The sequence below is a fragment of the Saccopteryx leptura genome, chromosome 4, assembly GCF_036850995.1.
Source record: "Saccopteryx leptura isolate mSacLep1 chromosome 4, mSacLep1_pri_phased_curated, whole genome shotgun sequence".
Taxonomy (NCBI): domain Eukaryota; kingdom Metazoa; phylum Chordata; class Mammalia; order Chiroptera; family Emballonuridae; genus Saccopteryx; species Saccopteryx leptura.
Window position 1 is genome coordinate 119134980 of NC_089506.1, and position 116703 is coordinate 119251682.

General features: G+C 46.6%; 2 protein-coding genes, 1 non-coding gene and 2 pseudogenes across 13 annotated transcripts; 2 read left to right on the forward strand and 3 right to left on the reverse strand.

The window, feature by feature from the left end:
- Positions 1–1853: 1853 nt before the first annotated feature.
- Positions 1854–50304, forward strand: BCL2L13 (BCL2 like 13). Of its 6 annotated transcripts, none has more exons than XM_066381133.1 (8): positions 1854–2035; positions 3150–3440; positions 4961–5129; positions 14767–14874; positions 19652–19808; positions 25480–25549; positions 36988–37131; positions 47850–50304. In XM_066381133.1, the coding sequence occupies exons 3-8, from the start codon at positions 5012–5014 to the stop codon at positions 48603–48605; spliced, it is 1353 nt and encodes a 450-aa protein (XP_066237230.1). In that variant the 5' UTR covers positions 1854–2035; positions 3150–3440; positions 4961–5011; the 3' UTR covers positions 48606–50304. The 6 variants fall into 6 exon arrangements, with proteins under 6 accessions (XP_066237230.1, XP_066237232.1, XP_066237233.1 ...); XM_066381136.1 differs by lacking the exon at positions 3150–3440 and having other exon boundaries at positions 1855–2035; positions 47850–47954; positions 48067–48416; XM_066381132.1 differs by lacking the exon at positions 3150–3440 and having other exon boundaries at positions 1855–2035.
- Positions 26474–26569, reverse strand: LOC136404540 (U2 spliceosomal RNA; annotated as a pseudogene).
- TRNAA-UGC (transfer RNA alanine (anticodon UGC)) lies at positions 32678–32753 on the forward strand. The gene has a single exon. It is a non-coding gene; the product is annotated as a tRNA-Ala (tRNA).
- Positions 37043–99120, reverse strand: BID (BH3 interacting domain death agonist). Of its 6 annotated transcripts, none has more exons than XM_066381146.1 (8): positions 99018–99105; positions 90850–90994; positions 72525–72594; positions 68185–68401; positions 64797–64936; positions 63047–63259; positions 58692–58727; positions 37043–37154 (listed from the first exon to the last, which is right to left on the reverse strand). In XM_066381146.1, exons 2-7 carry the CDS (start codon positions 90939–90941, stop codon positions 58716–58718), a joined length of 744 nt encoding a protein of 247 aa, XP_066237243.1. In that variant the 5' UTR covers positions 90942–90994; positions 99018–99105; the 3' UTR covers positions 37043–37154; positions 58692–58715. The 6 variants fall into 6 exon arrangements, with proteins under 6 accessions (XP_066237243.1, XP_066237242.1, XP_066237245.1 ...); XM_066381145.1 differs by lacking the exon at positions 37043–37154 and adding an exon at positions 48464–48590; XM_066381148.1 differs by lacking the exon at positions 37043–37154 and adding an exon at positions 53877–55764.
- LOC136403302 (small integral membrane protein 19 pseudogene) lies at positions 38187–47482 on the reverse strand (annotated as a pseudogene).
- Positions 99121–116703: the final 17583 nt, after the last annotated feature.

Sequence of the window (116703 nt, forward strand, 5' to 3'; positions counted from 1 at the left end):
TGGGCTTTGGCCAGATAGCTCAGTTGGTTGGAACTCATCCCAACATAGCAAGGTTGGGTTCAATCCCTGGTCAGGGCACATGTAAGAATCAACAAATGAATGTATATATAAGTAGAACAACGAATCAGTGTTTCTCTCTTCCTGTCTCTCCCTCCAAATCAATCAGCCTGACCAGGCGGTAGCGCAGTGGATAGAGCGTTGGACTGGAATGCAGAGGACCCAGGTTCGAGACCCCAAGATCGTCAGCTTGAGCACGGGCTCATCAGGTTTGAGCAAGGCTCACCAGCTTGAGCCCAAGGTCACTGGCTCAAACAAGGGGTAACTCAGTCTGCTGTAGCCCCCTGGTCAAGGCACATATGAGAAAGCAATCAATGAACAATTAAGAAACCGCAAAGAAGAATTGATGTTTCTCATCTCTCTCCCTTCCTGTCTGTCCCTATCTGTCCCTCTCTCTAAATCTCTCTGCCACAAAATAAATAAATAAAACTTTTTAAAATAAATAAACCATTAAACCCATTACTTGGACAATTGTGAAAATTTAAATATGGACTGGTTATTAGGTACTGTTAGGAAATTTTTATATTTTTCTTTCTTTTTTACAGAGACAGAGAGTCAGACAAGGACAGACAGACAGAAACGGAGAGGTGAGAAGCATCAATTATTAGTTTTTCATTGTGCATTGTGACATCTTAGTTGTTCACTGATTGCTTTCTCATATGTGCCTTGACCGCGGGCCTTCAGCAGACCGAGTAACCTTTTGCTCAAGCCAGCGACCTTGGGTCCAAGCTGGTGAGCTTTTGCTCAAACCAGATGAGCCTGCACTCAAGCTGGTGACCTTGGGGTCTCGAACCCAGTCCGAGGCTCTATCCACTGCTCCACCACCTGGTCAGGCTTTCATAGTTTTCTTAGCCTACTAAACCTTTTCTTGGCAAATCTCTGTCCAGTTTCTCTGTTAATGACACCACTGTTTTCTTGGTCACTCAGGCTCAAAGCCTCTTAAGATGCCAGCTTCAGTCTTCTTTTTGATTCCCATGCAATCTCGTGATGTCAATAGGAAATGTGAAGTTAGACCTCGGTCCTTGAGTTCAGCTAAGAAAGAATTCAGAGCCAAAAACTCTAACTCAAGAAGTTTGTTTAGAAAGTGACAGAGTAGAAGGAATGAACCAGCTGGGCTCTGTGGACTCAGGAAACATGTTACAGAGGCAAAAATGAGGGCCTTTGGAGCTTAGGTAAAAGTAAAAGATACATGCCTAAAGAAAGAACAGGGAGTAGGTTGGGGTGAGTGCTCTGAAGAGATTATACACTTGGTCCTTTGTCTTAAGGTTTTTTATCTGTTCTCTAAAGGCAGGGATTTTAAGGGCGGACTTAGCGGAGCATCTCAATAGAATATTCATTAGCTGTCCAGCTGTGTTCATTCAATTCAATAGCATGGTCTCTAGTGATTGATGGGTGCTGGAGGTAGGGGAGATCATTTGTCAGTGCATCTGGTCCTGAAGTTGGTCATGGAGTTGCTTCATCTGGTTTTGTTGCTTTTCTGGAACTAGAGCTGAAACACAATTGTCACTTCTCTAACGCTTGCACACACTTAAAGCTCATGTGGATACAGCACATGTTCTGTAGATGCAGCAACGCTCCTCGCTCCTCGCAGTAGCAATATGTCCGGCCCCAGTCCGGGTACAACCATGCCCCTTTATCCAGCCACCAATGACCTCCACCAACGCAGGAACCATAGAGTTCAGCGACTCCTAGGAAGAACGGGCTAGAAGAGGTCGGCTTCTCTGGGTCACGTCTGCGCGAAGAGACCTCCGGGCTTCTATGGCTTGTACTTCCGCTCAGGCAAACAGAGTCGCTTCTTCCGGTAATTTTCGGTGCGCTTGGCCCGCTGCGACGCTGCCGGTGTCGTCAGGGGTGACCTAATCCTCCAACATGGCGGCGGCGGTAGATTAGGGTTGATGGTCGACGCAGCCAGAGCTGGAGGACCCTGTGGGAAACAGCGCCGCCTCTGTCATCACCTTTGGGGCAGGGCCAGGGCCAGGTGAGGGGAGCGGCGCCCCGGGCCGGCGGCTCGCCCGCTCTCAGGCGGCTTTACCTGGGTAGGAAGGTGTCGGTTCCGCGTGAGTGTCACTGCGTGCGCGAGCGGACCTGCGCGCCCGCCCGGGCGGTCTCGCAGCCCAAGGACCCTTGTGCTGGGGTGGACCAGCCCACACGTCCCGCCGCGGACGCTAGCGAGCCAGGCTGCTCGGGGGCACGGCGGGCAGCGGCAGAGGACCTCGCCCAGGAACCGGCCGCGGGTTCTGAACTGGGCTAGGGAATGGGGACTTCCCGCGGGTTTCATGGGGTTCCTTTGGAGCGATTGATTATAGATCAGCTCTGCTAGCCTTCGTCATTTTTTCTCACAGCGTTAGGAATCGTTAGCCTTTCTCCACTGACGCTCCTACACCCGGAATTGTTACTGTTTTCAGGAAATTATAATATATGCAAAACAACACTGCCTCCTCACCCTTGGAGGCAGTACAGCGCATACTGTGTGGTTGCTGCCTTTTGTTTTTATCCTCTCTCCATTCCAAGGAGACCCCGTGTTTCTTCCCTGCGTAACCGAGCGCGGAGGAAAACGACCTCCGAGTGGACGCGCTGACCTGGGTGCAGCTGGTTCTCTTTCGCCCTTAACGGTGCCCGTGCAAGTTAGTGTGTCCAGAATAGACATCTTACTGTCTCCATTGTGAACTTTTAAACCAAACCGATGACTCCTCCCCTCCTTGTATAGGATAGAAAGCAAAAACAAAGTGTTTTTGCCAAACTGTCAGTAAGAGTTTCCCTGGAGGTTTGTTGCAAACCGGAATGTTTATCTCTGCCCTGACTTGTGTGACCTTGGGTGAGTTGCCACACCCTGTTAGTGCCGCGCTCTCTCTCTCTCTTTTTTTAATCTCCCAGAAAATTAAGCAAATGTTTGCGTAGGTAGTGAGCTGTTTATACTTCATATGCTCAGTTAGACGAATATACACTACACATTTACATCTGTATACTGGAAATATTCAAACCATTATGAAATATTCTTCATTGGATGATAAAACATTAAGGAGTTTGAAAAATCTTTTACTCTGATTGGTCAGGTACTGTTATGCCTCTTTTTTTTTTTTTTTTTTTTTTAGAGTTGGGGAGATAGACTCCCACATGCCCCCACTGGGGTCCACCCGGCAACCCACACCTGGAGCTGATGCTCATGCTGGACTCAACCAAGCTATGCTCAGTGCCAGAAGCCAACTCGCAACCAATTGAGCCACTGACTGCCAGAGGAGAAGAGGGAGAGGAGGGGGAGTGGGAGGGAAAGAGCAGCATATGGTTGCTTCTCCTGTGCGCCCTGACCCAGGATCTGACCTGGGATCCAACCCAGGACATCTGCATGCCAGTTGATGCTCTGTCCTCTGAACCATCTGGCCAGGGTCAGTGTTTTTTAAAAATTTTTTTATTTTTAATGGCTCCTTTCCTTAAAATTTTAAAATTGATTTAGAGAGAGAGGAAGGGAAAGAGATCAATTTGTTGTTCCACTTATTTATGTATCAGTTGGTTAATTCTTGTATGTGTCCTAACCGGGATTATACATCCCTGGACGCTCTAATCAACTGAGCTAACCAGCCAGGACCTCAAATGAATTTTTCTTTTGGAGCCTGGTACCCCAATAGTTGAGTTCAGTGGAAGGATATGTAAGGTTGAGTACAACCAGTTGAGGAAAGAAAAAATGTGCTCACTAGCACATCAGTTAATCAGTATTTACTAAATGTTGTATATACTGAGCTTTTACAACAAGTGATTTACAACAATAATAATTTAAAAATATATTTTTTACCAATACAAAACAAGTTTAACCAATTACTAAGTACTACCATCCTGCTTTTTATCAGTTTTTCAAACATGACTGATATTCCAAATAAATGGTCACCAAGAGTTCTTAATTAATATATATTGCAGAGTTGAAGGGAAGGTACTATTTTTTAACATCTTTATTGAGATATAATTAACATGTCCAATTCACCAGTTGCACAATTTAATGGTTTTTATTTATTTTTATTTTTTTTAGTGAAGGAGAGAGAGAAAGACAGAGGAAGGGAGAGATGAGAAGTATCAAGTTGTAGTTCCATCACCTTAGTTGTTCATTTGATTACTTTCTCATATGTGCCTTGACCGAGGGCTTCAACTGAGCGATTGACTCCTTGCTCAAGCCAGCAACTTTGGGTTCAAGCCAGCGACTGTGGGCTTCAAGCCAGCAACCTTTGGTTCAAGCCAGCAACCATGGTCATGTCTATGATCTCGCGCTCAAGCTGGTTGACCCTGTGCTCAAGCTGGTGAGCCCACACTCAAGCCAGTGACCTTGGGGTTTTGAACCTGGGTCCTCAGCGTCCCAGGCCTGGTCAGGCTAATGGTTTTTATTTTTATAATTTAAAGCAAATTCTTTTTTTTTTTTAATTTAAGTGAGAGGAGGGGAGATAGACAGACTCCCACATACACCCCAACTGAAATCCACTTGGTGACTCCCATCTGAGGCTGATGCTTTGCCCATCTGGGGCCATGCTTACAACCCAGCTATTTTTAGCTTCTGAGGCAAAGGCTCTACAGAGCCATTCTCAGCGCCTGGGGCCAACAGGTTCAAATTAATCGAATCAAGCCATGGCTGTAGGAGAGGAAGAGAAAGAGAGAAGGGAGAGGAGAGGAGAAGCAGATGGTTGCTTCTCCTGTGTGCTCTGACTGGGAATTGAACCTGGGACTTCCACATGCCGGGTTGCCACTCTACCACTGAGCCAACTGACCAGGGCCAGCAAATACATTTTTAAAACATTATTAAAAAGAAAAGCCTAAAAAATACTTATTTTGGTCTTTAGCTTACTATTACAATTTCAGTCAATGAAAAAGTGTACTGTCATGTAAAAAACTTTAAACTGAAAAAAATACTTTTTATGTTTTTTAGGTTTTGTACATCTGTTCGTAGACATTTTTTGGAGCTCTGCCACCCAACTCAATGGCGTCTTCTACTGTGCCTCTGGGATTTCACTATGAAACAAAGTATGTTGTTCTCAGCTACTTGGGGCTTCTCCCTCAGCAGAAGCTGCAGGAGCAACATCTTTCCTCTGCCCAAGGTATTATCTTTGGCTTGTGGTAGTTATATTAATTAGTAATAATTACTTTATATATAGAAGTATATGCATTTAAATAAGTTATATGTATGGTTTATGTGACCAAATAATAATAAGCTGTTAAGGAATAATCTCTCTTCCCATCCCCTGATCCTTTCCCAGAAGGAACTGCTTTGAATTCTATTTTAAAAGCTTGATGTTTTATTTATTTATTTATTTATTTACTTTTATAGCAAGTGAAAGACAGACAGGAACAGATGGACAGGAAGAGAGAGACATGAGAAGCATCAACTCATATTTGTGGCACTTTAGTTGTTCATTGATTGATTTCTCATATATGCCTTGACTTGGGGGCTCCAGCCAAGCCAGCAACCTTCGGCTTCAAGCTAGTGACCTTTTGGCTCAAGCCAGTGACGGGTAATGTCTGTGACCCCACGCTCAAGCCAGTGACCTTGGGGTTTTGAGCCTGGGTCGTCAGCATCCCAGGCTAATGCTTTACCACCACCTGGTCGGGTCCATGGTTGATTTTCTTTGCATTTTTTTTCTTTAAGTCTCCCTTCCTTAAAGTTGTCTGGGGGTTGTAGTAACACTGGAACCTGAAAACCATCATCATGATTGGTAACTTTGGAATTTGGTTGGTTTTTATTTTTTAATATTTATTTTTGCTTTGATTGTTTTTCAAAAATCTGGTTTTTTACTTACTAGTCTAGTATGGTGGTGTTTGTGGGGTGTTTGTTTTTGCTATTGAATGAATCATTGAACAATGTTAGCTATATGTTCAGTAGATGTTTTAAATTTGATTATAATTATTTGGGTTGTCTAGAGCAGTATTTGTTAACACTAATTGCCTGAGTACTTTTTTTTTTCTTTCTGACAGAGACAGAGAGAGACAGATAGTGACAGACAGACAGGAAGGGAGAGAGATGAGAAGCATCAATTCTTTGTTGTGGCTCCTTAGTCTCCTTAGTTGTTCATTGATTGATTTCTCATATGTGCCTTGACTGGGTGCTACAGCAGAGTGAGTGACCCGTTGCTCAAGCCAGCAACCTCATGCTCAAGCCAGTGAGCCCACACTCAAGCTGGCAACCTCGGGGTTTTGAACCTGGGTCCTCCGTGTCCCAGTCCAATGCTCTATCCACCACACCACCCCCTGGTCAGGCCTGAGTACTTACTAAAACAAAAATTATGGAGCCCTTTAATGTGCCCCCATTTGGGGAAACATAGATTTAGGAAGAATTTGCTCTGGAAGTTCTAGTCCGTACAACTGAACTAAATCTGTTCGTCTAATACTCATATTGAGAGCACGGGGTATATTTCAGGGCAGGCATATGTTGAGTTTTGACTCACCTGACTTTTCATTTGACACTGAAGTGGCTGGGATTTAGTGTGCTCTGGTATTTTATCTTTTTTTTTTTTGACAAAAAGAGAGAGAGAGGGACAGATAAGGACAGATATGCAGCAAGGGAGAGAGATGAGAAGCATTAAGTCTTCGTTTTGGCACCTTAGTTGTTCATTGATTGCTTTCTCATATGTGCCTTGACCTGGGGGGCTACAGCAAAGCAAATGGCCCCTTGTTCAAGTTAGTGACCTTTGGGCTCAAGCCAGTGACCATGAAGTCATGTCTATGATCCCATGCTTAAGCCAGTGACCCCACGCTTAAGCTGGTGAGCGCATGCTCAAGCTCGATGAGCCTGCGCTTAAGCCTGAGACCTCGGGGTTTCGAACCTGGGTCCTCTGAGTCCCAGTCCAGTGCTCTGTCCACTGCACTACCCCTTGGTCAGGCGGGTCTTTTATCTTTTGAAATATTCTTCTCTGTGTTTATAGTGCAGGGTTTGTGCTGCATTGGTGCTACTACATAGTTCTCTATGCTTTTGAAAGTCTGGGAGGGAGGTTGATTAAATGAAAATCACAGAATTCATCTGTCATTGGTTAACTAAATAAATAGTCTTTGTGCCCTGATAGCAGTGGACTTTTTCCGGTTTAGGTTTTCCACATGGGTTATGATTGACTATGACAACTTGTCATGTGCCATCAGCATCACAGTCTCATGAAAATAGGCTTTCCTGTGATCAGCTGCTCTTTAATCTGGTGGGGTGAGGCCTGTGGGGCCCAGATGGGACACTGTTGACTGTTTTTAACATTTTTAAATTTATTTTTGTGAGAAGAGAGCGGGGGGGGGGGGGGGAGAAGAGAGAGAGAAAGAGAGCAAGAAGGAAGATGGGAGGAGGAGCAAGAAACATCAACTCCCATATGTGCCTTGACTGGGCAAGCCCAAGGTTTTGAACTGGTGACCTCAGCATTCCGGGTCTACGTTTTATCCATGGCACCACCATCAGTCAGGTGCTGTTTGCTTTTGTTACTTACTTTGTGGCATGGTTGTGGTTGGGTGTGTGGGTGTGGAGGTGATTTAGGTATATAGACTCCAAAAAGAGGCAGATGACAGGTAAACATTGATATCTTCCTTATTTTTGACCATGCATCAGCAATTATAATTATACATTTTAGAATTTAGTAATTTTTACTACCAGATGACGTACTTTCTTTTTTTTTTTTTTGACAGAGACAGAGAGAGAGTCAGAGAGAGGGATAGACAGACAGGAACAGGAACGGAGAGAGATGAGAAGCATCAATCATTAGTTTTTTGTTGCGACACCTTAGTTGTTCATTGATTGCTTTCTCATATGTGCCTTGACTGTCGGGCTACAGAAGACCGAGTAACCTCTTGCTCGAGCCAGTGACCTTGGGTCCAAGCTGGTGAGCTTTTTGCTCGGGCCAGATGAGCCCGCGCTCAAGCTGGTGACCTCGGGGTCTCTAACCTGTGTCCTCCGCATCCCAGTCCGACGCTCTATCTACTACGCCACCGCCTGGTCAGGCCAGATGACCTACTTTCTAGTTTTGTTTCTGTGTGATTTATTTGAATCTAGGCAAGTCATTTAAATTTTCCAAATCCCATATTTTTCATGTGATGAGGAGGATGAGCTACACAGGTTTTACTTGACAGACCTTTCCAAATCTAAAAATCTGTGATTTAGACATTGATTAAAACTGTCATAAGCACGGAGATCTTTTGTGTGTGTGTGTGTGTGTGTGTGTGTGTGTGTGTGGCAGAGACAGAGTCAGTGAGAGGGACAGATAGGGACAGACAGGAAGGGAGAGAGGTGAGAATCATCAATTCTTCGTTGTGGGCCTGACCTGTGGTGGCGCAGTGGATAAAGCGTCGACCTGGAACGCTGAGGTCGCCGGTTCGAAACCCTGTACTTGCCTGGTCAAGGCACATATGGGAGTTGATGCTTCCTGCTCCTCCCCCCCTTCTCTCTCTCTCTCTCTCTCTCTCTCTCTCTTCTCTAAAATGAATAAATAAAAAGAAAAAAAAATTTAAATGCCTAAAAAAAAAAAAAAAATTCTTTGTTGTGGTTCCTTAGTTGTTCATTGATTGATTTCTCATATGTGCCTTGACCAGGGGGCTACAGCAGACCGAGTGACCCCTTGCTTGAGCCAGCGACCTTGGGCTCAAGCTGGTGAGCCTTGCTCAAACCCGATGAGCCCGTGCTCAAGCTGGTGACCTCGGGGTCTTGATCCTGGGTCTTCCACTCCCAGTCCGATGCTTTATCCACTGCGCCACCACCTGGTCAGGCTCGGAGATCTATTTGAGGTCTTTTTCTTTTTGTTTCTCATTCTCAGTATTACAATTTCATCACTATAAATAATGCTCTACTTACTGTCTGTCCTATGTATGTGGTTGGTCTGTATTATTATTCTCTTACATAAAGTGATTTTTCTTTTTTTTTTTTTTAATCCTTTTAACTTTTGTCATATGAGCTAGCTTCAAAATATACTGATATCTTTGGTTTTTTTTTTCTTTTAATTTTTTTTTTTTTTTTTACATAGAGAGAGAGTCAGAGAGAGGGATAGACAGGGACAGACAGACAGGAACAGAGAGATGAGAAGCATCAATTATTAGTTTTTCGTTGCGCATTGTGACATCTTAGTTGTTCATTGATTGCTTTCTCATATGTGCCTTGACCGCGGGCCTTCAGCAGACCAAGTAACACCTTGCTCGAGCCAGCGACCTTGGGTCCAAGTTGGTGAGCTTTGCTCAAATCAGATGAGTCCGCGCTCAAGCTGGTGACCTCGGGGTCTTGAACTTGGATCCTTCTGCATCCCAGTCTTATTTATCCACTGTGCCACTGCCTGGTCAGGCTATCTTTGTTTTTTTGTTTGTTTGTTTGTTTGTTTTAAGAGACAGAGAGAGTCAGAGAGAGGGATAGACAGGGACAGACAGACAGGAACGGAGAGATGAGAAGCATCAATCATTAGTTTTTCGTTGCACATTGCGACACCTTAGTTGTTCATTGATTGCTTTCTCATATGTGCCTTGACCGTGGGCCTTCAGCAGACCGAGTAACCCTTGCTCGAGCCAGCAACCTTGGGTCCTAGTTGGTGAGCTTTTGGTCAAACCAGATGAGTTTCAACCATGTTCAAGCTGGTGACCTCGGGGTCTCGAACCTGGGTCTTTGGCATCCCAGTCCGACGCTCTATTCACTGCACCTCCGCCTGGTCAGGCTGTCTTTGTTTTTTTTTTTTTTTTTTAAATATTTTATTTATTGATTTTTTTTTTTAGAGAGAGGGAGGGGGGAGAGAGAGAGAGAGAGAGAAAGGGAAGGAGCAGGAAGCATCAACTCCCATATGTGCCTTTGACCAGGCAAGCCCAGGGTTTTGAACCGGCAACCTTAGTGTTCCAGGTTGACGCTTTATCCCACTGCGCCACCACAGGTCAGGCTGGTTTTTAATTGGGCTGAATTTATATATAACTTTCACTTTATTGTCTTTTTAATTTTATTTTTATGATAATACAAGAGCTCACAGATATTTATTATTAATATTTATTTATTTTTTTGTATTTTTCTGAAGTGAGAAGCAGGGAGTCAGAGACAGACTCTCACATGCGCCCAACCAGGATCCATGTGGCATGCCCACTAGGGCGTGACGCTGTGCCCATCTGGGGTGTTGCTCCATTACAACTGGAGCTATTCTAGTGCCTGAGGCAGAGGCTATGGAGCCATCCTCAGCTCCTGGGCCAACTCTGCTCCAGTGGAGCCTTGGCTGCAGGAGGGTAAGAGAGAGACAGAGAGAAAGGAGAGAGGGAAGGGTGGAGAAGCAGATGGTGCTTCTCCTGTGTGCCCTGGCCAGGAATCGAACCTGGGACATCCACATGCTGTGCTGACACTCTACCACTGAGCCAACCAGCCAGGGCCATATTGTCTTTTTTTTAGATTTCCTCTTTTCCCAGAAAGGTTGTCATCTATACATGTATATCTTTTTTTTAAATGTTAATACTATTTTATTCATTAAATGCAATTTTAAAAAAAAGATTTTATTTATTCATTTTAGAGAGGGAAGAGAAAGAGAGAGAGAAACAGAAGGGGAAAGGAATAGGAAGCATCAACTCCCATATGTGCCTTGACCAGGCAGGCCCAGGGTTTTGAACCGGCAACCTCAGGGTTCCAGGTCGATGCTTTGTCTACTGTGCCACCACAGGTCAGGCCTACATATGTATATCTATACATTGTAATCCTTGAATTATCATCACAATGACAGTGATAGCTGTCACTATCAAGTATTTGAGTACGTTTTTTATTTATTTTTATTTTTTTATTTTATTTTTTTGGTATTTTTCTGAAGCTGGAAACGGGGAGAGACAGTCAGACAGACTCCCGCATGCGCCCGACCAGGATTCACCCGGCACGCCCACCAGGGGCGATGCTCTGCCCACCAGGGGGCGATGCTCTGCCCCTCCGGGGCGTCGCTCTGCTACGACCAGAGCCACTCTAGCGCCTGGGGCAGCGGCCAAGGAGCCATCCCCAGGGCCCGGGCCATCTTTGCTCCAATGGAGCCTTGGCTGCGGGAGGGGAAGAGAGAGACAGAGAGGAAGGAGGGGGGGTGGAGAAGCAAATGGGCGCTTCTCCTATGTGCCCTGGCCAGGAATCGAACCCGGGTCCCCCGCACGCCAGGACGACACTGTACCGCTGAGCCAACCGGCCAGGGCCTTGAGTATGTTTTTTAGTGAAGAGAGAGAAGGGAGAGAGAGAAAGACAGGAACATCAGTCTGTTCCTGTATGTGCCCTGACCGGGAATGGAACCGGCAACCTCTGTGCTATATGTTGACGTTTTAAATCAGCTGAGCTAGCTGGCCAGGGCTACCCTTCACTTTTAAAATGAGCAGAATGCTTGACTCCAAAGCTTATTTTCCATTGTACTGAGTTGTGTTCCAGCAAATCAGAGGGAGAAAGACAATTTCATTGAAAGAAATAAGGATGATTTAAATTAATTTACCAGTCTGTGTTGCCTTGTTTTACTTATGTTACAATGTATTCTGAGGATCACTTTACCTAGTGTATGGTATTAATCACTGCTGTTGCAGATCGATCTAAAGCAGGGGTCTCAAACTCGCGGCCCGCCGAACAATTTTGTGCGGCCCGCAGACTAATCCACGAAGTTCAAAACATTTTGGATAAAATTAAGTAAGCCTAGGGGCCTACTTGTATTTTTCATTTCTCTAGCATCCTAGCTAGATATTAGCTTAGTTAACAGCAGTTGTGATGTGAACTACAGTTTCTGGTCGTTTTGTGATACTGAGTAAACTGCATGTACGATTGTGCTTGTTGTACTGATTTTTTTTTTGTTTTCAACTACAGTGAGAAAAGTGTTGCGTAACAGTTGCCTTTTGTAGACCTAGTGCGGCCCGCGGAAGGGCTGTGATCTTGCTCTGCGGCCCACATGCTGAGTTGAGTTTGAGACCCCTGATCTAAAGCTACAAACTACTTTGAAAATCAAAAAAACCACAAAAAAACCCCCACAACCCACTATAATTATAAACAATACTTGAGACTTATTAAAGGCCTATCCATAAGGGAAATAAGCAAGTCTCTTTAAGACAAATATTGTATGCTTCTACTTATATAAAATAGTGCAAATCATAGAGACAGAAAGTAGAGTAGTAGTAGGTGTCAGGGGTTGGGTGGGGGGAGGAGGGAATGAAGGGTGAGTATTTAATGGATATAAAGTTTGAGTTTTATAAGATTCTTAGAGCGATCTGGAGATTGGGTAGTGGTGCGGGGAGCATTACATCATGACTATATTTAATATTACTGAACTAAACACTTAAAATGGTGAAGATGATAAATTCTACGTCATGTGTATTTTACCACAATAAAAAAAATTGGAGGAAAAGAAGCCTATCTATAAAGATTTATAAAAATTTATACACGTGCGGAGGACCCGGGTTCGATTCCCGGCCAGGGCACACAGGAGAAGCGCCCATTTGCTTCTCCACCCCTCCGCCGCGCCTTCCTCTCTGTCTCTCTCTTCCCCTCCCGCAGCCAAGGCTCCATTGGAGCAAAGATGTCCTGGGCGCTGGGGATGGCTCTGTGGCCTCTGCCTCAGGCGCTAGAGTGGCTCTGGTCGCAACATGGCGACTCCCAGGATGGGCAGAGCATCGCCCCCTGGTGGGCAGAGCATCGCCCCTGGTGGGCGTGCCGGGTGGATCCCGGTCGGGCGCATGTGGGAGTCTGTCTGACTGTCTCTCCCCGTTTCCGGCTTCAGAAAAATGCAAAAAAAAAAAAAAAAAAATTATACAGATTACCTTCTATCTGGGATAAATTGTCTCCAGATTTTGCATAATGAATTATATCTTTTTTGTGGGGAGTAATGTTTTATTTATTTTTCTTTTGAAGGAGAATTTTTATTACTTTTATGTACAGAAGACTCACCAGTATGTACTTAGCCGAGCTTGGTGGCCAGTTCCTTAGCCTTGGCTTTTTCCAGCTTGGCAACCTGTGTGAGGGCGACAGTGGTGCAGGTCTCCCTATGGACTCACCTCCCCAGCGTCCTTCTTGTTAGTGCCGTAGGGAGCCCCCCTGCCCTCCATCCATGTCCCTGCACAGGCAGGGAAACTACCAGGTCCATGGGATCCATGTCCTGTGCAGTCACTGCCGCTGGACTTTCTTGTTCTCCACCAGGGTAGTAACAGTGTTAGCCCCTGCTTGAAGGACAGGTGGCCTCTTGGTGAGGACATGTCCTTTGCTGGCAGCTTTTTCACAGCCTGGCCTCTGCTTCTGGCCTTGCTTTGTCTCTGGTCTGTGCTGTGGGCCAGCGTGAGCTGTTTGAGTAGCTGTTTGGTGGTCCAGGCCTGGGTGATCTGGTTAACGTTTGGAGGCACTTTCAGATGCTTGTAGAGAACAGCCTTTGTCACTGCAGCCTAATGTAGTGAGTGGGGCCACTGTACAAAGTGGGAAGGGTCCCTTTGGGCTGGCTGTCCTGTCCAGTGCCAGAATTCTTGGGCCTTTCTCTAATGGAATTTACCACCTTATTGGTCTCTTGCTTCTTCACAACAGCAGAGCCAGTGCCGCCTAGTCCCTTTCAACTTCTTTCCTTCGGCATCTTGGGTGGCGGGAGGAAAGCTTGTGCAATGTGTTAAAGTCTTTATGTATGTAGTTTCATCTAGTGTATTTTTTTAATTGATTTCAGAGAGAGAGGAAGGGAAAGAGAAAGAGAGACATACACAGAGTCAGGAAGGGAGGGATGAGAAGCATCAACTCGTAGTTGCTGCACTTTAGTTGTTCATTGATTGCTTTCTCATATGTGCCTTGACTGGGGGGTGGGGACTTCAGCCAAACCAGTGACCCCTTGCTTAAGCCAGCAACCATTGGGCTCAAGCCATCAACTGTGGGATCATGTTGATCCCACTCTCAAGCCAGTGACCCTGTGCTTGAGCTGGTGAGCATGCGCTCAAGCTGGCAGCTTCAGGGTTTCAAACCTGGGACCTCAGCATCCCAGGTCGATGCTCTATCCACTGCACCACCACCATAAAGCATAAACTTATCTTTGAATACAGAATTTTTTGCATGCAAAAATGAAAACATAAAGGGCTAATCCCTCTCTTTATAAACTGTCCGTAGTAAAAAACAATGGTATGAGCAACTGGAAAAGTACTGAAAATGCATTGTTAAATATAGTATTCTGAACAGGAGGGGTAGGGAGTGTTGTATTTGAATTTAGTGTTTTAGAAGAAATGAAGCTCTCCATATATCTGAGGCAGGAGAAATTAGTCAAATATCTGGTCTAATTTTTTCCTTCAGACTCTTCCCCTTTGTCCTCTCTTCTGTGCTAGAAACCAAGACCTTCCTTTTCTTTTTACTACATGAAAATATTCATAGTTTTCTTAAATTGGAGGATGTAAATTTTTTGATGGCAATAGGTTTCCTCTTGTGTTGCAGTTTGCATGAAGATAAGGTTCATGAAGGGTCAGTATCAAAAGATACTATCACTGGTCTAGACAACCTCTAAGGTTTCCTTTCCTAAATGTCAGAATGTTTGAGATACTTCCTTCCGAACCCAACCAGAGATGCAGGCACAGCCTGCACGAACGTTTTGTGTTCAGATTGTCCTAAGTCCCAGTCACAGCTTCTCCATGGCAGTGGTGTAGCCCAAGCCTCACCTCCCTCATCTTGTAAGTATCTCCCAGCCCTACCCTTGAGAATAAGTTTTAATATTATAGTTTTGACTTAATAGTTAAAATACTACCCATATTCTAATCGCTTCTCTCTCCTTCTGTCAATAGTAACGTTTTTGTTGGTTTCAGGAGTTCTGCGACCTGTAGCTTCACAATCTCTGGATCCAGAAGTTCTATTAAAAGTTAAAACTGAAATTGAAGAAGAGCTAAAGTCCCTGGACAAAGAAATTTCTGAAGGTCTCTTTATTCTTATTTTTCTGGTTAATTTGAAGATTCTGTTTGGTGTGGTTTACTGTTGGTTTAATTTGATTTTTTTACAGTAGAGTGCTCTCAACATTATACCACTTCATCGGTATAGGATTATAAGGGTGAAACGAGTGTCCTCTCATTTTTCTTTCTTGGGGGATATGCTTCTAAATGTTTTCTAACTGTACCTAACAGTTTAATTTTTTTTTTTTTTTTGTATTTTTCTGAAGCTGGAAATGGGGAGAGACAGTCAGACAGACTCCTGCACACGCCCGACTGGGAACCACCCGGCACGCCCACCGGGGCGAAGCTCTGCCCACCAGGGGGTGATGCTCTGCCCCTCCGGGGCGTCGCTCTGCCGAGACCAGAGCCACTCTAGCGCCTGGGGCAGAGGCCAAGGAGCCATCCCCAGCGCCCGGGCCATCTTTGCTCCAATGGAGCCTTGGCTGCGGGAGGGGAAGAGAGAGACAGAGAGGAAGGAGGGGGGGGTGGAGAAGCAAATGAGCGCTTCTCCTATGTGCCCTGGCCGGGAATTGAACCCGGGTCCCCCGCACGCCAGGCCGACGCTCTACCGCTGAGCCAACTGGCCAGGGCTGTACCTAACAGTTTAGATGCAACCTTTTCTGGTGGTAAGTGACCAGCTAAACAGTCGTCACTTCAGTGTTGTTCAATAGCAACATTAAAGGGAAACGTGTAAGTAACAGCTTTCAGCTTTGTGTGTATATATGCTATAGACAGCTGTAATAGTAATGTAGATGCAATGTTATAGCCCTATATTTTGCATTTAACTTTACATTATAAATCTTTTTTTTGTTTATTTTTTATTTTTATTTTTTGTGGCAGAGACAGAGAGAGGGACAGATAGGGACAGACAGGAAGGGAGAGAGATGAGAAACATCAATTCTTTGTTGCAGTTTCTTAGTTGTTCATTGATTGATTTCTCATATGTGCCTTGACCGGGAGGCTACAGCAGACCGAGTGACCCCTTGATCGAGCCAGCGATCCTGGGCTCAAGCTGATGAGCCTTGCTCAAACTCGATGAGCCCGCGCTCAAGCTGCCACCCCGGGGTCTCGAACCTGGGTCCTCCGCATTTCAGTCTGACGTTCCATCCACTGCACCACTGCCTGGTCAAGCTACATTATAAACCTTTAAAATAGTTATTCTTATTCGTAGTTACATGAAATTCTGTGTATTGAATGACTATTTATTCAGTCATTCCCTTATTATTGAGGGGATCATTTGGGTTATCTCTTGTTTTGCCTTCTGTAAATCAAGATACATGAACATCTTGTCCACTGATTTCTTTTATAGCTTTATTTAGATATATTTTACATACCATAAAATCTGTCCATTCAGTTGTACAAAGTGTACACCCATCACCATTGCCTAAATTTAGAAAATTTTTAACATTCTAAAAAGAAACACTATACACATTAGCATATGCCTACCAGCCCCCCATCCCCACCCCACCCCCACACCATCTCTATCTGATTTGCCTTCTATCTCTGGGCATTTCCCTATTGTGGATATACACATAAATGGAATTATATACAGTGTGTCCATAGTCATGGTGCACTTTTGACTAGTCACAGGAAAGCAACAAAAGACAATAGAAATGTGAAATCTGCACCAAATGAAAGGAAAACCCTCCCAGTTTCTGTAGGATGATGGGGCAGCATGTGCGCATGCGTAGATGATAACGTAACACCGTGTATACAGTGGAGCAGCCCACGGCCATGCCAGTCGAGATGTGGACGGTACAGAGGAAAGTTCGGTGTGTTCTGTGGCTCCCTAAATTCGAATCTGTGACCAAAGTGTAACGTGAATATCGGCACGTTTATAACGAAGCGCCACCACATAGGAATAACATTACTCGGTGGGATAAGCAGTTGAAGGAAACTGGCAGTTTGGTGGAGAAACCCCGTTCTGGTAGGCCATCAGTCAGTGACGAGTCTGTAGAGGCTATACGGGATAGCTACCTAAGGAGCCCTAAGAAATCTGTGCGTGAGCCTACATCGAACTAGACTGAATAGGTATGAAACTGGGAGAGTTTTCCTTTTATTTGGTGCAGATTTCACATTTCTATCATCTTTTGTTGCTTTCCTGTGACCGCTCAAAAGTGCACCAGGACTTTACGGACACACTGTATTATGTGGTCTTTTGCAACTGCTTTTTATTTAGCATAGTTTTTTCAAGGATCATTCATGTGGTAGCATGATAATATTTCATTATGTGGATATATACCACCATTTGTTTTTCCATTTATTAGGTGGTGGACATTTAGGTGGGTTTTTTTGTTTGTTTCTTTTTTTGTGTGTGTGACAGCCAGAGAGGGACAGATAGGGACAGACAGAGAGGGAGAGAGATGAGAGGCATCAATTCTTTGTTGCGGCACCTTAATTATTCATTGATTGCTTTCTCATAAGTGCCTTGACGGGCTACAGCAGAGTGAGTGACCCCTTGCTCAAGCCAGCAATCATGGGGTCATGTCTATGATTCCATGCTCAAGCCAGTGACCCCACACTCAAGCTGGCAACTTTGGGGTTTCGAACCTGGGTCCTAGGTTGACCCTCTATCCACTGTGCCATACCTGGACAGTCTCCTTTATCAACATTATTAATTGATTAAAGTTCCAATTCTATTTTAAGCCTTTGCCCACTTCTGATAGTGATACTTATACATAGTAAAATGGGGAAAAAGCCAAAAGAAGAAAAAAAGCAACAAAGGCTGAATTACACTCACCTCGTTGAACCCCCCCATATTAACCAAGACTGATCATTATAATGGATGTCCTTAAACTTGCTCAGACAGCAATATATTTGTGAACTTGGCAGCCATTTGCATCTTTCTTGGAGGCAAGCACATTATAAAAAAATAATGTACTTCAGCCTGACCTGTGGTGGTGCAGTGGATAAAGTGTTGACCTGGGCCTGACCAGGTGGTGGTGCAGTAGATAGAGCGTCGGACTGTGATGCAGAGGACTTAGGTTCGAGGCCCCGAGGTCACCAGCTTGAGCACGGGCTCATCTGGTTTGAGCAAAAGCTCACCAGCTTGGACTCAAGGTCACTGGCTTGAGCAAGGGGTTACTCGGTCTGCTGAAGGCCCAGGGTCAAGGCACATATGAGACAGCAATCAATGAACAACTAAAGTGCCACAATGAAAAACTGATGATTGATGCTTCTCATCTCTCTCCGTTCCTGTCTGTCCCTATCTATCCCTCTCTCTGAATCTCTCTCTGTCACTGTAAAAAAAGACAAAAAGTGTCGACCTGGAATGCTAAGGTCGCCAGTTCCAAACCCTGGGCTTGCCTGGTCAAGGCACATATGGGAGTTGATGTTTCCTGCTTCTCCCCCACTTCTCTTTCTCTCTCCCCTTCCCTCTATAAAATGAATAAATAAAATCTTAAAGAACAAAAAGAAGAACTAGTATATTTCACAGTAAAATTTACCGCCTTCTAGGAGCAAGTCATAGATTAATGTAGTAAATACTTTATGGAGATTATTGGTAATTCTTGGGAGTGAATGTAATCTGCTTGCTTCACTGGGATTCTGTGCCCTGAATCCTGTTTGTACCTGGAACAACAATGATTCTGCTTGTTTTCCTGCAGTTAGGGAGTGGCTACATCAGAATAATATGGAGTAAAGAACCAGATAAGGGGCTGGTAGTTTGAGCTCAGGGGAACAGGCTGTGTGACACTTCTTCTGAGTGCAATTTGTGTATTTGTTAACTTTTGTTGTTTTAACATTTATCCACGTGCAGGACTAAGGAATTAGAAAATTCATTTAGGCCTGACCTGTGGTGGCGCAGTGGATGGAGCGTCGGCCTGGAGACGCTGGGGTCGCTGGTTCGAGACCCTGGGCTTGCCTGGTCGGGGCACATGTGGGGGTTGGTGCTTCCTGCTCCTCCCCCCTTCTCTCTCTCTCTCTCTCTCTCTCTCTCTCTCTCTCCCCTCTCTATAATGAATAAATAAAATCTTAAAAAAAAAAAAAAAAAAATTCATTTAAAAAAAGGTAATGAGCCTGACCTGTGGTGGCACAGTGGATCAAGCATCAACCTGGAACCATGAGGTCTCGCCAGTTCAAAACACCTGGGCTTGCCCGGTCAAGGCACATATGGGAGTTGATGCTTCCTGCTCTTCCGCCCTTCTCTCTATATCTTTCTCTCTCTCTAAAATGAATAAATAAAAATAATTTTTAAAAAAAGGTAATGAAGTCTTGACTTCATAGCTCGGTTGGTAGAGCATCATTCCAGAGCGCAAAGGTTACTGACTGGTTCAATACTCGGTAAGGGCACATATGGGAACAGATCGATGTTCCTGTTTCTTTCCCCCCTTCCTTGTTCTCTAAAATCAATAAAATAAACATTAAAATTAAATTTTTAAAAAGGAATTAAAGTAATGGACTTATTCTCTAAGGTACCTTAAAAACAAATGTTAAGAGAGGAATGATGGATCTAGGAGTTGCCTCTTATCATTCTTATACTACTTTGTTCTGTAGTAATACACTAAATTGGCTTGTGTATTTTAACATTCAATTTAGTCTTTTCCTTCTCTTAAAACTAAGATTTCCTATAAAAATCTTTCCTTTAAATTTTTTTTCTAAATTTAGGACCTATCCAGTTATGTGTTCCAGATAGGGTTAATATTCCCTAGTGATTATCTGTCCTTTGTAAGTGGCTTACAGTTTAGCTCATTCTCAGTGGCAGGTGTCTTATAGCACAACTTCCGATATTATTTACTGACCTAGGTTTTCTTCTTCCTTTCTTCAGCCTTCACCAGCACAGGCTTTGACCGGCACACTTCCCCAGTGTTCAGCCCTGCTCACCCAGAAAGCTCAGTAGAAGACTGCTTGGCTCATCTTGGAGAAAAGGTGTCCCAGGAGCTGAAAGAGCCTCTCCATAAGGCATTGCAGATGCTGCTCAGCCAGTGAGTTACCTTGCTGAGCGGGACCTGCTGCTCTGAGCAATCTCTGTGTTGCTCATGCAGCACGGGGTTGGTTAAGTGTTACATGAACGATGTCCCTTCACTTAGCACTACTTCACTTCTTTTGCTTTCCCAAAGCAGCTCTGTTGTGTTTTGAGTGACAGTGCTTGCATCAAAGAAGTGATTTAACTGTTGCAATGTGGATGTGATCGTTGGTACTTTCTTGTTGAGCTGTTGGGTTTCAGCAGGTGCTTCCACTGAACTGTAAATACTTGTCCTGCACTTTCACTGTGACTCTAGTGGCCAACACAGTTATCATGGTTACAGTTTCATGCCTTGTGCTGTGAGATTAATATTATGTCTGTATTTCAGGTGTCCCAAATGTAGCTGAACTTTGGGGGTGCACTTTTGCCCATGGAACTATACCACATTCTTAGATTGGGAACTTCACTCTTAGCTGTGGTTCTCATTGTGAAAGCTAAAGGCAAAACGCTCACAGTGAGAGTGTATTAAAATAGAACCAAATCATTTTATAAATCTTAAAAAGTCATTTCCCCTAATTCTCTACTGAGAATCACTAAGGAATTGGTATGAATTAGAAAAAATATTTGTTTTAATAAAGATTGACAACTGTCTAAAACAGGATGACAACTGTTGTTTTGCTAAGTTACTATTGTAGCAAGGTAATTCCTTTTATGTAGGCAAAGTTCATACATTACCATTTATTAGAAGAAAGCAGTAGGGTTTAAGAAAGATTCAGTTTGTTTCTGAATATTCCAGTGACATGAACAAATGTAAAAATCCAGATTATGCATAGGAACAGAAAACAGTGAAATGAATATCATATTTGGGCCTTTTAAACCTTCTATATAGGAAAGTTTAAAAATAAAGTGTAGTCTGACCAGTGGTGGTGCAGTGAATAAAGCGTCGACCTGGAAATGCTGAGGTCGCCGGTTCGAAACTCTGGGCTTGCCTGGTCAAGGCACGTATGGGAGTTGATGCTTCAAGCTCCTCCCCCCTTCTCTCTCTCTGTCTCTCCCTCTCCTCTCTAAAATGAATAAATAAAAATAAAGTGTGGAGAGATGATAACATTATGGTTATTGGGGAATAAAACTTAATAGAACATTTGGATGTATGGCAGTGCCTTTCAAAGTGTTCTGTGGAGCCTCTGGGGCCATGCAGGGGTGAGCACAGGTGAGCTGGGTGTCTGTCAGGGCCTCTCCGCTTCTCTTAAAGCAGAACTGTTATGCTTTCATAGACTTTATATATTGGTATTTCATGTAAGATTTGAAGAAATTTGTGTGCCAAAACAAACAAGACCTATAAAGGCTATTAGGACTGGGGGTAAAATAACATAGATATATAAGACAAAAAATTCTGTCTCCAATTTTAATACAAACTATTTGTAGCTTTGAGTAAACCATTTTACTCTATATCAGTTTATCCATCTGTTAATTTTAACTTTACTGGGATAGTATAAGCTCTAAGAAGAGTACTATAGTTTTTAAAAAAGCATTGTTTTTGGAGTCCTTTTCATGATATACAAGAAAAATTGATATATTTTCGCTGCAAAGTGGTATTTTTAAAATATCTTGTCTTTGAAGAATATTTATTTTTCCTTCAAATGCTGAATACTGATATAATTATTTATGAAATTGGTACTTCTGGTTGTATATCAAAGTTAGGCCCCTGAATAAATTTTTTTCAAAAATCTTTTCTTTTTTTAGTGTTACATTTATTTTCAATATTTTTCTTTTACTCAGAGATAAATATTTTTACTTTTCAGACACCTGTTATGTTGTTTACAGACTAAGGGATATTTGATGCAACTTTGAAATGGCAAATAGAAAAGCAAGATCTCAAATGCGCCCTATTTTTTAAGGAATATTGAACCTAATATATACCTCATTTTAGCAGGCAAGAAGAAATACTTTGTTGTTAAGTTTTAATCAATTTTGAAGACAATAAGTGTGATTATCAGGAATACACTTTTGAAGATTAAGTGCTGTTATTAATACCTCAGAAAGAACTCTCTGATGATGAACTAAAATATTTATATAAGTTCATGGCAGTATCTTTTTTTTTTTTTCTTGTATTTTTCTGAAGCTGGAAACGGGGAGAGACAGTCAGACAGACTCCCGCATGCGCCCGACCGGGATCCACCCGGCACGCCCACCAGGGGGCGACGCTCTGCCCACCAGGGGGCAATGCTCTGCCCTCCGGGGCGTCGCTTTGTTGCGACCAGAGCCACTCTAGCGCCTGGGGCAGAGACCAAGGAGCCATCCCCAGCGCCCGGGCCATCTTTGCTCCAATGGAGCCTCAGCTGCGGGAGGGGAAGAGAGAGACAGAGAGGAAGGAGAGGGGGAGGGGTGGAGAAACAGATGGGCGCTTCTCTTGTGTGCCCTGGCCGGAATCGAACCCGGGACTTCTGCACGCCAGGCTGACGCTCTACCACTGAGCCAACCGGCCAGGGCCTCTTTTTTTTTTTTTTTTTTTTTTTTTTTTTCCCATGGCAGTATCTTTTAAGGTGAAATATTCCACCTCCTCCAGTTTTGTTAAAGTGGGAATTTAATCCCCATCTCTTCCTGTAGGGGAGCTATTTCAAAAGGTTCCCTCCATCCTCCCTTTTCCTTCTTATTCGAGTAGCTCATCAGATAGGGCTAATTTTTCAGCTATTTACTTTTCTATGTATTAGATTTCCTTGAAATGTTTTAATCTGATGGATTGTTTATGTGCATTTGTATGTGCATATAATGTTTCAAAACATTTCATTCTGAAGGATGCTACAGAACTTTAGCCTGATAGACCACCAGTCAGGACCACTGTGACCCACACTAGTGCCAGACAGTTCAGGAAAGGAAGCAGAGGGAATGATACACGCAAGTAGCTCCTCAGGTAGCATACCAGTAGGTGGGACTGCGCAGTAGCTGCTCAGGTTCAGATTCACAAACACGTTTCTAGCCCAAGGCTTCTAAAAAGTACTGAGATTACTTTGATGGGAATATGCTATCATTAACGTCTTTTTTTTTTTTTTTTTTTTTTTCTGAAGCTGGAAACAGGGAGAGAGACAGTCAGACAGACTCCCGCATGCGCCCGACCGGGATCCACCCGGCACGCCCATCAGGGGCCACGCTCTGCCCACCAGGGGGCGATGCTCTGCCCATCCTGGGCGTCGCCATGTTGCGACCAGAGCCACTCTAGCGCCTGAGGCAGAGGCCACAGAGCCACCCCCAGCGCCCGGGCCATCTTTGCTCCAATGGAGCTTTGGCTGCGGGAGGGGAAGAGAGAGACAGAGAGGAAAGCGTGGCGGAGGGGTGGAGAAGCAAATGGGCGCTTCTCCTGTGTGCCCTGGCCGGGAATCGAACCCGGGTCCTCTGCACGCTAGGCCGACGCTCTACCGCTGAGCCAACCGGCCAGGGCCCATTAATGTCTTAATACAGAGGTCATCCCTATTATCTCAGCACCACTGTCATATTGACTTTATTTTGATTGTATAAAAGAATGATACCTGTGTCATCAGAACTTTTTCCTGAAATATCTAGACCAACACTGTCCAACAAATATAATGAAGTCGTATATATGTAATTTAAATTTTCAGCAGCCACATAATAAATTGTATTAAATTACAATTTTAAAAATTAAATTACTATATATATATATATTTTTTTTTTTTTTTAAATGAGAGGCAGGGAGGCAGAAAGACAGACTTCTGCATTCGCCCCTACTGGGATCTACCCTGCAAGCCTCCCAGCAGTGGTGCTCTGCCCATCTGGGGCTGCTGCTCTGTTGCTCAGCAACCCAGCCATCTTGAGCACTTGAGGTGACTCCATGGAGCCATCCTCAGCACCTGGGCCAACTCGCTCCAATCGAGCCATGGCTATAGGCGGGGAGGAGAGAGAGAGAGAGAGAAAAGGAGGAGGGGGTGGGTGGCAAAGCAGATAGTCACTTCTCCTGTGTGCCCTGACTGGGAATCAAACCTAGGACCTCCACACGCTGGGCTAACGCTCTACTGTTGAGCCAACTGGCTGGGACTAAAATTACAATTTTTAAAATAATATATTTTATTTAACTTAGTAGAGTCAAAAAATAGTCTTAACATATACTCAGTATAATGACTCATAAATGAGATATTTACATACTTTTTTTTTTCTTATTAGGTCTTTGAAATCTGGTGTGTATATTACACTTCAGCACACCACTAGCCACATTTCAAATGCTCATTAGCCACAGGTAGCATCTAGACAATATTGTGGCATGTGTTAGAACCATAAGCTGAAATATAAGCAGTATGGCCTTTGAGACATTATCTATGTGAGTGTAAATTCCTATATTGCTGCTTGCCAGCCATGTGAATTTGGGATAGTCTCTTAGCTTTTCTGAGTCTCAGTGTCCTAGTATAAATGATAATATTAAATATATAAAATATAAAACCTAACAGTAGGCTACCAGTAGCTGTTACCAGTTGCCTATATTCACAGGCTGAAGAGATCACAGCCCAGAGTGGTCAGAGCAGAAAATACTTTTGGGATGGATTTTAAAATTACATTCCTCTCCTATTTACATCTATGTTAATAATTTGTCCACAAAAATGGAAGAGTAAATTTCTTGTATTTTTCTGAAGTGAGAAGTGGGGAAGCAGAGAGACAGGCTCCCGCATGCACTCATCTAGGATCCACCCGGCATGCCCACTAGGGGGCGATGCTCTGCCCATCTGGTACATTGCTCCATTGCAACCAGAGCCATTCTAGCGCCTGAGGCAGAGGCCATAGAGCCATCCTCAGTGCCCAGGCTAACTTTGCTCCAGTGGAGCCTTGGCTGCGGGAGGGGAAGAGAGAGACAGAGAGGAAGGAGAGGGGGAGGGGTGGAGAAGCAGATGGGCACTTCTGTGTGCCCTGGCTGGGAATTGAACCTGGGACTCCTGCACGCCGAGGCTGACGCTCTACCACTGAGCCAACCAACCAGAGCCATAAATTTTATATCTATTATCCAAGCTATTGCTGCCTTCATGTTACTTGGTTACCAAGTATTTTGTTGTTAATTTGCACATGTATCCAAGACAGATTATAGTACTTGAAGTCTCTCAATAAATTATTGAGTGAGCCATTGTCATCACTCAGTGTCTTGAGTTTTGGCATGACTAGAGCTTTCATGGAAGTAACCAGAAAGGCTTATTTTCCTGCTCTCCAGGATTTTATGTCATAAGACACCAAGTTTAAAACAGAGCTCCATTTATTGGCCTTGTTTATTTCTACTTCTTATAGCCTCAGTTTGAAAAGCCTTCCAGTGACATACATGTCTTGTTAGTTTTAAATGTTTTGCCTTTAAAAATTTTTTAATTGTGCTTTTAATTTTATTAATAAGATTATTTGATCCCATATTAATAATCCAAGTATTTGTGTTTATCTACAACATAGAAACCCTGTTGGTTAAGTTTCAAGCAATTTTAAACAATTTGTTATTATTTATTATTACTTGTTAACTGCTTTCCCAAACTGGTAGCTGTGCATCTCAGCCTATGGAGAAAGCTTGAAGAAAAATGTATACCAAGTGTTAAAAGCCACAGTGTTACTTTTGCAAAAAGTTCAACATTAGAGTAGTGACTGTATATTTATTCATCTGGGAATGTAGAATTTTTCTACTTAGTGACACAGACTTTTAAAAAAAATTTCTACAGGCCAGTGACATATCAGACATATCGGGAATGTACACTGGAGACCACAGTTCATGCCAGCGGCTGGAATAAGGTATTAACCAAATTATCTTTTCTTTTACAAGATTTTAGTGTGTTAATGATAAAGCATGGGAGGAATTGCTAGCATCATATAAGAGATTAAAGCTGTTTTTGAATAATGCTGCAAGATTCTGCTTGGCCCAAAAATATATCTTTCCTTAATTCCCCTTCATTTCTCTACTTTCTGTGTTAGATATGACACTTACGTCCAGATTTTGTTGTTGTTGTTTTTTTGTGACAGAGATCGAGAAAGCCAGAGAGAGGGACAGATAGGGACAGACAGACAGGAAGGGAAAGAGATGAGAAACATCAGTTATTTGTTGTGGCACCTTAGTTGTTCACTGATTGCTTTTTCATATGTGCCTTGATCGAGGGGCTACAGCAGACCAAGTGTCCCTTTGCTCAAGCTGGTGACCTTGGGGTTTCAAACCTGGGTCCTCCATGTCTCAGTCTGATGCTCTATCCACTGCGCCACCGCCTGGTCAGGCTACCTCCAGATTTTTATGTATTAACATATGAGTGTGTGTTGGGGGAAAAAGAACAGGGCTTCATTTTGGGAGACAGCACCTTCTGGTTCTTTTAAATGAATAAATAATAGCATATGTGTTTTAGAGTTTATAAAGTACTATGTCATATCTCATGATTCTCACAACCATCCTTTGCAGAAGGCAGAATGGATTTTATTAGCTTTTGTTTTATTCTTTATTTACTTAGGTCAAGTGAATGAATAATCAGAGAAAAAAGTTAAATAACTTGCCTAGGACCCCTAAACTAGTAAATATTTGAATTAATGCTAGAGGTAAGATCTTCCAGTTCCAGCTTCAGTGCACCATACTGCTTATCCATCTTATCCATTATCTTATAATGTATTACCTATCACTTTGAAGACGCAGTCTAAAGGAATGCCTCAGTGCAGTATGAAGTATGACCCTTAGTGGTAAAGTGCTAGGGATGAGAAAATTTGTAGAATTATGTTTTAAACTCGTAAGAACAGATACTACACTTGATTTTAGCCAAAAGGCTGAGAAGCAATGTAGAATTATTTTTTAAATAGCCACCTTTACTCAGAATTGTTAATAATATGAGTTAGACCATGGGACCTCACTAACCTAACTGACCTGTATTGTCGTTACTCACCTTGATACAGGTTTTGGAGGCATTATGGCATAAATAGGCTTTGCTATTGGACTGTGTTTCAAATACCAGTTTTGCTAAGGATTAGATGCATGTCTTTGGACAGGTTAATTAAGCTTTCTAAATCTTAATTAATTAATTAATTTTTTTCTGAAGCTGGAAATGGGGAGGCAGTCAGACAGACTCCCACATGCGCCCGACCGGGATCCACCTGGCATGCCCACCAGGGGGCGATACTCCGCTCATCCAGGGTGTTGCTCTGTTGTGACCAGAGCCACTTTAGCGCCTGGGGCAGAGGCCACAGAGCCATCCCCAGCGCCCGGGCCATCTTTTGCTCCAATGGAGCCTTGGCTGCGGGAGGGGAAGAGAGAGACAGAGAGGAAGGAGAGGGGGAGGGGTGGAAAAGCAGATGGGCGCCTCTCCTGTGTGCCCTGGCCGGGAATCGAACCCAGGACTTCTGCACGCCAGGCCGACGCTCTACTACTGAGCCAACCGGCCAGGGCCTCTAAATCTTAATTTTTATATATGTGAAATGAAGATGATAATAGTAACCTCATAAGTTTTATGAGAATTAATGACAAAATATATGCTAAATTATATTAGCACATTGTTTGGCACCAGGGTAAACTCTCGGTAAACTAAGGCTATTTTAAACACGAGACCTTGTTCTGAAAAAGTCACAGTTAGGAAGTTTTACTATGTTATGTAGCTATAAATAATTTGTCAAAATATCTGACTTTTATTTGCTTTCTTGGAAAGAAAAAACCCCTCTCCTACAGACATTTGAAACAGATTTTATTTATTTATTTTGAAGACTTTATCTGAAATTCAAATTTAACTGGGCAGTCTGTATTGTTATTTGCTAAATTGCGACCCCTCCCCGATCAGGTCAAGAGTAGCTTTGCGTTTGGTTTCAAAATTATATTTTACTAAATCCATAATATAATCTAATCCTCTGTCTGCATCTAGATAATCTATATTTAATTAAAATCAAGGGAAAATTAATTGTGGGCTTTCTGTAGGAAGGAAGAGGGAAGGAAATTAGATATCAAGGACATGCAGAATACTTTCTTAAAGAATCTGAGATAAATAGGTTATTTAACATTTTTCAGTAACTAGCATCACAGCACATTTGCAAAATTAGAACAGAATATTTTTTCCCTTGGCAACCATGAAGTCCACCTTGTTATAATTAATTCTATTTTCTTTTTGGAGTAGAGATGAAAGCAGCTGGTCACCACACGAAAATACTTCATCTATTTAAAGGCATAGGTTTCCTGACCTGTGGTGGCGCAGTGGATAAAGCGTCGACCTGGAAATGCCGAGGTCGCCAGTTCGAAACCCTGGGCTTGCCTAGTCAAGGCACATATGGGAGTTGATGCTTCCTGCTCCTCCCCCTGTTCTCTATCTCTCCCCCTCTCTCTCTCCCCTCTCTCTCTAATAAGAATGAATAAATAAAATCTAAAAAAGTAAATAAAAAAAAATTAAGGCAAATGTTATCTCTGAGACTTTTCTTCCTCAGGCCAAATTATATCTGCTCATTTTTCTTCTTTGGTTCTCAATTCCACTTTATCATTTCTGTTTTTCTCTTCTGGCACCATATACATTTTCTCCATTTCTAAAATTTTACAAACTGAAATGAGATTTAGTATTCTAATAAGTCCTTAATAGTAAATATAACCATAAATATTGCTTTGGTTATATAATATTTTAAATGTGTGCATTGACCCAATGTGGATAAAGTTCCAATTGTCTCTTGGTGGATTAGGTTCTTCTATATATAGAATCGTGTCATCTGCAAATTATGACAGTTTTAATTCTACACTCCCAATTTGAATACCTTTTATTTCTTTCACTTGCCTGATTTGTCTGGCTAGGACTTCCAGTACTGTGTTGGATAGGAGTGGGGAGAGGAGATACCCTTGTCTTGTTTCTGCTCTCAAAGGAAGAACTTTTTGTTTCTCACCATTGAGTGTGATTAGTTGAGAATTTGACATATGGCCTTTATTATGTTGAGGTACTTTGCTTTCATACTCATTTTATGGAGTGTTTTTTAATCATGAGTAGCTGTTATGTCTTGCTTTTTCTGATTTTTATTTATTTTGTTTCATTAATGTGGTGTTAAATCCTTGCGTACTTGGAATGAACCCCATTTGATTGTACTATATTATCTTTTTAATGTATTTTTTTTTTCTTTTTTTTTTCATTTTTCTGAAGCTGGAAGCAGGGAGAGACAGTCAGACAGACTCCCGCATGCGCCCGAACGGGATCCACCCGGCACGCCCACCAGGGGCGACGCTCTGCCCACCAGGGGGCGATGCTCTGCCCATCCTGGGCGTCGCCATATTGCGACCAGAGCCACTCTAGCGCCTGGGGCAGAGGCCAAGGAGCCATCCCCAGCGCCCGGGCCATCTTTGCTCCAATGGAGCCTTGGCTGCGGGAGGGGAAGAGAGAGACAGAGAGGAAAGCGCGGCGGAGGGGTGGAGAAGCAAATGGGCGCTTCTCCTGTGTGCCCTGGCCGGGAATCGAACCCGGGTCCTCCGCACGCTAGGCCGACGCTCTACCGCTGAGCCAACCGGCCAGGGCTTTTTAATGTATTTATATTCATCAGAGATACTGGCCTGTAAGTTTCTTTTTTGTGTTGTCCTTCCAAGTCTTAATTTGGCTTCTTTATATCCTTGATTAGGAATTCTAGTCATCTATTCTTCAGATGGTTGTCAGGGGTGCTGGTTATAATTTAGTTGTTATTTTGATATGGTCATGGGAGGAGGCGAGCAACACTGACCTACTACACACGTTTATTTCTTTTTAATGCTTTCCCCTCCTTAACCTTTATGTTATATAAGAAATTACTACCCTCTTCTGAAATAGAGTTTCAATTTCCTGTTTCTATATGTTTGTTTGTCATCTTACAGTTTTGTTGTTGTTTTAGCAAGAGAGAGAGACAGGAACAGACAGGAAGGGAGAGATGAGAAGCATCAATTTTAGTTGCGGCACTTTAGTTATTCATTAATTGCTTTCTCATATGTGTTTTTTGTTTTTGTTTTTTACAGAGACAGAGTCAGAGAGGGGGATAGACAGGGACAGACAGATAGGAATGGAGAGATGAGAAGCATCAATCACCAGTTTTTCATTGTGTGTTGCGACACCTTAGTTGTTCATTGATTGCTTTCTCATATGTGCCTTGACCGTGAGCCTTCAGCAGACTGAGCAACCCCTTGCTCGAGCCAGCAACATTGGGTCCAAGCTGGTGAGCTTTGCTCAAACCAGATGAGCCCATGCTCAAGCTGGCGACCTCGGGTCCTCCGCATCCCGGTCTGATGCTCTATCCACTGTGCCACCACCTGGTCAGGCGCTTTCTCATATGTGTTTTGACTGGAGAGATGGGGACTCCAGGCAAGTCAGTGACCCCTTTCTCAAGCCAGCGACCTTGGGCTCAAGCCAGCAACACCATGTCAAGCTGGTGAGCCCGCACTCAAGCTGGTGTCCTGGGGTTTTGAACCTGGGTCCTCAATGTTCCAGGCTGACGCACTATCAGCTGTGCCACCACTGATCAGGCCATATTACAGTTTTGTATGCTTTTTTCTTTTTTCTTCAGGTGTAAGAACTCCTTTCAACATTTCTTATAAGGCAGGTCTTGTGCTAAGGAACTCCCTCAGCATCTGTTATCTGGAAAAGCCTATATTTATCCTTCATCCTAAATGATAACTTTGCTGGATATAGTGTCCTTGGCTGGTGATTTCTCTCTTTTAATAATTTGAATATTTGATTGTATTCTATCCTTGCTTGTAGGGTTTCTGCTGAAAATTTTGATGATAATCAAATGGAATTTCCTTTATAAGTTACTGTCTTTTTTTTCCCTGGCTGCCTTGAGAATTCTCTCTTTGTCATTAATTTTTAATATAATATGCCTTGGAGAAGGACCTTTTTGAATTGAAATAATTACGTGTTCTGTTAGCTTCTCAGATTTGTGGCTTCAGCTCTTTCCAGTTTGGTAAGTTCTCATCAATTAGCTCTCTGTTCCCTTCCTCTCTTCTCCTGTCATACCAATTATTCTTAACATTATTCTTTCTCACGGAGTCAGATAGTTCTCAGGGAGTTAATTCATTAAAAATTTTTAAAAGATTTTATTTATTAATTTTAGAGAGGAGAGAGAGAGAGGAGGGAGGAGGAGCAGGAAACATCAACTCCCATATGTGCCTTGACCAGGCAAGCCCAGGGTTTCAAACCAGCAACCTCAGTGATCCTGGTGGACTCTCTATCCATTGCGCCACTACTGGTCAGGTGAAATATAATTTATATACTATAAAATTTACTCTTCTAAAGTGTACCAGCTAGTGGTTTTTAGTATATTCACAAAGTTATGCAGCTCCCTTCACTGTCTAATTCCAAAATATTTTGTTCTTCCTAAAGAGAAACTCTATACCCAGTACTTGTCACTCTGCACCTCCTGCCCCCCACCCCTACCCCTGGCGACATTACTATGCTCTGTCTCTGTGAACTTAACTTGGACAGTTTATATAAATTTGATCATGTAATATGTGACTAAAGTCTCTTTTAATATATAGGCTCACTCTTTTTTCTCTAATTTACTTAAAAGTTATTTGTCCTGCCTGACCTGTGGTGGCGCAGTGGATAAAGTGTCAACCTGGAAACACTGAGGTTGCCGGTTCGAAACCCTGGGCTTGCCTGGTCAAGGCGCATATGGGAGTTGATGCTTCCTGCTCCTCCCCCCTTCTCTCTCTCTCTCTCCTCTCTATAATGAATAAATAAAAAATCTAAAAAAAAAAAAAAAAAAAAAAAAAAAAAAAAAAAAAAAAGTTATTTGTCCTGTAAAATTTCCTACCTTCTGGGTTGTGTTGACTATATCACTGAGATATCATTTAACATGTTCCTGTATAACTATACATTTTTTTCCCATTGGTAGGTAGGTCTAGAGGCCTAGATCATATTTAGGTTTAATCTTTTGGCAACAGTACTTCATTAGTGTTCCCTGTTTCCTCTTGCATTACATTGGGTTAAACATAATGTCTGGTTATGTCTTCAATTTTATTTTGAAGCAGACAGACCAAAGACTTCAAACCTAACTGAGGGATTAGGTACAGATAAAATTTGGATATTCATGGCCCTGGCCGGTTGGCTCAGTGGTACAGCGTCGGCCTGGCGTGCAGGAGTCCCAGGCTTGATTCCTGGCTGGGGCACACAGGAGAAGCGCCCATCTGCTTCTCCACCCCCCCCCTCCTTCCTCTCTGTCTCTCTCTTCCCCTCCCGCAGCCGAGGCTTCATTGGAGTAAAGTTGGCCCGGGCGCTGGGGATGGTTCCATGGCCTCTGCCCCAGGCACTGGAGTGGCTCTGGTTGCAACAGAGCAATGCCCCAGATGGGCAGAGCATCGCCCCCTGGTGGGCATGCCGGGTGGATCCTGGTCTAGCGCATGCGGGAGTCTGTCTGACTGCCTCCCCATTTCCAACTTCAGAAAAAAAAAATTGGATATTCATTAGAGTTTTCAAAGCACAGATGAGTTAAGTTATAGATTGATAGACCAATATATATAATTTATTATCACAAATATCTTCTATTAGAAAGGACACTTGGAGCTATTTGGTATACTTTCTTTCTACACCAGGAAGTTCATATAGTTTCAGTAAAAGGATAACGTTAGCAAAGTCTAACCTACTGGAAGGAGATGCCACCATGGTACCTAAGAGGAGACAGCCAGCAGAGGTAATCCTTTTTCATGGTCCAAATGTTAGAATTCTATTGCAAAAGTAATTGAAGAAAAAATAATTTATATATGTTATGGGGATTAATATTATCCAGTAAGGAAATGACTTCCAGTTCAGAATTCAAAGGGTAAGATTATTCTGTTACTTTTTAGCACTACAGATATGAATAGTAGGGCCTTCTGGGGATCCTCGGGAATCCAGTTTTGTTTTAACTTTTTTTAATACTGTGGGAGGGGGAGTTCAAAAATGTATGAGGTACAGATGATATAAAATTCTTGCGTAGGCCCTGGCCGGTTGGCTCAGCGGTAGAGCGTCGGCCTTGCGTGCGGGGGACCCGGGTTCGATTCCCAGCCAGGGCACATAGGAGGCGCCTATTTGCTTCTCCACCCCCCCCCCCCCCCCCGTTCCTCTCTGTCTCTCTCTTCCCCTCCCGCAGCCAAGGCTCCATTGGAGTGGGGATGGCCCGGGCGCTGGGGATGGCTCCTTGGCCTCTGCCCCAGGCGCTAGAGTGGCTCTGGTCGCGGCAGAGCGACGCCCCGGAGGGGCAGAGCATCGCCCCAGGTGGGCGTGCCGGGTGGATCCCGGTCGGGCGCATGCGGGAGTCTGTCTGACTGTCTCTCCCCGTTTCCAGCTTCAGAAATATACAAAAAAAAAAAAAAAATTCTTGCGTAGAGTAAAATTCCAAGTGGATGGGAATCAGTTGTAGAAATAACTCATGAAACTCTGTGTATGGCCTGACCAAGTGGTGGTGTAATGGATAGAGCATCAGACTGGGACACGGAGGACCCAGGTTCAAAAACCCGAGATCGCCGGTTTGAGCATGGGCTCACGAGCTTGAGTGTGGGGTCACTGGCTTGAGCCCAAAGGTCGCTGGCTTGAGCAAGGGGTCACTTGCTCTGCTGCAGTCTCCCAGTCAAGGCACATATGAGAAAGCAATCAATAAACAAGTAAGGAAACTAAGGAGCCACAACAAAGAATTGATACTTCTCATCTCTCTCCCTGTTTATCTCTCTGTCTCTCTCTCTCTGTCTTTGTTACACACAAAAAAACCCCCAAACTGTGTATGATTACAAAAATTAGAGGGTTTATCTATGTAGAGACAATCTAAATGATGCTTACAAGGTAAGTAGGGTTTAGAAGTCATCATATAGGTCTCTTAAAAATAGTATGTCAGATAGGTGTAATAGATATAACATGTACCACCAAGAGTATTAGCAACCAAATAGAAGATTTGTGAACTGCATTTCACGAAAGGAAAGGATAATGTAAATTATCAAAGCAATGGAGGTAGTGCCATATGAAGAACAGACTAAAAGATTCATGGATTTCAGCCTAAAAAGTGTAGTGAATGAGAGGGAATATGATTGAGGACTAAATTAAGACCATAGTGAAAGAGGGTTATAGATTTATCTTTAGATTAACTATACAGTAAAACCAGGGCTTCTGCTTTTTGATATAAAAGAGGTAAGTTAAAACACAAACAAAAGTATTATTTTATATAGAAGTATAAAATGTTTGCAACTCATTTCCCTCAGAGGCAATAGGATAATTTAAAAATGTTGCACGTTAGTAGATTATTATGGGAAATTAGAATCTTTTGAGGTGTAGAACATCCCAGGTCTTTGAAGTTGATATGATGATGTGAATCACAAGTTATTTGCCCCTGAATGCTAAGACAAAATACTAGGGCTACATAAACAACAGTTGGTTGTTTTTTTTTAATAGTATGGCAGGTTTTCTAATTATGGAAAAAGCCTAATATATTTTTCTTTGTGAGTTAATAAAGGTCCTATACCCCTTTATTAGTGTTAAGAAGAGGTTTTAAACACATTTTGGCTGGAGTCATTTTAGAATACCAAAAAGAAATATGTCTGTTGCAGTCTTTCTTGCAGTCTTTCTTTCATACTTTGGTATTGGTGGCTTCAGGGCTGCTTTTACTTAAAAACCAGCCTGACCTGTGGTGGCACAGTGGATAAAGCGTCGACATGGAAATGCTGAGGTCGTCGGTTCAAAACCCTGGGCTTGCCTGGTCAAGGCACATATGGGAGTTGATGCTTCCAGCTCCTCCCCCCTGTCTCTCTCTCCTTTCTCTCTCTCTCTCTCCTCTCTAAAAATGAATAAATAAATAAAAAAAAAAGCCAAAGAATATTAGTATGAATACAAACTCATTGTCTTTTCTGTTCCATCTTCTTCTGCAGAAATGTTTTGTAATTCGTCAATTATTATTTGTCAGTTCACTAGCAAGGAACTGGAATTGGTTTAATTTCCTTTTGCATATCTTTTCAGTCATGTGGAAACTTCTGGCCGGTTGGCTCAGCGGTAGAGCGTCGGCCTGGCGTGCGGGGGACCCGGGTTCGATTCCTGGCCAGGGCACATAGGAGAGGCGCCCATTTGCTTCTCCACACCCACCCCTCCTTCCTCTCTGTCTCTCTCTTCCCCTCCCGCAGCCGAGGCTCCATTGGAGCGGGGATGGCCTGGGCGCTGGGGATGGCTCCTTGGCCTCTGCCCCACGTGCTAGAGTGGCTCTGGTCGCTGCAGAGCGACGCCCCGGAGGGGCAGAGCATCGCCCCCTGGTGGGCAGAGCATCGCCCCTGGTGGGCGTGCCGGGTGGATCCCGGTCGGGCGCATGTGGGAGTCTGTCTGTCTCTCCCTGTTTCCAGCTTCAGAAAAAAATACAAAAAAAAAAAGTTAAAAATATAAAACATTCTCATGTATTACAATCCATTCATTTCCTACTACTGCTCATGTTCATGGTTGCGGGTGGCTGGAGCCAATCACAGTTGTCCTCTGGGGTTACAACACCAAATTTTTATTGGATAATACACAACATACATGGGTCGTTGTATGGCTCTCACGGAATTACATTTTAAAATATGTGGCGTTCATGGCTCTCTCACCCAAAAAGTTTCCCGACCCCTGCTCTATCCATTGCACCACCACTTGGTCAGGCCTCATTTGGTTTTTAATGACTTTTATAAGATAGCTCATCAGGCCCTGGCCGGTTGGCTCGGTGGTAGAGCGTCGGCCTGGTGTGCGGAAGTTCCGGGTTCGATTCCCGGCCAGGGCACACAGGAGAAGAGTCCATCTGCTTCTCCACCCCTCCCCCTCTCCTTCCTCTCTGTCTCTCTCTTCCCCTCCCACAGCTGAGGCTCCATTGGAACAAAAGATGGCTGGGGCGCCAGGGATGGCTCCTTGGCCTCTGCCTCAGGCGCTAGAATGGCTCTGGTCGCGACAGAGCGACGCCCCGGATGAGCAGAGCATCGCCCCCTGATGGGCATGCCGGGTGGATCCCGGTCGGGCGCATGCGGGAGTCTGTCTGACTGCCTCCCTGTTTTCAGCTTCAGAAAAAAAAAAATAGCTCATCATTTTAAAGGCTCTTATTTTCAAATATACAGTAGTGGGCAAAAGTAGGTTTATAGTTTGTATGAAAAATGATACAGTAATTAATAATAATACAAGAATAAAATTTTTATGTACTCACAACTGTAAGCCTACTTTTGCTCATCCTGTATGAAAGCACATGGCACAAAATGCAAAAAGCACTGAAAGCTATATACTGAAAAGTATTTTTTCTTTTTAAAATTTTTTTTATTGATTTTAGAGAGGAAGGGAGAGAGAAAGAGACAGGAACATCAATCTGTTCCTGTGTGTGCCCTGATTGGGGATGGAAAATGCAACCTCTGTGCTTTGGGATGACGCTCTAACCAGTTGAGCTATTCAACCAGGACCACACATTGAAAAATGTTTTCCACCCTTGTCACCACAGTTTTCTAGTTCTCAGGCTACCACTATTACCAGTTTCTTCTATATTTTCCCAGATACTATAGGATTATAGAAACATATCTGTATGTATGTATGTTTTTTTTTTTTTTACACAAAAAGTACCATTACTGTACATATTCTCCTGTATCTTGCATTTTTTTACTGAAAGTAAATCTTGGTAATTGGACAGTGAACAGTTTATTTAACCAGTCCCTGTTGGGTGATAACAGACTTCTGCTATCTATAAATAATGCTTCAGCGCTTTTTCTATGCATATGTTGCTCCTTACACACACACACACACACAACACACACAACACACACACACACACATGCACGCATATACACAGCCCAGTTGTTTTCATATTGTAGTTATTTCTAACACCCTAAGGCAGCAGTTTTCAACATTTTTCACCACATGGCACACACGAACTATTTATTAAAATTCTGTGGCACGCCAAAAAATATGACAGGAAAATAGATATAATTGTGATTCATTTACACTAGATGGCTGGTGTTGTGTTGGCTGTTGAAATTTATTTTTATTTGATGATCTAAGGGAAAAGAAGTCAATGCCCCTAATAAATAGTCAGGTATTACAAGTTTTAAAAATTCTTATGGCACACTGGTTAAAAATCGCTGTCCTAAGGTATAAACCCTATATTCATTATTTGCAAAAATTCTAGTAGGGCATCAGTGTTTTATTTTCCTTATTGTAATAAAAATGAAATTCCATAATGATACACCTGAGTATAATTTTCTAGTAGTTAAACATATAAAACTAATTGTAAGCCTTTCAGTTTGTGTTTTTACTCTCATCTTTGCATTGCAGGTTTTGGTGCCTCTGATTTTGCTACAACAACTGCTTTTGGAGTTGACAAGACGTGGTCAGGACCCTTTGAGCGCACTGCTGCAGTACGGAGTGATGTTCCTGGAGGACTGTGCAGCAGACTACATCATTCAGCAAGGGGGCTGGGTATGAGCTGTATTTCAGTTTATCTAAACAGAGACAGACAGGGAGAGAGAGATGAGAAGCATCAACTCTTAATTGCGTCATTTTAGTTGTTAATTGATTGCTTTTCATATGTGCCTTGACCAAGGGGGCTCCAGCTGAGCCAGTGACACCTTGCTCAAATCAGCAACCTTGGGCTCAAGCCAACAACCTTGGGCTCAAGCCAGTGACCATGGGCTCATGTCTATGATCCCACACCCAAGCTAGCAACCTTGGGGATTTGAACCTGGGGCCTCAGCGTCCCAGGTCAGTGCTCTACCCACTGAGCTACCACTGATCAGGCCAGAAAGTTATATTAAACATTGATAGTCTGACCAAAAAACAGGTTGCTAACACCAATGTAGAGGTCCCCATTTATTTGGCAGCATGGCCCCAATATGATCTATAGAGGACTCATGTGGTGGAAATAAAACTGTAGGATTAAAGAAAAAAGTGAACAGACTTGTGAGTACTACAATTAAGGGGGAAAATTCCAGAAAGCTTCTACAGTTAGCAGGTGGGCATGCTTCATGGTATAGAAAACATAGTCTACTGTACAAGTTCTGAAGTCAGTTCTTTTAAAGAATGGTAACGACAGCCGTGTGAACTCAGATGATTCTGTTATCCACATTGTGAAGTACAGTCTGAGGGGAAATTATGCCAACGATTGGATTCTCATTTTTTAATTTTGCAAAAACGTTCAGCTCAGAGTGGCATAAGCTCCAGATTCTCTTTTCCAAAGATGGGTTTTCATTCCTGACTGATTGTAGCCTGAAGAAATCAGAGGTCTCCACAGGTAAAATCACCATCTCTGATGATAGCCCATCTTCTTGTTTTCAGGCCATTTTTAATTTGTGTAACAATGTCTCAGAGATGCAATTTAAAAAGCAAAACAAAATCCACCAAAAAATTAGGAAAAGTCACAAGTAAAATTATTGTATATATAGAGATTTTTTTTAATGCTGTTCACAATTTTACAGAATTAGGAGCTTAACTGCATGCTGTTTAACAATTATTTATGTTGCTCATTTTCTGAGATTTCATTCCATTGGGAGCTGTCCACTGTCAGCTTGATTTTTGGCTATTAATAGTTACACTTCCTTGAAATGGAATATATTTCCAGTTGCTGTCTTAAACGAATTTTGCTTATTGTGTCATAAAAGTTGGGCTCTCACAGTTTCTGCTGTAGTTGATACACTGAATATTCTCATAATTTTCCTTTTATTGCTCTTGGCATACGTGAAGAGACCAAAGCTAATGAGGATCACTACCAAGTAAATGTTGGTGGCTTTACTTCTGGCCTCATGAGTACTATAAGCGACAGAGCCATCGTCACCCATCACACCGTGACTCCCAGGCAGGGGACTGTTCTGGAGGCAGGAGACGATGAGGTAGCTCTGCTTGGGCCCTTTCCTTCAGAGTTGGGGCTGCACTCACTGGGACCCACTTTTCCTCATTCTGAAAGAAGCAGAAGCAGAGCACTTAGGGAACCTGAAGTGGGACTCTTTAGGCAGAATGTTACAGGTCTACCGGACCTGTCAGTAGTTTACACAGAGGTTACACTGTCTCTCAAAGCACACCCTCTTCTCTCCTTTTATAACTGACAGCCATGGTCTCTGCTGGTGTCTATTTCCACATCACACATTAGCTGCCCTCTTCTTGTGGGCGAGGGCCATCACAGTGAGACCCGCCTCTGAGTACTCTGGTCCTGGTGGATGGTGTGCCTCCTAGAGAGTCTTCTCCGTGTCTCCATTATGGACAGAGGATGAGGAAGGGACATGTTCCAGCTGCCATTATTTCCACTGCATTGTCATTGCCATAGATAGCTCCATCTAGAAACTTTCCTCACCTATATGGTACTTAGTAGAACAAAGGAGGAAGAAAAATACAGTGAATGTTGTGTGCTTCCATTTTGATTTTCAGTTTATTATGATATAGTACATCCAAGTTTTTTTGTTTTTTTTTACAGAGACAGAGAGTCAGAAAGAGGGATAGGTAGGGACAGACAGACAGGAACAGAGAGGGATGAGAAGCATCAATCATCAGTTTTTCGTTGTGACACCTTAGGTGTTCATTGATTGCTTTCTCATATGTGCCTTGACCGTGGGCCTTCAGCAGACCGAATAACCCCTTGCTTGAGCCAGTGACCTTGGATCCAAGCTGGTGAGCTTTTTTGCTCAAACCAGATGATCCTGCGCTCAAGCTGGCAACCTCGGGGTCTTGAACCTGGGTCTTCCATATCCCAGTCTGACGCTCTATCCACTGCGCCACCGCCTGGTCAGGCACATCCAAGTTTTTTGACAATTATAATTTGTTACAGAGAAAGTATCTAATTCAACTAAAATGTGTGCCAAGGAACAGAGCAATTATATGGATAACTAATTTGTTAATATTTAAAATGTGTTTTTATTTCTAAATTTGAATTCCCAATCTGTATTTCACATTGTTAGGTCTAAGCAATGTTGTTTGTGTGTCTTATATACGGAGAGATTGCTTTTTGGCTAATTGGTAAAAATGTACTCTGATACAAAGTGTCAACATGAATCACCTTTAAGATACTTTGTATAGACCTAGCCAGTTGGCTCAGTGGATACAGTGTTGGCCCAGCATATGGATAACCCAGATTCGATTTTTGGGCAGGCCATACAAGAGAAGTGACCATCATCTTCTCTCCCTTTCCTTCTCCCCCTTTACTCCTCTCCCCTTCCTGAAGCCAGTGGCTTGATTGGTTTGAGCATCAGCCTTGGTGCTGAGGATAGCTCAGTTGGTCTGAGCAGGTCAGCCTTGGGTGCTAAAAATAGCTCGGTACTCAAGCATCAGCCCCAGATGGGGTTGCAGGTGAATCCTGGTCAGGGTACATGTGGGTGTCTGTCTCACTATCTCTCCTCCTTTCACAGAAAAAAAAAACTATGTCCTCAGTCTCTGAACTTACAGTTAGTAGGGACTATAAGACAGTGTCAACTGATGGTTGTTGGCACCAATTCAGTGAATTGGGGATTCACAGAAATCCCCAATTTGGGATGTGGTGAAGAAGGTAACTTTATTTGGTACAAAACAAATTGTGATATAGCACGGCTATAAAGACAGCATGGCTGTGAGGCAGTGGTAGGACCAGGCCTCTCCAGCTAGACAGCTCTGCTCTGCTCCAAGTTGGTCTGCTTTGTGTTATGCTAGTGGGTTCCCCTCTGCTCCTGTCTGCACCATTCTGTGTCAGTCTGCTGTGGCTGGTGTGGGTCTGCTTTACTCTGCTGTAGTGAGACATCTCTGGAATTTCAGTTCAGCTAGGGAAATGCAGTCTTTGGTCTTCAGTGGAAACAAAGAGTGCATTGTCTGAGCCAGAGGGAAGCTGGTTTATATAGACAGAAGTCTCCACCCAGGGTTCTTGTTTGGTCCATTGTAATGCAAATGAGGACTCCAAATCCTCACAGTTTGATTGGTCCAAAAGGCACTGTTCTGATTGGTCAGAAATGAGCGGCTTTAGTTGGACAGCCTGGGTCCTATTGATTGAAATAGGACCCTACGAACTCTATATGGGAGTTCCAGTATATAAGGGCTGGCTCAGAGGACAGGAACACAGTGCAGGCAGGCAAGTCAGTGTGGGCTTCTTCCTGAAGAGCAGTTTCTGAGAGAGGCTCCTGTGCAGAAATGGTTGCTGGGCTGTTTTTTTTTTGTTTGCTTTGTTTTGTTTTTTAATTTGAGCCTAGTTGGCCACTGGGAGCCTTTTTCAGTAGGTATCTTCTCTCTTAGAGTTTAAAACAAATGCACATTATTTTACTATATGCTTTATGGCCAAGAGAACATACTGGGTAGGCAAGAAAGTAATTTTGGTTTTGTAGTGTAAAATAAAACTCATTTTTTAATACAAAGAATAAACTTTAATCAATTATATATTTTCCATTTTGTTCAATGACCTTTTGCCATCTTTCTGGTAGCTTCATGATTCTGCGCTCATAGAAATTTTGGTCCTTATCAGCAAAAAACTGAACCAAGTGTGATTTAAGGTCATCATCATTTGTGAAAGTTTTAGCATTCAAAGAGTTTTGCAAACTTTGAAATAAATGGTAATCAGATGGTGCCAGATCAGGGCTGCATGGAGGATGCAACATCACTTCCCAACCAAGCTCCAGTAATTTCCCACGAGTTACTAAAATTGTGTAAGGCTTTGCATTACCATGGTGGAACACAATTCCTTGGCGATTTGCCAATTTTGGTCGGTTTTCTTTGATTGCTTCATCCAGTTTCATTTAGTTGTTGACAGTAATCATCTGAATTGATTGTCTGGTTTCTTGGAAGCCGCTCAAAATACACAACACCTTTGTAGTCCCACCAAATTGATAGCATGACCTTTTTTTGATGCAGTTCAGCTTTAGATGTGGTTTGTGCTGGTTCATCACACTTGGACCATGAGCGTTTTCGAATGATGTTATTGGACGACCCATTTTTCATCACCAGTGATGATTTTCAAAAAAGGGTCGGTTTCATTGCACTTGAGATGCATATTGCAAATATGGATTTGTTGTTAAATAAATCTCTCTCAATTCATGCGGAACCCAAATATCGAGCTTCTTAGCAAGTCCAAGACATTTTAAGTGATTTTCAGTTGTTGTGTGCAATACATTTAACCTCTCTGCAATCTCTCGAGCAGTTATATGATGATTCTCTTCAATTATAGCTTTGATTTGGTCGTCATCAACTTCAGTAGGTCGACCAGAACAGCGGTCATCTTCCGCTCCAGAACGGAATTTTTAAAACAATTCTGACATGTGTGTTTTGTTATGCAATCAATACCATAAACTTCACATATCTTTCTGTGAGCCTCAGCAGTTTTCTTTCTTTTACGGAAATAAAAAAGTAAAATATGTCAAAAATGTTCGTTTCTGCACTTCATGTTAAAATTGACCCTAAACTAACAGCTACAAACAAAATTACACACAACTTGCTTCTAAAGTAACCTAAATGTGACTGATATCAAATGTCAAAAGGAAAAAACCATAACACTGACAGAAGTCCTTCAAAACAATTACGCTATGTGTGACAACCGAAAATACTTTCTTGCCAACCCAATATAAATCATGTAAGAGTTTAGAGGTAATGAGAAGGAGTCAGAAGGGCAGAAACTGACTCTGGGTGGAGCAAATGACATGAGCCAGAAGAGGGTGTTTTGAATTCTCTCTTCAGCACCAGCACCATGGTACCCTGGATAATAGACACTGAGATACAGTCCATATGTGTAGAGATACAGAAATGAAAAAGCTGTACCTATCAGCACCTGTGAACATAAAAACGGTGGTGGCCAGAGCTTTTTTTTTTTTGTACCTTTCTGAAGTGAGAAGCGGGGAGGCAGTCAGACAGACTCCCGCATGCGCCTGACTGGGATCCACCCGGCATGCCCACCAGAGGGCAATACTCTGCCCATCTGGGGCATTACTCTGTTTCTGCCAGAGCCATTCTAGCACCTGAGGTGGAGGCCATGGAGTCATCCTCAGCGCCCAGGCCAACTTTGCTCCAGTGGAGCCTTGGCTGCGGGACGGGAAGAGAGAAATAGAGAGAAAGGAGAGGGGAAGGGTGGAGAAGCAGATGGGCGTGTCTCCTGTGTGCCCTGGCCAGAAATCAAACCCGGACTTCCACATGCTGGGCTGATGCTCTACCGCTGAGCCAATCAGCCAGGGCTAGAGCTTCTTTTATATCTAAAGATGGGACCAGTTTTCCTCTCACTCAAGCATTTGATAGAGCCAGATAAGTCTTAACTAGGATCCATGGATATGTCTCAGGGAGCCTGATATTTCTCCTAAAATGGTCTGCTGCTTTATGATTATACAGTTTTTAAGGAAGACGTTTATACCTTCTGTGTTATACATTATGTCCGTAAAGTCATGGTGCACTTTTGACCAGTCACAGGAAAGCAACAAAAGACGATAGAAATGTGAAATCTGCACCAAATAAAAGGAAAACGCTCCCAGTTTTATACCTATTCAGTGCAGTTCAGTGTGGGCTCACGCACAAATTTTTTAGGGCTCCTTAGGTAGCTATCCCGTATAGCCTCTACAGACTCGTCACTGACTGATGGCCTTCCAGAACGGGGTTTCTCCACCAAACTGCTGGTTTCCTTCAACTGCTTATCCCACCGAGTAATGTTATTCCTATGTGGTGGTGTTTCGTTATAAACGCGCTGATATTCACGTTGCACTTTGGTCACGGATTCGAATTTAGTGAGCCACAGAACACACTGAACTTTCCTCTGTACTGTCCATATCCCGACTGGCATGGCTGTGGGCTGCTCCACTGTATACATGGTGTTACGTCATCATCTGAGCATGCGCACATGCTCCCACATCATCCTGCAGAAACTAGGAGGGTTTTCCTTTTATTTGGTGCAGATTTCACATTTCTATCGTCTTTTGTTGCTTTCCTGTGACCGGTCAAAAGTGCACCATGACTTTACGGACACACTGTAGTTGCAGGACATTTTTTGTCTCCCAACATGTTAACACCAGTATCGACATGAGTAAGACGGGGCTTGGAAATTTAGTGTAGCACTGGCAGGGAACAGTGAGCCAGCTCACCAAGATGAAGCCTTTCCTCTGATGTGGGCCACCTAACCCCTGATCTGAATTTGGGCTAAGTGGTAGCTGTAGGAGTAGAGAGAGAATAGTGGCCTTACCTCCTTTAACACCATTCACTGTACTGCAGCCTTTTAAAAATGGTTATATTTGGTTTCCTAGGAAAACATGTAAAGTACTTAGAGAAAGTATATAGGGTGGGACAAAAGTAGGTTGGTTTACAGTTATTCACATGGTAAATAATCTAATAATAATAACACAAGAATAAACTTTCATGTACTCACACTGTGAACCTATTTTTGCCCACCCTGTATTATTTTAAGTATTGTGTGACTGCCCTCTTGCCTTTTAACTGAAGGAGTGAGGTAATCAGATAGATTTCAAATGTAGCACTGCCCTTTTACAAACTGCAGATAGCCTTTACCCAGTAGCCTGTGCTCATCCTTAGATGCGTCTCTCTTCTGCTCTGAGCTATTGATGGTCTTCGAGTTGCCATATTTGGGGATAAGTAGTTGAACTTATTTTTTTATTTTTTTTATTTTTTTATTTTTATTTTTTTTACAGAGGCAGAGATAGACAGGGACAGACAGGAACTGAGAGAGATGAGAAGCATCAATCATCAGTTTCTCGTTGCGCGTTGCGACTTCTTAGTTGTTCATTGATTGCTTTCTCACATGTGCCTTGACCGCGGGCCTTCAGCAGACCGAGTAACCCCCTGCTGGAGCCAGCGACCTTGGGTCCAAGCTGGTGAGCTCTTTGCTCAAGCCAGATGAGCCCACGCTCAAGCTGGCAACCTCGGGTCTCGAACCTGGGTCCTTTCGCATCCCAGTCCGACGCTCTATCCACTGCGCCACCACCTGGTCAGGCGAACTTATTTTTTTAGTAGAACAAAGATTTTTGTCAGACTCAGCAGACTTCAGGAAACACTCACCTCCTCTGAAATGGAGGTGTTTCTTTGATTTATACCCAGACATTGGTCTTCACTCTCCGTGCATTGGCATTGTGTCTGGCCTTTCCCGTTTGTTCACCCTCATCTCTCTTTACTCCTTGCAGTATGCTTTGGACTACAGAAGAGCCTGTAGTTGCCTGTGTGTAGTGTGGCATTTCTCAGCATTGTGGGGGGTTTTATTTGTTTTTGTTGTTTTTATTGGGGGAGGGAAGCAGGAAGCATCAATTCAGTAGTTGCTTCCCATATGTGCCTCAACTGGGCAAGCCCAGGGTTTTCAACCAGTGACCTCAGTGTTCCTGGTCGACCCTTTATCCACTGCGCCATCACAGGTTAGGCTTGACATTGTGGTTTTATTTATGCGTTTCTTCTGCCTGGAATGTCTTTCTCATTGTGTAGATCTATTAGTTTTTATTCTTTAAGATCCAGTTCTGTTGTCCTCTCTTTCAGGAAGCCTTCCATGAATCCCCAAATAAGTTTCTCTCCTTCATGTCCCTAGAATACCCTGTGCTTGTGTCCTTTACTAGTTTTTAAACTATTTTTGAAACTCTTTGAGGGCAGAGATGATTCTGTTTTATCACTAGCACCTACATAGCACAGTCCCCAGATACAAGAAGCAGCTACTTCAGGAATAGGAGGAATCCAGTATGACTCCCAGGTTTTTGGCTTAGCTGACTAAGCTAAGTGGTGCTTTTCATCTCCAAACTGGATTGCAGGTTCAAGGAGATAGAAGACTTCTGTATTAGTTCTGATGAAAAATAGTGACTTCTTATAATAGCAGAAAATGTTGACAGAAGGGGAAAATATATTAAGATGTATTTAAGAATAAATATTTTGATATCTATTTAGTACTTAATGATTAAATAGAGGGAGAGGAATATGATGAGGTAGATGCTAGCTAAAATAAATTATTAAGTATGTGGTAAGACAGAAATGATGAAGAAATGGTATTTATGGTTTTTCTTCCTCAGTAGGACAAGCATTATCTTCTGGCTGTCTGTGACTAATGACCTAGTGCTGTTGATGGGTGTGTGTGGGTTTTTTTCTTTTTAAATATTTTATTTATTGATTTTACAGAGAGAGGAATGGGGAAGTGAGAAGTATAGTTACTTCACTTTAGTTATGGATTGATTGCTTGTTGTATGCGCTGGACCAGGCAAGCCCAGGGTTTTGAACCGGTGACTTCAGCGTTCCAGGTCAATGCTCTATCCACTGCGTCATCACAGGTGGTATGTGGTCTTTATGTGCTGCACTTGGTTGTGAGGGGGCTCTTTGCTGTTACTGTATTACTGATGACACTCTTAGAACTGTTGAGTAGTTTTACATCACTGTTATACTGATGCTGATATAGTGAGAGTTTAAAAGAGACGATCCTGTAAGATAAAAGCTGTGGAGGTCCCCTCCTCCTGTGGGGTGTGAGGCCTAGGAAAATGGTTTATATGAGAAATGGCACTAATGGCAGAGCTCTTGTTTAAAAAAATTATTAACTGCATAGGTTACTAGTTACTTTGGTGCTTTGCCCATATCCTTTCTTCAGGCTCAACCAAATTCCAGGTACCTTCTCCTCCAAACAATTGGTTACCTAAGTATCTAACTGTGTAGCAGTCTTGTTTAAGAATAAAAGATAAAACTCTTAACAATTCAATAATAAAAAGACAACCCAATGAAAAATGGACCAAAGATTTGAACAGACATTGGCCATACAAATGGCCAGTAAGCTCATGAAAAGATGTTCAACATTATTAGTCTTAAGGGAAATGCAAATCAGAACCATAAGGAGACACCACTTGACATCCCCTCGGATGGCTGTAATAAAAGAACAGACAATAGCAAGTGTTGACAGGATGTAAGAGAAATTGGAACCCTTGTATATTGCTAGGAGGAATATAAAATGGTGCAACTGGTTTGGAAAATAGTTTGGCAGTTCCTAATAAATTAAACAGAATTATTATGACCCAGCAATTCCTCTTCTAGGTATATGCTCAAAAGAATTGGAAAATAGGTGGTCAAACAAAAACTTGAGCATGGGTTTTATATTGTAGCAGCACTACTCACAATTACTGAAAGTAGGCAACAACCGTTAAATTTAAACCAGCTGATGAATTAATAAACAAACTGTGGTATATCCATACAATGAAACATGAAATCACAAAAAAAATAAATACTGCTACATGCTACAACATGGATGAACCTTGAAAACATTATCAAAGTGAAAGAAGCCAGTCAAAGAAGCCACATAGTGTATTATTACATTTATATGAACCAGAACAGGCAAATTAAGAGACAGAAAGTAGATTAGTGGTTGCCAGGTGATGAAGGAGGGGAGCATTGGGAATGCTGGAAATGTTCAAGAACTAAGTAGTGGTGAAATGTTGCACAGTATTGTGAATATACTAAAAACCTCTGAACTGTACATCTAAAAATGGTGAATGTTATGTGATGTCCGGGTTCCTGGCCCCTCTGTTCTCTCCTGCTGTCAGAGCGGTTGTAAAGCTGACTCTGGTTGTTTTGTAGCTTAGTCTTTGCTGACTAACCATTTCCTATTGAATAAAGTTCATATTTCTTAGACCTCTGTCAAGTTTCTTCATGGTCCTGTCTTAACTGAACTTTCTATTCTTCTTCATGTATACTGTACATACTTTAAACTGGGCTGCTTCCTCTTCCCCTTTTTCATATTTCTGTGCTTTTGCTGGTATTGTATCTTGTCTGTGGCTTTCACTGTGCAATCTTACCTGGTCCTCAGATGTTCAGGACAGATGCTGGTTCTTCCATGAGGCTTTCCGACATTGCCCTGCCTTCTCCCGCCTTCACCAAAAAGTCCTTTCTCCATTTGCACTCTTTAGTAGCACTTTGACTATGGCATGGCGTTACTTATGCATCCTAAGAAGTCATACGTTCCTCGAGAGCAAGGTTCTTGCCTCTGTTTTCTTTGCTATTTTGCATTAATTATTGCATTGAATATATATAAACTGAATTGGATATAAATCAACTTTTTGATATTTTTTAGCTTCAGAGGACCATCTTGTTAAAAATTATTTCTTTGTTGATCAACAAATAAATGCATTTAATCCAGAAAGTACATAGGTTTGAATAATGTATTTATTCCTGGAACCTCAGTTTAGGAAAGACTTTTTATTCCAGATTTACATTATTTAAACTATATTTACCATTCTTTGTATTGACTCCTTCTCTTCTAGAGCACTGTCTTTAGTCTGGAGTCTGAGGAGGAGGAAGAGGACCCTGGAATCGCTGCAGAAGACAGCAATGACATTTATATCCTGCCCAGTGACAACTCTGGACAGGTCAGTCCTCCAGAGTCTCCAACTGTGACCGCTTCTTGGCAGGCAGAGAGCTTGCCCATGTCCCTCTCAGCCAGCCAGAGCTGGCATACAGAAAGCCTACCCGTGTCCCTAGGTCCAGAGTCCTGGCAGCAGGTCGCCATGGATCCTGAAGAAGTCAAAAGCCTCGATAGCTACGGGGCTGGAGAGAAGAGTGAGAACAACTCTTCTAATTCAGACATTGTGCACGTGGAGAAGGAGGAAATCCCTGAGGGTGTGGACGAGGCTCCTGTGGCATCTGCAGCCCCAGGCCCCCTGCTCCCACATGTCACGGCCACTTCCCTGCTAGAGACGAGGCCACCTGGAACAGAGACAACTGCAGCAGGAACAGTCAGCCCAGCTTCATCTTTGTTCATAGAACTGGATGAAGAAGATGTGAGAGCAGCAGCTGCTGAACCTGTTGAGCCGGAGGAGGAGGGGACCCCCACACTGGAGCCCCCACAAACACTGCTTAGTGAAGAGAGGGAGCGCTCTATGGGGGGGTCCTCTCCGGCTGCAGGAGAGCCGGCCATGCTGTGGGCTGAGGGCACATCTGTGCTGCTGTTTGGAGGGGCGGCCGCAATTGCTGTCCTGGCGGTGGCAGTGGGGGTGGCTTTGGCCCTGAGGAAGAAATAGCAGGGTTTCAGAAGAGGAACAAGACAGGACAGGTATTTGATTTTAGTTGTAGTGACTGAGTCTGAACCGCCAGCAGCTGTCGAGATGTTTGCGATGCTCTTGGGTAATGGGGTTTCCGTTCAACAAGGCAGCGGGCTGATCCACATACTAGGGCTTGAGGTAGAGGTTTCGTTTGTCTGGCTGTGCGTTTCCGAGGCCTTGGCTCATGCTGGGGTCTGGATCTTAGGATGAGTCCGGTCCTCCCTCTAGTAGAGGCTTCTCAACCTTTCCATTAATGATACTTTGATAATTCTTTGTTGTAGGAAGTTGTTCTGTGCATTGTAGGATGTTTAGCAACATCACTGGCCTCTGCCCACTAAATACCAGTAGCACCCCTGCCCCAGCTGTGACAACCAAAAATATCTCTTGACATTGCCAAATGTTCTCTGGGGGTAAAGCTGTTCCCCTTTAAGAGCCACAGCTTTAGAGGGAGAAGGGTTAATGTAGGAGCCTCTGGAATAGAAAGTCCCAGGCAGGAGGGCTTAGCTGTATGCTCCTCGGCTGCTGGCGTGGCCCTACCCCTAGAACCTCATCTTTCCTGTGAGCATGCTATGTTTTGTAGCCATTATTTTTGGCTCTTTTCTCCACCCCCCCTTTTTAGTCCTATAGCTTGAGGGTGTTCCCCCCCTTGTCTCAGTGGCCTCTCAGGTACCACACTGCTCTTCTTCACCCCAGGTTCCTCTCAGGACCCCTGGAGAGGGCTTGCTCTGTACTTGTCCAGTCCGTCATGCTTCTACAGCTGCACCTTGTAAGATTCTGCCTTTAAGAATCTTGACAAAAGAGACACGGAGAGAGACACACACACGAAGAGCTCCCTGCTGTGCATGCTATGTCTCATTCAGAAGGAGGGTGGCTTAGATGACTGCGGGAGCTATCTGACTCTGCACAGCCACCCTGCTGAACCAGCTACTGGCCGCAGCATCTTGGTTGCTGAACATCTGTCTAACCTGGGCGAACGTGTGTCATGAGTGTCTGGTCTCCGTCTTCTCACTGGTCGACCAGCTAGCTCCTTTGCAGATTTTCACACTTGGGCTCACAGGCCAATTGAGTCATAACTTATTAAGTACAGAAAGTTTCCTAAATATCATTGAAATAAAAAGTATGAAAAGAGAAACCTTTCTTGATTACCCTCAAGACCCCAGTTTGGCTTTCAGAGTTCAAGAATAGAGGCATCTTCAGTGGACTCCCTGCCAGGGCAGTAACCCAGAATGACCCTGGTCAGCATGTACTGGTCGGGTCAGCATTTTTCTTCATCTGGCTGGCCCACCTCTAAAAGGTGGGGTTGGGGCTGTGTCCTTTTATGCCTGAGGACATGCTGCTTGATACAGGTCTTCTCAGACTTATCTTCGTAAATGTAACACATTACTTTTTAGATCCTGAAATTTGTAATAAAATTACTATACTTACTCTAATCACAAAAACGTGATATTTTAAATGTTCTCTTTTAAATTTATTTCTTAAAATTAAATATTCATCCTAAAGCAATACTATTTAAAAGTTGATCAAGTCCTGGCCAGGTAGCTCGTTGGTTAACTCATCATCTTGAAGCACAGAGGTTGCCAGTTTGATCCCTGGTCAGGGCACATGCAGGAACAGATTGAAGTTTCTGTCTGCTCGTCTCTCTTTATCTCCCTTCCTCTCTCTCTAAAATCAATAAATTTTTAAAAAAGATTTAAATGTTGATTAAAGGGCCCTGGCCAGTTTGCTGATGCAGGCATCCCAGGTTTGATCCCCAGTCAGGGCACACAGAAGAAGCAACCATCTGCTTCTCTTCACCTCCTTCTCCCCTTTCTTTCTCACTTTCCCTTCTTTAGTCAGTGGCTCGATTGAGCGTCAGCATCAGGTGCTGAGGATAGCTCATTTGGTCTGAGCATTGGCCCCAGACAGGGGTTGCCACGTGGATCCTGGTGGGGTGCATGCAGGAGTCTATCTCCCCTCCTCCCACTTAAAAAAAATTCAAGGAAAGTTCTGAAGTGTGTTGAGTGCCCGTTAATCTCTGTCAGTGATATATCTTCATGTTCTGGGTTTTGTTTTTTGTCTTTTTTTTTTTTTTTTCTGAAGCTGGAAACGGGGAGAGACAGTCAGACAGACTTCCGCATGCGCCCGACCGGGATCCACCCGGCACGCCCACCAGGGGGCGACGCTCTGCCCCTCTGGGGCGTTGCTCTGTTGCGACCAGAGCCACTCTAGCGCCTGGGGCAGAGTCCAAGGAGCCATCCCCAGCACCCGGGCCATCTTTGCTCCAATGGAGCCTCGGCTGCGGGAGGGGAAGAGAGAGACAGAGAGGAAGGAGAGGGGGAGGGGTGGAGAAGCAGATGGGCGCTTCTCCTGTGTGCCCTGGCCAGGAATCGAACCCGGGACTTCTGCACGCCAGGCCGACACTCTACCATTGAGCCAACCGGCCAGGGCTGTCTTTTTTTTGTGTGTGTGACAGAGACAGAGAGAGGGACAGATAGGGACAGACAAGGAGAGAGATGAGAAGCATCAATTCTTCATTGCAGCACCTTACTTGTTCATTGATTGCTTTCTCATATGTGCCTTGACTGGGGGGCTACAGCAGACAGAGTGACCCCTTGCTCAAGCCAGCAACCTTGGGTTCAAGCTGGTGAGCCATGCTCAAACCAGATGTGTACACGTTCAAGCCGGCAACCTAGGGGTTTTGAACCTGGATCCTCTGTGTCCCAGTCGGATGCTCTATCCACTGTGCGCCACCGCCTGATCAGGGTCATGTTTGGGTTTTACTGTCCCATTTAGGGAGGGAAGTTTCTAAGGGTTTTGGTGCACTTCAATTAATACAGCCTGAGGTGAGAGTGAAGCAGGGGTTAGTGTAGTAAAGAAGTATTTCCTTCCTGGGTCTGACTATTGAATTGGATTACTCTACTCTAATTGCTATCTTTTTGAGTTTGCATAGGGTAAGAGCAGACTGGTGTGTTATAATAAAATATGTTCCTTTCAGTGTTCACACTTTTAAACTCTGTATCCTCAAACCTATGGCTAAACACAGTTAAGCACTAATGGAAACTAGTTTTATTTCTGAGCTGCTAAAGAGAGATCTTTGGGTCTATGTTCTCCATGAAAGGAAATAAGGCATGTGATAGGATGCCACCATGTGCTGTTGAACATTAATCCAGAGTTACTTGGCCAGTTGCATTTTGCTGGCTAATGGTGCAGAGCTGGCATCTTTGCTGGCTTTCTCTAGACTGCGCCATGCAAGTTCCTGGGTAGCAGCAGGAAGTGTCAGGGTCCCCTTCTATCTTCACTGCCTTACCCTCTGCTGCTGGCCACAGAAGGGCATACCCTAATAAGAAGTGCTTCTTATAGCAGCTGCTGGTTTTGCTACATTTAAAAGAAAATAATTTGCCTGACCTGTTGTGGCGCAGTGGGATAAAGTGTCGACCTGGAATGCTGAGGTCACTGGTTCAAAACCCTGGGATTGCCTGGTCAAGGCACATATGGGAGTTGATGCTTCCTGCTCCTCCCCCTTCTCTCTCCCTCTCTCTCTCCTCTCTGAAAAAAGAATTGAAAAACTAAAGTCTTTAAAAAAATAATAAATAAAATAATTTCAGGCCCTGGCTGGCTGGCTCAGCGGTAGAGCGTCGGCCCGGAGTGTGGAAATCCCATGTTCGATTCCCAGCCAGGGCACATAGGAGAAGCACCCATCTGCTTCTCCACCCTTCCCCTTCTCTTTCCTCTCTATCTCTCTCTTCCCCTCCCGCAGCCAAGGCTCCACTGGAGCAAAGTTGGCCCGGGTGCTGAGGATGGCTCCATAGCTTTTGCCTCAGGCGCTAGAATGGTTCCAGTTGCAATGGAGCGACACCCCAGATGGGCAGAACATTGCCCCCTGGTGGGCATGCCAGGTGGATCCTGGTCAGGCGCATGTGGGAGTCTGTCTCTCTTGCCTCCCTGCTTCTCACTTAAGAAAAATACAAAAAAAAGTAATTTCTCATTCTCCCTTTTTTTGGTGGAGGTTGGTGGTAGGAGGCTATTCCTTTTTGCCCCATGACTTACATCTAAATCTAAGATAAAGTGAAAATTCAGAATAAACCCAACTTATTCATACAACTCAAATGCAAAATTAAGAATATCATCCTGTTGCCTGACCAGGTGGTAGTACAATGGATAGAGCGTTGACCTGGGATGCTGAGGACCTAGTTTCGAAACCCTGAGGTCGCCAGCTTGAGTGTGGGCTCGTTGGTTTGAACAAGGGGTCACTGGCTTGGCTGCACCCCCCTGGTCAAGGCATGTATGAGAAAGCAATCAATGAACAACTAAGGTGCTGCAATAAGTTGATGCTTCTCACTTCTTTCCCTTCCTGTCCCTCTGTCTCTCTAAAAAAGAAAGGATTATCACCTACCCTGTTTATAATTTCTCACTCTTTGAACTGTTGAGGAAAAGTTTTTGCTAGTACGTCTCCACAAACACTTAACTGCTGCACTGAGTGTCATGATTTCTGATAGCTTGGCAAAAAGCCAGTGAATGTTTGAGAAAAAACACCAGAATTAAAGAATGCTAATTTATCCTCTGCAATAAAATGGTAATTCTGAGCCAGAGAAAGCAGTATCTAGCGTGCCTTAGGGGGACTCTTGATCATCATTGACCTCTAGAAAGAACTTTCTAGAGAAGAGAAACCAGGGTTGCCTGTCTGGTTCTCCTCCTCACCACCCAAAGTCACCCTGACACCGGCGGCTCCCCATCTCTGGTGTCACATGCAGCCACTACTGAGGTGTGTACTGGGGCGAGGAAGAGCGAACAGATGTGGGTGTCTGAGCCACAGCTGCCCTCCCTCTCCACAGGCTCTGTGCTGACTGCCGCAGTAGGAAGGGGGTGCGTGCTCCCTGCTTTTTCTAAAGGTACGATGGCTAATGTCATACCCATAAGATTTTAAAATTGTCTCAAGAAGTTTTATAGAAATAAAAAGTATTATAGGTAAAGCTTTTTCCTTCTCTTCCTACTCTCTTAATTTCTTATCCCTTTTTACACAAACTTATTTTTCAAGAAACTTGAGTGATATTTCATCGGGGGAAGGGCTGCAGGCTGTCATTTTACTTCCTCGAAGCAGTTTCCCCCTGCGGTTCCCTCCCAGCAGTCATTGCGTCCTCTCCTGGGAGGGCTGACTCTTGCCATTTGATACCCTCCCGTGACACCACCCATCATTTAGGAGGGTCTACCAGGAGATGGGTTTGAATTCAGGGTGCATCTTTGTTCCATATTAGAGTATCTTTTTTCTTAAAAAAAAAAAAAAAAAAAAGTGGGTAATTATAATTTTAATACATTTTATTCGAGCGTTTATTAACTTTTCTAGTCTCTAGCATAGGAGAGGCAGTGATTTGAATTTTTCTGACTCCAAGTCTAGTGCTTTACCATTTCTTGTGACCTTGCAAAACAGTATTGGCTCTGCCTGTCTGCTGCTCAGCGCTGCGCTCCCGCATGGCGTGCCTGGAAGAGGGACCTCTGCTGGTTGCACAGAGCTGCCGCGCAGGCCGGTCCCACCGAGTGTGCTCCCAGGGAAACGAGTCAGGGTTGTTCCCAGTTTCTAATCATACTAGGTGTTTCCCTTTAAGTATCAAATGAGATGCCTTATTTAAAGAATTAGCAGTGCCTGACCAGACGGTGGCGCAGATAGCGTTGGCCTAGGATGCTGAGGACCCTGGTGTGAAACCCACGGTCGCTGGCTTGAGCAAGGGGGCACTGGCTTGGCTGGAACCCCCCCCACCCCCATCAAGGCACATATGAGAAAGCAATCAATGAATTAAGGTGTTGCAACGAAAAACTGATGATTTATGCCTCTCATCTCTCTCCGTTCCTGTCTGTCCCTATCTATCCCTCTCTGTGTCTGAAAAAAAAAAAGAAATTAAGCCTGACCAGGCAGTGGCGCAGTGGATAGATCATCAGCCTGGGATAGGAGAAACAGTGATTTGAATTTTTCTGAGGACCTGGGTTCAAAACCCCAAGATCACCAGCTTGAGTGTGGGCTCATCTGTCTTGACCATGGGGCCACTGGCTTGAGTATGACCCCACGGCCGCTGGCTTGAAGCCCAAGGTCGCTGGCTTGAGCAAGGGATCACTGGCTTGGCTGGAGCCCCTTGGTCAAGGCACATATGAGAAAGCAATCACTGAACAACTAAGGAGCCACACGAAGAACTGATACTTCTCATCTCCCTTCCTGTTTGTCCATCCCTGTCTGTCTCTAGCTAAATAAAATAAAAATAAATTTTAAAAAAGTTAACAGTATCCTTGTCTAGAGAACAGCAATTTGAAATTCATCATTGGTTGTTACCTCAGTGGAGCACTCCACAGAGAGCTGGAACCTGTCCTGTTACTCTAACATCAATACATCCTGTCTTTCTTTACACAGAGCCATTTAACCTCCCCCTAGTTTGTCACCAGGGTCCTCCACCCGGGAATATGTTTACACTGCAAGAGCCCTAGCCGGGCAGCTCAAGCTCAGGTTGGAACTGCTCTCAGGTATATTTGCAAGGCCTTTAATAAGTTACCAGGTAGCCGCTGGCTCAAAGTAATTCTCACCCTGTTTTTTCACCTTCTAAGGGGAAATCTGATAGAGATATTGCCTACCTTGTGTTCTCTGTACCACTGGTAGAGACTGGGAAACTGGTTTATTAATTCAGAAGAAAAGTTTGGACATTATAAGATTAGTTTTGTTGCCTCTTTTCCTGGGAAAAAAGGAAGTGGAAGCACAATGCTCCCCATTAAAGATTCTGGAATAATTTGGTGATTCCTGATGCTTCTAGCAAGAGCACTGTGTTATCATATAGATTGGTCCTTAAGGAAAAGCACATTTTTCCTATCAAAGTCTTCCATTTCTTTCTTCCTTTAAAAGTGCCTCTTTCTACCTACTTCATGTCTTCAGCAAGTTAAATTATTACTGGTCCAAATGCTCCCACAAGTACTGGATTCAAACAGGAACCTCGGATAGTTAACGTGAGCATCTCACTGCAGCAGCACAGACTTCCTTTGTGTGAAGGTCATTAGCTCTCCTGGCCAGCGACTTGCCCAATTTATTGTTGTGGGTTCATTCTGACTCCTTTCCTTCCTGTCATCTGCATTTGGCCAGTCAGGAGAAAGGGGTGGAATACAAAGCTGAATTTCACTGTTCGAAGTGCTGTGTGGGGGAGAACACGGTGGTTGTAATAAAATGAGATTTGAAGATAACTGACGGCCTCATGTTTACTCCTCCTAACTGATGTCCTTAGCTGAGGGGTGTCATTTCAGATAATCAGGCTTGGAGTCTTCCTAAGTACATACTTGGTTAGACTTCAGGTTCTGAAAACGTGAGCTAACATGGGACACTCCATACTTAAGTTCCCAGCTGACGCAGTTAATGGAACGTGGGAAATACGAGCATGAACCACTGCTGGGGAACCTCGGGTGGCCCTGAGCAGTTCAGCACCACGTGCTTGGTCTGGAGGGGGGACTTTCAGGTGTGCCGGCACCCTTAATCTTCAACCAAGGAATTCCCATCACAATTTAAAAAGTTTACATGTGTGTACAGAATGAAATGCACTCCTGAAACGAAATCACTTCTCAGTTCTACCCACAAGATTTTACTGTTACAGGTGTGAAATCCACCTCCTTCCAGAGTGTCCCTGAGTCCCGGCCTGGGGAGATGAGATGACAGTCTTGCTTTGTAAGCAAGAAGGTACATCTGACTTGCTCTGGAGAAACACTAGGTGTGTGTAAAAAATGCATTAAAATACTGGCCTAATGTGCTAATTTAAGCAAAACAGCAGAAAGTAAAGATGTCAAGGATTACGAGAAGTATTAAATGGTCTGGGACTGTTAGCTGCTTAGAGCTCTTTCCTCTTCCATCAGTTTAGTCGACTACAGGCAGCCCCCAGGTTATGGACGAGATAGGTTCTGCAGGTTTGTTCTTACATTGGATTTGAAGTTGGAACAGGTACATTTACCTATTAAATGCAACTTAGATGTTCGTTTTAACATAGTATGGCTTTTTACCTTTCTGTACATAGAAATACTTAAACATTTTGAAACTGACAGAACCTGTCTCTTCATATTTCAATTGTTCTTTCTGGAAGGCCGTCCCTGGCTCAGTGAGAATGGGACTGTAGGCACTGACACTGGTATGGGCAAGAGTGTGTATGTATATGAGTGGTTCACCTTGTTTCCACTGTGATCAGAATCTTTTCTTTTTCTTGGGAAAAAAAAGTCCACTCTATAACATTCATAAAAATAGCATTACTAGAAAATAATTTTTCCAAATGATGGCCTTCCTATCTGCTTTTACTATTTGCAGCACGTGTGACCATCCCGCTGAGCCAGCCTGGGCATGGTCTGCACTTAATGCTGGTGTGCAGTCCTTTTCTGGTGTTTCAAGACCCAGCTAACAGAGAAGTTTATTCATACTTCATCACACTGGGTTCTCCAGTGTCAGTCACAGCTATTACGGCATAAAGGTCATAGTGTGGCACAGACCCACCAGCCGCCCTCACGTATGTAAGCAGACCCCAGGAGATAGCTGGTGCTGGCGCTGGTGCTGGGAGGCAGACAGGGCGGCACTGCCTCCAGTGCACGCTCCTGGTTGGTTTGGTCGCTACCTAAGAGATTTGATTTTGTTGCAACGTGTGTTCTGTGTCCCTGGAAAAGGCAACCACTCAACTGTTGAGTTTTTCAGTCTGTTGTTTCATTTGTTTATGCCAAGAGACTCCTGTGCTCCCATGTACAGCCGCTTAGGCTTGATGCACAGTGGGGTAAGGCTGAGAAATGAACATCTAAGATTATTAGCAGAGGTCTGCATGGGTACGCCGTAGCTTCTGGTACTGCACACCCTAGACATTTTATCAAAGCCTTGACTTCCTGGAAAGAGAAAGGGTGATTTTGGAAACTGATGGGCTAGAGCCCTTAAATCAACTCTGCACCTTTTAACTGCCAATGGTTTTTCTTGACTCTAATAAAGAAATCAAGCCCTGGTCGGATAGCTCGATTAGTTAGAACATCATCCCAAAGCACAGAGGTTGCCAGTTTGATCCCTGGTCAGGGCATATAAAGGAACAGATCTCTCTCTCTAAAATCAATACAATAAACATTAAAAAATAAATAAAAAATGAAAAAGACTTCAGGTCGAAAGAAGTCCCATGTGTTCTGAATCCAGAGCCTCCAGTGCTATCTGGTTTAAACAGGAGACTGTTACTTCCTGAGTATGAAGATGTTACCCAGTTGGTGGGGTTTTTGAGAGAGTGTGTGCACCCCTTCTTTGATCCCTGCTCTGTTCATGCATGCTGCTGTAACACTATGTCCCGAGATAGCACTTTAAGACACAGTAAAGGAGTTTGTTTTTTAAAACAAAAAACATTGTGGCCTGACTAGGAGGTGGCACAGTGAATAGTGTTGGACTAGGATGCAGAGAACCCAGGTTCAAAACCCCAAGGTTGCCAGCTTGAGCGGAGGCTCTTCTGGCTTAAGTGCAGACTCACCAGCTGAGGGCAAGGTCGCTAGCTTGAGCATGGGATCAAAGACATGACCCCATGGTCACTGGCTTGAGCCCAAGGTTGCTGGCTTGAGCAAGGGGTTACTCACTCTGCTGTAGCTGCCCTGCCCCCCATCAAGGCACATATGAGAACACAATCAATGAACAACTAAGGAGCTGCAACAAAGAATTGATGCTTCTCATCTCTTTCCGTTCCTGTCTGTCTGTCCCTATCTGTCCCTCTCTCTCTGTCTCTGTCAGTCCCTATCTGTCCTGCTCTCTGTCTCTGTCAAAAAAAAAAACACCAGTGTTTTTCCTTCTGCCTAATAATCTGCTTTGAACTTTAGTTTTCACGTGTAGTCCTACACAACTGAAAGAAGAGAAAGGCGCCATGTGTAGGTGAATATACAGAATGGTATGAGTGAAGCTCATTCAAATGTGTGTAAGTGGACTTTTTCATTCAAGTATATCAATGTAGAGATTTCTAAATGGGTCCCCAACTTAAAACATCACCTTTAAAACCATGAATAATAAATAACTTTAATCTTGTGTCTACCTAAGAACTTTGTCTAAATGGTCACTGGAGGCAGCGATGTCAAGTTTACCCAGATGGCTCTGCAGCTGTCCATTCAATCCATTCCCTAGAGCAAGAAAGGAAAAGCCAGAATTAGCCAGTCCAATTTTTTTTAACACCAATGTATGTAGTTACACTCTCTTCTTCATGCCTTCCTTTTTGCTGTTGCTCCCCATGCCTAGCTTGTATCGAATGACCAGGTTCCCTTTTTCCTTCCTTCTCACAGAAGGGACACATTTCTGCAATGGCCCAGGTAACATCTCAGGCTGTGTCGGCTGTTGGGTCTCTGCTATACGGTCTTTGTCACAAGGGCTCAGTCCTGCTGTCACAGTATGGTCGCAGCCAGAGTGAGTACACAAATGAACAAACGTGGTTCTGCTTCAGCAAAACCTTGTTCACGGAAATGAGCAGCAGGCCAGCCGAGGCTGCAGCCGTGCCTTAACCAGCCCTAATAAACGACCGCAAGTTCTACATCCTTCATCTTCGCCAAACATAACGTTGCCTTTGTTAGAACGTACATTCAACTTGTATGACATTCTCTAAATAGGACTTGAACAAGTAGTTTATTTCTCTCTGTGCCAGCTGTCAGCACCAGTCTTGGGGGCCAGGAGCCTGTCTTAACTGGTCTTTGTCACTAAGATGTCACCCTGACCTGTGCCCACACCCTCACACACATTCAGCCTGTGGGTGGGGAGAGGCAGCAGAGGGCAGGTTCCTGCTCTTTGGGGACACAGTGCAGAGATGCATGTGTCATTCGGCTGCACCCTTCTATCTAAGTCAGTGACATGTCACACCTGGCTTACAAGGGACCCTGGGACACGGAGACAAACAGGGAGGCCACGTGCCCACTCATAAATCCGATGACACACAACAGGGACGACAGACGCTAGGAGTACCTGTCAGTCTCTGCCATAACTGAAACTGACTTTCTGATCGCTTCAAGGAGTGGTTAGAGTCTATAACACCTTACCCTACCAAAACCAAAACCTTTAGCCTGTATATATTTATCTGAGTTAACGCCCATGTGAGTTTTTGGTGCTCCACACCTCCAATTTAACAAATGCTGCTGCTTTATTGGTGATCACTTTCTAAGGTCTAAATCAGCTCTAATTTACAAACCAGAGTTCAGTCCTTAAGTATTCTAGTGCCGCCTGACCAGGTGGTGGCGCAGTGGATAGAGCATCGACCTGGGACGCAGAGGACCCAAGTTTGAAACCCTGAGGTCGCCAGCTTGAGCGCAGGCTCACCAGCTTGAGTGTGGGATCACAGACATGACCCCATGGTTGCTGGCTTGAGCTCAAGGTAGCTGTCTTGAGCAAGGGGTCACTGGTTAAGCTGGAGCCCCCCAGTCAAGGCACATATGAGCCTTGAACAACTAAGGTGCCACAACTATGAAATGATGTTTCTCATCTCTCTCCCTTCCTATCTTGCTAAAAAAAGATAAAAAATTCTAGTGCCATAATCAATACAGGTGAAGCTGGGGTTTGCGCATTCTCTGGAGCCCCATCACCCTGTATCCTCACACCTACTTCCTGCCTCATGAGAACAACTGCAGAAACAGATTTTCAGGGTGCTGAGACATGGGTGTGTCCCCTACTGGGCCACTCACAGTGCCAAGAGGTGCCAGTGGTAGAATAAAGACTCTGGGCCCTGGTTGGTTAGCTCAGTCAGTTAAAAGTGTCATCCTAGGCCCTGGCCGGTTGGCTTGGTGGTAGAGCGTCGGCCTGGCGTGCGGAATTCCCAGATTCATTCCTAGCCAGGGCACACAGGAGAGGCGCCCATCTGCTTCTCCACCCCTCCCCCTCTCCTTCCTCTCTGTCTCTCTCTTCCCCTCCTGCAGCCGAGGCTCCACTGGAGCAAAAGATGGCCCGGGCACTGAGGATGGCTCTATGGCCTCTGCCTCAGGCGCTAGAGTGGCTCTGGTCGCGACAGAGCAACGCCTCGGATGGGCAGAGCATCGCTCCCTGGTGGGCGTGTCGGGTGGATCACAGTCGGGCGCATGTGGGAGTCTGTCTGACTGCCTCCCCATTTCCAGCTTCAGAAAAATACAGAAAAAAAAAAAAGTCATCCTGAGATGACAAGATTGCATGTTCGATTCCTGGTCAGGGCACACATGGGAAACAACCAATAAATGCATAATGAGTGGAACAACAAATAAATGCTTCCCTTCCCCCACCCCTCTCTGTCTCTCAGAAAAAACAAATCAAAAGAAATTAAGCCCTGGCTGAGCCTGACCAGGCGGTGTGGAGGACCTGGGATGTGGAGGACCCAGGTTCGAGACCCCGAGGTCGCCAGCTTGAGTGTGGGCTCCTCTGGTTTGAGCAAGGCTCACCAGCTGGAGCCCAAGGTCACTGGCTCAAGCAATGGGTCACTCGGTCTGCTGTAGCCCCCTGGTCAAGGCACTTATGAGAAATCAATCAATGAACAACTAAGGAACTGCAACAAAGAACTGATGTTTCTCATCTCTCCCTTCCTGTCTGCCTGTCCCTCTCTCTGACTCTGTCTCTGCCACACACACACACACACACACACACACACAGCCCTGGCTGAATAGCTCAGTCGATTGGAGCGTCATCCCAGAGCATGGAGGTTGAGGGTTCAATTCCTCAACCTCCTTTAGGGGTCAGGGTACATGCAGGAGCACCTCCATTTTCCTCTCTCTCTCTCAAGAAAGACTCAGTTTGAGCCCTAAGCTGTTAATGCAGACAGGTGTTAACATCTTGCCCATTTCCCTCGCCTACCAGACGTTGTTGGTGACACTGCTCAGGAACTTTCTCAGGCTTACCTGCTTCCAACAATTCAGCTTGGTTTAATACCCGATTTGAGAGTTATATCCATCTTTCTGTTTTAAAATGTCTGTAAGGCCAGTAGTCACAGCTATCACAGTCGCCTGGCTCATGCAAGTTCTCATTAGATTCGGATAGATGGTAATGAAACAATGGAGTCAAAAATGGTGGGCCATATCTTTTATTCTAGCTTGCACCTGGTAGGCGAGTAAACACAAACACACTGGGCTCCAAAACCCACTCACTCAGCACTTACAAAGCTACTGACACATCCGTGTTTTCCTAGAATCAAAGGCTCTCTCTAGCTCAGCCACCTCTGTTCCCCATCTCCTTCTCTGCACAAACTGGCTTCTCCTTCAGCCCCCCCCCCCCCCCCCCATCTTGACTGCTTGCCTCTTCTGCAGCCATGTGGCCTCTTCCAAAATGGCCTCCTAGCTCCTCCTTTTAAAACTTTTCCGCCTGACAATCCCTCCTCCAGCAACATTAGCATAACCAAGCCCCTTCCCAAGCATGAAGGTAATTAACATTATCACCTGGGCAATGCAATCATGTGGTCAGCGGCCATTTTTTACAATAAAAGTGAGCAAACCAAATAATACAAATTTTACAAACTTATTTGCCCAACACTGTATAACTGAAGTCCATAGCAGTCAAAGAAAGTTTTTAAGGTTTACAAGTAAATATAAAGAGGTTTGGATGCCTGAGTAATGCTTCTGACTCACAAAACTTCAAATATTCCCTAATATCTCCACATTTATAGAAAATACATCCATCAACTCCCCAGCTCACTCTATGAAAATGAAGCAGCAAACTTTAAGGACTGCTTGAGCAAGAGGTCACTGGGCTGTCCCAGGTGGCATCATAAACTGTGACTTTTTTTTTTAGGTTAAAAAATTTTTTTTAACTTATTTAGAGTGAGAGGGAGGGGAAGTGCAAACGAGAGACAGAAACTCAGATCTGTTCCTGTATGTGCCCTGACCGGGGATCGAACCAGCAACCTCTGTGCTTCGGGATGATGCTCCAAACAATTCAGCTATTCAGCCAAGGCAAGAACTGTGACTTTTAATGTCCTAATTATGGTAATTATGGGGCAGGTTTTAGATAATTTTTCCTCCCTTTATGATCTTTCCTTTTGGTCTCTCTCCCTTTCAACCTTCTTGGTAAGCATTTTTTTGTGTGTGTGGGGGGGAAGGGCGGCGAGCATGTTTTTGTTAAAATTTTAATTATACTAATTTTTGTGATAAGGTGTGTTGAGAGCAGACAGGGCAGCTCAGCCTTCTGGCCTGTGTGTTTACCACACTACTGCAGTCCTATACTAGCAGCAAATAAGCCGTCCCTGCTGATGGACCACATCTTATAGCTCAGAAGGACATTAGGATGTGCATTACCACATCCTACCACAGAACTTTTTTGCTTATGAAAGCAAAAGCAAGCCCTCCACCTGAGCCAGAAGGTCTGTAACCACCTGCCTCAATGTTTGGTCAGCAGAAGCCGAGGGCTGTGTCGTGCTTCCTAGCCTCGGAGGGAAGTGGGTGCAGGGAGCAGGCAGACACAAGGGGATTTAGTGAAACACCAAGGGCCTGACACCACCAGTTCTTACATTTCTGAGTAAGTCTCTCACAGAGGTGAGTAGGTTCCGGTTAATAAAATTCACTGCTGCGCAGAAGACATCACGGAGCAAGGACGGTGTGTGACTGGCCACCTTTTTGGCCAACAGCATGGTCAGTACCAGCCTGGTCTTCTCCTCCTCCATGTCTCTAGGGTAAGTCTGCATGGCCTCCTCCACAGCAGCAGCGAGGCACCTCCTTCTGTCCTGTACAGGGGTAAAGAGAGAAGGCTCGCACAGCACCTGGGGCACTCGCACTCTTCCCTGGGGCAGGAAAACCAGTTTTCTGGAGGGGAGGATGGGGAAGCCTGCTATTAAATAGCTAAGGTGGCTGAGAGAGAATGAGAAGCAGATTAGTTGTGCGGGGTGATGGAAAGAAAAAACATCACCCGCACAAAGGTCCCTAAGTATTGTACGTGGCACATTCAACCCTGACAGAGCCCAAGAAACTAAGTTATCCCCTGCCTCTGTGGCCCTTCCAAACTGAGAATTAGTTATCGACCCAAGATGACTCAGGCCCGGTTCCCGGTATAGACTTAGCCAGAGGGAGGAGGGAGGGCCACGTGTGACGTTCCCACCCACGTGGCACAGGCACAGCCCGGGCCATGGGACCTGAGAGGGCCTGGAGGCTGCTGACTCGCACGGACAGTTAAGATGTGGTGGGAGAGGCCCCCAGGCAGGACAGCACTGGGTCCTCTGGGCTTCCCTAACTGCTGCTGGAACACACTGATGGGGAGACCACAAAAAAGGGACAAGGCTTCCAGAGGCAGGAGGTGTGACCTGACTGAACCTGTAGGATTAACGAAGTTTTAGGTTGTGAGGGCCACCTGTGTTTATATTGGTAGTCAAAAGAATGCACCCTCTCTCCCCGAACTTGTGTAGACATATCTGATGACCCTGGGTGTTCCTCGCTCCCACGCTTCCTCAGGAAGGACCCACTGCCTGTCAGCCACAGTGCTCAGCAAGTGTCTGTGTGTGGGTCCCAACCACGACGCTTACAGTAGGAGGCTAAAATGTCACTTTCTTGTCACTCCTTGGCGAGCAACATTTTTATTCAGCTCTTTGAAACTGAAGATAGTTATTTCTGGAGGAGTCATGTATATTTTATACATCTTTTTAGAGGCTTTTATCCCCAAACTCTTGACTCTGACTTAAGGTTCAGGTTTCCTAAATGTCATTAACTTTTTTTTTTTTTTTTTGTATTTTTCTGACACTGGAAACAGGGAGAGATAGTCAGACAGACTCCCACATGTGCCCAACCGGGATCCACCTGGCACGCCCACCAGGAGCAACGCTCTGCCCACCAGGAGGCGATGCTCTGCCCCTCCGGGGGCGTCGCTCTGCCGCGACCAGAGCCACTCTAGTGCCTGGGGCAGAGGCCAAGGAGCCATCCCCAGCGCCTGGGCCATCTTTGCTCCAATGGAGCCTTGGCTGCGGGAGGGGAAGAGAGAGACAGAGAGGAAGGAGGGGGGGGTGGAGAAGCAAATGGGCGCTTCTCCTATGTGCCCTGGCCGGGAATCGAACCCGGGTCCCCTGCACGCCAGGCTGACGCTCTACCGCTGAGCCAACCGGCCAGGGCATAATGTCATTAACTTAATTCTTCTGAAAGGCAGGTGAGCACACTGGAATCTCTATTTCCTATTCCCTTGTCTGTCTGATAGGAGACAGAGGGCACACCTTGCGGGTTCAACTGACGATGGAAAAGGCCCTCACACTTCCCAATCAACCCAGAAAAAGCAATTACCTCCTCTGCCAGGTTCCCATTCCTGAACTGCACCACCAGGCGATCCACCAGGTGTGGGGAGACGTTGTGGTCCAGTCTGTCCCCAATCTGGGCCAGCTGCCTGGCGAGGGTCCGGATGACCTCCTCCTGACTCTCGGAATCTGGATGTTCAGGCAGGGGCAGCGGGACAAAGGAGACTCAGACAGCAGCTCCATGCCACACCCACACCCTTTACCCCCTGGGACAAAGGAGGGGCTTCTGCTTGGGAACAAAGCCAGCCCCCATGTCCACAGCATGCCCATGGTGGGGCAGGGTCCATGGGGGTAGAGTTCTGGGTCCAGGGACAGGGCCTGAGTGAGCAGAAGTCTGGCTGGAGAAGCAGACTTAACATCTGTCTATGCAAAGGATCAGCGATGCTGGGGCACCCGTGACTGTGAACGTGGCAGCAGACTTATGCGCCAGCTCTGTGTCCCGTTGTCTAACAGGTGTCAGCCTAAGAGGGTGCTGGGACAGAGGCTCTGCAGTCACATGTATAACTCTGAAGTTACAGCTTCACCTCTGCCACCACCCCCCTCATGTCCTCATAGGGTAGCTGTGGGAATCACTGCCTGCCCCAGTCCCGTCTCACTGAGTAAAACCTGTCTCCACTCTGCCCTAGAAGGCTCTGTGCGGTTTGCCCAGGCACTCTGACAGGAACTCTTCCCACCGGCCCCCAGTCTCTGTCCTCTAGGCACAGTGGCCTCCACAGAGGGCAGGCTCCTTCTCTCACTCTATCTGATCAACTCAACTGCCGCAATGTCCAAGACTGACTCCCACTCTCACTGCCTCGCGCCCGCCCTCCTCCTCTCCCACTTTTCCTCCGGTGGCACTCACTGCCTGCCTGTGTTCTCCGTCTGACTTCCTTGCCAAAACACCAGCTCCATTAAGGGCTGACTTTCTCATCTGTTCAGTTGGCTGCCAAACACGCAGTACTGCGTGGAAACCATGCAAGGCACACACAGCTGCATGAGTGAATGAGTGAGAAAATGAATGTGCCCCACACCTAGCTCCTCACTGAGTAGTCGCAAATGCCGGCCAATGGCTATTTCTCCAATTAAATCGTACACTTCTGTGACTGAAACTCCCCTCTGTTTACCCGGGATGGTAATCTTATCCTTACCCCGGTCCGTGCGGCTGCCACTGCACCCGTCGGCAGACACCCAGCAGGTCTTGTCTTGCAGCACTGACACAGCCATGTTCCCCATGGCCGCTGCCACGCCTGGGTGGCCCCCCGTGGAACCTCACACCTGAATGATTGCAGCCTCTCCTCCCCCCACTCTCACTGCCCTGCAGTCCACTCTCCAATGTGCTGGGCCAGAGAGGCACCTGGAGGTGAGGATGAGGAGGCATTGAGAGGCATGAGAGCCTCCTCACAGTCTGCACCCCGCTGCTTCATCAGCCTCACCATAGTGTAGACCACGGCATGCGCAGTGGTAATGTGACATCCCTTTCCTGCTCAGAACTTTGTTCATGCTCACCTCTGCTTAAGTGACAAGTCACCACCTTGCCTTAAATCACCGTGAACTTCAACTGTTACTTGCAACAAACCTTCTAGTGCAATCATCTATTCACAGCACCCTCCCCCAGCCCTGACCTTCCATCTACGGGGTTCTGCTTCAGCAGTCGCCTGACCCTCTCCCGGATCTCGGGGCAGGACTGCATGCAGCTCCGTGGCCCAGTGCAGGTCCGCTGCAACCCTGAATCATCTCCTGATTCCCCAAAAGGAAGAAGGTACTCACCACCTCCTCCGCAGCTCCCTCTGCCCTGACTCTGCCTCTCTGACCCCTAGGCTTTCCAGCCTGTCTCAGCAACCTCAGGAGTCTGCGTTCTGCAAACTGAGTGACTTCCCCAATGAAACTCATGGTACCGATCCTTTATTTTGCCTTTTGCTTCCAAATCTTGTCAGGTACTTAATCAACACGCATGTTTTCCACCAGAGGGTTACGTGATGTGTGCAGCCTCATACTCCCTTTTGCAAACACTGTCTGAGCCAAGCCAGGCTTTGTTGTCTACAGCAGTGGTCCCCAAACTTTTTTGGGCCACGGACCAGTTTAATGTTAGAAAATATTTTTACAGACCGGCCTTTAGGGTGGGACGGATAAATGTATCACGTGATTGAGACAAGCGTCAAGAGTGAGTCTTAGACGGATGTAACAGAGGGAATCTGGTCATTTTTTAAAAATAAAACATCGTTCAGACTTAAATATAAATAAAACGAAAATAATGTAAGTTATTTATTCTTTCTCTGTGGCCTGGTACCGGTCCGTGGCCCAGGGGTTGGGGACCACTGGTCTGCAGGCAAGGGATGGTGTAGAAGATCCAAGGACAGCCCAGGAGACAGCCTCTAGTGGTGACTCCAGCAGCAGCTTCTGAAAGCATGGCCATCCCTGTTCCCACCCTACCTCAACCTTCCCCGAAGGGGCTGGGAGCTCCTCCTCCAGTCTCAGGCCAGCCTGAAGGCAGGAGAGCTGGTTCTAAGGCACAGAGTATTTGGCACACCCTGGCTTGAGGGGGTTGAGGGAGGGAGAGGAGGACTCCTGCCAGAGCCCCACCCACTAGGCTTGAGACCGAGGCTAGATGGGCTGCTGGTCTCCCTCAGGGCCACCAGAGGGCAGCACAAACTCCTAGGCCGGGAGATGTCAGGGTGGCAGGACTCCAGGCCCACTCCTCCAGAGAGGCTTGGGCCCAGGCTCTCTGCATCACCTTAGGCTTTTGAGGCAGAGCCTCTAATCAGGGCACGCACTAGTTGCCCACCTTCAAACACGCTGGTTCAGGCAGCCAGTTTGGGGACCAGGAACCATGCATTTTGAAAAAGTTTCCATAAGATCCCAGCATGCATATGACCAAGCGAATTCTCCAACCTGGGAACGGCTGAGCTCAACATGCCACCCAGCCTTGGGCCCTTGGCCTTCCCAGCACGGGACAGTGGAGGCAGCAGCAGTGGCGCAGAGGGGTGGAAAGGGGTTGGTGGGCAGCGCAAGGGACAGGGAGTGCCCGGATACAGCAGCGGGAGGAGGGGCCCAGAGCAGGGAAAGGTGCCCGGCCCAGCTGCGCAGTGCTTGTTTGATTTGGAGCTGGTCATTTTCTTCCCTGAGCCTGTTTCCTCACCTGGAAATGAGGCTCAAGATACATCTATGCCCCATAACACATGTGGAAGAAAAGGTGTGAGATGCTCTACAGACACAGAGTCCTTGTGAAGGAGCTGAGTGGCTCTCCACAGACTGAAAACTCAGCGAGGCCTGCTTCCCGGGGGGCCCAGTACAGACCTAGCAGCCATGCAGCACAAACATTACGGTGGGTCCCTCTTAGCACTTAGATTCCCTACATGTCATTGGTGGCAGCAAGGCAGAGAGGCCCAGCCGATGCCTACCTGTCCCTGGGCCCTGCAGGACCACGCGGCTGCTGCACCGGTTGCCATCTGTCTGCAGGTCATCGTCACGGTTGTCCCACAAGCAAGCTGGCACAGGCAGGTCATGGCCCAACACCTGCAGCTCCTTGTGGAAGCTGGAGTTGGAGCAGTTTTGGAGGAAGCCAAAAACCAGCAGGTCTGTGATGCGCTCGTCCTGGAGGCCTGAACCATTGCTGACCTGCGGTGGAAGGGGTCAGGACGGCTGAGCTGCAGAAGGGCTCTCGGCGCAGAGGGGTCTGAGACAGCCTCACTGGCTGCCCAAGAAACCTGAACGACCCTGTGGGCACAGGGAGCCCACAAGAGGTCTCGGTGGGCAAGCCAAGTCGGCAGCACCTGTGTGTACACAGCAAGAGAGAGCCTGGGCCCTGCGCACGCTGGCTACCTACCACCTGACTGACATCCTGACAGCATCTGCCTCGGCCGAGCTTGCTTTAGGGGCAGGAAGATTCCAAGGCTATTTCAGGCAGATGAGCAAATACCGTCTCTTCTATGACGTCCTTACTTCTGCCCAGGCCATGTGTCTTCTACCAACCTGAGCCCACCCTTCCTGTTCAGGTGTCCAGCAGGTAAACAATCTTTCTTCTCCATAATCTCCTTTTGGGCCCAGTCTGGTACTACTCAAACAGCAGATAGTCTATAAATACTGGGTAGTCGTGACCAAGCACCCTCTACCCCTAGGCAGGGTTCGTGTACTCCAGGCAGACATGTCTTTTAAACAAAACCTGCGGAGGACCAATGGCATGACTGGCCCAGCAGGGGCCCTCCACCCTTTGAGCAGTCCTATGGCAGCAGCTCAGTTCAGCCTCTATGCTGTGGGGACACAGGACGGATACTTCCAGGGTCCTGACTGCATTTGGGGCAGTGTCCTTGGCAAAAACAGGTGAGCACTCGTAACAGCAGCAACCAGGTGTGCTCAGAACAATCACAAACCCAGGAGGAGAGAGGCAGTCACCTGGAAGGCCAGGGACACTGAGCTCTGCCCAGACAGACACATGCCACGCAGACGTTCTGGGTAGAGTGAGGTCAGCAGAAGAGGAGGGCGCAGGTAAAATTTATTTTTATCTCCTCAGTCCTCAATATTTTTCATTAGAAGAACCAGAAAACTTTTAGGGGACAATTTTTAGGAGGCAAATTGTTTTAAATGAGAAAAATGCATAAAATGAATTGCCATTAGCTCTCCAAAATTACTCCTAAGGACGGGGGAAATGTTATATAAAAGTTCTGTCGAATGATTACAGTAAAGCCAGGTGATGTGAGGAAGCTTAAAGGGCCAAAGCCAGGCTTCATCTCCACCTCATGGGGAAAAGGGAACTGAAGCAGTGTTCTGGGGTAAACTGTGTTCCCCAAAACAAAACATTCAAGTGCTAATCCCTAGTGCCTGTGACTGTGACGTTACTTGGAAATCATGTTAAGACCAGGTCATCCTGGACCACGGTAGGCCCGAAATCCAATGCCTGGTGGCTTTATGAGATGTACACACAGACACACTGACACAACGCACATGAAGACTGTAGTGTGTGTTAAAAGCCAAGCTGCAGCGAGCACTGCTGGGGCCACTGGAAGCCAGGAGAGGGGCAGCACACAGTCTCCAATGGGGCCGAGAGGGAATCTACTGCTGACACCGGGACTTCCAACTTCCGGCCTCCAGGACTGCGAAGCGGCACTGTGTGCTCAGCCCCAGGGACCTAAGAGAGGCAGAGGACTTCCTTCTGATCTAGAGGCCGATAAACAGGTGCCCAAAGTCTGCGTGCCAGGTCAGGTTATCGACTGCACCTGCAATCGCCTCCATCTTCCCCACATAAAACCAAAGGAGCAGAACTGGTTGGGAAGGGAAGGCCGTCTAGAAGCCAAGAGTGACCCACGAAGTCCAATGTGTAGCACCAGCTGGTTGGAAAGCAGTTTGAACAAACTCTAGTTTGATAACAGGCAGCAGGCTCAGAAGACAGCACAGCACTGAACTTGAAGAACAAACAAACCTGGTGACAAGCTGAGTACAGAACTAGGATCTTTTTTTTTGACCCTCCTATTAATAAAAGTTAAAACGGGTGTCAAATGATGAAAGATTTCATAGTTGTTTATCCTTTTAGGTCACAGAAAAAAATGTTAAAAGAAATGGTCAAGACTTAGGAAGTCTTGCCTGATCAGACGGTGGCGCAGCGGATAGAGCGTTGCACTGGGATGTGGAGGACCCAGGTTCGAGACCCCGAGATCGCCAGCTTGAGCGCGGGCTCATCTGGTTTGAGCAAAAGCTCACAAGCTTGAGCCCAAGGTCGCTGGCTCGAGCAAGGGGTTACTCGGTCTGCTGAAGGCCCGCGGTCAAGGCACATATGAGAAAGCAATCAATGAACAACTAAGGTGTCTCAATGAAAAACTGATGATTGATGCTTCTCATCTCCCTCTGATCCTGTCTGTCTGTCCCTATCTGTCCCTCTCTCTGACATTCTCTGTCTCTGTCACACACACACACAAAGAAAAGACTTAGGAAGTCTTGCTGGAAACATTACAAACTTCATCCGAAGGAGGCATGCTAAAATCAGCTATGGTGCAAAGAGAAAGATGGAAAGCTATCTAGTATGTTCGATAATTTGGCATAATCCTGTTGCCCAAACCTGGTGGAAAGAGCACCAAATAAACAGCAACAAAAAAATAAAACAAAACCAAAAACCAACAAAATTAATCGTACTTAATTTTGTTTTACTAAATATCAAAGAAGTCAAAGAAAAATGCTACAATATGAACAGTACCACATGTAATAGTAAGGAAAAAAACCACCTCAAACCCGCCACATTATGATAAGTGAAATAAGCCAGACGCTGTAGCACAAACACCAATTCCCCTTCTGTGAGGAGTCTTCTAATTCTGAGACAGCAAGTGGGCGGGCTGCGGGGGGCTGGGTACGGCGGGCTGGGAGCTGAGCGCTCCCGGGGCTGGGGGGCTGGGTACGGCAGGCGCTCCCAGGGGCTGCCGGGGGCGGCTGGGTACAGCGGGCTGGGAGCTGAGCGCTCCCGGGGGCCAGAGTCTCAGCCAGTAGAGGGAGCGCTCCCCGGGGCCAGAGTCTCAGCCAGTAGAGGGAGCGCTCCCCGGGGCCCAAGTCTCAGCCAGTAGAGGGAGCGCTCCCCGGGGCCAGAGTCTCAGCCAGTAGAGGGGACTATCCCGTGGCTGGATGGTGGTGCTCGCGGCCCAGCATGTGAATGTGCTTAATGTCCCTGAACTGGATACTCAAAATGGTTAAAATGGTATATTTTATGTATGTTTCACAACAATTTTTAAAAACTGAGGGGAAAAAAAAATCAAAGAAAAAAGTAATAAAAAACTATACCAGGAAGAAGATTCTGATACTGGGAGAGGCGGCCAGACTCTGCCACGGCAGCAAAAACTGCTCAGGGCTCCACTGTGGACCCTGACTACAGGACACTGGGCAAGGTGCGTCTCCATTTTCTACCTTGAAGGGAAGAAGGACACGGGAACTGATTTGGTTAACTGTAGCCACCTTCTTGCAAGGAAGAAATGTCAGGAGACGTGGGGTGGTGTGGGGAGAGCGCTCCTGACAGTAAGCTGGAGCAAAGCTGGCAGTGGGGGCTCCAACCCAAAGACACTTGAAGACCACAGAAGGGACACACGTCTGCCAGCTGGAGAGGTGACAGTGAGGAAGCATACAGGGCCTGGAACAGAAGAGTGTCTTGGCTCAGAACAGGCCAGTATCGAGTCCATGCAGGCCAGTCCTGCAACACCCTCAGCCCTCGGTACTGTGGTTCCTGTGCTTCAGAAGGATGTCCGCCAGGATCTGCTCAAGCCTCCCGGAACCAGGTGCTGCTCTAGGGTCGGGGATTCAGAACCTGTGGGCCTCTAAGTTCACTAACCGCAGACCCTTGGCCTTTCACAAATCCCTTCCTCAGTGGCCAGTGGGGCACTCAGTGGGCACACCGAGCAGCCGTGTGCTAGTGTCCTTGCAGACATTACACAACTTGGCACAGTTCAGGTGCCAGCGGTTGAGGGCAGTGGCATGGCCTCCATGACCTTGAAGGGACCTATCTCAAGAAGTCTCTAGCTTTTAAATGGTCTCAAATCAGAAAGCCAGGCAGGAGGCGTAGGAGGAAGGATGGAGAGCAGAGAGGAGTCTGGGGAGGTGGGGGGAGCACAGAAGTGAGGGGCTTTCTCTCTTGTCTGCAGCACCCCCACCAGCCCTCCTGCAGCACCCTCACTCACACAGGGCGGGCTGGGTCCGCACTGGCCACACGCATGGAGGACAAGCCAGCCTGGGTGCCCTCGCTCCCCCCCACCCTCCTCTAGAAGCATCTGACCTGGGGATCCATAGCACAGGCGGCTGGTGGCTTGACTGGATGCCGGCTCACAGATGTCCAAGGCAGCAGCCTGAAAGGGGACAGACAGACACAGGGTGGGTGCTCATACCCGCAGGGAAACCCCCTCTGGGACCCTCAGGAAGGAGGGTGTGGTGCATGCAGGCCCTTCTGCCCCTCAGTGGGCCCCTCACCTCCCACAGGCTGGCCTTGAGTGGTGCTTTCTCCTAGCACAGAACTTGGGTAGCTGCCTAGGGCGTGGACTCTGGGGCTCTCCTCAGTGCAGACACACTAAGGTGCTGAGTGCCCCCGTGCCACCCTCCAGCCTCAGGGTCCACTCTGCCACCCAGCTAATGGTCCTAAGAGCCCCACTCCCTGAGCACGCCTAGAGGGCAGTCTGGTTATAAATACATCCCTTTCTTTCTTTCTTTCTTTTTTTTTTTTGACAGAGACAGAGAGAGAGATAGAGAGAGGGACAGAGAGGGACAGATAGGAACAGGCAGACAGGAAGGGAGAGAGATGAGAAGCATCAATTCTTTGTGCGGCATCTTAGTTCTTCATTGATTGCTTTCGCATATGTGCTTTGACCAGGGAGGCTACAGCAGACTGAGTGACCCCTTGCTCAAGTCAGCGACCTTGGGCTCAAGCCAGCAACCTTTGGGCTCAAGCCAGTGACCACGGGGTCATGTCTATGATCTCACACTAAGCCAGTGACCCTGCACTTAAGCTGGTGAGCCCGCGCTCAAGCCGGAGACCTTGGGGTTTCCAACCTGGGTCCTCCACGTCCCAGTCCAACGCTCTATCCACTGTGCCACTGTCTAGTCAGGCTGGTTATGGATACTTTTTACGTAAATATTTACATTAGTGAGTTTCTTGTAAGAGTAAAGTTAGCTAACAAAGCATACCTAGAAGTTTTCAGGAAATCCATTTTATTATCGCCACTAATTGAGCCACTACTACAACTATTCCTTCTACCAACAACAAAGCACCAATCCACGCCCTCGGTACACAGCCCTTCTCAGAGCGTCACATGATTGCCATACTGAGAAGCAGGTGTGGGCAGTGCTGGTGCTGGTGCTGACTTGGGGGTGAGAAGGTGAGGGGATCAGGGACAGCCAGGCAGGCCAGCTCTCTCCACAGGCCAGCAATGGGCAGAGGAGATAAATCATTCATATGCAGAAAGCTCCTATAAACTGTTCATAACAAAAGAGAAAGAATGCAAAGAGAGAGAGAGAGAGAGAGAGAGAGAATGAATGCATAATTTGGCAACAATTACACAAAAGATTAGAGTTTCCATAAGGCATATATTCCAACTATAGTAGATAACCCTTCACAAACAACTGACCAAACAGCCAACTGAAGACTGAGTTACAAAGAATAAGTCCCTAACATGGAATATATATCACCATGAAAAGGAAGGAGAGATTTGTGTGTGTACCATCAGTGATGTCCAAGCAAACCGAACAAAAGTTCCTGTAGAATGGTCTCAACAGAGTAGTCCTATTTTAAAATAAGGCCCTGGATGTGCAGCTCCGTGGATTAAGCGTCCTCCCACTGCACCAAGGTTGTGGGTTCGATCCCTGGTCATGGTGTGTATGAGAAGCAATCAATGAGTGCACAACTAAATGGAACAAGTACGTGGAACAACAAGCTGATGCTTTTCTGTCTCTCTCTTCTGTCCTCCCCTACCTTCCTCTCTCTCAAGTCAATGGAAAATTTTAAATGTATTTGTCAAACCAAAGGAAAAGGTCAGGGCAAAACCAGTCAAATCAGGCCATTTCATATGGCTCCTAAATACATGGGAGGTAAAAACAAAACAAAACAAAACAAAAAACCACAAAGAACGGACAACCAATTCCTCTTCAGGGAAAAAGAGCAACTCCTGCTGCCCACCTGACCCACCTAAGCAAGCCTGTGCAGACCTTGAGGTCGCTCACCATTACACAGGAGGATCCCATGCACTGAGGCTGGGACACACCCCCGGCAGACCACTTGATCCGCTGTGTGACTCTGAGGGGCACACATCCATCAACAAGCATTCCGACATGTCAGCACACAGGCGCTCTGCATGGAGCTGAAGAACAGTGGTAACATGACTCACAGGTCCCCACCCCAGAGAACCTTATTTACCAAAAACACAGAATTATCAATATAAACACTATTCTTAGAAGCCCGTGCTGCTCTGAGATCTAGCCATCGGTGCAGCCATAACAGGCTCCCAGGTGCCAGGAAAAGCTACACACAACACACAGCGCTACAGGTCTGCAGTTACTGATGTTCTATATACAGCACAAGGCAAAAGCAGGTGTGCAGTTGTTCTTATGGAGAATGATACAATTAACAAATCACAGTACAAGAATAAACTGGCCTTACAACTGTACACCTGCTTTTGCCCACCTCGTCTTTATATAAAGATACGATGAAGACACAGACGAGGACAGCATGGGTGTGTGGGAGCCAGCCCAGAGGGATCGGGACGAGAAGGTGCTGCTCGCCAGGGAAGGAGAGCTGGCGGGAGGCAAAGCCAGACCCCCTTTCTGGGCAGGGTGCTGAGAAACGGACAGAGGGACAGGGAGGGACGGAGGGCGCCACCACAGCCAAGCTGACAGAGAACTTTACCCAGAACGAGCTGCAACATGAGGAAAAGTTTTTTTTAAACCAAGTTTTATTCAAATAAGGGTTTAAATACATTATATAACATTAAAACTGAAGGGGGAAAAGCCCTCAAAACCAACCTGTTCCTCGCTGGCAGTGGGCAACGGCTGCCAACATGACGGACACTGTAGTGTGAAACACATTCCCTGGTCAAGCTGAACTCTGAAAGCAGCCTGGCCTCACATTCTGGTGTCTGGACGTCAATTGGCTAGAACATGTCTGGTGAAAAAGACCTTGGTGGCAAGCCAGATGTCCTGTGAAGGCGGCCGCTCTCTGCCCTGCCCACCTGACCAGGTTGGGGATGCCACAGATCTTCCTTTGACCACTGAAGGCCCCTCTGGTGGCACAAATGCGGTGCTGCCTCAGCCCATCCTCTCCTCTGGCTTCAGGGAAGCTGTCCACATGGTGACGTTCTCTGAGGGCAGGGGACTCGGTAGAGGGAGGGCTGAGGGGCTGCTAGCCAGGCTCATTCTGTGACCTTGAGGCTCTGGCCTTGGCCGGAACATCACATCACTGCTTTGTTTCAGGCTGGACACTGCCAGGCGCCTACTGCTTGACCCCCATCTAAAGCGGGGACCTCAAGATTAGATGGCATGGCTCTTTTCAGTCTATTGCACAGAGGAGTCATCTACATGAGCCCAAGTTAAGAGCAGACTCCAAACGGTTATATGGTATAAGCTGTGAGGTTTTAAACCTATGACAAGGGACAGAAGGGAAACTGTACTCATTGCAAGGACATCTTAAGCATCATGAGCAGGGGTCCACGGCTAGGCCAGTCTCCCCACTCCTGATGCTCTATGCCAGCCACTTCCTCTTCCATGGTTGCACTGGTTTCTCTTTAACATATCGCCCTGTGACCCCTTCAGCCCTATTTGTATATGAATACAATCTTCACGCCCACCAGGAGGAAGCAGACCACCCCTTTACCTGTGTGGTGGTTCAGAACAAGTCCCCCCAAGATGTGCCTTGGCGGTATGTGAAGTGATTTGAGCTAACAGTAATTTTAACTTTAGACTCTGGAGAAACTTCTGCCCCTCTCTTGGACTGCCTAGAACTTGAATTAGGGGCCTTGCCCATAATAACAGATTCCCAGTGAGAACTTTCTGACCCCCCTGTATGGCAGGGAAATGCGCATGTACTAAATAAACGCCTGCTCTTCTTACCCTCCTGCAATGACCCTATGAAGCCATTAGGAGCATGACCTCATCCCTAGCTCAGGTGACTTATGTACCTCAACCCCCCTTTTCTGTCTCTGAACCTCTCCTGCCTGTGGGGTCTCTGACTCTCCTGTGTCTATGGGGTGCCCATATGTGTGTAAGTACTAAATTGGGGTATTTTCTCTTGCTACTCCGTCTTACGTCTGTTTGATCTGAGCAGCCAGAAGAACCTGGAGGGGAGAGGGAAGGAAGTCTGTTCTCACACCTGCATCAGCAAAGGGGTCAAGGGAGCGGAGGCTCTGGACAGTATACATAGGACCCCTTGGTGGAAAGGTCTGCAGAAGAAGGGTGGGAAGTTGGGGAACATTGGGAAGTGAAGAGCTAAAGGGGGAGGCTGCAGAGCCCTTAGTTGTGGCTCAGTGGGCCAGGAATAAATTTTACTTTTTTTTTTAGGTGAGAGGAGGGGAGATAGTGAGGCAGACTCCCATATGCACCCCAACTGGGATCCACCCAGCCACCCCTGGCCCAGGCTATTGCTTGAGTACTGAGCTATTTTTAGTGTCTAAGGCCCATATGCTCCAACTGAGCTATGCTTAGTGCCCTGGGCTGACACTTGAATCAACTGAGCCACTGACTGTGAGAGGGGAAGAGGGAGAGAAGAGGGAAACAAGGGGGAGAGGGGAGGGAGGAGAAGCAGATGGTCACTTTTCCTCTGTGCCCTGACTGGGGATCAACCCAGGCTGTCCATACACCAGGCGATGCTCTGTGCACTGAGCCACCAGCCAGGGCCCATCTTATTTTACTTTAGCCTGAGGCCTTAACCCTTGGACTTTCCAGTTATGCATCGATGCCTGGTGACGTGTTAGTCTTGTAGATAACCCTCTGAAAACCAAGGAAAGAATGTTTACATGTCCAGACCACTGGACAGACATCTGGAGGATCACTATTTTGGACCAATCCAGAAGCTAAGATTCTTCCCAAGAATGTACTTTAACTGTAAGAACCCTCAACTTTTTTCTCTTCTTTGGAACACTGTGGGTGTTACTGGTTATACTTCCTAAATTCCGAATATTAAGACCCTAGTAAAATGTTGCCATTTAATTCCAGTAAAGCCTTCTGATTCATTTAGGAATGGTCCACAGTATGCTCCTCAGAAAGATGACGAGTCTGGAGAAAAACCACTCACAGAAATCAAAGACCCATACAGGCCATGTGAAAGCTAACGTGAATTTACAAACAGATGCAAAACTGGCCAGTATGCACAAGGAGGTCCACAGGGAAGAATTCATTTTCATTTCTATGGACAAATCACTTGCATTAGCATCATTTTTCTGCAACTCAGAAATGTAAAATGGCTCAAAGACAAAGAAGAACAAAGAAAACCTAACTGGGTAATTAGCAGAACATCTAGTATTTTGTTTGTTTATTTTGGCCCATTTCAAAGTCTTTCATGATTTTCCTGCCTGTCTATGATAATAACCTCAAAGATTATTCTGTGAGCCACATACAAAGGGTTGGTCCCATCAGACAGGCCTGGTGACTGACAGTTGGGCAGTGAACATGTTAACTACAACCTAAGCCTCCTGGTTCCTTTGCAAATCCAGAGCCATGCAGGACTGAACCATGGGGGCCACAGAACCAACTTCTGCCATAAACTTTCATCATAAACTTTCATAAGGGATCTTGGAACGGACTTTAAGCACTTCTATTATTTGCTATCCTGAGGGTAAGAAACCAAATCTACGCAATACTACCAGGTTCTGCTAACAGTTCCTATTAAGTATAAGTGAATTCCTCTGTGGAAATAAAGGAGGCCCAAACCAAATGGGGTGGGGGGAGAGCTATTTGTTCAGAAACTTCCATCTGGAGGAGACAAAGGCTGGCCGAGGAGTGGGGCAGCTTTCCATTGAAGAAAGGAGGCATCAGCTGTGCTCTCATGGGAGGCTGGCGGCCTGGGGCACCTGGAGGTGGCTGACACAGGCACCCTACGTGACTGGTCCGCAGTGCATATCTGGCTTTCTTTGGGTCATCCTAATTTGAAAGCAGGAACAAAAAATAGGGAAGCAAGTCTTGGCCGTCTGGGGCTGATTGTTACAAAATTTATTTTTTAGTTCCCTCTACTGTCACCAAAGACAGAGGTCTGGCTTCCTGCAAGTCTGTTGTCGCCTGACCAGTGGTAGCGCAGTACATAGAGCATCGACTTGGGACACTGAGGTCACCAGTTCGAAACCCCAAGATTGCCGGCTAGGGCGCATGTTTGTTGGCTCAAGCATGGGCTCCTCAGCTTGAGCACAGAGTTGCTGGTTGGAGCCAGGTACCCTCAACATGATCCCAAAAGTTGCCAGTTTGGGCCCAAAGGCTGCTGGCATGTAAAAGCCCGAGGTCTCTGGCTCAGCTTGAGCACGAGGTCTGATCCCCAGTCAAGGCACATACAAGAATAATTCAAGCCTGACCAGGCGGTGGCGCAGTGGATGGGGCGTCGAACTAGGATGCGGAGGACCCAGGTTCGGGACCCCGAGGTCGCCAGCTTGAGTGCGGGCTCATCTGGTTTGAGCAAAGCTCACCAGTTTGGACCCAAGGTCGCTGGCTCGAGCAGGGGGTTACTTGGTCGGCTGAAGGCCCATGGTCAAGGCACATATGAGAAAGCAATCAATGAACAACTAAGGAGCCACAATAAAGAATTGATGTTTCTCATCTCTCTCCCTTCCTGTCTGTCTGTCCCTATCTGTCCCTCTCTCTGACTCTCTCTGTCTCTGCCACACACAAAAAAAGAATAATTCAATATACAACTAAAGTGAAAGCAACTACAAGTTGATGCTTCTCATTCTCTCTCCCTCCCTTCTTGTCTCTCTCTCTCAAAAAAAGATGATAATAATAATAATAAATTTATAAAGGAGTCGGTTTCCTGGGCAGAGTGCTACAACTTGTGAGTTAAAGTTCTATTGTTACACATGGTCCTGCCATTGTCCATTTGCATATTCAGTCTCTCGCCTCTCTTATTCTGAGATAGGACATGTGGCAAAACTGCTGAAACCAATAAACCCACCCAACTTCCTGGGCTCGAATTCCTGTTGAGATATTAGCCACCTCATCCCCCCGCATCCCCCGTGTTATAGACTTTGGTTGAATTCAAGTCACTGCTGTCTCTAGCAAATCCTAGTCTAGGGAAACAGTGTGGCCAGTATCTGTGGCTGCCATCAAAGCCGCCTGGCCAACGCAGGTTCAGGTTTGATTCGGACACATCGTAAACAATCGAGCCGAAACTGTTGATCCCTTTTCCTTTAATCCTAGCTCGCACCCAGCAGGCGGGAAATACACACAGCGGGAAAAACTTCCCTTTCCTTTCAGGGCTCCCAAAGCCACTGACTCATCCGAATTTTCCTAGAATCAAAGGGTTCCACCTCACCAGTCTTATTCACCTTTGTTCCCCATCTCCTTCTCCTCCACGAACTGGCTTCTCCTTCCCCCATTCTGCCATTCTGGCTGCCTCCTCCACGTGGCTTCCCTGCCCTGCTCCATGGGCTCTTCCTCTCTACAAGCACTTAATCACTCCCCAAATGGCCTCCTAGCTCCACCTTTTAAAACCTTTTGGTGCAAAGGCCCTCCCCCAACACACATTAGCACAACCACGCCCCTTCCCAAGCAAGAAGGGCATAGATATTATCACCTAGGCAACGGCCATCCACATGGGCAGTGCCATCTTTAACAAAATGAGCATAATATTTCTTATCTGCTGTTGGTCAAATAAGTTTGTAAATATGTATATGTTTGCTCGCTTATAGTTTGCATTGGGTGTGGGGGACAGGCTGTAAGCAGGCAGGGTTGTTAAACCCTAAGGCTTAGTTTTAAGACTAAGCCTTTCCCACTCTTAAGTGACTTTGTATCAGAGACTTCCTTGTTTGTATATTGGATTAAAGGTTTTGATTTCTACACTATAAAATGGGGCAGACCGGGAGCTTGCTCTCTCTCGGTTCCTGAGATTAGCATTAGAGAGAGAGCGCAGAAAGGCCACATGGAGAAGAGAAGCAGCCAAGATGACGGAGTGCTGAAGGAGAAGCCAGTTTGTGCAGAGTTTGTGCAGAGAGAAGGAGATGGGGAACAGAGGTGAATAAGGCTGGTGAGATAGAACCCTTTGATTCTAGGAAATTCAGATGAGTCAGTGGCTTTGGGAGCCCTGAGGGAAAGGGAAGTTTTTTCCCATTGTGTGTATTTCTTGCCCGACAGGTGCAAGCTAGGATTAAAGCTAATGGCCCACCAGTTCTTGGCTCCGTTGTTTCATTACCGTCTGTCGGAATCAAATGCAAACCTGCATGGGCCAGGCAGCTATGATGGTGGCCGCGGCTACTGGCTTTACATTTGCCCAACGGAAACCAACCCCACATGCTCTGGGTTCTTCAGTTTTGTGATCTGTAGAGGGGACTGTTGTCCCTGACTTGGTCTGGCTAGAGAAGAGACCCTGGTGTTAAGCCAGATCTTGACCTAGGGAGGCTGGAAAGGACTTTCTCTCCTTCCTAAACCTTTGAAACCAGCCTGGGGGCAGGAGGGGAGGGTATTGTTTACTTAGTCCAGTGAAACTGAGGGAACCCCAATTTGCTGTCTGGAAGAAAGAACTTTTTTCCTCAGGGCCTGGAGATTGCTGGCCATGTGGGTGCTTTCTGCCCTGAAGAAAAACACTGGAGCCTGACCAGGCAGTGGCGCAGTGAATAGAGCGTTGGACTGGGATGCAGAGGACCCAGGTTTGAGACCCTGAGGTCGCCACTTGAGCACGGGCTCATCTGGTTTGAGCAAAAGCTCACCAACTTGGACCCATGGTCACTGGCTCGAGCAAGGGGTCACTCGGTCTGCTGCAGCCCCACGGTCAAGGCTCATATGAGAAAGCAATCAATGAACAACTAAGGTGTCGCAACGAAAAACTGATGATTGATGCTTCTCATCTCTCTCTGTTCCTGTCTGTTCCTATCTATCCCTCTCTCTGATTCTTTCTCTGTCTCTATAAAAAAAAAAAAGAAAGAAAGAAAAAGAAAAACACTGGAAACTATAGAAGCAAAAGAACTCCATTCTTCTGAATTCTACTTTTCCATCCAAAGGTGGCAGGGGACTGAAAGCACACCTGATTATCTCTTCCTCTGGTGTCTGTGGCGGGCTCCAGTCCTCCCCACCTCTCCCAGCCTGGCAAGCTCAGACTGCCGCCGTCAGCAACACAAACTCAAGACCCTGAGAAATATGGCTGTTTCTCTCCAGCTTGCCTCTCACTCTGAACCCCAAATCCTCTGCCACTGTTCCCTTTACCCTGCAAGTGACTCACCACCTAACGATCTCGGGCTGTTTGCCTTTGTGACGAGAAACTGACCCTTGGGCCAAATGAGCCTACAGCGTGGCTAGTTTGCTTTCTTAAACCCTCCTTGTGCCAGGTGGGACACCTGGGCTCCGCAGCCCACATCCTGCACATATATATAACACACAAACTAACAGAAATGTCTCGAGGAGGCGTCTCCATTTACTGACAAGGAGAGGGCTGCTCTAGCTCTTACCAAGGCCCTCTTCCAGGCCTCAGGCTGGATTCAAGAGTGAGCCTATTACTGGCTTACTACTGCCAAATGGCACCAAACTTCCCCCCTCAAGCTGGAACTCAAATTCCAAATTGGGGCGACTGAGAGGATCCTGCAGGACTCGCCGCTAGAACACCTCCTCAGGAACTACATGTATTTTAAGCTCTACGGGCTATAGAAACACTTCTTTTATTTATTTACTTATTTATTTTTGTGAGAGAGACAGAAAGAGGGACAGATAGGGACAGATAGACAGGAAAGGAGAGAGATGAGAAGCATCAATTCTTAGTTGTGGCACCTTAGTTGTTCATTGATTGCTTTCTCATATGTGCCTTGATTGGGGGTTACAGCTGAGCCAGGTGGTCCCACAGTTGAACTAGTCTTGCCTGCCTTACTGTCTGGAACTCTGGGTGTAACCCAGAAACGGAGATGTTCACAAGGCTGGGGCAGGTGTGGTGGGCTAGAGTCCCTGGGCCTGCCAGCTCTGGCCAAGCCAGCAACCTTGGGATCAAGCCAGGGACCTTGGGCTTCAGGCCAGCAACATGGGGTCATGTCTATGATCCCACGCTCAAGCCAGCGACCCTGCACTCAAGCTGGTGAGCCTGAGCTCAAGCCAGCGACCTAGGGGTTTTGAATCTTGGTCCTCTGTGGTCCTCTGCATCTCAGTCCGAAGCTCTACTGTGCCATTTCCTGGTCAGGTACACACCTTCTTTTAGAATACTGCCTGGCCCCAGTATAAGCTGGGAGACTGGAAGGCTTGGCCTGTTAATGGATCTTTAAATTATAGCACAATTTTACAACTAGATCTGTTTTGCAAAGAGGAGGATGAATGGGAAGGAGTAGGCTATGTATAGGCCTTTATGACCCTCTACCAGGATCCCAGTTTAAAGAAGCATGGATGAATGTGCTAAGCTCATCTCCCCTTTCCTAAGATCCAGACCTCCTAGATCTGCCCTGCACCGGAGGTGACCACCACCTCCAAGCACTTCCCCACCCCCCAGGGAAAGTATGGCGGCCATCAGGCCAAGTCCACTCTAGACCCCACACAGGGAGCCTGGGCATCTCTCTAGCATGCCATGGTCTCCAGCTTTACAGGAGGTCCCACACATTCCCCCTTTGCACCCCCACTCATCGACCCACTCCTCCTGAAACACCTAGTGTTGGGTAAACCAGTGTGTTACAAGTGTATTAGGTTTGCTCATTTGCACTTTGCCTAATTGGTGCCTGAGCTGGGGCAGCGCCATGTGTGTACAGTCTATGTAAAGCTGTGGGTGCTTGCCCTCAGGGCTGCAGATTGCAAACTGCAGACTGCCTGCCGCCACTGGAAGGGGCCATTGTTTGCTACTGTTTGCCAGAGAAGGGGTTTCCCCACCTCCCTAGTTGTTTGGCTTACGGGTCCTGGGAGACAGAAAGGGAAGCAGGTTTTCTCTGCCTGCTTGCTTGTCCGCCCTTGCAAGACTCTAATAAACGAAATAGCCCACCATTTTCTGGCTCTGCAGTTCCTTTACCCTCTGCCCGAATCCAGTGAGAACCTGCCTGGCCAGGGCCACCAGCCTTACACCTATCCTAGCCACTCACTACACAGTGGAGCCCCTCACTAGCCCTGCTCCTCAGAGAAGTTCCAGTACATGTAGCATTTTCCATGTCAGATTTAGCTGCACGTAAGGAAAAGCTGGGCCACTTTTCTGAGGACCCTGGGAAGTTTGTTGAAGAAGTTAACAAACTAACGAAATTCTATGGTCCAACATGGGGTGACGTACAGATAATTCTCATGCTGCTGTACAATCTGGGGAAAGCAAAGCATTATCAGTACTGCCTGAGAACACACTGACTGTTGGGCAAATAAGTTTGTAAAATTTGTGTTATTTGATTTTGCTCACTTTTATTGGTAAAAATGGCCGCTGCCGGGTGACACTGCTGATTACCTTCCTTGCTTGGGAAGGGGCTTAGTTATGCTAATGTTTGCTGGAGGAGGGGTTGTCGCACCAAAAAGTTTTAAGAGAAGCCACATTTTTGAGAGAAGCAGCCAAGATGGAGGGGTGCTGAAGGGGAACAGAGGTGAGGGGCTTTGTGAGCTCCGCTGAACTGGTGGGGCCTTTGATTCTAGGAAAAACCAGAAAAGATTCTCCTGGTTGTGGAACCGGAGAACATGTGAGTGGGTTTTTGTGCCCAGTGTGTTTTTTACTCGCCAGCCAGGTGCGAGGCTAGAATAAAAGTCATGGCCCACCAATTTTCGGCTCCGCAGTTTCATTACTGTCTATCGAATCTAATGAGAACCTGTACGTGTCTGGCAGCAGCTGTGGTGGCCGTGACTACTGGCCAGACACCAACTCACTGAGTAGGACCCCCAGTGGAATTACCAGAGGGGACCCCTAGACTTAGTCTCACAATCACATGATATAACCTGTGTGACAGAGGATAAGAAAAAAAAATGTATATTTAAGCCGGTCAATTGTGACAGGGTCTCGGAGATGTTACTTAGGGACAAGATAAAAATCTCCATGTTCCATGGGTGACTAGTAAAAAGGCATTTAGAAAGTTTACCAACGTGAATCCCAACTCCCCAGAGGGACCAGTCCTACTAGGAATGCATTTGAATTTTCAGCCCCAGGCATCAAGTGCAAATTGAAAAAGATCCTGCCTAGGCATCCCCACTGATTTTGAGGGGAAGGGAGAAAGGAAGGGAGGGAAAGAGGAAAGACAGAGAGAAGCATCAACTCGTTGTTCCACTTAGTTGTGTACCCAATGATTGCTTCTCATATGTGCCCTGACCAGAGCTCCAACCAGCACCCTCGGGATCAAGCCAATGACCCTGGGATCAAGCTGGTAACCTTGGTGCCCCGGGACAATACTCTATCCATCACACCATCAGCACCCCCAAAAAAGGCCCAATCTCTGTTCAGTAAGTTTGATACCTGGGCTATTCTGTTAACTCCAGGGGTAAGAGCCTCAGCACCCAATAGAAAATGGGTTCCCTCTCCACCTGAGCCCCACGGGGCACCCTCTCCACCCGACCCCCACAGAGACAGTTCAGAACCACTCAGTGGCAGGGTTCTGTTGAATTTGGATCCAGGTTCAGCCTCACGGCAAACACCTCTTGCTGCTTTCATACCAATGTAAGAAGACCGGTTCAAGAAGGTGCCATGTGGCTCTTTTTTTTTTTTTTTTTAAATATTTATTTATTTATTTATTTATTTATTTATTTTTGTATTTTTCTGAAGCTGGAAACGGGAATCGAACCCAGGTCCCCCGCACGCCAGGCCGATGCTCTACCGCTGAGCCAACCGGCCAGGGCCTTTATTTATTTATTTTTTACAAAGACAGTGAGTCAGAGAGAGGGACAGACAGGGACAGACAGACAGGAATGGAGAGAGATGAGAAGCACCAATCATTAGTTTTTCATTGCGCATTGCAACACCTTAGTTGTTCATTGATTGCTTTCTCATATGTGCCTTGACCGTGGGCCTTCAGTAGACCGAGTAACCCCTTGCTGGAGCCAGCGACCTTGGGTTCAAGCTGGTGAGCTTTTCCTCAAACCAGATGAGCCCGCACTGAAGCTGGCGACCTCGGGGTCTTGAACCCAGGTCCTCTGCATCCCAGTCCGACGCTCTATCCACTGCGCCACCGCCTGGTCAGGCCATGTGGTTCTTAAACAAAGCTAAATAGCCAAAGGACACTCTAAATGGCCCAACTGCCCCCAACATACACGGGGCTTATCAGGTCAGCCCTTTCTTTGTTCAGCTCATTCCTACTTCTCCTTGCCATTTGTTGCTTATTTTTGGACCTGCTTATTTAACCTTTTGGTCATGTTTGTGTCCTCCAGACTCTAACAATTCCATGTTAAAAAGATGGTCATGCAAGGTTATAAACTAGCAGCTTATGTATTGGTGCAGCCTCCACCACTGGGCCCCTTACACCAGGTTTCCAGACACTTTCATCCCTCCTGTAGGCAGGGCCAGTGCATATAAGTCAGTATGAAGCAGTCAACAATCCCTTAAGAATAAGGAAGAACAAAATCTCTGAGAGGTGCATGAGATAGGCTATGTGGCTACACAGCTGTAACTGAGAAGGGCTACAGGAACTGTCAAGAAGAAAATAAGATCGACCCCAATGGTTTCATGGCTAGAAGCAGCAGAAGACCAGCTTGGTACAACATGGTGACTAACTTCACTTTATGGAAAGCCCTAGCTCATTATGCTCTGACTACAATACATTAGCATTCTGAACGACACACCCCAAGCCTCCAGCATCAGAAACGGAAAGTCCATGTAAGGAATGGTCAATGGGGCTCTTCTCAGATGTCTTCACTCCTTCCCTGAAAAATCCTGAATAGTCATCCCCCTTATTAAATGCCCTACCCCTCAAGTAAGTGAGCCTCCATATAAAAAATGCATCTCACTGGGGAGGGGTTGCCACTCTGTCTCTGGGGAGGAGCCACTCTGTCTCATGGCTTCTCTAACAGACTTTCACCTTGAACTCTATGCAGGCTTGTGTTTGCATTTTGTCCTGAGTGACGCCAAGTCACTCAAGTGGCTCAAACACCTTCAGGTCCTCGGACCCTCAAAACACCGCATCCATTCCAGTTCCCCAAAGAACTTAAATTCCCTAGCCTGCCAGAAAATGACCTCCCTGCCCACCTGTGGGGCTGGGACCCGATAACCAGGGGAGAGGCCAGCTTTCCCAGGAGGGCTTTGTACGGTCTGTAATGTCAACCATAGCTCTTGAAAAGTGTCTTATTATAGCTGATTAGAGAAGCATCATTCAGAAATGTGACATTCCAAGTAAGGCCCTGGTCACACTATCAATTTGTTCAATTATAGTATATCTTGGTTTATAATAAAAAAAAAAGACAGTAAAGGGGTTCAGAATGAGCGCCCCTTCCCCTCCCCAACCTGGTCACTTGGGCTTGTGGGTTAATTTGAGCTGCAGGCAATCGAGACCCTGCAGCCTCCTGAGAAATTTTTACTGCTCCCTTAAGTTTGGGGCCTTGCCCATAATAAGTGTTATCACAAGAGCAAACTTTTATGACTCATCTGCACAGGGGGACAAACATCTAATTAGTGAATGTCCACTCTCCTCATTGTGCTGTGAAGACCTCCCTGCCTCTGAAGTCCTGAAGCTCCTTCCTTCATTCTCAGTCCAGAATGCCGCGTACACTTGATTCCCCCATGTCTCTGAACCTCTCACGTGTCTGGGGTTCCCCTATGTACGTACGTAACTGGATTTGGTTATTTTCTCTTGTGACTCTGTCTCACATAGATTTCATTATTAGACCAGCTGAAAGAACCTTGAAGGGCACAGGGAAGCCTCACCCAACCTACAGCTGGTGCTGACAGTAGGACACCTCAGGGGCTGGGCACAACTCGCCCGAGCTGCTGCAATGCCCACGTCCTAGGGCCTCCAGCATGAGCTGGCAAAAGTCATTCTTGCCGAGGCAGACTCCCTGTCTGGACCTGCGGAGTGATAAGAATCTCCCTTCCCATTTCTAAATTTAGGTTAGCAGAAGAAAATATTTGTGAAACTAGTTTCTCGGGCCTACGCACTCCTGGTTACTTGGCAGGAGTCCTTGGGCATGGGCTCTGTTAACCCTGTTTTTCTCCATTGCTGTCTGGTGCCCGCCTTTCATCTTGTGTCATGTCAGGAGACCTTTTTATGACCAGTAAGAATATTTTCTCTGTGGCCCCCACTGCCCAGAGGGTGCACTGGCTGGGTGGCCTTGCTCTCTGGCCGGCCTTGCCAAGCTCTGTCCTTCCTCCCAGGGTTGGCAAAGGGAGGGCCCGCTCTCGTTCCCCACAGGCAGGACGCAGGGCACCGGCCAGGCGGTGCAGCGGGCTGCGGACCCAAGCTCAGGGAGTGGAAACGCCCCACTCAAAGGAAGAAATGCATGATTCACTGAGTTTTGGGGATACCTGTTCCGAACCCCGGGAGTAGATCTCATCAAATGAGGGTTGCACCTCCTTGCACTCTCATGTGGGGTGCTTCTTGCACCCACAGTTCTTACTGGTTTAAACTGATATCAAGATCCTACTTGTCAAGGCCAGACGATGGATCATTTGAACTGGAAAAACTTCTAAACTAAAAAGCAAGCAAGTGAAAATTCTGAGAGACCCCTCGTGTTGTTATAATGGCTAGTCAGTAGGACACCATCAACAAGGACAGGAACTAAAACAAAAATCCAAGCCTACTCAGACCCCTTCCTATTGGCCTTCAGACATTTGCAGATATTGCTTTTTAAAAAATGAGACATTGAAAGTAAAATTACCCTGCATTTAAAAAGAAAAGGCGCCTGGCCAGTGCTGACGCAGGGAATCGAGCGACACCTGGAGCGCGGAGGTCTCTGGTGTGAGAAGCCCGGGATTGCGGGCCAAGGCACATATGGGAGTGGATGCTTCCTGCTCCTCCCCCCTTCTCTCTCTTTCTCTTTTCACTCTTTAAAATCAATAAATAAAATCCCTAAAAAAGAAAAAGGAAATGAAAATCTTACTAAAAGACAACCTACAAATGTTATGTCCTAAGAATTCAGCCTGGTAATGGTCAGGTTGGAAACTCCACAATATGGCCATACAGAAGTGTGGGCTAAACTCCATTTATGGCTAGAGTCCCACCAAACTGCTGCCAACCTTCAAGAAAATTGTCAACTAAAGTCACAGTGAAAATTATGAGGAATGTGCCAATATTAGATTAGATAATTTAAAAGTGCACTAAAACTTAAGGGCTTCTGAATCAAATCATCAAAATGACATACCTATCTTTAAATACTGAAAAGGGTAAAACAGAGAGAAAACAGAAAGGGGAGTCTACAGGACATGTCCCAGCAGGATGTAAATCTTTAGGTGGTTATTAAAAAAACAATTGGGCCTGACCTGTGGTGGCGCAGTGGATAAAGTGTTGACCTGGAACACTGAGGTCGCCAGTTTGAAACTCTGGGCTTGCCTGGTCAAGGCACATACAGGAAGCAACTACTACAAGTTGATGCTTCCCAGTTCTCCCCACTTTCTCTTTCTCTCTCAAAAACAAACAAAACAAGACAAAAACTAATTGGGATGAATAGAACAAACATTGATGGGGTTAAAACAAAGGTTTTAATGTAAAACTACCAAAGGCTGAATGGGCCAAATTAACCTCTTGCCGGGCCCCAAACAGGTCCGCTCTATTACCCCCATCTGGAGAACTTTAAAGAAGCTGGATGGCAGATATGAGACCTAACCAATCATCGCTTGGGGCAGCAATCAGGCTGGTCAATCATGTTAAAAACTGACAAAGGGACTGGGTCCCTTACCTCGACCCCTTGCCAGGAACCCAAAGCCTTCTTACAGAACAGTTGATAAAACGGTCAGGGCATAGAAAAGTGAAATTTCCAGGACTCCCTGACATGGGAATTCATAAACTGTGGTACCAGAACTCAGTGGTGAAGCTCTGACTCAAGCTACAATTAGATTAAAAGAATACAGAAGTGAAAAGATTGCCCTGACCACGTGGTAGCACAGTAGATAGAACGTCTGGATGCTGAGGTCTCAGGTTCAAAACCCTGAGGTCGCCTGACCTGTGGTAGCGCAGTGGATAAAGCATCAACCTGGAATGCTGAGGTCGCCAATTCAAAACCCTGGGCTTGTCTGGTCAAGGCACATATGGGGTTGATGCTTCCTGCTCCTTCCCACTTCTCTCTCTCTCATTCTCTCCTCTCTAAAATGAATAAATAAAATCTTAAAAAACCAAAAAACAAAAAACCCCAAGGTTGCCCAGCTTGAGGGTGAGTTCACCAACCTGAGCATTGGATTATGGACATGCCTACCTGGACGCTGCTTTGAGCCCAAAGGTCACTGACTTCAGCAAGGGGTCACTGGCTCGCCCTAGGTCGCTGGAGCCCCCTTTTGTCAAGGCACGTATGAGAAGCAATCAAATGAACAGCTAAAGTAACGCAACTAAGCCCTGGCCAATTGGCTCAGCGGTAGAACATCATCAGCCTGGCATATAGAAGTCCTGGGTTCGATTCCCAGTCAGGGCACATAGAAGTGACCATCTTCCTCTCCACCACTCCCTTTTCTCTCTCCTGCCCCTCCCTTCCTATAGCCATGGCTCAAATGGTCAAGCAATTTGGCGCCGGGCGCCGAAGATGTCTCCATGGCCTCCCCTCAGATGCTGAAATAGCTCAGTTGCCAAGCAATGGAGCAGCAGCCCCTGATGGGCAGAGCATCATCCTGTAAGGAGCTTGCCAGGTGGATCCCGGTTGGGACGTATGCGGAGTCTGTCTCTCTGTCCCCTTGCCTCCCTGCCTCTCACTTAATAAAAATAAATAAATAAATAAATAAATAAAGTGATGTAACAATGAGTTGATGCTTCTCATCTCTCTCCCTATTTCTCTCTCTTTAGAAAAAAAATAAAAATAAATTAAGCAAAAAACTTGAATAGTCCAGAGAAGATATACAAAAAGCCAATGAGCACACAAAGAATGCCCAATGTTATTGGCCATTACAGAATGCTAATTAAAACCACAATGAGATGCCATTCCACAGCCACTAGGATGGCTACAGTAACATAGAAAATACCAAGTTATCACCCAGACACTGGGAAACAGGACCCCTCCCACACTGCTAGTGGGAGAGTAAGATGACGCCACTGCTCTGGGAAAGCCCGGCAGTTCCTCAGAGTCGTTAGAGTTATGGTACAGTCAGTAATTCTACTCCCACTTAAACCATTCAAGAGAAATGAAGATAGATGTCCACAGAAAACCTGGCACAGGACTATTCATAGCAGCATTACACAAAGTAGCTAAAAAGTAGAATTAACTAAAATGTTCAACTAATGAATTAACAAGTAAAATGCAGTGTATATCCCTAGGATAAAATTCTACCTGGCCATAAAAAGAAACAAAGTCCCAATGACACATGCTACAGCACAGATGGAAACATTATACTAAGTGAAATAAGACAGTCACAAAAGGCTACATATGACTCCATATATACTTACTTCCCACAAGAGGCAAGTTCGAAGACAGAGAGCAGACTCCCGCTTCTTGAGGCTGCAGGGCGAGGGGTCTGGGAGTACCTGAAAATGTGCATGGAGTTTCTTCTGAAATATTCTAAAATTAGACTGTTGTCATAGCTGTACAACTCTGTGAATATATTAAAAGCCACTTTAAATGGGTGAATTTTATGATATGGGAAATATCTCAATTAAAAATAAAGTTTAAGCCCTGGCCTGTTGGCTCAGCGGTAGAGCGTCGGCCTGGCGTGCGGGGGACCCGGGTTCGATTCCCGGCCAGAGCACATAGGAGAAGCGCCCATTTGCTTCTCCACCCCCACCCCCTCCTTTCTTTCTGTCTCTCTCTTCCCCTCCCGCAGCCAAGGCTCCATTGGAGCAAAGATGGCCCGGGCGCTGGGGATGGCTCCTTGGCCTCTGCCCCAGGCGCTAGAGTGGCTCTGGTCGCAGCAGAGCGATGCCCCGGAGGGGCAGAGCATCGCCCTCTGGTGGGCAGAGCGTCGCCCCTGGTGGGCGTGCCAGGTGGATCCCGGTCAGGCGCATGCGGGAGTCTGTCTGACTGTCTCTCCCCGTTTCCAGCTTCAGAAAAATACAAAATAAATAAATAAATAAATAAAATAAATAAAGTTTAAGGCCCCGGCTGGTTGACTCAGTGGTAGAGCATCAGCCCAGTGTATGGAAGTCCCAGGTTCAATTCCCAGTCAGGGCACACAGAAGCAACCATCTGCTTCTCCTCCCCTCCTTCCCTTCCCTCTCCCCCTCCTGTAGCCACGGCTTGATTGGTTTGAGCAAGTTGGCCCCAGAAACTAAGGATGGTTCCGTGGCCTCGGCCTCAGGTGCTAAAATAGCTTGGCTGCTGAGCCCCAGATGGGCAGCGCATCACTTGGTGAGGGCTAGCCGGCTGGATCCTGGTTGGGGCACATGCAGGAGTCTGTCTCTGCCTCCCTGCTTCTCATTTAATTAAAAAAAAAAAAAGAAAGAAAGAAAATTTAAAAGAGAGCAGCCTCAAGGAAGACAGTACAAAAATGCAGGTGCCTCAGGCCACCCCCTCACACAGCCCTGCTGCTGCAAACAGGTCCTTGGAAGTCCACCATCCTGGTGGTTAAAGGCCCCATGACCTATAGTCTCCGGCCTCCTTCACCTGCTCAGGCCCTGGGCATCTCCGGCTGGGGCAAGATGGGTTAGTAGGGAAGGAGACAGGTGTCCCACAGGCTATCCCAAAATGTCTAGGTTAGCCTCTGGCTGTCCCACTGCTTCGTTTGTTGACACTGTACAACTGCCCTCCTCTTAGAGCTTAGCTAGTGAGAAAAGATATTACCAGGCCAAGTCAGAACCTCAGCCATCCCGGGGCTGCTCTGCCACGGTTCTTCCTGGCCAGAGCCAGCAGGTGGACTGCTGAATGGAGTAGGAGGGCAAGGACGCCACCAAGATAGACAGAAAGGCCTTCCACAGGAAACAACACTCCTCCCGCCTCCCAAAAAGGACCACAGAGCAGTCCGCTGGAGTATAACCAGTTCACACACTGATCAGCACCACCCCAATAAGACGCCGTGACCAGCGAAGGCCCAGTGACTCTTACTGGCCCCATGACCAGTAAGAGTCTGGGAGGTTAGATATCTATCACCCAGGTTTCCCAGAAGATAGCCCAGGGAGAAAACAAGGCTTTTCAAGAAATGAATGCCAGGGGCGAGGTGGTCCCAGAGTTGAACCAGTCTTGCCTGCCTTACTGTCTGGAACTCTGGGTGTAACCCAGAAACGGAGACGTTCACAAGGCTGGGGCAGGTGTGGTGGGCTAGAGAGTCCCTGGGCCTGCCAGCTCTGGCCAAGCCACCACCTCACAGCCCCACAGCAGCCCCGTCCAGAGCCGGATGAGGAGATGCCTGCTGGGAAGTTCCCAGGAAGGTTCCCGTCAAGGGCAATCCATCTCCTCAATCTCAACAGAGCCTGCCTTTTTTCCAAGTCGCCTCTACTCCTCCCCTCCCAACTCCCAACCCCCGGACACAGAGGCAACTGGACCCAGAAAGGGGAGACAGTCCCAAAGGCAGTGACCTCCCCAAACAGAAGCTCAGGTTCCCCAACTGAAACCCATTGGCTAGTACTCTATTAAGAATGTACTTGCACCTGATCTCTGGTGGCGCAGTGGATAAAGCATTGACCTGGAAAGCTGAAGTTGCTGGTTCAAAACCTTGGGCTTGTGGCCTTGGCCGGTTGGCTCAGCGGTAGAGCGTCGGCCTGGTGTGCAGGGGACCCGGGTTTGATTCCCGGCCAGGGCACATAGGAGAAGCGCCCATTTGCTTCTCCACCCCCCCCTCCTTCCTCTCTGTCTCTCTCTTCCCCTCCCACAGCCAAGGCTCCATTGGAGCAGGGATGGCCCAGGCGCTGGGGATGGTTCCTTGGCCTCTGCCCCAGGTGCTAGAGTGGCTCTGGTCTCAGCAGAGCTACGCCCCGGAGGGGCAGAGCATCGCCCCCTGGTGGGCGTGGGCGTGCCGGGTGGATCCCGGTCGGGCGCATGCGGGAGTCTGTCTGACTGTCTCTCTCCGTTTCCAGCTTCAGAAAAAAAAACACAAAAAAAAACCTTGGGCTTGCCTGGTCAAGGCACAAATGGGAATTGATGCTTCCTGCTCCTCTCCTCCCCTTTCTCTCTTTCTTTCTCTTCCTTTCTCTCTCTCTCTCTCAAAACGAATAATAATAATAATAATAATAATAAAAGCATGTACTCGCTGACACTGCCTGGGCTGCTGGTGGGCATGGCTCATTCACTCAGCTGGCCTTCTCCAGATTTGAGGCACACTGCTGCTGCTTCAGGCCTGGTGTTATTCTCATAGCACCAGAGGTCCTCAGCTCCGGTCTCTCCTGCACTCACCCCCAGGAGGGGCAAAGGCTGCTGCCTCCCAGGTGCCTCATGCCTCAGCCCCCTTCCTACTCCCACCAACTACTCCTCTTTGTGCACGCCTCCCTGACACTGAGTTCCTACCCTGTCCTGTTCACCTGCTGCCCCAGCCCTTAACTAGGCTCTTGTCCACCCTACCCTCCAGCTCTGACTACAGCTGGCCTTCCCTAGAGTAACAAACCTAAATGCCAGAAAACCAGCTCAACTCCCTACCTCTCCATGGCAAGGCAGTATGTTAAAAGACCCACATACTGGCCCTGCCTGGTTGGCTCAGTGGTAGAGCATCGGCCTGGCGTATGGGAGTCCCGGGTTCAATTCCTGGCCAGGGCACACAGGAGAGGTGCCCATCTGCTTCTCCACCCCTCCCCCTCTCCTTCCTCTCTGTCTCTCTCTTCCCCTCCCGCAGCCAAGGCTCCATTGGAGCAAAGTTTGCCCGGGCGCTGAGGATGGCTCTGTGGTCTCTGCCTCAGGCTCTAGAATGGCTCTGACTGTGGCAGAGCGACGCCCCAAGATGGGCAGAGCATCGCCCCCTGGTGGGCATGCCGGGTGGATCCCGGTCGGGCGCATGCGGGAGTCTGTCTGACTGCCTCCCTGTTTCCAACTTCAGAAAAATACAAAAAAAAAAAAAAAAGAAAGAAAGAAAAGACCCACATACTCGTTGCTCATAGAGGGATTTTCTGAAGGTGAACAGGCAGTGGCAGAGGGGTCACAGCTAGGTCTGCACCTGCCACATGACCTCACTTCCTCCATCTGTAAAAAAGGACACTCCTGCTTCGTGGGATCAAACAAGATAACAGGGTAAGTACCCAATATATAATGGTCACTCACAGATCTCTCTCTCCACTGTATGTGTGTGCATGCATGTGCATGTGTTGGGGCACTTCCAAGCAGAAGCTCTTGGGACACAGCTAGTCCTGGACCCAGGGCTGCAGTGCCCTGAATGTTTGAACAAACATGAGCACATATGTGAGAAACACCCTGCCATGCATGTTTCACATCTATAGAACATCACAGAATTAGCATGAGAATTATTTATTTATTTATTTTTTACAGAGACAGAGAGTGAGTCAGAGAGAGGGATAGACAGGGACAGACAGACAGGAACGGAGAGATGAGAAGCATCAATCATTAGTTTTTCATTGCGCGTTGCAACACCTTAGTTGTTCATTGATTGCTTTCTCATATGTGCCTTGACTATGGGCTTTCAGCAGACCGAGTAACCCCTTGCTGGAGCCAGCGACCTTGGGTTCAAGCTAGTGGGATTTTGCTCAAACCAGATGAGCCCGCGCTCAAGCTGGCAACCTTGGGGTCTCGAACCTGGGTCCTCTGCATCCCAGTCTGATGCTCTATCCACTGCACCACCACCTGGTCAGGCAGCATGAGAATTAAAATGATATATATGATTATGCAAATTAAACCAAGTCCAGATGCGGAGGCCCGCCGGTTGGCCTCAGAGCTCAGGGCCGAGGGTCCACATAGGGACTAGCGTGGGGAAATTAAGCAGCGTGCCTCCCTGCACACACTCAGCATTGGGGACTGTAGCTCTGGACCCGGGCCACAGCTCTCACTGCCCTTTCTCTGAAGAAACAGGGTTCGTTAAGCACATGCACACACAAGGTGAGCCGCTGACCTGCCCACTGGTCAGCACAGCCACAGCAGAGTATATTAACTGCCAGCTGGGGCTTCCCGTCCAGACCAAGCAGAAGCAACCCGGGCATGGAGCTTCACAAAAAGCTCCACGGTGACCCCGGTATCCTGGACCCAGCCGACAGACTTCTTTCTCCATAGTGGCTGCTCTACTTCCGTGCAGCCCTCTCCTGGTCACCCACAGTCTCCTACCACGGCAGACCGCCTTCCAGGCGCTCTGTGGCCTGAGGCAAGCAGTCCCCCTTTAAACCTGGTTTAGGACTCCAAAGGCACTTTTCCTTTTAAAGTTACACCTCTGGCACCACTTCCACCAACTTGAAACTGACAGTATTGCTCAGGGTAAAGGCTTAAAACCACTTTGTTTTCTAAATTGAGAGCTCCTAGGACCCTGGACACACACAAATACCTACAAAAGCCAACCTAAATTTGATTTTCAAGGCAGCAGAACCTCTAAGAGTGGTTATTTTGTGCTTCATCTATGATCACGTTTGCCTAACATTTGAAACTTCCCCATTTTGGCTGATGCAGGCAGAAGGAGGACAGGGAAGCACTGAGTCGGGGCGGGGGCTGCGAGATGGTTCTTGGGGAGGCATCTCAGCGAGAGGGTCAATGACAGTGCCTTGTCTGTGAAGCAACACCCTCTCCCGTGCACACCACCATCGCCTGTCACCTGGGCTACCTTCAAGGGAGGGGAACCGCAGAAAGAACATGGTCCCTCTCTGTTTCTCACCCTCAACATCAAACAGGTATGAGGTGCAAAGGTGGAGGGCTCTATCTGGGGAACGGAGCAGTGAAGGCTGGGAATCCACACAGAGCAGTGTAATGGTTAGAGCTGGGACTCCAGAGTCTGACTCCCTCAGTGGTGACCCTGGGCAGCCTCTCCATGCCTCAGGTTCCCCAACTGAACAGGCATAACCTAGTCTCTGATTGCCGTGAGGTCCAAACAAGCTCTGTGAGTGCATCTGACTCGCACACTCATGCTCATGGTTGAGCATCACAATCCTCAGTTGTCTCTTTCAGACCTAATGGTGGCTCCGGGCAAGAATGCATGTGGCTTCTGGGGGGTGGCCGACCAAGTGGTGCTGCAAATCAGATTCCGTGTATGGAAGGCCCAATGTGGTGGGCAGCCGGGCTTGCGGGCACTCCAGGCCTGTGCTGCACTTCACCGCCCCAGCCTGGCAAATGGTCACCAAAGGTGCATCCACAGGAAGCACGTCCCATAGCCACAATTCTACAGTGAGGATTCTCATGGGACAACAGTCCAGAGCCAGCATCCTGGGACTACCACCAGGATACACAGTCCTCGATTAACACAGCTGTGTGGCTTTGAGAGCTGTCAAGAGTTAGTCTCTTGCCCAGTCCCTAGTCCCTCCACTTTGCACTGGACAGAAAGAGAATGTCACTTCTGCAGGGTCAAGACTCCTCCTTAGAAGGCCTGCTCCATCATCAAATATCGTTCTTCCCCTGTATGCCCTCATCCTTCCTGAGTCCAGGCACCTAGGCACTGCTGGGGCTCCTGGACAGAGCCTCTACTTGTTCCAATTAGTCTCCCAGGTTGGCCAAGGCTGTGAGCTTCCCTGGGCAAGGCCTTACAGCAGAGTATGCAGTGCCCTTTCAAGCTGGAGACACCCCTTTCCCATCTAGACAACCCTCACCCAGCATCCCCTGCAGTGTCTGGAGTGCACCCATTTCTCTCCTGTCGCTGGCAGCTCCCATTCATCCTTCTATATATATATAGAGTCTGCCTCACACAGCCTAACCTCAAACAAAACTAAGGCTATCTGGAAGGGGACTAGAGGATGGGTGAAAAAGGGAAAGTGATTGAGAAGTACAATTAGTATTCAATAGTTACAGAATAGTCATGGGGCTATAAGATACAGCACAGGAAATAGAGTCAATAATATTGTAATAACAATGTAGGGTGCCAGGTGGGTCCTGGAAATATCAGAGAGGGTGCTCTAAAGTTTGAGTGTCTAACCCTATGCTGTACACCTGAAACTAATACAAAGTAATATTGAAGGGAAACTGTGATTGGAAAAAAAAAAAAAAAGAACAGCAACCAACCCCATGTTCCCACAGCTCTCTGCACCAGGCACCAACAAGGCCTGCATCCCAACAACAAACCACAGTCACCAGTGGGTCTCCATTCCCATGAGACAGCACCCCATGCTCAAGAATCCCCGTGCACAGCACAGGCACCCACAGTGCTCAGGGGAGCCTGTAAGATGTTGCCTTTAAGATCCAGCCACCAAGTGCTACACAAGTCCTCCTGTGGGTGGACCCTGCATCCCCCCACCCCCAAGAGGGACAAAAAAAAGCTCACATCACACTCAGGAGGGCAGCCGGTGTCTGCTTCCTAATGATGCCTCACTGGACATCTGTCCAACTGACCTTTAAAACCAGCCGACCCCCCTCCCTCTTTCCTAGCTCTGAGACCTGACTCTCTCCCGGAACAGTTACTCCCAGTGGACTTTCAGGCCCCAAGAGGGCAGGCTCAGGCCCAGGAGAGCCCACCCCATGTTAGAGCCTGCCCTGTGCCCCAGATGGGTAAGGATGGGATGTGGAAAAACTACATCCTTCTGCAGCTCTCTCAGCTCCTTTCTTAAACAAGGCCAGCTGAGCAGCCACGAATGAGGCTGAAATTAGGCAGGAGGGGGAGGCAAGCCTGGGGGTGGAATGAGGCAGTTGCCAGAAAAGGTGAGGCACCCTACACTTGGTTCCTGTCCAACTCCTCAACCCCTCCCCGGCCCACCGGATAAAGGCCAGTCCAATTCCGGCAGGCCCAGGCCCAAACCCAAAGGCAACTCTATAGAGGCCTTAGCTGTGCCCCTGAGCCAGTCCGTCTCTGTCCCACCTTAAGCCCAGCACCGGCTGCCTCTCCCACCGGAGTGTGAATGAATCAATAAACTGCCACCACAGCATCTAGGTTACTCAGGAATTCTGGGTTCTCCCGGGGTCTTCTGGGGTCGTTGTCATTCAACAAACATTTCTACCACCAGCAGGATTTGCACATAATTTCTAACAGTTCTAAGGCACTATGAGCAGGTGTTGGGGAAAGTGCTATCTATAGACCAGAGTCCAAGGTCTGCGATTCGGTTCCGGATCCGGCGCCGAACCTGTCCATTCAGGTCGGTTTGCTCGTCTCTGGGATGAGCGGGATGTCTCAGCCCTTCCCACCTCCACCCCATCCCGCGCCATCCGCAACGCGGCGGGCTGAGCACCCCTTCCCCCACGTCCCCGCCAAATGCAGTTCACGTGGGTAAGAGGACAAGCTTCTCCCCACCCCTCACCGCCAGGGCCTCCCGGTGACGGGAGGGAGCCACCGAGCCGCGCGGGCCGTGCTCCCAGCCTCGGTCCCGCCTCGGCCCCGCGCACCCGCCTCGCCCCGTGCGCGCCCGGCGGTCCGGGCCCCGGGGGCCGCGGGGATCAGAGGCGGGAGGACCAGGACGGCCCGACGCGGGTGCGGAAGGTCAGGTACGCCCGGGGCCGTTCGTTCTCAGCTCTACTCGAGGCGCAGGCGGGCGGGGGCCACACCGGCGGGCCCCTCGCCCCGAGCAGGCGCTCCCGAGGCCGGAGCTCCGCCCAGACCCCAAGCGGGCGCCGGCGGGAGGCTACTCACCCTCCAGCAGCCGCTGAGGTTCAGCGAGGCGCCGGGCAGCGCGGGCAACGGGGAAGGAGGGCCGCCGACTTCCTCTATCTGCTGCTGGCCCCGCCACGCCCCTGGCACGCCCACCCCCCACCCCCGGCCCGTCCCCACTCCGTGTCCCCACCCCGAACCCCGCCCCCATTTCGCCCCCGCCCACACGGCCCGCGCGGCATGCCCTCTCCGCACGGAACTAGGAAGGACCGTGGAGTCTGGCTAGTGCACAGATGTTCCCAGGACTGCCCTGTGCCCGCCCACCAGAAACACTTGTGGCGCTAACGCAGGAGAAACAGGAACAGGAAAGCAAGGTTCTGGAAAGGATGAGGAAGCAAAATAGGATCAAGGAAGTTGCTATACTTGAACGCAGGAATAGAAATTGGGTCTGACCAGGCGGTGGCGCAGTGGATAGAGCTTCAGACTGGGAGGCATAGCACCCAGGTTGGAAACCCCGAGGTCTCCAGCTTGAGTGTAGGCTCATCCGACTTGAGCGCGGGGTCGCTGGCTTGAGCCACTTGGAATCACCACTAGCTCTGCTGTAGCCCCCAAGGCACATATGAGAAAGCAATCACTGAACAACTAAGGAGGTGCAAGGAAGAATTGATGCTTCTCATCTCTCCCTTCCTGTCTGTCTGCCATCTGTCCCTCTCTCTGACTCTGTCTCTGTCAAAAATAAAAATTAGCCTGACCTGTGGTGGCGTGGTGGATAAAGCCTTGACCTGGAACGCTGAGGTCGCTGGTTTGAAACCCTGGGCTTGCCTGGTCAAGGCACATATGGGAGTTGGTGCTTCCTGCTCCTCCCTACCTTCTCTCTCTCTCTCTCTCTCTCTTCTCTGAAATGAATAAATAAAATAAAAATAAATAAATAAAAATTAAAAAACAAACAAACAAAGGCCTGACCTGTGGTGGCGCAGTGGATAAAGCGTCGACCTGGAAATGCTGAGGTCACTGGTTCGAAACCCTGGTCAAGGCACATATGGGAGTTGATGCTTCCAGCTCCTCCCCCCCTTCTCTCTCTCTGTCTCTCCCTCTCTTCTCTAAAATGAATAAATAAAAAATTAAAACAAAACAAAACAAAACAAAAAACAAACAAACAAAAACGAAATAGAAATTGGGCTTTAAAAAAAAGAAGGAAGAGCCCTGGCTGGGTAGCTTAGAGCATCCCGGGTCAGGACACAAACAAGAATCAACCAGTGAATACATAGATCAGTGGGACAACAAAGTGATGTTTCTTTCTCTCTCTCAAATCAATAAGTACAGTGTGTTCGTAAAGTCATGGCGCACTTTTGACCAGTCACAGGAAAGCAACAAAAGACGATAGAAATGTGAAATCTGCACCAAGTAGAAGGAAAACACTCCCAGTTTCTGTAGGATGATGGGGCAGCATGTGCGCATGCGCAGATGATGATGTAACACCGTGTATACAGCGGAGCAGCCCATGGCCATGCCAGTCGAAATGTGGACGGTACAGAGGAAAGTTCAGTGTGTTCTGTGGCTCGCTAAATTCGAATCCGTGACCAAAGTGCAACGTGAATATCGGTGTGTTTATAACGAAGCACCACCACATAGGAATAACATTACTCGGTGGGATAATCAGTTGAAGGAAACCGGCAGTTTGGTGGAGAAACCCCGTTCTGGTAGGCCACCAGTCAGTGACGAGTCTGTAGAGGCTATACGGGATAGCTACCTAAGGAGCCCTAAAAAATCTGTGTGTGAGCCCACATCGAACTGCACTGAATAGGTATGAAACTGGGAGAGTTTTCCTTTTATTTGGTGCAGATTTCACATTTCTATCATCTTTTGTTGCTTTCCTGTGACCGGTCAAAAGTGCACCATGATTTTACGGACACACTGTATTTAAAAAAAAAAAAAGAAGAAAAAGACTGGTTGGAGATATAATCAAAAAAAATTACCTGGTTACATTAAAATAATGAAAATCACAGTGATTTTCTAATTTCTACTTATTTGTATTTTCCAATTTTTCTTTTTTTTAATATTTTTTAATTTATAAATTACAGTTGGCATACAGTATTATATTAGTTTCAGGTGTACAATCCCATGATTAGACATTTATGTAGCTTATGAAGTGATAAATCTGGTATCCATTTGACACCATATATAGTTACTACAATATTATTGACCATATTCCCTATGTGGTACTTAAATCTAGGTGACTATTCTGTAACTACTAATGTGTACTTTTTTTTTTTTCTGACAGAGACAAAGGGAGAGTTAGAGAGGGGGCAGATAGGGACAGACAAGAAGGGAGAGAGATGAGAAGCATCAATTCTTCATTGAGGCACCTTAGTTGTTCACTGATTGCTTTCTCATATGTGCTTTGACAGGGGCAGGGGGCTACAGCAGGGCAAGTGACCCCTTGCTCAAGCCAGTGACCCTGTGCTCAAGCTGGTGAGCCCATGCTCAAGCTGGCGACTTTGGGGTTTTAACCTGGGTCCTCTGCATCTCAGTCCAACGCTCTATCCATTGTGCCACTGCTTGGTCAGGCACTACTCATGTGTACTTCTAAATCCCTTCCCTTTTAACACCCGTCCCTCTTAACCCTTCCCCCATCAGGCAACCTCAAAATGTCCTCTGTATCTATGAGTCTGTTTCTGTTCTGCTTGTTTGTTTATTTTATTTTTTAGATTGCACACATAAGTGAAATAATCTGGCATTTGTTTCTGTCTGACTTATTTACTCAGCACAATACCCTCTAGGTCCATCCATGTTGCAGATGAGAAGATTTTACTCTTTTTTTATTATTATTACTGAGTCGTATTCCATTGTATATTTGTACCACTTCTTTATACGTTCATCCAGTGGTGGGATTCAAATAAGTTAACAACTGGTTCTCTGCCCTAATGACCATTTTAAATATAAAAAAAGGTATACCAAAAGGTAGTTTATTATTTCATGCATTTAATACTTAAGAACAATAAATGAGGTACTTGAAACTAGATTACCATATTTCCCCATGTATAAAATGCACCCTTTTTCAAAAAATTTTGGATCTAGCCTGACCAGGCAGTGGCACAGTGGATAGAGCATCGGACTGGGATGTGGAGGACCCAGGTTTGAGACCTGAAGTCACCAGCTTGAGCACGGGCTTATCTGGTTTGAGCAAGGCTCACCAGCTTGAGCCCAAGGTCACTGGCTCAAGCAAGGAGTCACTCAGTCTGCTGTAGCCCCCAGTCAAGGCACATATGAGAAATCAATCAATGAACAACTAAGGAGCCACAACAAAGAATTGATGTTTCTCATCTCTCTCCCTTCCTGTCTGTCCCTCTCTCTGACTCTCTCTGTCTCTGCCACATACACACACAAAAAAAAAAAAAAGAAAAAGAAAAAATAAAGATAGAAAAATTTGGGATCTTAAAACTGGGTGCATTTTATACAATGGTTGTAGTTTTTTTTTACTTATATGTCATGCTTTTTCACACTTGTTACTGGTATATTATGGTAGGTTATGTTTTGCTACATTCTGCCCAGCAATGGCTCAGAAAATATTTTCATACAGTGCTGAATTCAAGTTAAAAGTAATCCAGTTTGCAAAAGTGAATGGAAGGAGGACCATTCACTTTGATCCTCCTCTAACTGAGAAATCAATCTGAGACTGGCTACAGAAAGTAGAAACCCTACTGAAAATGCCACAGTAGAAGAAGGCCATGAGAGGCAAGTCAGCAAAATGGCCTGGTTTAGAGAGAGAATTGAAGATACGGATTGAAGAGCAAAGGGCAATTGGAATTCCTGTGTCCACAAAGATAGTTCAGCATGAGGCAGGAAGAATTGCTGATGAAAAAGAAGTTACTGATTTCAAAGGAGGACACAATTGGTGCTTCAGATTTATGAAATGGAATGGACTAAGCATGCGTACACGCACCAGATTCCTAAAAGCTATGAGCAGAAGGTCCTTGAATTACATCGTTTTGTCATTCAATGTCGGAAGACACATCAGTTTGAGTTGAGACAGATTGCAAATTGATCAATCTTATCAATTGCAGACTGTTGATAAGAAGGGGGTGAAGACTGTAACTGTGAAGACGAGTGGACTGAAAAGAGCCATTATACAGCTGTTCTAGCCAAGCTGCCTCCTATGCTGATTTTCAAACACAAAACAATGCCAGAAGAATATTCCTCGAGGAGTGATTGTCCATGTTCATAACAAGGGTTGGATGGATCAGGATGGAATGAAGATCTGGTTTGAGAAAGTGGGCTCAGGTGGGCTCTTATGCAAACCTGCCCTATTGATGCTTGATCAGTTCAGGGCACACATAACAAAAATCACAAAGAAAATTGCTGCAGAGCAAAAAACAAAACTTGCCGTCATACCTGAAGACTTAACATCCCAGCTCCAACCACTTGATGTCAGCATTAATAAATCCTTCAAAGCTGCCTGAGAGATGAATGGAACCAATGGATGAAGTCTTCTGAGGACAATTTGACACCAGCAGGGAGAGTGAAGTATCTGGGTGAAAAGATCCTGGGATAATATCAAGATTGAGATAGTTGTCAAGTCATTTAAGAAGTGTTGCATTTTAAATGCCATAAATGGAACTGCAGACAATGCAATATATGAAGATAGTGGTTTGTCATCAGACACAGATGAGGACAAGCTAATGGAAGGGAGTTTTGACAGTAATGAGTAGTTGTATAAATTTTATGATGAATAAAACTTGAGTTCAATAACTTGATGCAATACATTTTTTTCCCAAATTTTAGGCCTCAAAATTAAGGTGTGTTGTATACATGGGGAAATGATTATAAGAAAGAGTTTTAAAATATTAATGAAAAAATATTACATAACACTTGATAAAAAATAATAAAACTGTTAAAGATATTTCCATATTGCTTTTTTCTTTTTCTTTTTTTAACATTTTATTTATTCCATTTTTAGAGAGAAGAGTGGGGAAGAACAGGAAGCATCAGCTCCCATATGTGCCTTGACCAGGCAAGCCCAGGGTTTCGAACCGGCGACCTCAGCATTCCAGGATGATGCTTTATCTACTGTGCCACCACAGGTCAGGCCATATTGCTTCTTGATTGGCATCCTAACTTGCAATTTTTTTCACCTATGGATGGAATGAATATTACTACAGGTGCTTAGAATATGCTATTGTGGAGATGAATGTTAAAGAAGAGAGTAAGGAATGTTAATTTGTGATTTTCACATTGGATTGCTGCCCAGGCACTCACCTTAGAGAGAACCCTGATTACAAGTGCTATTTTAACAACTGGTTTGCTGAACTCAACAACAAAAAATAGCTATTGGTTCTGCCAAACTGGTGTAAACCAGCTGAATCCCACCACTGCATCCATCTACTGATGGACACTTAGGGTGTGTTCCAGGTTGATGCTTTATCCACTGCACCACCACAGGCTACGCTGTCAATGCCTTTCTAATATTGTGGGTGGACCAGCCAGACCAAGTCAGGCTCCCCAGGGCACCACCGCATGTTCTGTTAGGAGGAGTTCCCGTCTAATCAGTGCACATAACTCGTAGCCCTTCCAGTCTTGCCATCCCTCAGCTCTCCTCCTGCTCTCAGCACTTCTGGTTGCTTGGCTTCGGCAATGAGCGGCACAGCTCTCTGTGTCCTTAACCAGGGCTCAGAAGGCCATGTCAGTTTTCCATGCCTCGGTTGCCATTGCAACACGGCCCCACGCTGTTGTAAAGCACTAAAGGGAAGCTGTGGTCTAGGCAGCACGGCTCCTGTCACCTCCACAAGGGCATGTCTGCTCACCAATTCGTGTGGCCCAAGTACGGCGGAGGCTAGGTTACAATAATGCTGCCTTACACATTGTCCTACAAATCTTTTTGTGGACATATGTTCTTACTTCTCTTAAATGTAATACTAGGAGTGGAACTGCTGGGTCCTATGGTTGAGGAATTAAAAAAATTTTTTTCCCCATTGATTTGAGAGAAAGAGAGAAGTAGGGAGAAAGAGAGAGAGGGGCATCGATTTGTTGTTCTACTTAGTTGTTCCATTTAGTTGTGCACTCATTGATTGCTTCTTGTACGTGCCCTGACCGGGGATCAAACCCACCACCTTGTGTGCCAGGATGACACTATCTACCGAGCCACCCAGCCAGGGCTGGGTTGGGAAATATTTAATTTTATAAGAAACCACTAAATGGCTATTCCATTCCATGCTCACACCAGCAGAACACCTGCATCCCAGCTGCTTCACATCCCCTATTGGCTCACCTCCTGCACCATACCTTCCCTCCATTGTTGTAATAACGAGCTAATGGGTCCCCTCACTTCTACCTTGGCTCCCTCTATTCTTTCTCCTTTTACAAAAGGTCAGGTGATGTTACTCCACTCTAAAAATCCTCTATGATATCCCAAGGTCTTTCACTAACCTACAAAGGCCTACATATATGCACCCTCTCTAAGCTCAACATCTACTGCTGTCGCCTTATTATGCTACTTCAGCCCAACAGCCTGAGTGCCTCTCTGGGTCTACTCTTTGTACTGAACAGCACACATCACAACCTGAAACATTCTGTAATTATTTGTCTCTTCTCCCTGGAAAGAAATTTCTATGAAGACAGTAATTTGTCTTATACATGTCCTTGCCTTGCTGCCTAAAACAGTGCCTGGTACTCATAGGTGCTCAACAAATGGAATAAGCAAGTAGATGAGAAAAATATCAGGTGCTGTGCAGAAGACTAAAGAGCACGGGGAGCGTGAGTGACTGGGTGGCTACTGAAACTGGGTCGTCTGAGAAGGTGATCTCTCAACTGATGGCTAACGTCAAAAGGGACTAGACATGACAAAAGAGGAAGAGCATTCTGGACACTGGACATCTACTGCAAGTATCCCAAGGTGGGAAGGAGCTTGATGTAGCTGGCACATCATGGGTGCAGAGTGATAGCAAGGAGCCTTGGGGAGCCTGGGTGAGGACTTGGGATTTTATCCTAAACAGTATAGAGCCACTGACCCTGCTAAGCAGGGTGGGGCTTATACCACTGATCCCTAATTCTTTGAACTCTTAACTAGCTTTCTGCAGGTCTCTCAAGAGCTTCTTGCAGTCAGGGTAGTATCTCCCAAATCCAGCCCCCAGGTCTCATTTGCTGCTTCTATTACTCTTTGGGCTTCAAAATATGTCAGCATTGTTTGTAAATTAGGAGAGAAAGATATTTCTTGCAAAGGAAGTTTATATGGTCAGAAAACAGATCAGTGGCTGCCACCAATGGGTAGGGGGAGCAACTGTAGAAGAACACAGGGGATTCTGGGGCTGATAGAATTTATCTGTATCCTGCCTGACCAGGCAGTGGCGCAGCAGATAGAGCGTTGGATTAGGATGCGGAAGACCCAGGTTCGAGACCCCAAGGTCTCCAGCTTGAGTGCAGGCTCATCTGGTTTGAGTAAAGCTCACCAGCTTGCATCCAAGGTTGCTGGCTTGAGCAAGGGGTTACTTGGTCTGCTGAAGGCCTGCAGTCAAGGCACATATGAGAAAGCAATCAATGAACAACTAAGGTGTCGCAACAAAAAACTGATGATTGATGCTTCTCATCTCTCTCTCCATTCCTGTCAATCTGCCCCTATCTATCCCTCTCTCTGACTCTCTCTTTGTCTATGTAAAAAAAAAAAAAAAAGAATTTGTCTGTATCCCAATTGTGCTGGTAGTTACGCAACTGTATACTTTTGTCAAAAGTGTAAGAACTCTCTGCTGGACCAGGTGGTGGCGCAGTGGATAGAACATCAGCCTGGGACACTGAGGACCCAGGTTCAAAACCCTGAGGTTGCGGGCTTGAGCACAGGCTCATCTGGCTTGAGCGTGGGTTCACCAGCTTGAGCGCAGGGACGAGGACTTGAGCATGGGATCATAGACATGATGTCATGGTCACTAGCTTAAGCCCAAAGGTCACTGGCTTGAACCCAAGGTTACTGGCTTGAGCAAGGGGTCACTGACTCAGCTAGAGTCCCCTGGTCAAGGCACGTATGAGAAAACAATCAATGAACAACTAAGGTGTGGCAACTATGAGTTAATGCGTTATTCTCACAGAACACACTAAAAGGTGGATTTTACTACATGATATCTTAATAAAAAAAAAATGAAATTGGCCTGGCCTATGGTGGCACAGTGGATAAAGCGTTGACCTGGAATGCTGAGGTTGACAGTTAAAAACCCTGGGCTTGCCTGGTCAAGGCACTTATGGGAGCTGATGCTTCCTGCTCCTTCCCTCTTTTCTCTCTCTCTCTCTCTCTCTCTCTCTCTCTCTCTCTCTCTCTCTCTCTCTCTCCTGTCCAAAATGAATAAATAAAACCTTAAAGAAAATGATACATAAATAAACAGGAGAGAATAGCGTTCTTAGTAACGAAGACCCAAACCCAGTAAGGTTCTGGCTCAGCAGGCTGAGCAACGTCAGACCCTTACAGTTCAGTTTCTTCTTTCCTGTGGTTTCTCATTGTTTGGTCGGTTGCCTGCTCTTCTCCTTCTGTGACCCTCCACCCCCTCCCCAAGTTCCCTTTATTGCACAGAAATAGTCTGACACTTTCTAAATTCATATGTCCCTTAGAATGTGACTTTTTGGAGATGGGGCCTTTCAAGAGGTAGTTAAGATTAAAGGAGGTCATTAGGGTGGGGCCTAATCCAATCTGACTGTTGTCTTTAGGGAAAGAAAGATTAGGACACCCAGACACCCGACACCCAGAAAGGAAGGACGATGTGAGGACACAGAGAGATGGCAGCCATTTATAAGGCAAGGAGAGAGGCCATAAAAGACACCAACCCTGACCATCCCTTCATCTTAGATGTCTGGCCTCCAGAACTGTGAGGAAACCAATTTCTGTTTTCACACCCCCGAGTCTGTGGCGATGCTTTGCTGCGGCAGTCCTAGGGAACCCCTGTCCCCAGCTCCCACTGAGTCCCCAGTCCCCTGCCAGCCAGCAGGGCTGGGCTCCTTTCCTTCTTACTCCTGTGTTCCTTGCCATGTGACCTTTCCTCTTCTGGTTCTGGGAAGGTCTCACACCTGTCTTCTCTTGCCCCAACCTCAGGGCAAAGCTTACCCTTTTTTAGCAAAGTTCAAATCTTCCCCTTCTTCTCAAGCCTGGGTCCCTTAACATTCTCCTGGTTCTGGCCCAGGTGCCAGCTGGTTCTGGCCCAGGTGCCAGCTGATTTAAGGGAGTACGTTGGCTTCTTGGAGCTCCTGTCATGACCTGGCCTCCCCAGGCCCTGGCCCAGACCCCAGTGTGCAGGGAAATGGAGTGCGGGCTTGGGCCACCAGCCTCAAGCACCCGCACAGCCCTGCGTGTGGCCCACACCACTGTCTGGAGGGCACCCACAGGGCAGAGGGAGGGCTGGGTACATGCTCTTTCCTGTTCACGGCTAAACTCAGAGAATCAAGGTTCCTGGTCTGACATCCGGATGCCTAAGGTATTCTTGTGTGAGGACAACTCAGATTGAAAATTCACTTAGCAAGAGGAGCCATGTGACCCCTGCTCCATCACAGGTGGGGAAAGGCAGATGTCTCAGGGACCCCCCCAAGGTCCTGGTAGACTCCCATTCTGCAACCCAGCCTGAACTTTGCTTAAAGCTCAAAGCTGAGGACATAGTAACTACATATGCTTGTTTTAAAAGTTATTTATTTATGCTTACAGTGAAAAAAGTTCTTTCCTTTTCTTCTTTTTTTATTTTAGTAAGAGATACAGACAGAAGGACAGATAGGGACAGACAGACGAGAAGGAGAGAAGTGAGAAGCATCAATTCTTTGTTGTAGCGCCTCAGTTGTTCATTGATTGCTTTCTCATATGTGCCTTGATGGGGGGCTATATAGCAGAGCGAGTGACCCCTTGCTCAAGCCAGCGACCTTGGGCTCAAGCCAGCAACCATGGGGTCATGTCTATGATTCCACACTCAAGCCAGCGACCCCACACTCAAACTGGGGAGCTTGTGCTTAAGCTGGTGACATTGGAGTTTTGAACCTGGGTCCTCTGTGTCCCAGTCCAATGCTCTATCCACTGCGCCATCACCTGGTCAGGATTATTCTTCTTTTTAAACAATCTCACGTGTAGTGGATTCGATAAATCATGCTCTTAGTTCTTAGCAAGCTACCATCATCAGTTATCATCACATTATTTATTTATTCTCTTCTATCCCCTTTCCTAGCCCCTTCTCTCTCTTGGAGGCAGATATCAGGATGTGTGTGTCATGTGTCAGTTGATTGTATAAAGTCTTGCAGAAAAGTGCGTGTCCTGTTGCCTGGTACTCCTTGTGCAGGCCTCACTGGCTGTTCCCCATACTCAGCTCTGTCTGCAGGCCTCCACGGGGTCGTGCCCCAGAGCCCTCCACTGTGAGTGTTCCCCACATTTTTCCCATCTACTCCCCTGAATTCAAACCTACAGATTGCCTCCAACTTACTGCGTGACAAACAACATAACTGAACATCCTCAAGCATGGTCCCCAGGCGATGGAATGAGCATATCTTAGAGCAGAATTGCTGGGTTCGGGGCAGGTGTGTGGGTAGACTGACTGATCGAGAACGCCCAGCTGTTCTCTCTTCATGGACCTTCCCTGCATTGCCGGGGTCCAGCCCCGGGGGGAATCCAGGGATCCCACAGGAGGAGACAGCGTCGGCGAAATCGAGTGAGAGAGCCGAATTCTTTTCTTTTTCTTTATTCTCTGGTTAGCATTTACTGCCAGGCATCTCTGCCAAATGCTAGTATAGCTCCCTTTTTATACACACACACTGAGTTACAATTACATGGTGTTAATCATTGCTTCTGTTTCACTATGTTTACATGTTTCCGGATAACAGTTAATTTATATCTATAAACTACAAACCAGGTAGCAAATCATTCAAAGTACAAAATAACTTGAATAGCGATAACAACATCGGTAAAAGCTTTTAAGGTATTAGTACTAATAGTTAACTAACTTTACTGCTGTTGTGAGTCAAGGGGCAGAGAGAGATTAGCAGATGAAATCATTAAGGACTAACAATGGACCACCGCTTGCTCAGGTAAATGGCCTAGTGTTTATGCAGTGTCCTACTTTTTCTCACAAGATTCTAAAAGGCTTGCCTATAAAGAAATTGACATAACATTAAGAGTAACTTTCACCCAAAGATATACATAGTGCACTTGCAAGATAGCCTAGTAGCAACATAATTTCAGAAGACATGAACTGTTATTACTTCTATGGATTTCCCTACATTCCTCTCATTATCAAAAAATCTTGGAAAGCATATAAATCTCATGAGAACATCTCATTGAGAAAGCCTAGCAATTGCCTTTAGTCAAAAGACAATTCTCTTAGCAAACATTCTTTTCTTGCCGACTGCGCTCTCATCCTAGGCCACACAATGGGCCATTCTACTATACCTTACCTAAGATACTATTGTCTAGTCAAATATTACTTATTTATTATATTTAAACACTAGTTAAGTTCTAACTCTACTCTTCTCAGAGTGTACCACTATCTGCAAATCAAATAAGCAAGAAGAAAGGAATGTTTCTCTACTCTATCACATGAAAAGGCTAGGGAGGAAAAATGTTGAATTAAGTGAAGGCCGAAAGGTGCTCTGTGCACAGCCACTGCCTCCTACCTATTCACAAGTCACAATCTATTCTTTCTAACATGATTAAGAGGGAATTCTCCTACAGACTTAACCCTTTACGAGGGATATCATAGCCAGCCTCTTATGTCTATGAGCCCAGTTCAAGGGGCTTACAGGCTTTTCTGTGGAACTCACACCCTCTGTCTCATTTCCAAAGAAATTACTACAAATCTACAGGGAAAGCACGGTACTATTATCCCTGTGCCATAAATAATAGCACACACCCAGAAAAGGGGGGATATAAGGCCAGATTAATTCAAAAAGTCAAAGGGGGGAGTATCGTTGTGTCTCTCCTTTGGGTGACTTTGTCAACCCGCAGCCATTGGTCTTCTCTGGTGTGACTTTGTCAATCAGCAGTTTTTGATCTTCTTCTGCTGTGACCTTGTCAGCCAGCAGTTGTGGGTCTTCTTCTGCTGTGACCTTGTCAGCCAGCAGTTGTTGATCGGCTCCCGACACTGCATCCCCACCGCAGGGCCTTCTGCTCCTCTTCCTACATCCTCAGCACCCACTGCTTGGCATGATCTAGGTACCTCCCTAATTTTTGCCAGCCTAATAGACATAAAACAGCCCTGTTTTGTTTCTGCATTCCCACAATAAGCAATGAGTTTGAGCATCCTTATTCAGGCTCAGATGGAAGTGTCAATGCTGCAACAGTTACGAGAGCAAGATTTTTTTTTTCTGTATTTTTCTGAAGCCGGAAGCGGGGAGAGACAGTCAGACAGACTCCCGCATGTGCCCGGCCGGGATACACCCGGTACGCCCACCAGGGTGCGACGCTCTGCCCACCAGGGGGCGATGTCTGCCCCTCCGGGGCGTCGCTCTGTTGCGACCAGAGCCACTTTAGCGCCTGGGGCAGAGAGAGGCCGAGGAGCCATCCCCAGCGCCCGGGCCATCTTTGCTCCAGTGGAGCCTCGGCTGCGGGAGGGGAAGAGAGAGACAGAGAGGAAGGAGAGGGGGAGGGGTGGAGAAGCCGATGGGCGCTTCTCCTGTGTGCCTTGGCCGGGAATCGAACCCGGGACTTCTGCACGCCAGGCCAACGCTCTACCACTAAGCCAACTGGCCAGGCCAGGGCCTTTTATTTACTCATTTTAGAGAGGAGAGAGAGAGAGAGAGAAAGGAGAGAGAGACAGGGGGAGGAGCTGGAAGCATCAACTCCCATATGTGCCTTGACCAGGCAAGCCCAGGGTTTCGAACCGGCGACCTCAGCATTTCCAGGTCGACGCTTTATCCACTGCGCCACAACAGGTTAGGCAAGAGCAAAATTTTTTTGGGAGGAGATAATGTCTGTGAAAAATAGGAGAGGAAAAAGCAGGATTGCACGTGGAAGGCCTACAGTTCACCATGCAGCTCTGAGACCTGTAAAAAGAAACAGGGAGGAAATGGAATGGGTCAGACCATGAAGCAGACTGATAAGGCCACTGCCCTGTATTGGGGCACTCCAGAGCAAGGAATGCCTGTTAGAGAAGTGGGCAGAACCTAGTGCCCCCCACCCATGCCCATTCATTGCCTGGCATTTGGGCGTTTAGAGGGAAGGGGGAGCTGGGAGACTGGAGGGGTCCGGGCAGGCCATGCAAGGTGGTCTGGGGAGGGGAGGGCCTCTAGGATAGTAGTTGAGAGTTCAGCCTTTGCAGTTTGTTTTGTTAGCTCTGTTCCTTACCCTGGGCATGATACCTGATTGGTCTGAGGCTCAGTTTTCTCATCAGTTAAATGGGGATAATAATGCCTGAATAATGAGTGGCCCAGAGTGTGTGGTCTAATTACTGCCTATTCAATGAAAAGGAGGGAATAGCTTATGTTCAGCATGAAGTCAGAATTTGCAGGGCAAGTTCTCAGGAGCACAGGAAACCTGCTGTGAGGTCGCTGGCATTCCTGAGCTTGTGGAGAGGGAGGAGGGTGGTGGCTGCCCAGGAAAGCTGGGTATTCATTCACTCACCCTCCCTGAAGCCCCAGAACAAGTTTCTCTAGTTCCCATTCCCTGTCTCTTAAAGGGAATAATACATGCTTCAGAGTTGTATATGAATAAATGAGATCTGTAACGGTCTTTGGTGCAGCGTCTGGGACATGGTGAGTTCTCAGGAAGCGGCGGCCATTGTCATCATTATGCAGCATTCCCTTCCTGAGAAGTCCTGAGCAGTGGAGGGTGGGTGGCTGGGAGTCAGAGATCAGAGCACAGGAAGTGGTTCAGGGAGTAGCTGGTGTTTCTCAAGGGCTATGAAAGGAGAGGAGAGAGACTACCTACTGGCTGCCCCATCTCCTTCCTCTGCCTGTCACCTCCCAAGCTTCACCTCCTGGGCTGCCTCTCCGTGGCTTCCAACCCACACACCCAGACTTGACTATGAAGTTTCTCTGAGGGCATCTCTTATTTCCCAGCAGGCTCAGTGCCCAGCCTCACCTCTGGGCTCTCCATAGCCCTTGGGCACTCCTGGGAGAGTGAAGGGGAGAAGGAGGAAGGGCAGCGGGCCAGTTCCCCTGGGCCTTGGCAACTAAGCTCTCAGAGGGCAGGGCTGCCTTGTTCACACTGGTCCCCGGTGTCTGGCACATTGTCACATTTGTGTTGTGTAAGTCAGTCATTTCTTGCTCCGGCTTTGATGAGCATCTTGTCCCCTCGAACTGTGGGAGGGGAAGCCCCTAACTTTCCCCAAGACAAATCCAGATGGGTGGGGGCTCTGGATGGCACTTCCCACAAACCCCACTGCCCCCAGCCTCTTCAGGTATGCCAGTCTTAGGGTCAGACTTTTCAAACCCACAATGGCACTCCTTCCCTCTTCACAATGCTCACAAGCGCTGACTCCTAATCCGTGGAGTCCAAGTTTCTCCCGTGCGGGTCACTCTACCCTCATCACCTCAGGGATAAAGATAAACCCCTAGGGTGGTCCAAGGAGGTGAAAGTGTAACATTTTGTGGGGGAGAAATGAGTGGCCTGGCACTGCACAGACTATGACATACATAGTTAGCTCTTCATAACTGCTTCCTAGGTGGCAGGGGCTCTCAGATGCTCTCTAACCAACACTCTGATGAGGGCAGAAGACATGGTGGCTTATTTCCCAAACCTTAGGACTCTCCCTGCAAGACGCAAATGAGGAAGCACTCCGGGCTCCTTTCTGTACCCAGTGGCCTGGTGTCGCTGGGGGACACTAGGCTGACACACAGAAATGAACAGTGGGATTGAGGTGCCATGGTCAGCGTGGCCAGCCTGGGAGGTCCAGGGAGGGCAGAGGGGATGTGCCTGAAGGCAGAGGAGGATGGCTGGTGAGGGAAGGTTCTAGAACACCTGCAAATGCATGTACAGGGGGCAGGAGCCACAGACAAGATGCCCAAAGAGTGTAGGGTCCAGGCCTGGGTGAGTAGTGGACCAGCTCCCCCAACTCCAAGGTATTCCAGGACAGATCCGGGTACTGGACCTTGAAGAACAGATGGATTTGGGAGGCTGGAGAGTCTAGAGAGGAGAAGAGAACAAGTCCTGCTGGAGGAGAGGGGAGAGATGGCTCCACCTAGGACTAGGGCCTGTAGGGCAAAGCTCTGTTCACCCCCCTGACCAGAGGTGCCCTGCCAGGTGAGCCGTCAGTGCTGGAGCCTATATGGTTTTCTCCCACCTGGCCTATGTATGCTTGCTAGTAAATGTCATCTGGGAGCAGCTGTGAGAGGCAGGCCCTGCCCAGCTATGATTTAGTACCTTTGCCAGCTAACCAGGGTAAACACCAACCCGATATTTACAACATTACCTTAGGCCAGTGGTTTTTTGGAGTTTAGATTTTGGGGGGACAGAGGTGTGGGGAATTGGCTGTAAGCTGACAGTCTGCCCAACCCCCCACCTCACTTGCCTGATAAGGTTGCAAAAGGCTGTTAAGCTGTGGTGCTGGATTGTTTACACTACCCCCATGTTCCCCAAAAGACTGGAGGCAAGTTTCTTCTATCCTTTGTTTGGTGTAAAGTTAAGATGATATGTATGGTGGGGGTTTTGGATTGATGATTAAACATAAGGAATTGTCTCTTGAAGCCTTTGGATTTCTATAAAAGAAAAATATGTGGCAATATCTAAAAAGCTTTGAACAGTGCGAGAGAGAGACAAGATGGCGCTGGAGTAGGCGGACGTACCAACATCTACCTCCCAGAACCAAAGTGTAATACAAACTAATTTTAAGAACTATCATCTGGAAAAACCAACTTTGGACTAAACTAAGAGGACTCTTCAACCAAGGAACACTGAAGAAGCCACACCGAGACTGGTAGGAAAAGCGGAAATGCGGAGAGGGCTGCCCAGCTCCCCGGAGCGAACGGCAGCTGGGAGAGACTCACGTGGCGGGAAGTGAGTTTAGCAGAGGGGGAAGGGTCCTGAGCCCCAGGGAAAAAGTCCCAGCCTGCAGCCCCAGAGCCCAGAAGAGGCGTAAGGACAGTATTTAGCTGGAAACAAGTCAGGATACTGTTTGTGAGAAAGAGTCTGATTTCTCAGACCCAGGATCCTTCTTAAAGGGACCGCACGGAACATCTCTCTCACAACCACTCACCCAGGGCTCCTGGGGACGGGGAGAGAGGAGAGGACCAGAGTAACAGGAAGAGAGTATAATCTAGGAGGCACAGGGAGAAACATTTTGGGAGATAGCCACCCTAACCCCTGGGACGAGTCACTCCCCAAAGCTGAAATGAATATTTCCCCCGGAAGCAGCAATACCAGCAAAGGGAAGCAGGAGAGCAGCTAAACAAGCTTCCCTGCGGCACTCAGAGCAGAGTCGCTTAGAAGGAGGGAGCTTTTGGGTCTACAGTAGTGAGTCTTAGGGTCCAAGCTGCAACGCCCCACCCACGCGGCTGAGGGCTCACCCGAGGGCGGGCGGCAGAGGGAGACAAAAGCACGGTTCTGCTGGCAGGGGCGGAAGCCAGCTGGCCACCACTGGGCTCAGGTGTGAGCTCAATCTTGCCCGGCTGGGGGCGTGCAAAAGTGGTCAAACTCAGCTGCCGTCAGCCTGTAATTCAGCCTGCGGGAGAAGGGTGGGAACCCCAGAAAGGGTGGAGACCAGCCCCTGAGCAAGGGCAGAGGAGCACAGCCCTGCTCCGCCCGTGCAACCCAGGCTAGTGGTCTGACTTGGTAGCCGGCTCCTCCTGTGGGGGTGGAGCCAAAAAGCCCAGAAGAGGCGGAGTTCCGCTACTGAGCTGAGCTTGGGCATGCAGTCCTGCCCGGTGGTAGAGCCAAGGCTAGCAGCCGTTCCTCGAGCGAGCTCCTCCTGCAAGGACAGGGCGAAAGCCCGGAAACAGGCGGAGACCCGCAGCTGAGCAAAGGTGCTTGCCAGTGCCCTCAGGACCGAGCATAACGTCACACACGGGGGCGGGGCAAAGGCCAAGGCCACCAATGCTTGTGCACCCGAGCGCGTGATCACAGCCACTCCCATGAAGAGAAAATGCAGAGGCAGAGAAATACAACACAAATAAACCAAGAGAAATCCCCAGAAAAGGACCTAAGTGAATCAGATATAACCAAATTACCAGATGCAGAGTTTAAAATAACGATTGTTAGGATGCTCAAAGATATTAGAACAACCATAGATGGCCATTACGAAAATCTAAATAAAGAGATAACAAATATAAAAAAGGACATTAAAATAATAAAAAAGAATCAGTCAGAATTGACAAATACAATATCTGAAATAAAGAATACAATGGAAGGAATTAAAAGCAGGATGGATGAAGCAGAGAACCGAATCAGCGAGTTAGAAGACACGATAAATAAAGGCACGGAAGCAGAGCAGAATAAAGAAGAGAGATTCAAAGAGTTTGAGGAAACTCTAAGAGAGCTCTGTGATAACATGAAGAGAAATAACATCCGCATCATAGGGGTTCCCGAAGAAGAAGAGAAAGAACAAGGGATAGAGACTTTGTTCAAACAAATCATAGTGGAAAACTTCTCCCAATTAAGGCAGGAAAACATTTCACATGTTCAGGAAGCACAGAGAACTCCATTAAAGAGAAACCCAAAGAAACCAACATCAAGACACATCATAATTAAAATACGAAAGCTAAATGATAAAGAGAAAATATTAAAAGCTGCTAGGGAAAAAAAGACTATCACCTACAAAGGAGCCCCCATAAGGATGACTTCTGACTTCTCAACAGA

Coding starts and splice junctions, on each gene's coding strand:
- BID (XM_066381146.1), bottom strand. CDS start 90,941: ATGCACATTTTCAGGTACTCCCAGACCCCTCGCCCTGCAGCCTCAAGA. Junction 68,402..72,524: donor CCTGTGCTATGGATCCCCAG/GTCAGATGCTTC, acceptor CTTCCACCGCAG/GTCAGCAATGGTTCAGGCCT. Junction 63,260..64,796: donor ATGGGAACCTGGCAGAGGAG/GTAATTGCTTTT, acceptor ACCCCTGTACAG/GACAGAAGGAGGTGCCTCGC.
- BCL2L13 (XM_066381133.1), top strand. CDS start 5,012: ATGGCGTCTTCTACTGTGCCTCTGGGATTTCACTATGAAACAAAGTAT. Junction 14,875..19,651: donor GGACAAAGAAATTTCTGAAG/GTCTCTTTATTC, acceptor TCCTTTCTTCAG/CCTTCACCAGCACAGGCTTT. Junction 19,809..25,479: donor TTGCAGATGCTGCTCAGCCA/GTGAGTTACCTT, acceptor AAATTTCTACAG/GCCAGTGACATATCAGACAT.